Below are 131007 nucleotides of genomic sequence, written 5' to 3' on the forward strand. Positions count from 1 at the left end.
TTTAGCGGGTAGTGGGCGGGTGTGGATTTAGAAAGTGGTACCCGTCGCGGGTGGTGGGCGGGTAATGGGTTTGAGACATTACCCGCCTCGCATCCGCCCGCCCCGCATCCGCCCGCCCCGCATCCGCCCGTCCAGCTAAATATCCATTAAATTTTGGACCATTATAAATTTAGGTGTAATTTTAGAGACTAATTTATAAATTCTAATATTGTATAAGATATAACATGTAATTTATCCAACTCTCCAACAAATAGCAAATGATATTTTGGGCATTCCTGTCTCCACTGTCCCATCAAAATCTGCATTCAGTATAGGTGGAAGAGTAATTGGTCCTTATCGTAGTCGACTACTTCCGGACGATTGAAGCATTAATGTATGCTCAAAATTGGCTTTGGGCCGATATTAAAGGTAATATTATTATTTTTTTATTAGTTGTCAAATGTGCTTAATTATCTTATTAAAGTTTAGTTACTAACTATATTAGTTTACTTTCTATTATATGTAGGTAGTAGTGAATTAAATTAGAGCGCTCTCAGTTGGAGGAAATAGAGAATGATGATTGTAATACTGGAGTATTATATGTCACAAATATTGCCTGAAATTTTATAATGTTGTGCCAAAGAACAAAAACATTATGTGTTTGTCATTTATGTTTCTAGACTTTAATTATGTCATTTATTATGGTGTTTTATGTATTTTAAGATCTATATTAACACTTAACTTATATATCCTTGGATTATTTTATTATGTTTCTTAATGGACAGTTTTTTTGTTGTTGCTTATGTATAACTAAGTTTGTGTCAAGCGGGTCTAGACGGGTACGTCGCTATGGGTGTGGGATGGATTTGAGAATGTACCGTGTGGGCGGTGTGGATTTGAAAATTTATACCCATCATGGGTGGTGGGCGGGTGGTGGATTGAAAATTATTAGGTGGGTATAGGGATGGGGGAGGGGGTATCCGCACCCGACCCGCCCGCTTGCCATCCCTAAGTGTGAAGCTTTACCTCAGTAAATTCTTTCTCCTACAATAACTTGTACCGAATAAAAAGGGCTGAATTTAAGAGATAATGTTGTGAGAAAAAAAATTCACAAGATAACGCGTTCCAACAATTAATTGTTGAGATAGGGTGTTTGCTACAGTTCGAATGAAGGTCGACGGGTGGTCTGGGCGACCAATGAAGCTCGCCAGGTGGTCTGGGCGCCATGCAAATTTGTTTCTTGTTTATACATGCAACAATTAATTGTTTGGGTTAAATGCAAATTTGGTCCTCATAACTTTGCACTCTCATACATGTATTTATTTTAGTCACAAACAATTATAATTTAGTCATACATGTTTCTTGTTTATCCTATTTTAGTATGTATTTATTTTAAAATTGATTATTGGGATATCTTGTTTTGTATTCAATATTTTTTATTTGTTATACGTTTATTTATTTCGAGTATTTTTCACTATTTTTTAGTTTTATTTAGTTTTATTTTATATTGGAAAATTTTGCGAAATAATATCGTTGGTAGGGAGAAATAAATACATACTAAAATAGGATAAACAAGAAACATGTATGACTAAATTATAATTAAACATAAATACTAAACAGTGGCTAAAATAACATGTTTACAAATTTCATGGCCAATTTCGAAAATTAAGGAAAATATATAAAACACATGAAATCAGCGATTAAAATGAAATAACTAAAAAATTATGATCAAAATGAAGCATACACAAACTTGACAAATAAACACTAGTGACTAAAATAATTATAAATATACATGCCTGAAACAAAACATTAAAAATGTCACTAAATGATTAAAAATAGATTACAAAGCATAGGGGACCGAAAATGCATTATCCCTAAATATTAAAACACGCGTATGAGAGTGTAAAGTTGTGAGGACCAAATTTGCATTTAACCCAAATAACTAGTGTTTAGTGTTTTGTTTGTGAAACAATCCGCATGACGCCCAGTATTGGTCGCCCAGACCACCTGGCGACCTTCATTTGGTCGCCCAGATCACCCGACGACCTTCATTTGAACTGTAGCAAACACTCTATCTCAACAATTAATTGTTGGAACGCGTTATCTCGTGAATTTTTTTTTCTCACAACATTATCTCGTAAATTCAGCCAATAAAAAGCTCTGCTTGATTTTGCTTAATCAAACTCAAAGAGTTTCCCCTCCACCATGCAGAAATATTCCAATAAAAGCAAAAACCAAGTGATTTAAAGAGATAAAGATCGGGAGAAAGAAGGAGAAAGTGAGAGCTTTGAGTAGAAAGCAAGCAACACAAAAGGCAAACAAAAAACCTACCTTTAATTATCTTCCGATGTGAGGCAAGCATATATGCCTTGCATGAGCAACATTAAAAATGAAAATGATTCCTTTAACCCAGATCAATGAACACCAACTTTTATTAAAATCTTCTGTTATACCTAGAGATTTAAATTATGGTTATTGTCGTATTTTTAGTTACGTTATGTTTATCGCGATTGCAGATAAAACAGGGGTAATTAAGATTATTGTGAGTATCATGGTTGTATAATAACAATTTCAAACAATATTTTTTTCGTTATCAACTATCTTTATTCCGATAACGGACCATTATTTAAATCCATTATTATGCCTTTTAATCACTCTCAACATTCTTCAAATTTACATTTCTGAGAGCACCTCCAGAATCACACCTTTAATGGCTAACCAAGTCACTTGTCTCCCTTCCTTGCCTTTATATACGTCTCTCTTCTTCCTTTCTTTATTCATAATACTTGTTTCTTCATTTCTGAAACTCGTTCATGGAAAACAGGATTTGCATGCTCCTTGTTTATTCAACAATGGCAGCCACTTTGTTCATTCACTGCGGTAAGCTCATCTCTGCTGCACTGTTCTTGGTATATTATATATATATATAAGAGTATCATCTTGTTATTCTAATCGTTTTCACATAAAAAAAATTCATGTTCTTAATGCAAACTGGATTACATGGAATGCAATAATGGAAGTGTGAAATTCCTTCAACATTAAGAGTTCGGTTGCTATCAACTTTTGTTTATTTATTGGTATAAGGACAAAAAAACCTAACGTTGTAGTAAAAAATCACTTTTGACCATTATTATTTTTCTTTATTATAATGGAGTATTTTGCCTCCAAAGTTTTATTTTGGGATAAAAATGTTTTTTGGTGGATGAAAACCCGTTAACAAACAAACGGTCAACATTTCAAAATAGGGATCTTTTTACTTTAACATGATTCGTTGGAGTCAAAATACTTTAGAAAAAATATGAGTTTAAGTGACTATTTAATCAAATGTTAAGAATTTTTTTTATCTTAAAGTGAAACTTTGTGAGTCGAAATATTTAAACAAATATAAATTAAGATAACTATTTAATCAAATGTTATGAGCATTCATCGACATTAGGCCTTCTTTATTTTAATCGGTTGTTCTTGTTGATGTGCCATCAACTTTTGATTCTTTGGTGTGATGGCAAGTCAAAAGGTTACTTGGATATAGAATATAAGAGTTTCCTTTGCGATTAAGTTTCTGTTGGTATTGATAGATGCAAGAAAATCAATGGAGGCTCTTTGCGTTAAGATGATTAATTGTAAATCTCTTTCTTTCTTTTTTCTTTTTCTTTTTTGGTATTGATAGATGCAGGAAAATCAATGGAGCTTGTCAAAGATCTAAAACATGGAAGAAGCACAAAGAAATTGCAGCTAATGAGTAAGCTCATGAGTTTAGTGATAGAAAAACCCACTGATTCTTCCAACACTCAACCATATGGTGTAAGCTCACCCTTTTCTTTGCCACCTTTTGATTCTTTACCCAATCCTCCTCCGGGTCTAAGCCCACCGGCAAGCTCGTACGGAACCTTTCCGAGCCCACCCATATTCTCGACCACCCCGAGCACACCACAAACAACACCGACAACTTACAACCCAATCCCATCGGGATCTGTATTCAGCCCACCCTTTTACGAGCCCAGTCCACCTGCCGGTGTCATGAGCCCACCATTCTATTTCCCATCTCCAATTGGGTTTAATCCAAGCCCACCGGTTTTTCTACCACCGATAGTGTACCCTCCACCGACGGTTCCACCACCTCCCAATGTGGCTCCGGCAACGGCCTTATGGTGCGTGGCTAAGCCGTCGGTGCCTGACCCGATTATCCAAGAAGCTATGAACTATGCATGTGGAACCGGAGCGGATTGTGATTCGATTCAACCTAATGGGTCATGCTTTCACCCGGACACATTGTATGCACATGCTTCATATGCTTTTAATAGCTATTGGCAAAGAACCAAATCTGGTGGTGGTGCATGTGAATTTGGAGGCACTGCCATACTTGTCGCAATTGATCCAAGTGAGTTTTTCAATTGATTTTTTCTTAAATGGTCATTTTATTATTAGTGAGTTTATAATTTGGTCATCATATTTTAAAAAGTAACAATCTAGTCACCGAATGTACCTTATAACAATTAGGACATTTTATCATTAAACATTATTTTACGCTTGATAACAACAAAGTGATCTGATTGTTACAACTTATAATACTCATATCATTTGTCCAACATCTTAAATCAATTGATTTTGTTTTACGAACAGGCTACGATGGATGCCATTTTGAGTATCATTGATGGGTGAAGATCGTCTTGACAGCTACAATACTTTTCTTTTTTCTCAATCTTGGATTTCTTTTTTCAATAAAGAATGTAAATTTTCCTTCATGTTACCATCACAGAAACATAAATTTTGCAAGTAAAAGAAAAATTACATGGAATAGATTCTCATAGGTAAATCCCTTTTGGAATTAGGTTTTTTCCCTTTTTCACGAGAATTGTAAATTGCATTGCAAAACTCTTGAAATATACATCACATACCAATAAAACAGAAGAGGATTTTTTTTTTTTATTATTATGAACTCTTAATCTTTATAATTTGTATGAACAACAATATCAATACAACTATACAAGTACTTATGAATAGGCGCAAATAGAAAATAATATTCAATAACACTTTTTTCTTTAATTATTGATATTCGATTTATTGATCGACTAATCTGGATCAGGTATTACAAAGGCGATGAAGAAAAATAAAAATAAAAATATTTTAATGATCTTTCAATAAATAAATAAATAACGAGAGAAATTACGTGAAAGTAAGAAAATAACTGTTAAGATTTTAGAGTTTTTAGTGTGTCACATCAACTATAGTTTATGGTTTAGCGGTCCAATAATTGAAATGAATTTTTTTAACAATAAAAACTCTAATAAAGGTTTTTAAAAATTTAAAGATGAAGGTAAAAGCGTCTTAAAAGATTAATGATTAGGGTAGTTTACCTTTAAGTTAATCATGTACTACTAATATAATGTGCATGTTTTAGACTTTAATTAAACACATTTTCAAATCTTGGCCCAAGAAAAGCCCAACCCAATCATTTCCTCAAAGCAAACAACTTCAGTTTTGAAGATCAAAACCGAAATGGCTTGAACCTCGTCCTCTTCCTCTTCCTTGGTTAATTTCGTCCCTCCTTCCTTCCCGTGATCGCGAAACCACCACATAGATCGTACCCTCTTCCTTTTCTCAAAACCATTCCTTCTCTTACAATGAAGATTTTCTCTGTTTTCTTAATATCTTTGCTTTTCTTCGCATTTCCTACTGTTCGTTCTCTTTCTCTTTTAATTTCTTTGAATATAATTTAGATCTGCTTCTAATTAATTCATTTAGTTGATTCCATTTTTTTCTGATTTCATTACCCTAGGCTGATTCTACTGGATCCATTTACTTCGTCGATAGTTCAAATCATCAGTTTTTTCGCTCTCAATCCTCCAACGATGGTGTTCAGGTTTTTATTTCCTTCGATTGTATAATTTATTTATTTTTTCATCTAGTTCAATCAGTTAAATTTTAATTTATAGTTTATGATGGATTTTCAGTATCGAGAGATTTTGGATGTATTTTTAATTTGGCCTGAAATTGTAAATATGGAAACTAATATCTTGAACCTTTGTAGTTTGTAGTATTAAATTCTGTATACGATAAAAGTGCTTTTGCTAGTTTTGAAGATTTTAGTGATAACTTGATATTTACTGCGAGTTTTATATGAGAAAAGCGCTTTTAATGTCTTCTTATATTGATCTTGGAAGTAGTAGGGGAAGTATTTTTTTTGAAAACCCTCCTTTTTTTTCCCCTTTAATTTTTGTCACGTCTAGTAATGGCGGATTTTCCTCTTTTCTTTATCTCTTTAATTTTTAACCTAATGGTTGTCCTGTTTCTCACTTTGAATTGTTCTTTTTTTTCATTTCATTTTAATAGTCAGAATCGATGCTGTTAGCTGAAGTTGGTGCTACTGTGTTAGTCTTGCTTGGTTTTGCACCCACTACCCTTTCAGCCGCTGGTTCATCTAAGGTCACTCTTTAGTTATCAATCCCGATTAATTAGCCTTTTTCTGTGTTTTTTTTTCAAAGACATTTGTGGTTTTGTTGCAGCTAAATGAGGTTCTCGTTCCCAATCCATTTGATAGGCCTCGTGCAGTTTTTATGCTTGAAGTCAGTGGAATCAATGGTACCTTCACTTTAAGTTGAATTCCACTTTCTGTATTTTTCTTTTTCTCCTAATCCCTTGTCTGCAGTTTGTTTAGATAAACATTCTTCTGTCTTCAGATCCTCTTGTTGTTGACCCCAAAAATGCTCTCTTCAGTAAAGCCTTGAAGAGTAGTGTAGATGTAGATTCAAGTAAAGCAGACATTCAGCTTCCAGGTATCTGATTTTTTATAACGATATAAAACTAGCATATATTGGTCTTAACTTTTCATTGTTTTGTAGATTTTTCCTGAATGCACATTCATTAGGAGTTTTTGAATTATATGAATTTTCTTGCAGATGAAGATGAAGTATCTGTGGTTTCTTTGGATGAGCCTCTCAGAGATTACACTGAAGAAGAGATCAATGACTTTGTTAGTTTACTATTCTGGGCTTTATTTGTTTCCTTTTTTCATTGTTCACCCATGTCACAGTGGTTTTATACATATGTTTAGGCTTCCTGGGTGGGTGGATCATATGAAGCTGATGCTACGAAACCTCTTCTTGGAGTTTTGACTATTCCGTTGACAGATGTTGACAGTGTGAATCTTCGTATGTCAGAGGTATTGTTCAGGAGCCACTGTTTATTGCTGTTTTATGATTTTTTATGATACTGGCATAGTATTTTATCTTGAGTTCTCATCACCTCATCGAGAGCTTTTTTCTTCTATTGTTTACAGAAAGCACACAGGGAGTCTGCATCAAGACTGCTTGCTTTGTTCCACAATATACGGAAAGCAATGGAGATGCATGGAGAGTTGTTGAAGACTTCACATAGACTCGCTGAGTTGATAATGGGTTCTTTTGATGATATTAAGGTACTGACATATGGAGTTGATTCAGCTAATCTAATTAGTATTGTGTTTCTACATATAGATATCTTGTTTGAATTTGTATTTGAAGAATATCAAATTTAAGTGGAAGGTTTGTTTTATCCTTTTCAGCCCATTTTCCATGATTAGAAACCCTTGTGAATACATTATTTAGGAAGAAAGGGTTTATTTGCATTATAGAAATTGATATGAAACTACCCATCTATCGGATTATGACACTGCTTTGTACTGACAAATGGCATTCTTACCTCCATACTTGCTAGGCCTTGTAATGTGTGTAAGGAGACATGCCGATTTTGTCTTGTATCTACTATGTACAAGAATTATTACCATTATAGCTGCACAACATCAATCAAAAGTCTCTTACATTGTCTCTAACTATGGTTGAAGCGTAGAAAATAGTGAATTCTATCAGGGAATGTATTTTTTTGCTATTGTAATATCTGTATTGCCCCTTTTTTATGTTTGTTTCCTCATTACATACCCCTTGCTAAACCTTTTATTGCTTCCTAAAAACAAAATCAGGTTTTGCAGGAGCTGCAAGACAGAGACGGTGTTGATAAGCTAGGAACTAAGCTTCTGCTTCTCACACTTACGAAGATGTATGATTCACTGCAGAAAGCTTATGGAGGTTGGTAAAATGTTGAACTCTCCATTATTGAATGAAAAAGACCTTTACTAATTAAGACTTAAGAGTGATACAAAGTTGGCATTCTTTACTAATGAAGAGCTTATGCTTACAATTTGCATGCTCTCTGTATATAAAAGCAAAGCCAGACATTGTTTGCAACTATTTCAAAAGGAAACTATGATATATGTTTTTAAAATTATTTTTTCATAGGTTTCTTTAGATGCAATCGTGAAGCTACACATGCTAATTTACATGCAAGTCTGTATGCATTTATGCCGGTGATGGCATTTCTTAAAATTTGCAGTGAATGCTTTTCATCTCGAATTATTGAAATCATATATCTTTATATTACACGTGGCCCGGCAATCCCTGGCTGCCAAATTGTTTTAACAATTGTAAATTGATGATTGATCAGGTCAAATTGTTGGAGTAATCGTCTTTAATGGGGTATCTCAGCCAGAATCAAAAACATTGATGAATGTGACGTATACCTCTGGCCCATCTCGGCGTTGGTTAGAAGAAACTAAGAAGTCCCTTAATACCACTGTTGCTGCACAAGTGTTGGTTAGAAGGACCCTTGCTTGGGTAACTGGACTCGTTCTTATTCTTTCAACTCTCTTGGGGGTAAGATCTGTTTTATACATTAATGTCTTTTAAATGGTTCCTATAGTGCATTTTCAGCATTTCTTCTAATAGAAGATCCATGAATTTGTTTTGAATCTGATAGCTGAAAACTGAAGAATCCTATTTCTTCTTGTTAACACGAAGAGTTGATATTCATTGTTGGTTTGTCTATATATATATAATTCTACTGCAGGTTCACTTCCTTCTGAATATGCCATTGACAAGGGATACGCTTTTGTATTCAAATGTGAAGCTTGACTAAGCTGGAACATTGCATTAGAGCTTCGGGAAGCAGACTGATTATTTTTTATGCTTTTTCAGAAGTGGGAAATAATTGAAGGGTATTTAGTCTTTAATCAGTGGATGATGTTGTTGGATTAGGTATACATCACTTTTCAATCATTATAATTAATTTCTTCTTCTATCCATGTACTTGTGTTGATTAAATTATAGTATGAAATTTTGTTACAAATTAGTTCAATTTTCAAATTTATCAAACAAGTTTATTCACGTAGATATCCAAATTGGCAAATTTGTCACTGCGATTTCAATTTCGATAAGTTTTGGGTAATTGGAATATTTCACAAAATATTTTGCAATATTCACTTCATTTTTCTTGAAAGTGAAAATATTCTTTAAGAATGTGTTTCGATTATTAAATCCCTGGACGACCTTTATTTTTAATTTTTTATTAAGGTTTTTTCTCAGATAATTAATTTATTTTTGGGTAAAAGTAATGCAAAATTTTAAATTTTATGAGGATTATTAAATGGGATTTTGATATTGTAAATCCTTTATAAATAAAAATTCATCTAAAAGATGGGTTTTTTTTAATAAAAAAAATCTTAATTTTAATTTATTTAATGCATATGGTCTTAATGTAAAATTAGATAAAAATTTATTTTCATTTAATTCTAAGAAATATTATATTTATTATTTGTATATTTCTATAAATCTAATGACAACGGATACTAGCATTTTAAAATGTTGTATTTCAAAATACCTGCATCTTTAAAATCTCAAAAATTCTACAATTTCTCGTCCAAACACACCCTAAAACTTCATCAATTGGACCCTAATAGATACTAGATGTTTGTAGATACTTTAGGTAGAAATTTGAGGTTTATGTGTACTGTATTAAATATCTGAGACTGACAAGAACTTGTTAATTGAGTTACTGTTATTGAAATATTGTAAAGATTATCATAAAACTTAATGATATAGAATTGTGTGTGTGTGTTAGAGAATATGTTGTAAAATAACATCGTTAGCATTGATTAGTAAATAATAAAAAGGTATAGGATGATTTACTATACTATGGTAGAAGTTACTATTTAAAAGTAATTTCGCTTGAATCGGTATAATTTTAAAAGTGGATATTCTCTCAAAATCAACACAACTCTGAAGATGGTTGTATTAATAAATATGATCAATCCAATGCTTAATTAGGAGTTTTTCCTAAGGAATTTATGGTACGGATTTTAATGTCCCTTTTAAAGAAAGGTTTTTAGGATTATTTTTATAGTTAATGGTGGAAAATTTTAATTAATATGGACTAGTAGAGTAAATTATTCACGAGACTTCGAAAATTAGGCATTCCCGTGAATTGAAAATAGGATGAATTTAAGAAAAATAATGAAATTGGAAGATTAAACAGTTTGGAAAGAAAAAAGAAAAACTTAGGTTAAACTATGGTTTAAACTAATTATATATGTGGATGAATTTAAGAATGAAATTGGAAGATTAAAAAGTTTGGAGATCAATTTAGAATGAGGGTAACAATTTAGGGATAAATTGAAATATTCAAAAGTTGAAGGACTAATTTAAAATGAAAATCATAGGTTGGAGGTGAAATTAAAATATTCAAAATTTTAAAGATCAATATAAAATGAGGGTCATAATTTATGAGCATATGATGCAATTAACTCAAACGCGTATAACATGATATGTTTAATTAACTGGTGTGCTAATTTGTAATCTTATGGTACTTTAAATAAAGTGTACGTAGGATGTAATATGTATGTGTTGTCAAGGATGAATCAAGGGGAACAAGCAGAATCAATCGTTTCTTTAAATTCTTATATATTTTAGATATCTTTTTATTTTTTGTTAAAAATTTGTTTTCGCTCTCCTAAACTTTTATAAGTTATCAATTCCTTAGAATTTTATAAATTCACCTCTCATATCATAAACTCTTATATTCATATTTGTGCATTATAACCACATATATATAGAAAACTTAAACTAAAAATTAGGACTAAATTAATAGAATATACAAGTAATGAGGACCAAATGTAGAATTATACCAATTTTACTAATAGACATGTTATCACTTATGTTAAATGTTAACGACAATTGGTTTGATTAAATGTATTTAAATAGTTGAGTGACCTGATTGATGAAAATTCAAGAACAGTGGTCAAAATGAAAATGGGCAATAGTTAGGTGGTTATTGTTATAGTTTACCCTAATTTTATTATGTCATGTTTTTGTCTTCTTTTAATTTATCTTATATTTTATATATTTATTATAATTATTTTAGTTTAATTCAAAATTATTTGGATAAAATATTATAATAATATTTTTTATAGAAGATTAAAAATATAAAATATCTAAATTACAATGAAGGTTTACGACCACAATTGTAAACTAAACACATAATAAAGACATTTTCTCAAACACAAGAAAACTAGTCACTTAAGATCACAAAAACCATAAGAGGAAAAGGTTAAAAATCTAACCAAATAAACTCAGATAAAAGGTAGATACAACCATATCTGACTGCATCAGTAAACGAACCACAAAAGGAGATGAAGCTATTGAAAGACCACCGACAAATCACAAGTCAAAATTGAGCGATATGAAAATATTATATGCGAACACAAATCATGTATCCAAATTCAATGTGAGGGTCCAGTATAAGAAGATTAGCATGGTAACAAATAAAATCTATCTTGATCAATTGTAGCGATATCAAATCCAGCTCTGAAAAAAGGATAAATGAAAATAACGACAAACGATAAAAACGTGTCATAAAGGCATATAAAAAGTGTCATAAAGGCAGAAAAAGATGAACCATAAAGGCATAATTATTAAAAATAAAAAAAAAAAAAATATGTTATGAGAAAACAAAGGAAAATAGTGAATACTGGTGGTCGGCGATCAACACCAAGACTAATAATATAATTAAAACAAAATATATAGTTTTTATATTTCATTCTTAAATGCCGGGATAGAGGCATAGAGCCAGATAATAAATCTAGAACATATAAAAGTATACATATTATCATTTATTTAAAGTTTTCAAAGAAAGTTGACTAAGTTTTAATTTAATAGATACTATTGTTATTGTAATATTATAGTGTGTTGATTTTTTTTTAGTAATTTTAGTGGTGAAAAGGAATGTCGATTTATCTAGATTTGAATAGTTGTATTTATACCGTGTGTACACATAGTAAGAAAATAAAATATTTATGATCAAATATTATATTATGATCACTTAAACTATTAAAAGAATTATGTGTCTAAAAATGTTTTAATGTTTGTTAATCTCAAATTTAAGATCTAAAGAGTCTGACTAGTTTAGATATTATATTAAATTTTTTAAATAAAATTGACAAGGTTGATTCAAGTGGTAAGTAGTTTGATATCACTTAAGTGAGGTCTCATGTTTAAGTCCTTGTGTATGTAGGGAATTCCGTTGGGAGACTCGTCCACCAAATCTAGGTGTCCCACGCAGATCCGATTCAGATTAATCAGAGCAAAGCCTTAGAACCGAGAGGGCAACAATTTTTTTTAAAACAATACGAATTAAGCAACTTTAATGGTTAAAGGACTAGTTGTCTCTTAAGGTTCTGCATTCAAGCACCGTGAATATATGAATATGACCGTTTATTGTTAAATGTTTGAGAGTTATGAAGATATATTATATTGTATTTTTCTCATATTTTTAAAAAATCAAATAAAGAACAAAATCTAAATTAAATAATTTTTTATATAATATCTAAACCACCAATATTCCTTTTAACTCCTAATTTGAAAGTGCTTAACTAATTCCATATTTAAATGTATTGAAACTCATAATTTTAAAATTTTATAATGATAATAATAATTAAACTAATATTTAATTAACAAAAAAACAAAAGACTGAAAATTTCCAAATTAATTAATTCTTAAAATAAAAGTATGGTCAATTATTCTATGCCAGCGCCAAAATTGAATACTCAACCAAAAAGTCAATATACTGTTTTACAAGAACAAAAGGGTAAACTACAACATTGATCTCTTTTATATTTTGTTTGCTTATTTTGAGTATAGTTTTGAAATGGTTACAGTCTAGTCACTTTTATTTTTAATTTATCTTATTTTAATCATTGAATCGTTATCTCCTACTAATTTGATGACGTAATATTTTAGTAAAAATTATTAATATTTAACTTGAGCACTAAATTGGTGGTGTTTGATCCTACCTAAAGCCAATTTTTTACTTAACCATTTAACCTATATCATAAAGTAAATTACGCTAATAATTATTGTATTTTAAGGATATTATTTTTATTAATCTAAAAATGTAATTTGTTTGAAAGACTCAACTCATTTAACAATGAATGTTTAGACAGTCCTAACATACGATGTTTTCGAATCTATAACTTCTAGGAATAATAACTATTTTTTAATCCTTGAGATAACTTAATCTGTACAATTTTATGTTAGTCGTTGACGTAAAAAAATATTAAGTTATTATTGTAAAGTAAATTTTTATTTTAATAGACGTGATATGTCTACATATCAACAACAACGGAATCATCATGCTCATTTATTATTTTTTAATAAATTAATATATATTTTAATGAGATTGTGATACATTTTATTTTTTATTAATATAAGATAATTACGAGTGAAAATATTTGTTTTAAATACTCTCAATCATTTGATAATGAGCACTCAAATACTTTGCAATCATGGGTACTTGAAGTCGGAACCTTTAGGGATAACAATCATCTTTTAATCACTGAGATAACTTGATTCATATTGTGTTATCATTTTATTAATAATAAAATAATGAAAATATAGAAATAACATAAAGTGAGTAATATTTGGCCTTGGCTTGTATAAAATATAAAATGAATGAACTTGGACGTGATTCGAACCGGAGACCACTATAAAGAGGTTTAATGAAAGTTTTTCGATTTTGGTGACCAAAATATAAGCATCTTAAATATTTAATGACCATAACTGTAGTTTACTATTTTTCCTTAAAGAAAAGGCAAATCAACCTAGGATAAAGGGGTAATTAGAAAGGATAAAATTATACATTTAGTATCTAAACTACTACTCTTATTCTTTTTTGGTACCCAAACTTCATTATTTTTAAAATCATACCTAAAGTTTAATTTTTGTTTCATTTTGATATTCTGTTGTTAAAAATTTAATGGTGATGTTGATGTGTCATCATCAGATAATACCACATCATTATTGAAAAACTAAAAAGTATCATGTTAGCAGTTCTGTGAATTTTTTAACGACATGTACCAAATTGAAACTTAAACTAAATGTTAGACATGATTTAAAAAAATAAAATATAGGTATCAAAAAGGAATAAAAGTAATAGTTTAGCCACTAAATATGTAGTTTACCCTAAAAATAAAGTTTAAAATATAGAGAAGAACTCTAAATGTGAAAGGGCGACTGTTCTTCACTACACAAAGCCTCAAATGCTCAAAATCCATTCCAAAATTCTTTGTTTTCGGATTCATTCCCTTTTCCCAATCTACTTCGTCATTGCTGACGCAGGTAAATTATCTTTTAATTTCCAGAGTAAACGCAGCCATCGTATTATATGTTTGATCTTTCTTGGAAGCCAAACAGAGGCTGGCGCTTATTGATTTTTGTTCTTGTTTCATTTCAGTTTCTAACAAAATTGTTTGAGATAAGCGATCATGGCAAGGAAGATGTTGGATGATGGAGAATTGAGTCAAACCAATCAAGAGGGATCTCAATATGATTTCGACTTGTTTGTTATCGGTGCAGGAAGTGGTGGTGTTCGGGCTGCCAGGTTCTCCGCTAACTATGGAGCTAAGGTGTGTGTTTTAATTTCCACTCTCTCTTCATTTAAGCATATTCACTTGATTCGAGGAAACAAATTAGCACTTCGTTAATGTTTAGTTGGAAAAATATAGATTTCATACTTTAAACCTGGTAATCGATTCTGGGATGGTTTGATTGTGTTCTGTTTATGTATCTTCATTAAGTTAGCAACGGTGAAGACTATCAGAAAGAGCTTTTATTCCTAAAATTAGCATCGGTGAAGAGGATCATTTTTAAATGGGATTTTTTTTGGTTTAGTGTTCTTAGTTGATGCCGGCATTTGAAGGAAAATATATGAATAAACTGCAAAAACGACAATCTCAACCTGTGTTAAATTGCTTCTTGCCTAACGATAGAAATTAGGGAAAAGAAAAAGAAAAATTTTAGGGCGTCATTCCTATATGTTATTCATTTTTATGGCGGGATAGTGTGCTGGTGGCTTCATCAGAAGCTTGAAATTTGTGTTTATGAATAGTTTGAAGTCATCATATATAATTTCTTTGCTAGCTGTATAGTTTGATTAAGTCTAAATCTTTTTCATTTTCATAAATAAATGGGAATTGGATTTTTTTTGAGGAAAATTCAGTGCTATTTTCTGTTCTATTATGATGTTTACCCTTTCAGTTAACTTGTTGATTTTTTTCCTGTTCTTTCTTCATTCACTGTATTTTGATTCCTAAACGTTTTTGTACGTTTTCTATTTCTGATGTGATGGAGTGTTAGTCATTTTAGCTTCTTGCTCTTCTGAAACTTTGTTTTCTTAAAATTTATTTTGACTCTTTTGTTACTATTTTCTATAATTTTCTTCTTTAACATTCATGTTTGTGGCTTAAAATTTCAAGTTTTTATTTATCTATATACCATTTAAATCAATTTTCACTTTTGAAGGTTGGGATTTGTGAGCTCCCATTTCATCCAATCAGCTCAGAAGTCATTGGAGGAGTTGGCGGGACGTAAGTTATCACCTTTATAAATTATAACTCAAAAATGGTTTTACTAAATTTCTTTATGCTGCTGTGTTTGCTTATAACGTTGTCTCACATTTCATAGGTGTGTTATTCGTGGTTGTGTTCCCAAAAAGATTTTGGTATATGGTGCCACATTTGGAGGTGAAATTGAGGTGAGATAGTAATCCTTATGAGGACTACAATCTATGGAAAATCTGTGAATGATTGAAAATTTTGTTTCATGAGAGATCTCTTTTTGACTATCTTGGTAAATCAAGAGATTTGCTTATCAATCATACGAGATTCAAGCATGTAACCCTATTCAATGATCTCTTCAGTAACTTCTTGTGTGATGGTTGGAGAACATTAAGAATTTTGGCTTTTGGCCTTCCAAATTCATCAGAATTCTCATATATCTATGAATTTAGTTCTGTTTTCAAGCATATAAGTTGACCCTTTGAGTAGATTTCTGCAGGCTATGGACCTCTCCAACTGGGAATAATATATACTATTGCACCAGTCCTCATGATAATTCCATTCTGTCTTGATATTGCTCTAATTCTCGTTTTGTTTAAGAAATAAAGATGGGACTGAAAAAGTAGAAACTTCATCATGAAAACCTTGTTACATTGTTGTTAATTGTTCTGGTTTAGATGTTTAGTTGATCTTTCTCAGACTTTTGGCGTTGCATTTCTTTCTTTAAACATATGCTATGTTTTATTTGACATGAAGCACTCTAAGGTTTCCGGTTAGCCAATTGGTTTCAAGTTTGATAATTGTATTTTTCTTTCCTGTTTAGGATGCTCGAAATTATGGATGGGAGGTGAACGAGAAGCTTGACTTCAATTGGAAAAAGCTTCTACAGAAAAAGGTGCTTTGTAGTATCCATGTGTTCCATATTTTATTTTTTATCATAGCCATTATTGTTATTATTATTATTATTAGATTTTACCTTTTTGAACTTGTAGACTGATGAAATAATGAGATTGAATGGAATTTACAAGCGGTTATTGTCAAATGCTGGCGTTAAATTGTTGGAAGGGGAGGGCAAGATTCTAGGTCCAAATGCAGTTCAGGTGACACAACTAGATGGCACTAAAATGTCCTATTCTGTGAAGCATATATTGATTGCAACTGGAAGCAGGGCACAACGTCTTAACATTCCTGGGCAGGTATAGACACTGATATCTTATAGTATGACCAAAGTTGATTCAACATAATGAATTGGATACTCTAGTACTATGGAGTTATTAATGAAATTAACATTTTGTTTGTTGCATCAAGTTTTTGTTTAAGAAAACCCCTTATTTGCCTTACATGTGATTCATGACTGGAAATTTTAATGAGGGCAAGGAAGAAATAGAAGCAATGGTCACAAGAAATGTTAAGTAGTTCAACCCTAATTGTCTACTCTACTATCTTAGCTCTCTCAATGAAGGATTTTCCTAGCTTCACTATACTTTTCAACCTTTGAGGACAAGATTTAACGTTACACAAATTCCCTTAAGATTTCTACCCCAAATCTTAAGAATCTATCTAGAAAATTATTACAAATAAGCAAACTAGAAGAACCTCACAAGGTGGATGTTTGCAATCACCAACCCTACAGTCAACACTCAAATGAATAGAATACAAGAAAACTCACAAGTGTTTGAGAATCAAACAAGATGAAAATGAAAAATGAAACACAAGATGAAATTTGGCTCTTAATTATTGGTATTTGCTTTCTTGACCTTGCTGGAGTGTCTTGGAACTCTGTTTATATCCACTCTCATAAATATATCCGTTTGAGGTTGTTGGGAGTAGTAAATAGTCGTTTAGAGACGTGAAATCAGTGCATTTAAGACATCTTGCAACAGAGGTGCCAATACCTTTTAAAAGGGTATTGATATATTTGGCTAACCTCTTAGTTTCTACTGGATGGTTCTTGTGCTTCGCTGTTCAGTCTTGTTATTAGTGCCAGAAATATGGCTAAACTTACTTTATAGACAAGGTGAACGGTTACTGGATCTGATGTGTTTTTGAGTGAGATACCACTGTTAAACTGTCTCCTTGTTTCTTAATTCTCCCACCTTTTGATGTTTTAGGAGTTGGCCATAACTTCTGATGAAGCATTAAGTTTGGATGACTTGCCTAAGCGTGCTGTTGTATTTGGAGGAGGGTATGATAGATCTCCTGATTCGTTTGTTTCCTTTCATCCGCGTTGCTTGCTAATGCTTATAGATGCTATGTACTCTTGTCCAGGTACATTGCTGTTGAGTTTGCATCAATATGGAGAGGGTTGGGAGCTACTGTAGATCTCTATTACAGAAGGGAGCTTCCTTTGAGGTAATTATTCAGTCTGATTTTATCCATTACTGCTGGGTTTTTCCACAAGGATTCCACAATACGATTCAATTTAATTTATGGTTTTTGATAGAAGTCTTATGGGCATGTAATTGTTTTAGATTTGTTCTCATGAAGTGTTCTGAAATTTTCTGCTTCATACTTTTCTGTACCTCTGATGTTTGTGCTGGCATCTCATTTGGAAGTTTACATTATCCCAATCTATTATTGATATTTGCTAATTTTTTAAAATATTTAAAGATACTCATGAGAAGATTACCTGGCTGTTATCAAATAGGATTAGATAGGCTTGAGTTCTATAACAGAACACTGTGACCAACACTAGGACTGACTAAATGTACGTGCCTATGCCACAGAGGATTTGACGATGAAATGAGGGCAGTGGTTGCAAGAAATATGGAAGTAAGGGGAATAAATTTGCACCCACAGACAAATTTGACAGAGGTACTCAATCGCCAGTTTTATTCAATTTGCATCTCCTTTATTATCCATCAATATCTGTTAAAAATCTACAAATTGATGTACTTTCACCTGTGACTTCAGTTGATTAAAACAGATAATGGCATAAAAGTTATTACAGATCGTGGTGAGGAGTTGGTAGCAGATGTTGTGCTCTTTGCCACTGGTAATCTAAATCCTTTTAAAGATTCAAACCTAATATTTTCCCCACTTCTTATACTTGTAACTTGGTTTATTCTGTTTTATTTCTTTCTCTATTCTGCTTTTTGGTTTTACTTTGGTTGTGTTAGCTAGAAAACCGGTGTTTGCTTAGGTTTAGGGAAGGTGTTTGCATTTTACTCTGCTTTACCTGTGACTTTGGGCCCTCTTTTTACTCCACTTAGGTCTAGGGAGGTTTTTCAACGAGGCCCTTAGTCTCGGTTTTGTTTACTTTTGATATTTTTTTTATAGGAAAAGGGCCTCGTTAGAAAAAAAAAACCCCTTACCCTACTGCTCTGTTTCTTTTACAATGGATGGTCTGGATGACGAAACTTACAGTAGCGTTTTTTTAATTCTGTTAGATGCTACAAATGTAGATCTTTGATGTTTGTTTTAGTTATTACACTTCGTAGGATTTCAAAAGTAACCATTGATACCTTGAACCTTACTCTACTGATCTATTTCTTTTAGAATGGTTAGAGAAATTTTGAATGACTTGCTGGTGCACGCTTATATAAGTACTTAGTCATGCTTTTTGTGGAAAGACACGAATGGAATAATTTCTTCTTCAATTATATTCCACTCAGAGTAAGGTAATTATACATGTTATTGTAGCTAGAAAATGAAAACAAAACAAAGAAAGCCAAATCTAATTTCTAAATTTACTTCATACTTACAAATCAACTTTTTATTACTCCCTAAGATGGATGGCCACAGTATCATAACACTCCCCCTCAAGTTGCAGCATGGATGTTAATCATGCCCAGCTTGTTACAAATATAATCAATCAAAACCCGAAAGTGGCGAATATGGTACTCAAGAATACAGGCAAAACTAATTGCTATACAGATACAATCCTGTAGCCAACCAGGACCGGAACAGCCACAAACCATAAACCATGTAGCCATATACCTATGAACTGTCAGCAACAACTCCAATAGATCACCTAACCACCTGGGCTCAGTTGGAATCTCAAATTGACATCGGAGAAGAAAACCGGTGCACAGAAGCAGCACCAATGCGTGAAGAAGAAGAGAAATTCTTTGATCGGCACATGAGCCTCATGCACTTTCACTCTGGTCAATTGAATCTATAGACAGCTGGATCAACACTGAAACTCCTCCCTATGCCGTTGGCGAGGTCGAAAGCACACTCCTCAAAGTGACCTATGAAAATCTCGATATTTCACAACGAAATTTGCAAAACCCAAACTCTTAAAACTGGGCCAAATGGCTCTAATACCGTGCAGAAAAATACAAATGAAAGAATTTCTTCAGTTATATTCAACTTATGTAATTGCACATCTTATAGTTGCTAGAAAATGTAAAGGAAATAAAGAAAATCAAATCTAATCTCTAAAGTTATTCCTACAAATCAACTTACTTCCTAAGATTTCTATGATAGGCTGTACCATAACACTTTTAAAGGTCCTGGCTAAAATTATTGAATGTTCTTTGATATCTAAATCTGCACTTGATGTTTCAAACTTCGATTTATTTTTACAGCTTGGTCTTAGGCCTGTTATATCATTGAGAACATACCCCTTTCTTTAGAGTTATTTTAATTTTTGTCATCAGTTTGATTCTGTGGTGGTGTTATTTTTAATTATTTTTTACAGGCAGGTTACCAAATTCAAAAAGGCTGAATTTGGAAGCTGTAGGTGTTGAACTTGATAAAACAGGAGCTGTGAAGGTAATTTTTTCTGTGCTCTTTTATTCTTGTTTCTTCTCATCAAACATCAGTAATTGTTTTATAATAAAAGTTGGCATCTGCACTCTTTCATCGAAATGTCAACTGGCATGGCTATGATCTCATTATGATTGATCTTACTAAAAGCATGTGTTTTGATGTTTTGTTAGTTTTCTAGGTTCCTGATTCTTTTGGATAAATGATTGATTGCTGCTTGATAGGATTTGCAATATTATTCCCTGTAAATGTTTAAGTAGATCTGCTTGTGGAAGGAACTATGCCTAGTTCTTGGGCTTATATTATGTAGAGCTAAAATGGCCTTCTTTGAGTGACATTGTATGTGGTGCATTTCCTTTTGTTTGTGTACTTGTTTTGGCCATATGGCATATCTTTTATCTTTTTGAAGGTGGCTTTCCAACTTTTATTTTAAAGAGTTTGTTGGATATTTAGCTTTCTTAGTTATTGTAACTACTTTGTATTTTTTTCTCATGTTATCTGAAGACCATTGTTGCATAGCCTACTTCAATTTTTCTTTCAGAACTGAGTTCTTCCATCTTCATTTTACAGGTAGACGAGTACTCACGCACTAATATTCCCAGTATATGGGCTGTTGGTGATGTTACGAATCGGATGAACCTGACTCCAGTAGCCTTAATGGAGGGAACTTGTTTTGCAGTATGTGTTCAATCTGAAGCCCTTTTATTTTCCTCTTTCAAAGATGTTTTTTCTTTTTCTTTTTGTTCCATTTGACTTATATAGTTACATGTTAAGCCTAACTTTTTTTCCCTTTTTAATTTTTTTTAAAATAATGCTTGCAGAAAACCGTTTTTGGCGGGGAATCTAGCAAACCAGACTACAGCAATATACCTTGTGCTGTGTTTTGGTAATGCCATTTCCCTCTCACGACATTCTTCTTGTGGTGGCATGGTGTATGTTTGTAATAATTTAAATTAAACACAATGAAGCAGTCATGATAAACTATTTTAATTATATTTGTTCTTGAGGACTGCAGGATTTAGAATTCTTGTAGTTATTAGGTTTTTGGTCTGTACTTAAGAGAGGACTGTACATTGTTGTTGTTAAGTGCCTCCTTTATTTGTATATATGCACATATTTTTCCTTGGATGTATATATGCGCAAATTCTAATTCATTGTTATAAGTTCCTTTTCCTTCTTGGTAAATTAATTGCCATGCTGATTCAATTTTTTGCAGCATACCACCACTGTCTGTTGTTGGTCTCAGTGAAGAGAAGGCAATCGAGCAAGCAAATGGCGATGTTCTGGTTTTCACATCATCCTTCAATCCAATGAAGAATACCATATCCGGGTATGATAATGATTTGAGATGGTATTGCAAATAAAATTGAAATAAACTTGTGTAGTCGTTTTGAGCCTGCCCCTTGTTTCAGAAAGAGCTCATCCATCACTTTAGTTATACAATATCTTCATTTCCATCTTTTACTTCTGGGCCTAGGTTATGCGGAATCGGGATTTGGTGTTGGTCCCAGAGACATCATGTTTTTTCAAAAGTTTTTTTTTGTTAAATAATAATCATAATAATTGCAAGGATCAAAGCATCTAAATGCAAAAATTTAATGTCTCCAACATGGTTTAGGATAAATTAAAGATACCGTGCAATGTGGTTGTGGAGATGCTATTTTCCATTCTATATAAAGAGTAATAGTTGTGGGTTTATGATACCAATGTAGGCTGCTAGCATTTCAGGCATGGAGAAGATGGCAGCAAGACTTGATCTTTTCCTAAGATCTGGATAAATATATATAATACTGATTTGGAATGTGCTTGGGGCTATTTTGTTTTGGCTTCTTCATTAAGTGGATTCCTAGTCAGCTAATATAATTTTCAAAATCCTCTAGTTTATCTGATACAATGTCAACTAAGCTTCCAACATGTTCCATTATTGTAGATGAGTATTTCCATTTCCTTGCTCATTTTGATCAGCAACCGCATGTGGGATTCTTATATATCTGACTAGTGTTTGCTTTCTTTGCAAACAATAAATTTCTTGTTTTCTGCTTCTAGACGCCAAGAAAAGACAATAATGAAGTTGGTTGTTGATGCGGAAACTGATAAAGTACTTGGGGCATCTATGTGTGGGCCTGATGCACCTGAAATTATGCAGGTAATTTGTTATATTTTAGTTGTTTTGATGTGCATACTTATCTCCATGTGTCGGTTAAATACTCATGTAAACAATATGAATGTAGTTGTAATGTGGTCTGGTTTTACAAATGCATAGTGTAAATTCTGGCAACGCCCTAAGAAATTTTCTCGGATTGGCCTACTGCATTTTCCTTCTAGGTGAAATTTTTTTTATCCATGAATGATGTTGCCTCTATTTTCTATGATTCACTCACTAAAGTATATTGAAAATCCTGATGTCGAAACGAATTTGTTGTAGTCTATTGCCGACTTCTTAGAGATCTTGCATCCCTTATTAGATTTTAGATGCACCGTTGTAGGCTAACAGTTTACGCTCAATTTTGTAGTGTGTCAAAATATTATTAAAATGGCAATGATTGGATGGGACCAATGCCCTTTTCCATAATTTTGCTTTTCATAAGTCGCATTTACGAATTAGATGAACTATGATGCATGTTGTAGGCCCTTAAGAATTGTTTTGTCTCGCAATAGGACGCATGTAGAAATAAGGTAAACTGAGCTGCATGTTATAGATCTGATACTACTAACAATGATGTTCTAATATTGCTTTTTCCATTTAGGGCATTGCTGTTGCTCTGAAGTGTGGTGCTACTAAGGCACAATTCGATAGCACTGTAAGTTGAACTTGTCACTAGATTCTTCTAGGTCCATTTACGCATTTCAATACCGTATTTGTCGTACCGGTTCAAATTCGAGCTGTTTTTTGTATCCGGAAACCAATTTTTGTTGTGGCATGTGACCAGATTAGTATGTATACTCACAAAACACTTTTTACTCTCTGTTCGTCGTAAATTATCTGCCACTCTTTCTTCTTATGGAGCAAATCTTTTGAACTCTTTCCTACAGGTCGGCATACATCCTTCTACTGCCGAGGAGTTTGTAACGATGCGTTCTGTTTCTCGGCGTGTTACTGCTGGTGGAAAACCAAAGACAAATATGTAATAGATTTTAGTGCTGGTATTATGAAGTGGAAAGCAACACTGACATCGTCATATATATTTCACAGGAAAGGGTATAGTGCGTACTTGGCCTGTCTTCTTTATTCACAATAATAAAAAAGGATCTTCCATTGTAGTTTGGCATATAGTTCAAATTGTGGCACCGGCAGTGTATTTGTTCTTAAATTTGTCTTTATTTTTTTTGTGTGAATAATCTTGATTTCTTATTTCTGTTAGCAATGCTAAATAGTTTTTAGAATATCGTATCCGCATAATATCAGGACCTTAAGAAGCAAAGAAAATATCTAAGACTTATAAAATTTTAAAGGTGAAAATATGTTATCAATAAATAAATAAACATATATTCAGGAATGATTGCCATGTCAGCCCCTCAATCCATCGTTGAATACATCAGCACTGCTTTTAACTGTATGTGACAAGGGGTTAAACAGCTATGTTTAATCAATTTGATTCGTTGGGGACTTGAATCAAGCAGTTCAAATTAAACTATAATACACGGGAACAAAATATATAATCGTTCACATCTCATTCCATTTGTATGTTAAAATAAAGTAAGCTTAAACATGTTTTTTTATTTATAATTTTTTTAAATGGTTCGACTGTTTTTACTCTTTTTTCTTCTTCTGATTTCCATGCTGTATACATATACATAGTTTTTCAATATGAGGTGTAAAGTCCCTTCAAATTGAACTGTTTTGGTGGTAAAACAGTCATGTCTAGGGTGTCTGCACGTTTCCAATAAGCTAAGAAATTCTATGAACAAATTCTACCTTATAATCACCCCAAATTGTAAAAAATAAAAATAAATTCTCTTAAAGCTAAAATTTATAGTTTTCGACTTTTGTTAAAACCACCAAGTAAAGTTATCTATTTATCTCTACGTGCATCACTGATTTCTTTTTTGTATTTTCAAAATTGATGATGAACATTCTATTTATTTAAAAGCAATTTTTTTCACAACAGTATTAAGCCTTTGAATTTTAAACTAAACAATTTAAAAATACTTTTCACCATATTTTTCAAAAGCGACGAATAAATAAGGGGAAAAACTTTGCAAGTACCAAAAGCAGAATTTTCTTTCCAGGGAAAAATAAAGTTACTTTATATCCCAAATTTAGTGGGGTTCAATGGTGGGAAGCTCGTCCCATTGGAGTGATGAATTGTGTGTAGGAGCATCTGAAACATGATGAATTGTGTGCTTCATTTGTTGTATAATTAGAGTTTCTTCCATGTAATATTCTATTGTGTGTTTAGTGATCATTACATTACCTAAACAACTGCTTTTCCGTCGGATACATCACAAGTAGAATACCCAAGGCCGTCACAGTATGGACAGTGTGCTCACTCCTCCACCCATTCCAAAAACTCCATCAACAAAAATCGAACATGCCATATCATCAATGTGGCTAAGCTAGAAGCAAATCTTTTGTTTCGGGATTCGGGGAAGAGGATATTCGAGCCCTACAGGTAGATCTCTTGAGCAAAATCGTATAAAAAAAAGGAGCAAGACCCTTGGTTACCTGTTCTTCAATGTTTGGTTCACCTGTTCCATCACATTCTGCACCAGAGAAACGTGAATGTGAGTAAGAGTGGTTGGTTTCGGGTGAACAACTGATAACGTAAGGTGCCTAAAGTTATGATATGCAATCAAGCACTTGCAAACTTTGAAAATGTTCATGTTGAAGCAATGTTGTAATTGCAGAATCCCATTCTAAAAAAAGACAAAGAAATGCGTGTAATTCTATCTACAGATCAGCTCCTTCAAGGTTCATTTCAACCCTAGGAAGAAATTATTACCTGTGCACATTATTCGACCTTCTCCACGACACGCATGACACATTGTTTTGCCTTCTTTGCTCTTGGTTTCTTGTAGTTTGTTTATTCTTGCCAGAAAGTCTAGAAGGATCTTCCCACCGATTTTCTCCAAGAAGAAAAACTCGATGTTGAGATACCTCAGCTTCAGTGGAACCTTCCTCTTTCACAACTTTCTGTTCTATCTCTGAGATTTCAGTCAAAGAAGCAATTGCAGTTCCATTGGTCCCCTCCTACAGATAAGTCCATGAAACCAACTGATATCAGAAACGTCGCAATTATATCCGAATTAGCGGCATTTTAAATCGCGAATGCTGCTAAGACCTAAAGAACGGAAGCTGGCAGCAATCAACGCAGCAAAAGGTGGATTTTGCTGTAGTGATCGTACTGCATTCATATCTTAATCCTACTAGTATGCAGAATAAACTTCTGCCTAATGCGTGATATGGAACATACCTTGTTCAGAATAGTTGCAAAGTTGGTTGAGCTAGAACTCTTGATTTGCTGTTCTCCGAATAACCTTTGAAGAAGTTCTGCAGTCATTATTCCATCTTCACGGGCACCTATTGTTGCCTGTCAAGAGCCATGATTTGATAAATGAATAACGTTGGAGAAATAAGACAAAAAGTATAAGAAGCTTTTATTCTCAGCAATCTGTGTAACAAAAGATTAATTCTTCCCCTGCATTGTATCTCCTATAACAATGGAGAACTCGGTGTTCATTGACAAAACATAACATAATAATGAAATTATGGGCTTACTTGCCAAGTTTTCACAGCACGCTCAGTCCCACTAGAGAAGCTGGAGAATTCCATGTCTTCCTCGCCAGAGTAAAAACCCAGTTTTTCTAAGGCCTCCTGTCATAATGAATCTCCATTAGGCATTACCAACCATTCCAAATTATGATCACAATGAAGCGAAATGGGGGCCAGCTTACCATATCCACCTCTACTTATGTCTGTATTCAGGGATGAATCGAAGTGTTGAAAACCATCAAGTCTATCAATGTGATTACATCTATAGAGAGCGGTTACACCTCTTAAATAATTTTAATTCACGTAATTTAGTTTTTTTTATATTTAAAATATTATGATCCAATTTCATACCTCATGAAATTTAATAATTTTGTATAATCTACATTTTTAATATAATTTACTGAATTTACAATTTCTAACATAAAATGTGTCTGTCTCGAAGAGAATGGATGGGGACAATCACTTCTAAAATTTTCAAATTCATTTATATTTTAAATTTCTTCATTAATAATTTATTTTCGTCAAAAAATATTTATACATTCGTCCCTAGATTAAAATCCTAGTCCGTCCACGGCTGCATCTAAACGCACACTTCTCTTGATTACACGACCACCTTTTTACTAATTATTTTTAATTTAATTTAATATTATAAAAATTCTCATATATTCACAAAGAAGACTTGGGTTGGAAATAACAGGCCTGCATTTCTCGAACTTGGTCTCCTTCGCTGCCTACTCTCAACGCTTTCCTTTCAATCTTCTTTTCAACCACATTTTCCTTCTTTTCCAAAACCCGAACTCCTTCATCCACAATCACTTCTTCCAAAACCAACTCCCTCGTGCGCTCTCCGCTTTCCGCAATCCGATCCTTCTCTTTCAACACCTTCAGTAAAGCTCCAATTCGGGATATCGACTCCGAATCCGAAGCTCCGTGAACCGAATTCCGGTTCTCTAGGGCTTGGAGTTGAAGCTTGAGTTGGGAGATTTGTTGGAGCAGCGACTCTTTCTCGTTCAGCCACCGATGCTCTTCTCGGAGCCATCGTTGTTCCTCGCGAAGCCACCTGGCTTCTTCGCGGTCGAAGTTTGAGGAATTGTTGGAAGAAGAAGAGGAGGAGGAGAAGCAGAGGAAGAGGTTAGAAGGGGGGAGAGAGAGATGAGGGTTTGGAAAGAAAGGAATTTACATGGGAAGGAGAGTGGAGAAAAGGAAGGTTGCTGGAGAGAGGAATTAAAGAAGTCATGGGAAGGGAGTTTGAAGTGAACTACTGATGGAGATTGAAGATCAAAAACTGAAGAAGAAGAAGAAGAAAGAATGAGAATGAGAATATATATTCAGATGATATAAGAAAGATATTTGTAGTGTTTTTAAACCACACATTAGCCGTGGCTACTTGCATGGCGGGAAGCTTTAATAAATATTAAATATAATACTATTATATGAATTAATATTTAAAAATAAAATACTAAATTATCATAATCTAATTTTCATCCAATTTTTAGAAACAAATCTAATATATATTATATAACATCAAACTAACTCCTAAAATTAAAATTTTAAAATATCTATAAAATATTTAATTTTTTATACATAAAAAATTCTCTATTAAAATATTAATTTTAACTATAGTTCTACATAACGAAACATAAGGTTAATTTGAGGTAAATTTTAACTTATATTGTTATTCTATTTACTCTAAAAAATATTACATAATTAATAGTAATTTCATCATAACTGAGAATATTATATGATTTTTTAATTGTATCTTTTTAAATTACAACCAAATAGTTATGAAATTTACATGATTGATCATGGAGAACGTAATATTTTTCATTTTAATTTAAAATACTATCCAATATATTTTAAAGAGTCACGCACTTGATAATTTTCTTATTACAACCGATTACAATCTTTAAAGCTTTAACAATGTAAATGAACCGCATTTTGAAATGCTGCATTGAAAAAATAATACTGCAAAATTTAGATGTTAATGCTGATTAGAAAATAAATAATAAAATAAAATTATCCACAAACCGTTCATGATGAATCACTACCTTTAAAAACAAATTCGCTCCTATTAATGTAATCGTTACAAGAATATACGAATCAAATCAGCCAGCGACAGCAGTACACGCATGAAAGAGACTTGTTATAACACATTCAACAAACAATGAAAAGAGATTATATAAATTTTTTCAAAGGTAGTTTTGTTCCCAGCGTGTATGCATGCCTTACATATTCAAAACATCACAAGTTGGTGATGAAAGAGTACCTTTCACGGAGTAATCTAATTTACTACTTCAAATGACATAAACTTAAGTATATCATCGATCAATTATTATTATTATTATTATTATTACTACTACTACTAGTTGCCTATAAATTTAAAGTCCAAGTGTCTGAAAGTTTTGCTTGGTTTTGAAGGGCTTGCATACTTTTAAAGGAAATACGTGGCGGCTACAAACATAGTTTCTATCATCTAGTTCTTGCCCTATATTAATACATGCAAGTATCAAGCTGATACAGAGTAGGGATTGCTGCCTAACGTGAACCTTATAATTGGGTTTACAGGAATGCACTGACCAGTGCACATCAAATTGCACCACCAATGATGCAACTAAATCGATAAAATTGTGTGATTTAAACTTTACAAGAAAAACCTGCAACAAGGTCTTGTCCAATGTCCATTACCCCACTCTCCATCTCCATTTTAATTTTAGCTATCAATTTAACTTTCTTACATGAATGATCTAATATACAAAAACTAACATATCTCATATGACACAACCATACCCTGAATAGGGTAGAAATATCTACTCAGAATCAAACTCTATATTCATTTTTGCAGCATAGCTTGTAATTTCCCTGAAAAGAGTTAAAAACCAAGCAAACACACCCAACATTTTCTTTTTATACATTAAGACATACATACTTGAGTGTGATGATCAGCACGTACATTGCATGGCAGAATTTCCGAAGCACCCTGCTTTGTTTGCAATTTCTCTCACTCTTGTTTCGGGGAGAGACAATGAAAATGTTGCTGGAGAAATGAGGATTCTGTCCATCATATTTACTTTAGGGGCCTCAAGAATTGCTTTAGGTATAGATAGTGCCCATTGCATACTCCATATTGCGAGAGGCCTCATATATATAAGAGATCGGAAATGCCCATCGACCGTCCACCCCTCCGGAGTCTGGAACCAGTATCTATTTGCAAAAGAAATCGGATATCACACCGCAAACAAATTAAGCAGAAGTCTCAGCACAAAAAAACATAGGAAGAAAATTGATCCTCAAATTTCTAGTTGGTATTGGAGTCGACGGTTATGTACTAAGATGCTCAAATTTTGAACTGGTATTGAGGTCAGTGTATCTGTTTCGCTCTAATTGTGAAACCACGATAGAATTATAGAAGATTTAACATAAAAAACATTCTTCGGTTAGAATATCATTCTAATCATTGTTCAAAACCTTATCAACAGTGATCACTGGACAATCTCGAAAACATTTCCTATCATCAGGAATTTAGATATCCCAGATGAGCCATCTGTCAAGCATTGGTCACTTGAGAAGGATAGTTTTTATCTTTCCTCACACGACGCAAGATCGTAGAACTATGTAAACCACTGTTTCTAATGTCATGAAATCGATTTTCATTTGTTCTTTTGCATAAATAGAGAGATTTAAAATCATGTTAAACACTTACCCAAAGCCCTCTTCTGACCATCCAGCAATGAAAATACCTTCAGCTGTAGTGAATGCTTCTTCCTCCATTCCAGCCAGAAGCATATTTGCTGCCACAGCATAGGTAACACCGGTCCATATTTCCCGTGACTGCATACAGGATTCATCGACCTTTCCGTTGGGATGCATTCCGTTTACGGCACCCATCCTGCCTCCTTTAACTTTCATCACATTGAAATCATATATTTTCTGAAGAGAATTTCTTGTTTTGAACTCATCAAACAGTGGTGCCAAACCTGAAGATAATGTGTACCATTGCCCTGCCAGTTGGTCTGCTTGTATAGACTTACTATAACTACTTGACCCACAGTCATAATTGAAATAAGATCCATTCCAAAGTTTCTTTTCAAATGCTGATTTTGCACTAAAAAATTTACTTTTGCACGTTTCGGCAAAGAACTTGTCACCTACCTGCTGGGCCATTGCAGCAGCAGACTGGAGCGCAGCAAGCCATAAACAACCACAGTAAGCACTTACACCATGAACAGTCCATGCATCATATGTCTGATCAGGAAATCCATCATTTTCAATGAGGCCATCATCATCTCTATCAAATTGTTCCATGTATTCCATCGCAGTGCGTACAGCAGGCCAAACTTCAATTCCAAATGCCATATCCCCCGTGGCAGCAAAATCTCTGTACACTTGAAGCACAAACTTGGAATTCAGATCCTTCCATTTGCTTGTATCATGTATGTTATATGCATTCATTTCATTCCAAGGATCATGAGTCCCTAGATCATGAGGAACAGCTCCTCTAACCTTACGAATTCCATAGTTACCCTCTGCGAGAAACTTCACTTTCCTTCCATCCTCGGATAAAACAGCTTTGGCGAAGTCACGTTGAATATTGAGTTCAATCTTGGGAAAAAGCTCAAGAAGGGCAAACGATGCATAGAAGTGCACATCATAAGTGCACCACATGATATATTCAACTCCTTCCAAGTACAGGAACCGACCAACATCTTCATCGCCATCAGTTTGATCCTGCGATTTCAAGTGATGTGAAAACTGCCTGCTGGTTCTTTTTTTCCGAGGAGTAGTCTGTTTTAACTCGACACCCACAGAACCATTACTGCCAGTGATACTGGTATGTTCAAACACTGTACTATGCCTACAATTCATTTCAGCTTCAGTTACTTCTACATCTTTGCTTTCTACTTTCAATGGTGGATCTTTATCCTTTTTAACATCTGAAGATGGCAAGGAAGAATCTGCAAAGTGTTTCAATAGTTATCCAGCTTTACTGACCAAGAGGATGTTATAGGTTTTTTCAGGTACACAAGAGACAAGTTACAGCAGGCTAAAATTAATATAAGCTAAATCAACAAGCAAAGGACTAAGAAATTAGTATGTGTACCTATCCAAACTGTTCCACCAGCAACCAAAAAGTAGAGCTCATTAAAAAGTGTGAATTTGTACCTGCAAATAAAAGACAGATTAGCTAACTAACATGATAAATGAAGATATGTTTGTGACTAAACACACTTCCCCCTCTCTCGTGCCCATAAAAATCAAATGACAATATCAGATAAAGAAAACAATAAATGCTGTGTTCTCAGAGACAGAATCTGCAGAAAAACGATTATGATGCTTCAAAGACTAAATCAATTTGACTACAGCACAGAAAACCCCAAGAGAGAGTTAGAGATGAATGATCTTCAATGGTTACACCTTTACCTCCTCTTCCACCTCTCAATTTCTTTCATTCACTTTCTCTCTAAAAAATAGGGATAAAGAAACTTGCGTTCATGAATAATTTTTACTGCTCTATTTTACCACCAGCATAGCATTGGCAACAGAAGGAATTATATAATCCATTTACAATAAGTATTACATGCAATGCACACACCCTTCTCCGAAAGTCTAGTTTCCATATAAGCAAGAAGGAAGTTTTTTTGCATTCCATAATTCATCCTTGATGGACAAACAATAAAGTAAAATAATGGAAGGAAAGATAAGGTTGATGTGAAAAATAAAAGGATGCACTGCATGTTACCATTCTGGCAGCCTTCTGTCATTGAGGATAGGGCTTTGCCATTTCTCAATCTCTTCTTCCCAACACTTGTAATCTATGAAAAATCAGAATACTATAGGTCTTAGGTACGAATATGAAGTTGATAGAAATTTAGTGTCACTAAAAACCTTATGAAAAGAAAAACAGAAATATATTATGGAAAGCATGATTCCAACAATGATTTGTAAAAAAGAATAATGCATGACAATGAAAAGATATTCAAACCAGATCCATACTTGTCAGTGCATCATGAACCAAGCCCTGAGCTGCCCTTTCAGACGTGCCATAGAATTTTGTGTATCTCCTGTGAGAAGGAAAAAGTTTAAGAGATAATTACCAAAGTGTAACATGACTGACACTTAAAATTGCCACTGAGCACAAACATGACTAAATTTAAAACATCAGACGACCACTATATCTATCACATATTAGCTATCTTTCACAAGAAACATCGTCTGTGTTGAACACAGCAAACAGATAATGAGCATGCACTAATGTATGAAGGGGAAAGGATATATACCGATGGTATGAGCTCCCTTTTAAAAATTTTATTTTTGGAGAAGACCAAGCGAGAGCAAATGCAATGGTGCATTTTCCATGGGGTTCCACCCAGGCAGAAGCTGAAACTGCAGCACAAAGTGCCTCTCCAGGTGATGAAGGCATGCTTGGTCCACAATTGAAATTTTCACGATCAAATTGTCCATCCTTCATATAGTAAAAAGCAATTTAATTATCAGATGGTCAACAAATGCTTAATTTTTTCATGTATTTGGAGGACCCTAAGAGTTCGTATCCCTATATCCAAGTCTCAGGCACAAATGTAGGACAAGGGTACTTATCGAAAAATGAGAAGTTGGAACTACAGCATAGAATAGCCGTAATGGGCGGAAAATAAAAAAGAGTGAAGTGATTCTATTCAAAAACTATGAAGCAAGATTTTTATTTTTTAAATTGGGGATAAGCATCCAAGGCCACTGAATTCCATAAATAAATTTACAGATAAGAAATTGATGAAATGAAAAGAAAAGCAGACAGCCTTTTACACAAAATCATTACCTCCATCATTTTGCCCCACATCTTGTTTGCTGTTACAAAGCTTCCTTCAGTAAGACCAAAACAGGGTAGAACTGTTACATTGACATTCTGTGTTTCAGAAGCAGCAACCGCAAAAGTAACAGGAGGGTTCCCCTTAGCAGTCCTGTGAAACGGCTCACAATTCTTAGAAACATCTGAAATCTAATAAATATGTAAGCAATATATACAAATTATTTATGCACATATATTAAGCATCAAAGGAAGATACCAACAAAGAAGGAGATAATCGAGAGATGGTTCATGTGATACAGTTAAAATATATGTTAATATCTACTGCTTTATTTTAGGGTATACTTTAGGAATTATAATAGTTATATTTTGTATTAAATTAGGGTCAACATTGAGTTATTTCTTTATTGAATACTCTTTCACTTAGTATAAATACTGAACAAGCTTGAGAGAATAATCAAGCTATTTTTTTTTCGAAAATCCTATTTCTTCTTTTCCTTTTCCTTCTCTAGTAATTTCCAATATTTTAGAATACATGTTAATGTGCAACAGATTCCTATACTTTAAATAGGAGCAGTGTCGTACAGACAATTTTGTTTACAAAAGTCATCGACTCCGCCCCAACATTGTCAACTCAGAATGACAATACCATTGACCAATTATATAACACATGGCATAATACCGTTTCATCAAACATAATTAGTTTCATTATCCTAGATGGCGTGGCATTGACATGAAAAAGTTAAAAACATGAAGTTTATATGCTATAATATTTCCTCAGATAGGAATGAAAACTTGACAAAAATGGAGTTAAGTATGCTAAAAGTCTTGTCTTATGATATTTTAATGTCATCTAAAGATGATGTCAAAAAAAATGTCATCTAAAGATTATGGTTCAGGGCAGTATTGTGAGAAGGAAAACAAGATGTTTCAGGAGCGATGGTAAGAATATTCACAAGGAATCCTTCAGAATAATCTAGTCGTAGTGTCGAGAATATCTAAATTAAATATTAGATAGGATCAGTTTTAATTAGATAGAATCAGTTTTTATTCTATTAGTTATTAGATAGGATCATTTTTAATTAGATAGAATCAGTTTTTTATTCTATTAGTTATTAGATAGGATCATTTTTAATTAGATAGAATCATTTTTATTTTGTTGCTAATTTTATGCATCTTTATATGTAAAGTTGTTACATTGTAAACTCTATTTAAGTCATCCATATTCAGCAGAAATAAACACGATTTATTCGGAACAAGTTTTTCCGTCTTTATGGTGTCAGAGCCAAAATGGCCAAACCCTACGATGATACATCTGGTATCGACTCTATGAGTTCTACTCGCTCACCTTCAATCAACCTAAACATATCCATCACTTCTCACAAGTTGAATGGAAATAATTTCTTACAGTGGTCACAATCTGTGAAACTGTTTATTCGTGGCCGTGGAAAATTCGGCTATCTCTCAGGTACCACTACGAAACCTGCCGAAGAAGATGAAGAATCTGAAAGATGGGAGGCAGAAAACTCGATGATTATGTCTTGGTTCATAAATTCCATGGATCCGAGTGTAGGGAGAACTTATCTCTTCCTACCTACTGCTCATGACATTTGGAATGCTGTGAACGAGACCATTCTGATCTCGGGAACACAAGACAATGGTTTGAACTAAAAACTCGGTTATGGAGGCTAAAACAAGGAGAAAAAACTGTCACTCAATACTACACTGAACTCAAGACCTTGTGGCAAGAGGTTGACATGTTCAGCGACTACGAATGGAGTTGTGCTAAGGACATGGCTCTATTCCAGAAGATGGTGGAAAAAGAACGCGTCTTCGAATTCCTTGTCGGCCTTAACAAGGAATTGGATGAAGTCAGAGGGCGCATTCTTGGTCATGAACCACTACCAAGCACAAGAGAAGTCTTCTCCGAAGTCAGACGAGAGGAGAGCCGGCGGACAGTCATGCTTGGAGGCCACTCACCAAATCCCACCGAGTCTTCTGCCTTGTTCTCGGGTCAGCCACCACGTCGCAACGATCGTCGGAACGACAGAGATCAGCCAATCTGCGAGCACTGCAACAAGCCGGGACACACTAAAGCCAAGTGTTGGAAGCTACACGGGAAGCCAGCCGAGAATTTTTCAGCCAATCGAAATTCTCGTAATGCAAAGGGATTCCATGCCTCATCTGAAGATGCTTCTGAAGAGCCGAAACCTGCCTCAGAACTGTCTGCCTTCAGCAAAGAACAGCTAGAGCAATTGTATCAACTAATGAGTTCTCATTCCATATCCAACACTCCTAACCCATCATCTTATATTGCCTCTTCATCATTAGCCCAGAAAGGTACATATCCTACAGCTTTCATAGCCGGTTCTAAATCAAACCCTTGGATCATAGATTCAGGGGCAACAGATCACATGACCGTAATTCCTCCATATTCTCATCTTATTTTCCTTTATCTGGTAATCTGAAGGTAAAAATTGCTGATGGCTCCCTAACCTCTATAGCTGGAAAAGGCTCTATCATTATTTCTCCATCTCACATTACTAAATGTCCTACATGTCCCAAAGCTCTCTTGCAATCTCATCTCTGTTAATCGTATTATTCATGATTGCAAATGCATTGCTACAATAACATTTGCTGGATTTGAATTTCAGGACCCTTGTTCGGAGAAGATGATTGGCAATGCTAAGGAGGTTGATGGACTCTATCACTTGGTCACGGACAATCCTTCAGATAAACAAGTTCAGAAACCGATGCTTTACTACCTTGTCTTGTGAGAATGAAATAATGTTGTGGCATTATAGGTTAGGCCATCCTAGTTTTAATTACTTGAAATATTTGTTTCCAAATCTTTTTAAAAAAAGGACGGTTTTTCTTTTCAGTGTGAAGCTTGTGAATTGGCAAAACATCATAGATCTGTTTATCCATCTTTAAAGTATATGCCATCAAAACCTTTTTCTCTTGTGCATAGTGATATTTGGGCCCTTCACGAGTAAAACAGCCTCAGGATCTAGATGGTTCATCACATTCATTGATGATCACACTAGAGTCACGTGGATTTATTTACTAAAAGAAAAATCATAGGCAGCAAGTGTTTTCAAAAATTTTCACTCACTGATCAATACTCAGTTTCAAGCAAATATTCAAGTTCTTAGAACCGATAATGGTCGAGAATATTTTAATGCAATCTTAGGTGATTTTTTGACACAAAAAGGAATTATTCATCACAGTTCTTGCGTTGATACTCCCCAACAAATGGAGTTGCTAAAAGAAAAATAGGCATTTATTAGAGGTGACTAGGGCTTTACTGTTTGCTATGAATGTTCCTAATCGTTTTTGGAATGAAGCACTCTTAACAGCGTCTTATTTGATAAATCGAATGCCTACAAGAGTTCTTAATTAGATTACTCCTTTGCAAGCTCTAAAGAATATGTTTCCTGAAAATAGATCTTTCACTGATTTAACACCTAAAATTTTTGGTTGCATTGCTTTTGTTCATATACACGGCCAAAATAGAGGAAAACTCGATCCCCGAGCACATAAATGCATATTTCTAGGTTTTTCACCAACACAAAAGGGTATAAATGCTTTGATCCTAAATCTGGGAAGTATTATGTGAGTATGGATGTCACGTTTTTGAAAAACAACCTTTTTTTGACAAAAACTCTCTTCCGGGGGAGAATGACTCTGAAATGAGTTTTTGGGAACAAACATCCTTGCCAAAATCGGTTGTAAATAGCTCAGTGGAACCAATTCATATTTCCGTAACTAATCCTAGGATTTCACAACCTATAAATTCACAACCTCGTGAGACTCAGGTAGAAACCAACTTGGAACCACCTACTGAACTTCGTGTTTATTCTAGACGGATGACTCGACCAAGTAATGTTCCACCGGCCCCTAAGGTATGCCAACCATCGGACTCGACTATGGTCCAAGGTACGACTTCTCTTTCTATTTCTTCTCCAAATTTAGAGCCTTCTACAGAATTCTTTGAACCCATAGCCTTGCGCAAAGGTGTTAGATCATGTACCACAAAACATCCAATATCCAATTTCTTACTTATAATAAACTCTCTCCAGATTTCAAAGCTTTTTCCACCAGGATTATGGATGATGCACTACCTAAGTCGATACATGAAGCTCTAGAAGTTCCGAGATGGAGAGAGGCAGTTTTTGAGGAGTTAAAGGCCTGAAGAAGAATGACACGTGGGATCTAACTCCTTTACCTGAGGGGAAACGATCTGTAGGCAGCAAGTGGGTGTTCACCATCAAATGCCATGCAGATGGCTCGGTCGAGAGATACAAGGCAAGACTCGTAGCACGAGGCTTCACTTAGACATACGGCCTTGACTACGAGGAGACCTTCGCACCTGTGGCCAAACTAAACACCGTACGTGTCCTACTCTCACTAGCCGCCAATCTGGATTGGACTCTCAGATAGTTTGATGTGAAGAATGCGTTCCTAAACGGTGAGCTAGAGGAAGAGGTGTTTATGGAAGTTCCTCCAGGCTTTGATGAATTGAAGAAGGATGGCAGGGTCTGCAAGCTAAAGAAATCCATTTATGGATTGAAACAATCTCCGAGAGCCTGGTTCGAGAGATTCACGAGAGCTGTGAAACAACATGGTTATACTCAGGCCCATTCTGATCATACTATGTTCTACAAACACAATAATGGTAAAATTGCTATTTTAATTGTGTATGTAGATGACATTGTTATGACAGGAGATGACACAGTAGAGTTGGAGTCGTTGAAGAACTTCTTATCCAACCAGTTTGAAGTCAAGGATCTAGGACAACTCAAATATTTCCTTGGAATGGAGGTGGCTAGATCCTCAAAAGGTATAATTATCTCGCAAATGAAATATGTCCTCGATATCTTGAAAGAGACCGGATTACTCGGATATAAACCAGTGGCGACTCCTATTGATCCGAATCAAAAACTCGAAAAAGAAGATGGTGCTGAGCTTGTGGACAAGAATCGATATCAGAAGCTGGTGGGGAAACTGATTTATTTGGCTCATACGAGACCAGATATTGCATTTGTTGTGAGCTTGGTTAGTTAGTTTATGCATTGTCCCTCAGAAAAACACTCCAAGGCTGTTTACCGGATTCTTCATTACTTGAAAGGGAGTCCTGGTAAAGGAATCATGTTTTCGAAGAATGGAAGTCGAAGAGTGGAGATCTTCACTGATGCTGATTGGGGCGGAAGTTCTACAGACAGAAGATCTACTACCGGTTATTGCTCCTTTGACTGGGGCAACTTAGTTACTTGGAGGAGTAAGAAACAACCAGTTGTCTCTAGAAGCAGTGCGGAGGCCGAGTTCAGAGCCATGGCGCAAGGAGTATGTGAGTTGTTATGGCTTAGGAGGATCTTGGAGGAGCTGAAGGTTGAAGGAGATAAACCGATGAAGTTGTATTGCGACAACAAATCGGCAATCAATATTGCTCAGAATCTTGTACAGCATGACAGGACCAAACATGTCGAAATAGATCGACATTTCATCAAGGAGAGGCTGGAAAATGGCGATATTTGCATACCGTTTGTTCCATCATCAGAGCAGCTCGTCGATGTTCTCACCAAGGGACTGTTTACTACGATGTTCGAAGGATTTCTGTCCAAGCTGGGAATGATCGATATCTATTCTCCAGCTTGAGGGGGGGTGTCGAGAATATCTAAATTAAATATTAGATAGGATCAGTTTTAATTAGATAGAATCAGTTTTTATTCTATTAGTTATTAGATAGGATCATTTTTAATTAGATAGAATCAGTTTTTTATTCTATTAGTTATTAGATAGAATCATTTTTAATTAGATAGAATCATTTTTATTCTGTTGCTAATTTTATGCATCTTTTTATGTAAAGTTGTTACATTGTAAACTCTATTTAAGTCAGCCATATTCAGCAGAAATAAACACGATTTATTCGGAACAAGTTTTTCTGTCTTTACGTAGATTCGTGCTATAAAGTAAAAATAAGCTAAAAGATGATCTGCCAAATATGATACCAACTGCTTAGAATTTTTGTTTGTTAAAAGAAAAAGGCCTTCAGAATAGCATGCAAAGCATTGCGTAATGAGACAAGAAAAACTGAATAGTTGATGCCTTTTCACATCTGTATAAACCATGCAGACTAGTGAATTCTCAGCAAAACTTCAGAAAAACAATAAACAGGCATATATATACTCCTTCAATTTCCCGTTGACAGTTCCCAGAAATGAACAATGTTCCCAATTTTTAACAGGAGAAAATTGTATGTTATATCTCATATCCAAAATTATTTGAGCAATGGGTTCGTGCAGTGTGCCACAATGTACAACTGACTAGCTCTTAGCGCTTTTTATTTCTACCCACCTACCAGCACAAATATGTTCATTTAACCAGTAAAGAGTATGGCCCAAATTTAGTTGATCATCATCCCTTTATACCGACAACAATACTGAATTTTTTAACTCAAGAAGCACATTTAAAGTTCCAAGACATTTTCCTATTAATTAATATATTTCAAAATATAAATAATTATTGATACACTAGTCGTGAAATTGTTTTGCATTCTTAATTGATACTAAAATAAAAACATATAACTAAGATACCCACTTATCAAGTTAGAATTTTTAATTTTACAAGCTAACATTAAAAAATTGTCATGTCTCATTTATTCTATTTTAAATATTAATTAAATACACGTGGCAAATTTTTAATTCATTTATTTTGTTTTTTAAAATATCGATTACAGAGTTTCTTAACCATATTATGAAAATAGAAATCTACACCACCAATGTATCTATAAAAATAATTCTTAACCTGATATGTAGGGAAGTAAAAATAAATCCACTAGAAGACATATTTTTAGTAAATTATGTATTTTATTCACCAATTGTCGCAATGGGAACATACGTTTTTGTTATAGATTTCCATTCCTCCCCAAGGTCAACTGTTGTCAACTATATTTTAACACAAGATACTATCTAGTATTATCGTTGGTGATTTATTCAAGTCTTGCATAATCTTATGCTCGTTTTCCATTTCGTTGTGTTACCATTATTTGTGAGTTGTCTTTTGCTCTATTTCCATTTCTTTTTGTTCCCATTATTTGAGTCTTGTTATAGCTCAATTTTCATTTCTTTTTGCTCCCATTGTTTGGGAGTCTGTGTGTTATTGAGGGGCTAGACTTTGGAAGGAACTAACACAAGAAAACTGCAAACCAATCATCATATATAGACAAGGTTTCGATTACTTGCTTGTGATGAAGTAGTACGCCAGAAACTCCATCTTCACCTCTATCAAATAAAAGGGAAGAAAGTTAACATGATTTCTGAAGTGCAAAGTTAAAATGGGAAGGACAAACACAAAAGATACTCACATGAATGGTTCATTGACATGCTCTCCTGATAAGTGTGAAATTCCACCGATTGAATTCTACAGAAACAGACATTGATAACTGAACATCCAAGGTCCAGTCTTACTATAGATTTGAGTAAAATTAGACAAATTCAGAAAAAGAAAATGACCTACCGCCCATGTAAAGAGTAGGCTGACTTTTGCCCTTTCTTTTCCAGTGTTCACCAACTGCATTAGATCAAGTAATGGCCATATAGGAAGTGAACAAACAGGCCATGAAATAGTCTTAGAAACAACAGATTACCGAAATTATAAATATGTGCACAAGGCTTAAAAAATTGGTTGTAACAAGTCACCAAGTTCTGGAAATTAGATGTTTAATAAACGTACTGTGTATACAAAAACGGCTGTTGGAAGACTGCTATCCCTATAATTATGCGGTATGAAGGGCGATATCTGTCGACAGGACACTTTTAGTTCGGGATCTGGTTCGCCTGAAAAAGTAACAGATTGTTCAAAACAAGATTCAAGGAAAGTAAACAGATTTGCAAAACAAAGAAAGTTAGAATAGTACCATCATATATTGTCCATGCTCTAGGAAACAAAGCATGGTATGTAGAATGCTGGCCATTCAGATTCCATCCCCAGGATGAAATACCGTCATCAGTAGTTTTCCTGTGAAAGGATACTACAAACATTACACTTACACTCTACAGTAGTAATAAATTCCTTTGCAAACTTCAGAAAGAGAATGAAAGATATTTTTTTCTCAAATCTAGGCAAGCTCCAGAATGTTTGCAGGAAGCTTTGTAACTTTTCAATAAATAAATAAGACACTTTAGATACACAAATACGCCCACATGAAGGACACTCCCTAGTTAACGGTGAATTTAACAGCCCCTCACTTCCCACCCTCTCCTTTCTCTTTCTCCCCTAAAAGTGTATCTCTTCACTCTTAATCCCAGGTCCACAAATTTTTTCTTGTCAACCGTCTAGTATTTAGCATTTTCTCACAAGATAAGTTTATAAAGAAATAGGACGTTCAGAAATCAAAACAGCAGGCTTGAGAAATAAATTAGCAGCAAGCTGAAAGCAATTTCTCAGTCGATTAATGGCCAAGCAATCAACTTTTGGTGTTAGCGAGATAAAATGATAGGGTAATGACACAGAAATCAAACCAGGTATTATTTGATGTCAAGTTCCAATTGAATCTCCCGAGGTACTCAAATTTAACTATTATCGAAGCCTGCAGTCTGGCTTCTCATCAAGGATATTAACCGCTAAAGTTAATGACATGCAAATTTTGGAGTTAGTTGAATAGGTATCATCTACTGCCCTCTGGTATGATGATAAAGTGAATTAAACAAGAAAGAAAGAAATGAAGGAAGGACATAATCAACAAAGAAGGTAAAGTTGTACACCCGCTCAAGGTTAATCTCATATATCAACCAGTTAATAGAAACATGAATATTTGTTTCTTTGAGCTCATAAAAGATGAACAAATATCAAATTTCTATTGAAGTGAGTGTATTATTGCTTTGCAGGATTTTCTTCTTACCCTAATCCTTCATGCTGTCCTGGAGCCAAAACAGATGCATACTTCTTTTTCCCTCCGTCACGAGATATAAATATCTACAGTCTCAGAAATAAACCAAATCATCAAGAAGAAGAAATCCTGGTTTAACATTTCTTAACATCCAATGATTTATTTTAATCCATTATCTCGGGGGTGGCCATAAGTGTTTCAAGAAATTAAGTTGGAAATGCATCAGAAATCTATTAATAAGATAATATTGAATAATTTAATGGTGCAGAGCAACCACACAGGTTGGTTCTAGATTTAAAATAGTCTTATAAAATTCAAATATAGCCTTGAAAGCTCTTTTAATGAAAATGTCGATTTGTCTTACTGAAACACAAATTCAAGTTCAATGCATATATCATACATTCAAATGACATTCCTAAAACCATATGTTGACCATTATTATTTTATGTACATAGTTTGGTTTTGGATCATTCTCTAGAAATAAACCAATTAATCTAATATAGAGAATATACCACAAAGAAGTAAATAAGTTGAAGGGCAGAGATTTACAGAAAATTGATTAGCCATTACAGGTGAAGTGTTACAAGTTCCAGGAACAATTTGCCATTGCCTGAACTCGCCTCTGAAACCCCTGGATATACTGCCACTCCTGTAACAGGATTTGCCACCATTAGGGTACATAAAAATTTCCAGCACTGAGATATGAGTGTAGCTAAGCCATATTAAATACCCCATTCCTCCCAGTGGAACTCCTTGAGATGCAGATGGCTTACAACTTTCTCGTGTGAAAGGGTCAATTGGTGCTTTCTACACATAATCATAAAATAATATAAAAAAGACTCAGAGAAGAGCTTCAACTTGCATCTGTGTTATCCAGGAAAACAATAGCCTATTTCTAGAAACTAGAAAATAGAAAAGAATACCAAATGAGTACAAACTGATTTAGACAAGAGAATTACCCTTCCATGAGAAGCCTCTTCCCTGACATAGGACCATAGACGTATACCTAATCGCACCTAAGATTTCAATCCCAGATCAATTTGAAGAGGTGACCAGGAGAAGATATCATGCATTCTTGCTATACAGTAGTCAAATAATCTGTATCTTGAACCAGTCAAGCAGGATTTTCTCGCACTTACCATCTTTATTGCTTCCATAAATGTAACACTAAATTCTTTAAGAATATTAGCATGGCTGTTTAATCTTCTTCTCCATGCATGTTTTGGTGGGGAAGCACTGTCAAAATCAAACTATAGAGGAGTACCAAACCAACAAATCAATACAGAAAAAGCTTGGAGTTAAACTGAAATACAAACACAACTATCAAGTCAAATAAAATAGTTCAGATGCAGGTAATGTGCCATTTAAGACTGAAACTTGAATACAAATGTCTCTGTCTCTTAGTAATAATATCAATGCAGACTAGATAATAGCAATATCTGGAAGATTGTATTAATTTGACTCAAATGATTGTCAACCTCATTTCTAGAGTTGAAACTTATATTCTGACATAGGCATCAAGTTTATGCTATCAGAAATGGCTATCTTATCTTCCCGGCACTTTTTGAAATGGCAAGTAAAATCCCAATCAGTGAACATTAGCAATCCAATTCAGTAAGACTAATGATCCAATTAGCCTGTAGTTTATTATAAAATTATTAAATAAAACAAACAATTCACAAACTTCAAAATTTATTTATTTAAAATTATGAATTTATATAAATACAAATTATATATCTAAGATCAAAAAACGTTTTATATCAATTTATCAAACTGCCTACCAATCCACCTTCATGATGGCTTTGAGTTAATCACATTTCTGTTTTCTATTGCTTTTAAAGAATTACAGGATTTTGACCAGACAAAAGCTGCAAAAATCAACTTATCATATCTAAGGCAGCGAACCTTCTTACTCTAATTAGATTTTTCCCGTGAATTTTGATGAGATGCAAGCTTGCAATTAAGCTCTCACTAATGGTTAATACAAGAAAAAGTAAAATTTCCTAATTTTAAGTATATCTATTAAGTAAATATTTACTAAAGCACATCTTTTATGCTATCTACAAAATCATGCGCGATGATTGAATAAAATGAAAGGAATAAAGAAAATTAGTAAACTTTTCATTTTTTTCTATAAAATTAATTTCAAACCTTATTACTTTAGGAAAGAAATAATATCGTGGAAAAACGAACCTTACTCCTTAAATTTTATACAATTAGTATTTTCCTCCACTTTTACACATATTCTCAGGAGCCAAACAGAATCAAATCAACTTAGAAAAGGAACGCAGTGTAAAAAATAAAATAAAATAAAAAAAAGAGAAAACAGAAAAACTTACCAATTGTAAAGTATTACGGCTGACATATTCCTCAGGCGGCCATGAATTCTTTCTATGATGAAATATATTTCCAGTAACCATGTTGACTGATCAAAATTCGAATTTTCTTTTCTCTTTCTCTTTCTTTTCCTTCCTTTTAGCTATATCTCTCCAAACTCAAGCTGTCCAAAAAGGGGGGAAATGTTAACAACTTGGGAAGAAAAACGAATAGCTAAATCAGAGAATCGCGGGATCAATATATACGGGACTTCATATTTTGGTGAAGAGAAAAAAAAAAGGGCAGCTGAAAGCATTCATGGCGGCTTTTTCTTATATAAAGAAAAGGAGAAAACTTTAAGAAAAATAAAATAAAATAGATAATGAAAATTTGAAAAACAAATCAATAATTAATTAGTCTGAAATGAGGTAATAGATTATATAAGTAATATCAAAATTTTAAATTTTAATTTTATAAATATAATAAATTAAATTAAAAGATCATTTCTATAATAAATTTTTATATTATTTAATTTAAATTAATCAATTAATAAATTAAATATAGATAATTGTATTAAAAGTGTTTTTGAAAAGCGGAATGGAGGAAAAGCCGTTTGGACTTTGGAGCCTTGTCAGCTCTCCTACAACGCCAGGTGGGTGTTAACGTCATAAATTCCGAATTATTTTTCATGTGTTCATTATTGATTAATATCATATTTAAATTATTTAATATAATATTTATTATTCATACATATATACTTTTGCTGAATTAATTCTATTTTTGAAATTTCTCTTTGGTAAAAGTATTTTAAAATATGTAAAATGGAAAATAAATTTATTTTTAATTATAGCTTGAAACTGTTGAAAATTTAAAGAAATGGTTTTACCAAAAAGAAAAGGAAAATGGTAAAAGGGCGTTGCGTGATAGCTGACGATAGGATGCGGACTGCCTTTTATTTTCTTTCAAAAAATAATGGTGGTGTGTTTTTATTAAAAATCAAAATTTAATATACAAAGTTTGAAAATTCTATTTAGTTATTTATTATTTTAGTTGGTGGTGCCGGACAAAAAAAGCGACTGTGTCGTGTTGTGTTATGTGGACCGCATCGCACCTATCACATCGCACACATGAAGCTGTTTTGTTTTGTTTTGTTTTTCATTTTTCATCTCGGAAGTTAGATATCCTAAAATATAATAGGTAAATATAAAATGAAAAAAATAGTTACAGTTAAAAAAATTCATTAAAAGTGTAATTTTAGAGTAATTTGAATAATATTTTAAATTAAAACTGAAAATATTATAATTTTACAATAAATCATGAAAATTGTAGAACTATTTCAGTTATAATTTCAAATTTTACCGTCAAAATATTCTTAGCTATAATCAAAATCATTATTAATTATGTAATTTTCTATAGTATATGTCGGAGTCGTCTTTCGGTTGGATCACGGAATTGGGTTTCGACTTAGATTAAATGTTTTAGAGTCGCTACTGACCATTTTAAAACGAATTTAGGTGGGTCAGACATCAATTACTTGATCTGTGTTTCACCAGAAATATGTCGAGCTCGGGAGTCGGTTACGATCAAGAAAGGATTAACATCCTTGAACCGCCCTTTCGGTACCAATTAATTTGTCGGTTGTGTTTAATAGCGAAAATTAAAAATTTAAATTGAAATTTAAAACATCGATTCAAATAATTACCCTTGATCGATTAAAAATTCCCTAAAAAGTAAAAAAATGTTAGATAAGAGATATTAAATAAATATTAAATAAACCACAAAGAAAAACAAAAAAACCAAATTAAAATTTAAAAAGGAATAAAATAAATTAAATAAATATATATATAAAAAACCATAATAGATAAAGGACCATGTGCTGAATTTACCCAAAGTTTAAACCCACTTGGGGATTTGTTTGACTTTCACGCTCATAAGCCAAATAATTGGCTTTTCCATTCATTTTGCACATGTTAAAAGGTCCCTGATCAACCTCGAAAATATATTCCCCAAAATGGAAAGACCGTTTTAGCACTTTGACAGCAAACAAAGCAAAGAAACTCCGGTGTAACGCGGTCAGATGTTTAAGAGGATTGAAGCTTCCGAATAGCGGTCAGTATTGGAGCCACTCCACGCAAGGGCTCCTCAAGAAAAAGAACTTGGTCTTTGAACCTCTTACAGACAGATATAAACTTATCGGGTGCCAATTGAATTTGCTCGACAACACATGAACAGATAAATCTAGCAATCATTAACAAAGATGAACTAGCATGCTCGTTTGTAACTGGACCAGCAATACAAGCTTCCAAAAAAATAGAGGTAACCCAGAGAGTGCTTGGCAGAGTCAAGTTGGTTGAGAAAAGGTAACAATCGAGTTGGCTCGGCATGGAGTAAGTCGTCAGCTTGTTTAAGCAAATTTTGCATCGATAAAACATCCGAGTCGGTGCCTGATAGCCCCTGGATTTGAGTCAGTAGACCCCTTCCAAAAATCTGTCGGTGACTGACTGGTTTTTTACATGAATTTGCGGCATTGGATCTCTGTCCTCCAGTTTTCGTTTCTTCCCCTTTCGTTTCATGGCGCTGAATATCCATGTCAAAATAAGGAGTAATAGATAAAGAAATACTTGAGAAACTGAGAGCCAGCCCCCCCGTGTCCCCTTTCTCACCCGTGGTCCCCTTTAAATTAAAAAAAATTGCTAAAAAAGTGAACTTAAAAGGGAAATGGGCGTGTGGGGTGGTGGGTAGTGATTTAGTTGGTAGGTGGTTTTTAAGTGATGGGGTATTGAAAATGGTTAAGATAATGTGGTAGTGGGCCTACAAAAATAAAATTGCATTATTAATAATATAATAATAATTATAATAATAATAAATTATTATTATAATATATATATATATATATATATATATATATATTTAAGCCCGATCAAAAACGGGTGTCTACAGCTGTCCCTCTTTGTACATTCTTGTGTTAACAAGGATAGGGCAAAGACGAAAAAGGACAATCAGTTTTTGTCCGGTTCTCTCAAATGTGATTGGGCTTCCTGGAATTGGGCCTTTGTCTTCTTCTCGGTTTAAAGATTTCAGCTTGAAAATTCTTCCAGAAAGTAGTTCATCGCTGTCATCGAGCTAAATGAAATCGAACTCGTCAGGTCTTTGGTTGGCAGATAGCCATTCTCGACTTAAGCTATGCTACAAATGATGTGCCTTGGAGCTGAGCGTAGTCGAACTCGAAGGTCTTTGGTTGGTAAATAGCCCTTCTTGTCTTGAGTTATGTTGCAAATGATTTTTCTTGGAGCTGAGAGTAATCGAACTCGAAGGTTTGGTGTTTCAAGAGAAACATTTTCAAATGTTTTTTGTGTTTTAAGAGAAATAATTTCAAAGGTTTTTTTGTGTTTTGAGAGCAACTGTCTCCAGGAGGCAAAATTTTGTTTCAAGAGAAACATATTCAAAGATTGGTGTTTCAAGAGAAACTGTCTCAAGATAGATAAAACTTTGTTTCAAGGGAAACTGTCTCAAGAGAGACAAAACTTAGTTCCAAAAGAAACTGTCTCAAGAGAGACGAAATTTGTTTCAAGGGAAATATATTCAAAGATTTTGTTTCAAGGGAAACTGTCTCAAGGGAGACAAAATTTGTTTCAAGAGAAACTGTCTCAAGAGAGACAAAACTTTGTTTTGAGTAAATTAGTCTCAAACGAGACGACCCCTTGTTTCGAGAGAAACAATCTCAAAGGCGATCGATAATTTTCTTGTTCCTGAAGATGAATGTTGCTGGCGAGCACGATTCCCTTCGTCGTGAAATTGAAATTGACTCTGAAACTGGAAAGTTTGTTGACAGACACTCATTCTTTGAGTTGGATATCCTTCGTCGTGAAGTTGAAATCCAATCTAGAGAAGGATACTGCTTGTGTACACGATTCCTTTCGTCGTGAAGTTGAAACCGCGAGTGGCCTCTTCGTCATGAAGTTGAGCCTTGACTTGAATATCCTTAGTCGTGAAGTTGAAATTAGCTCTGAAACTGGGAAATTGTTTGTTGACAGCCAACCGCCCATTCGTTGCGAAGTTGAGCTTGTGCTGTCTCGAGTCTAATATCCTTCGCTGTGAAGTTAAAATTGACTCTGAATGAAATTGAAAAGTTGTTTGTTGACAATCAGTCGCCCCTTCGTCGTGAAGTTGAGCTTGTGTTGTCTTGGGTCCAATATCCTTCGATGTGAAGTTGAAATTGGCTCTGAAATTGGGAAGCCCCTTCGTCGTGAAGTTGAGCCTCGAATGACACGATATCCTCCGTCGTGGAGTTGAAATCGTGGATGTGTGGGTACAATATCCTCCGTCGTGGAGTTGAAATCGTGGATGACCCATTCGTCGTGAAGTTGAGCCTTGACTTGAATATCCTTCGTCGTGAAGTTGAAATCCAAGTATTGTATGTTGCGGGTGGACACGATTCCCTTCGTCGTGAAGTTAAAAACGTGGATGACCCATTCATTGTAAAGTTTGGCTTCGAGTCAGATATCCTTCGTCGTGAAGTTGAAATCTACTCTCGAGCAAATTGTGTTGTTTCGAGTCCAATCTCATTCGCTACAAAGTTGAAATTGACTCTAAAGGCTGTAAAAAATTATCTGTGCTAAAAATGATAAATGTGATGCTCTTAAGAATGTCTAAGATGCATGTAACATGAATTAATTCTATTTTATCCCTTGGATGGAGCCTCATTTTTGTCTGCTGGTCTTGTCCTTGGAATCGACCATGCCCCATTTTCTTCTCGAGCTTTGCCTTTACAGACCTTTCATATTTGAGACTGTCTTGTTTGAAAATGTTTTTCTCATTTTTCTTGTTTTATGAGGGAAAAGGATAAAAATTCTGTAAAATATTGTTCGCAATTGAATCAAATTGTAAACATGAGTTCAAAGTATATCAAAAAAATTAATAGCTCTTTTTAATGCTTTCAGAGTTATAGCTCTTTCGAAAGGATGAGTTGGCTTTAGGTTGACCTAAGGTTTCAGCCATAAAAAGGTCGTTTTTCGGTTATTGCAACATGTTTTTTGGTTTGGCATTTTAATTGGGTGCGGACAAAATGACGCAACTAGCATGATCAATTACTAGACCTTTTATTTCGTTCCTATGAAATCTTCCATTTGTTCAAGTTTTGTAAGTTCCTCTAACTAAGGTAATGCAAAAATATCGGTGTAAAAATGAAATTCTTGAGAGCTTGTGTGAATTTGACTATAATAGGTGTTCCTTAACTCCCTTAGTCCATCATTACCGAAAATTTCTTGTTTAGATAAATTTGATTTAATTTATCATTGTCTGGCTAGCTGAATCCATAAAGCTGGGGCGTTTAACAATTGCTTTAGAGGGACAACTTAACATTATAATCACTTTTATCAGGTTTAACTGAAGGGTTCATCTCATCACAAAGTTTTCGGCCTGACAAAAGCAGTGGAGAAAACACCGAATTGCCAAGTGTCTGAGCAATGTCATGGTTTGAATGCAATCTATTCATAAAGCCAGGGCTTTCGAGTTTCCTCTGTAACCAATTGCCTTAGTGGAATAGCTCAACTTTACGGATTTAATTTCTTAAGATTGTCAAGAAGAACCTGTTATAGTCTAGGTGTTTGTTGAAAGTAAAAAATTTTATCTTTAGAGTTCAATTTTCAAGCAACTGACCTAAACTAGATTCACTTACTCGACTATTCCTTCCGTGAAGATCATTATCATCACTGAACGTCTTAAATAAAAAGTATAATAATGTCATATGCAAAAGGATGCCCCATGTTGTCTGCACCTTATGAAAGGAAAATGTTATATTCGTTTATTGCAAGAGCAGGGTACGGTGTTTGAGTGTATATTCTAGGTAAAGTCAAATTCCTTGTTTTAAATCATGTTACTTCGTCAAAGATATGTAACTTTGAACCATTTACAGTGTTTCTTAATTCAGATGATATTCAAAGAATTGTAAGTTTGCAAATGTGATTCATTGCTTAACATCTTTAAAGTAACATAAATTTATTTAAAAGTCCTTACAAAACTTGAGAAAAAACGAAAAAACAAATTCAAACAGAATGCCTCAAATGATGAAATGATCTTCCTCACTTGGATGCCCCCAAGTTGTTGAAGTCGATCCAGTTCTGGTTACGCATCTTCTGCACGATTCTCTTGAATGCGTAAGAGTTCTCAATTGTGTGCCCTGGGACATCGCCGTGATATTCACAATGAGCATTCTCGTCATACTACCTGGGGTATGGGGGCTTCATGGGTTTCACCGGGTATGGTGACACTACGTGGGTGTCACAAGTTGTTTGTAAAGTTCCTTGTAAGTCCTGGGAATAGAATCGAAATGTTCCCATTTTTTATGAGACATGTGAATGTAATAAAAAAGAGAAAAATAATGTGAAATATGCAGGAATGCATGATGCATGCAATGTTCGAGGCCTTGATCCAAAAATGTGTCTTTTATTATAATTAATCCTTATCGGGGACAAAAGTGTTTTATCTTCTAAGAGACAAAAATATCCTGACAACTTCTGACATGTTGACTAGTCTTCTGCCTTCGTCTGTCAACGGTTGAATAACCTGTCGAACCGCTCTGGCTTATCTGGACGAACCATGCAAATATTGAGTTACTTTTTGTACTGGCCCAAGAAGTCTCGAATAACTGCATCTCTGGCATTTATCTTTTGTTGAACTTGTTCCCAACCATACATCATTGGAGCCTTTGATAGGAACTATGTGAAGTTTGTTTCTTGAATTCTTCAGCAATGGTCTCCAATTTCAGATATCGTTTTGCCATTGTTGTCTTTGAAGGGACTCCCAAGATCAACCTTCACCTTGCCTTTGCAACCTCTGCCAGTCTATTTTTCAAAGATAGACTTTCATTGTGCTTGATGTAGACCCGGCTCATTCTGAGTCCTTTATAATGCAGCAGAGTGATATATTCTTCAATTGTGGGCACCACATCTTCTGGATTGAATGTGACACATAGTCGCCTTGTAGATTGTCCTCTGTATTTTCATCTGTTGTATTACAACCCCTTTTCCATTAATACAAATTATTAATGTTTAACAAACACGTTTTTGGTGGATCAACACCTCTTTTAAATGATGCGAATGATGAGAACAAAATGAAAGAGAACAAAATTAAAAAAAGTTAGTGAGGTAAATGAAAACAATAATAAAAATAAAAAGTCTACCCCACATGCTTATTATTCCTACCCGGACATGATCTCTATCCCGCATGCTAATTTCAAACAAATCCTAACCGTATATTTGTCTAGTTCGTATGCTTTGAACAGAAAGTAAAGCAGTAAATAAATCAACATCCTAAGGTTTGGAATAAGGTTTTGGGGTGGGCTCTAATTCTCCATAGTCTCTCGGTTTAGGTTCTAAAAAAGGGTACCCGAATTCTCTTATCGGTGCCCCCTTGGGGTTGTCAGGCCCTTAGTCTAAGCCCATTACAAGCTTGTGTGGACTAAGTTAAACTCGAGAGGAAACATTCCCTTATGCCCATACGGAGAATAAATTCACACGAAGTCATAAGGTATATGAATCCGAAGGTTACTTTCTAGGCCCATACGGAGAATAAATTCTCATGAATGCATCGCTTTCGCCCTCACTTAAAAGGGTTTGGAGCTCGGGTATAGAGCCTTAGATGGAAACTTTTCAAAAATCTGAAATCATTGGAAAAAATGTCAGTACAACTATTTATTTGAAAAATAATCAAAGGTAAATAATTGTAATCGAATAAATAAATTAAAATTAAAATTATAATTTATAATTTTCTCTAAAAAGACAACCGAAAATTAATTTCGGCCTGACTCACTTACATGTCCCCAGTGGAGTCGCCAAGATGTCGCGATCGTCTTTTCGGTTGGACCATGAAATTGGGCTTCAACTTGAATTAAATGTTTTAGAGTCGCCACCGACCATTTTAAAATGAATTTAGGTGGGTCAGACACCATCTTACCTGATCTGCATTTCACCAGAAATATGTCGGGCTCGGGAGTCGGTTACGGTCAAGGAAGGATTAACACCATTGAACCGCCCTTTCAGTACAAATTAATTTATCGGTTGTGTTTAGTAGCGAAAATTAAAAATTTAAATTGAAATTTAAAACATCGATTCGAATAATTACCCTTGATCGATTAAAAAATTCCCCTCAAAAGTAAAAAATGTTAGATAAGAGATATTAAATAAATATTAATTAAACCACAGAAAAAACAAAAAAACAAAATAAAATTTAAAAAGTAATAAAATAAATGAAATAATATATATAAAAAAAACCATAATAGATGAAGGACCATGTACTGAATTTACCCAAAGTTAAACCCACTTGGGGATTTGTTTGACTTTCACGCTCATAAGCCAAATAATTGGCTTTTCCATTCATTTTACACGTGTTAAAAGGTCCCTTGACTGATCAACCTCGAAAATATCTTCCCCAAAATGGAAAGACCGGTTTTATAGCACTTTGACAGCAAACAAAGCAAAAGAAACTCCGGGTGTAACGCGGTCAGATATTTGGAAGAGGATTGAAGCTTCCGAATAGCGGTCAGTATTGGAGCCACTCCACGCAAGGGCTCCTCAAGCAAAAGAACTTGGTCTTTGAACCTCTTACAGACATATATAAACTTATCGGGTGCCAATCGAATTTGGTCGGCAACACATGAACTGATAAATCTAGCAATCATTAACACATATGAACTAGCAAGCTCGTTTGTAACTGGACCAACAATACAAGCTTCCAAAAAAAAAAATAGAGGTAACCCAGAGAGTGCTTGGCAGAGTCAAGTTGGTTGAGAAAAGGCAACAATCGAGTTGGCTCGGCATGGAGTAAGTCGTCAGCTTGTTTAAGCAAATTTTGCAGCGATAAAACATCCGAGTCGGTGCCTGATAGCCCATGGATTTGAGTCAGTAGACCCCCTCCAAAAATCTGTCAGTGACTGACTGGTTTTTTTACATGAATTTGCGACAATGGATCTCTGTCCTCCAGTTTCCGTTTCTTCCCCTTTCGTTCCTCCTGGCGCTGAATATCCATATCAAAATAAGGAATAATAGAAAAGAAATACTTGAGAAACTGAGAGCCAACCCCCCAGTGTCCCCTTTAAATTAAAAAAAAATGCTAAAAAAGTGGACTTCAAAGGGAGATGGGGTGTGGGGTGTGGGGTGTGGGGTGGTGGGTAGTGATTTAGTGGGTATGTGATTTTTAAGTGATGGGTATTTAAAATGGTTAAGATAATGGTGGGTAGTGGGCCTGCAAAAATAAAATTACATTATTAATAATATAATAATAATAATTAAAAATAATAATAAATTATTATAATATATATATATATATATATATATATATATATATTTAAGCCCGGTCAAAAACGGGTGTCTACAATATACAAGTAATATTTTAAGTTAAAATCAACTATAATATAACCATAACATCCTCAATCATAATTATCATTAATTAAATTTTTTAAGTCAAAAATAATAAAATTTTAGATTAAAACTCATTATAAATTAGTTTTTGATTAATTTGCGGCATAATAAAACTAATATTGAAGTTGTACTTTTTAATTTAGGGTTTTAAGTTAGAAATAGAATATAGAATAATGTAATTAAATAATTTTGAAGATTAAATTGATGTAAAATTACGATATAAATAAAAATGATAAATTAAGTCTACCACATGAGAAAAACAACCCTTTAAGTCATTTTAAATAGATTTTGCACTTATTGAAAAGCAATATGTATAATGTTTTAATCTTATAAAAATTATAAAACAATATATTAAATATTTTAATAGAATATCATTAAAAAATTATAATTTTTTTGATAACTATGGTCCGTTTATAAAATTTTGATAAAGTATATAAATCATAATAGATATTATATATTTAATAAAACGTTGAGTACTTTAGTAAATATTAATAATTTTGGATTAATGATATGTTTTAATAAAAGAATATTTAATATTATTATTGGTTAAAAATATTGACTACTGTTGATCGATCATTGAATGATGTTAATCAAATATTGACCATTGTTAATCATATATTACAGTGTAATATTATAATTTTATTGGATATCAAATGTTTTAAATAGCTAATGGATACCCAAAATTTTAACATATACCAAACTTTTTAAGTATATACATTTGTAATTAATAACAAAATTTGATTTTATAAATTTAGGTATAACTTTAAAAACTTTGATAAAGTATTATTAATTTTTTTGTACGAAAAATTATGGATACCAATTTTTTTTGGACCATACTGATAACCAAGTTTTAAATGTTAGAAATTTAAGTGTAATTTTAAAATTTTAGTAAAATATTACAAATTTAATGTACAATTGAATTTATTATTAATTTTAAAATTTCTAACATTTTATCGACCTTTCTAGTATTGTACTGACTTTTATAATGCATGAAGAAAAGTCTTCCTTAGAAAGCTTTCCTTATAATTTTTCTTCCATCTGAAAAGCTTTTATAATAATCGTTTGTATAAATATTTGAATGTTTTATATTTATAAAAATAGACAATGTTAATTGAAACGGTTAGTTAATTAATTTTTAACATATTTTTTTATATAATATTTTATATGATAAATTATTGATGTGATATGTGTTATGTGATCTTTTTAAATAATATAATTTATATATTATTATTTTTAATGGCATAACATGTCAAGTCATTATTTTGAGTTATAATATCACATCATCATTTTAAATAATGTGATATATTCTTATCAAGAATTAATGACATGTGAAAATGTCAAGTTAATAACACGTGTTGATCGTTAGTTAATTAATGATTTTTGTCATATGTTTTAACTAAAAATTAAAATGTTTAGAGGTTAAATAATTAAAAAAGATAAGATGATTATTTATACAAATATTAAAGGGTAATTATGTCATTACGGATAAAAGCTACTACAATATGAACCGTAAGTTATGGGAAATACGAGCCGGCGGGTGACATGCTACACAAGCAGCATATCAATTATCACCTACTATAATATATCATATTTTACAGTAAAAAGACGTACAATATAAATGTTTATTTTATGACCAATTTTAATTAAAAATTATTTTATGACGAATAAGTATAATCATACTAAATGTAATATCGACAACTTTGTAATTATTAAACTCAAAAAATATATTATATATACATGAACTTAAGTGATTTTAGTGGTAAAAAAATTGTTAATATTTTTTGAGGTCTCGAGTTCAAGTACTATAAATACCAGAGTCTGAACGTTTAATATCAATTGATAGAGAAATATCATTAAACATATATTATCTTATATTTACCCTAAATTAATAAAAAAATATATCAAATTTTTTATCCTATTTAATTAATATTTGATAGATTATATACAACATGTTTTCGATAAGGATGGAATAACTGTTACTAATAGAATAATTTTTCCTAACGTGACATTTGTAATTGTAAGACCCTAATCTCAAATATAGAGCATCTGAAGATCATATGCTACTTCAAGTCATTAGAATAATTTAATAATTTTTTAATATTTTTATTATAAAAGAAGATCATCAAAATAATTATACTAAAATACTAATAAAAGTAGTTACATAAAAATATGTGGAATTCCAATGTAAGTGTACATCAAAATAATAAACAAATAACGGATTATAAAACACAAGTGAGACCTATAAATACAATATCCACTAGCAAATAAGGTATTATATTCTGAATTTGAGGTGTTGGAAGTCCCTCATTAATGATGCTCCTCAAACATGTAAAAAGATCTATAAATTTGGAAATTGAAACAAATGAACTTTCAACTCTTTAAACTCAGTGGTACATAACTAATATATTATATTTCGAACAATTCACAAATATGAGCATTGCAAACTAAGTATACACAGAAAATATGACATGAGTACCAACCATTCTAATCATGAGTCATTATATTCAACATGTTCAAATTACTTGTATCACAATCTTATCAAACTTGTTAAACTTATTTAATTGCATATATGTTTAAATAGTTAGGTATCTAGATTGTCACACATCATTAATTATCGTTAATTAAATAATTTTGGATGTATGTAACGTATTATGAATGACACATGATTACTGGTCAAATATAATAGAATGCAAAATTTAGAGATCAAGAATATTTTATCATACCCTAATACAATTAACATATATTTCAACTATAATAACATAATAAGACATTTATAATAATATTTTAATTTATTAATTTATTTATATATTTTTTTAAAATAACATTATCAAACTCATAATTGAAGAATATTCGAATTGGTTGGGACCCGGTCCACGGTTTGAAAGTCTGTTGCGGAAAAAAATCAAAAGAGAGAGAAAAAAACCGCGCGAATCTCTCTGATCTGTCATTTATGCATGACTTCTTCACCATCGCCTCCACCTCTATTGCTCTCCCATTTCTGATTATAAATATATAATTTAAAGTTTTTAATTTTAATGTTTTTTAAAAAAAGTGAAAGAATTAGTACTCGCAAATTAACTACATTTACCGCAAATTCAGCATTTCTTCAATTATCCTATTTTCTTGTCTAATCCCAGCCGCTCTTCCATCTCTCTATCTTCATTTCTATACTTTGGGTGTTGAAGTTCTGGTTCTCAAAATTCTAGGGTTAGGCTTTACTTTCTAGAGATGGGGCAGCAGACGTTGATCTACAGCTTCGTGGCTCGAGGCACGGTTATCCTCGCTGAATACACTGAGTTCACCGGTAACTTCACGACCATTGCCGGTCAATGTCTCCAGAAGCTCCCCACTACCAACAACAAGTTTACCTACAATTGCGATGGCCACACCTTCAATTACCTCGTTGAAAATGGATTCAGTAACAATCTTTATTTCCCTTCTCTTTTCTACATTCTTTTTTTTTCCCCGTTTATGTATTGGTTGCAATTTGCTTCGTGTTATCTGATTGGTTTTGACATTTTTTTCCTCTCAAATTGGTGTGATGGACGTATTCTCTCTCTCTTTTGGATTGATTATTTAATGATTCGAATATGAATATCGACATGTGTTCTTGTTATTGCCAATTTTTGGATTTGATCTTTATTTTGTTTTATGAAGTGTTTTTGTTGTTTTTCGTTTTTTACTTTTTGATTCTCCTTGACGATCTTTAAATGTTTATTCAAGGGCGGAACTCAAGAGGGCTAATGGGGACCATTGTCCCCCAAAATTTTAAAAATTCTAATTTATACTCTTAAAATTTTTAAATTTTTTAATTTGATCTCCTAAATTTTTAAAAATTCAGATTAAATTTTAGAATTTTATAATATTATTAATTAAATAACTATAATTTAAAAAATTCTCATTAAGCATCTTAAAATTTCAAAAGTTTTAGTTATACCTTAATTTTTAAAAAATATAAAATAAACCCTTCAAAAAAATTAAAAATTTAATTTAAACCTCTGATTTTTTTTAAAATTTTAAGTTGTCCCTCCAAACTCTATCACTAGTTCCGCCACTGTGTTGATTTCCTAGATTTTCAAGCATTTTATTTATAATTTGTGCATATTCGTTCACTATTTGCATTTTGCATCATAGTTTTAAATTACAGTTGCAACCCAATGTAATCTTTTAAGATCACGTCTACAATTTAAAAAGATAGTTATTTTTAAGTCTAACGTCCCCATCATCCACATTCTTAACATTGCAGTCGCATCTGAATCCGAAATTGCAATTGAATACAATTGGCTCATTTGCATCTTTTTATACATTGTTAGTTACGTGTTTTGTCATGTTCATCTTTTCCATCAATGGTCACACCTTCCAATCGTACCTCTTGATTAGGCATATCCAATTATCCAGGTCACTGTCTCATTTACAATTGCAGCTGCCTGCAGCAGTTTTTTCTTGCTTCATGCAAATACAAACTCGAGCATATTGATTTTAGTTTTAAACCTGCCGATTTTTGCAAAGAAAAAGGGAGATATCATTGATCTGGATGCTGACTTTTGGTTTCAATTTTTGAACGTAGAGTGAATCGGAAATTAATCAAGAAATGATTGCTTATTTTCATACTCGATTTGTGCTAATACATTTGGTGGTGCAGCCTACAGTGTGGTTGCAGTTGAATCTGCTGGCAGGCAAATTCCAATTGCATTTCTGGAAAGAGTTAAGGAAGACTTCAGCAGTAGATATGGTGGAGGGAAGGCTGCAAATGCTACTACCAAGAGCCTGAATAAGGAATTTAGGTATTCTTACTATCTTTATTCTCATACAAATTTCCTTTTTACTTATTGGTGGCATGCATGAATTGATCAAGAGGCGGCCCGGGTAGTCAGTTCCTAAAAATTTCAAATTATCGTACATTTTAGATATTTTCTTTTTATTTTCTATTGATAATTTGTTTTCATAAGTTTTCCCTCCTAAAATTTTAGAAATTTTCTAACATAAAATTATGTGTCCGTCTTTGGTTGCATACTTAGTTCTTTGTACATGATAGGTCCAAACTGAAGGAGCACATGAAGTATTGTATGGAACATCCTGAGGAAATTAGCAAACTTGCTAAAGTGAAGGCTCAAGTTTCTGAAGTCAAGGGTGTTATGATGGAAAATATTGAGAAGGTAATAACCTTCTGACTCTGCTGATGTTCTAGATGTAGTTTAATGTTAAAATATGGCAAAATGCATAGCAAGTTATCACAATTTGCAAGCGCTATAAAAATAGAATGATACTTTCAGAGATATTGCTTCTGCCATTTTTGTTTTCTTTCCTTTCTAAAATTCTTTTTTCAGGTCCTTGACCGTGGTGAGAAGATCGAGTTGCTGGTGGATAAAACTGAAAGCCTTCGCTCACAGGTTACTCCTATTCAAACTGCATTTCATGGGTTGCATTTTGGCAAAGCTGTTTCCTTTATCTAATGCAATAATGATAAAAAATTCCATAAAGTTTTGATTAAATAGTGACTTCAGTTCTTTTTCTTGAAACATTTTAATCCAACATTTCATTTTAGAATAAAAAGGTTAACATTTGATTAAATAGACACTTTAGTCCTTATTCTTTTTTTTGAACATTTTGACCATAAGTTCCATTTTAGGGAAAATGTCCCTTATTTTGAAACATTGACCATTTGTTTGACTAAAGGTTTCCATCTAAAGAGGGACCTTTTTGCTCTAAAATGAACTAGGATTATAATGCTCCAACAAAGGAATATAGATCAAATTAATTATTTAATCAAATGTTAGGGTATTTTTTTATAATTTATGTCTAATTTTTTTTTCTTGAATGGTTTCTTTAAACCATGCAGTGTATGATGCATTTAACTTGACATACCTAAAATGCACAAGATGATGCATGTCATTTGATCCTGAATTGTAGGCACAAGATTTTAGGCAGCAAGGAACAAAGATAAAAAGGAAGATGTGGTTAGAGAACATGAAGATGAAATTGATTGTTTTGGGCATAGTCTTTGTCTTGGTTCTTATCATTGTGCTGTCAATCTGCCCTGGCTTCAAATGTTAAAAATCTCTCCTACTGCTCTCACTGGGGTTGTTGTCTCCACTCTTGATAGATTGATCCATATTCATTCCTTCATTTATTTTAGTCCATCTCGGCCATCTGTATAGGATGTAGCTTCCCCTTCTTACTGTAGATACATTTCTTATCCATCATTTTCTTCTTTATGTTGTAAAGGAGAAATACTATTTGCCCCTTTGAAATATTATTAAACTAATGAGATGATCTTTGAATTTTGCATTTATCAAACCCAGTTTCCAAATCAAACTTAATTACAATTAATTCTAAAGAAATTACGTTTTGATTTAAAGTTCTAAACCATGGCTACAATGTAAACCACTAGTGACTTGTTTTGTCCTCTATCGTTTGGAACATAATATGCTGATGAAATTAGATCTCACCAACACAAGTCTAACTCATATGCCTAACATAAACAACAATAACCAAGGTAAATCCATTCATAGTATACCATTTTTTGTTAATGTTTTATTCTCAAAACGTAAGAAGTCACACATCTATAATGTTTTATCAAAGTTTCAGTAGAATTATTATTAAAAATATACTAAGTAAATATATTACTATAAAGTTAATAATAAATATAAAATTACTAAATTATCAAGGATTTACAAAAATTGACAATAGGAGATTTCATAGATGATAGTTTATTATGATAAGTTTGATTCATGAAAAAGATTAATATTGAAATAATAACTTTTTTTAATTGCAACTAGCATGAATTATTGATTGGAATAATTTCATGAACTACAAAACTTATTTAAATTATCAATTAATACAAAATTACATTATAAATAATATAATAAAATAACTTACAACTAGTTAAACTGTTAAATAATCAATAAACTTATATTTGCTTTCACTAGTTATGGGTTCCTTTGTTAACGGCCAGACTTTGTCCCAAAGGACTATTGACAAGTACCGGTGTATCAAATAATAAAAAGGGTTAAATACAAAAATATCACTTTTTGTGTTTTGTTCATTTTTTGTCACTGATTTTCAAAAAATATAAGATACAATCACTTTCGTTTTTATTTAATTAAGATATAGTGACTTTCGTTTTTATTTAATTAATATATATCATCTCGTGTTAAACTATTGTTAACAATTAACAGAACATGTAATGTGATAGTTGAAATAATCACACATTTGATCCATGTTATTTATATTTTCTCCTAATTTAATCATACTTTTAAATAAATTTTAACATAAAATATATATTTTAAATGAAAATAAAATATTTTTAAATTAAGTTAATAAAAAAATATATTTAATAAATTAATGTAAAAAATATTTTTTAAGTTAATATATATAAAATATTATGATTTTAAGTATTATCACTAATAAACAAAATATATATATCATGTTGTCCACTTTAGACCAAGTAATGGTCTTGGACTCTTTACTTAATGGTTTGATACATGTTTAGTTTCTAAGCGACCAAAGTTTATTTTTTTGTCCCAATTTGTTTTCCTTTTTTTCTTTAACTAGAGGGTGACACATGTCATTCTTTAATTGGTGGAAATAAATATATTAAATTAAAATAAAGTTAGTCCTCCAACCGAATAGTAACAGGTGTAATGACATGTGGCATCATTCGATTGGAGGATTAAATTTATTTTAATTTTTAAAAGTAAGACTAAATAGAAAGAATATGTAAAAAACAAAGACTAAATGCGTGATTGTCTCAAAATATTGAACTACTGATAACCGTAATTAACTCGAGATGACCACAACTTAACTAAATAAAAACGAAAATGACCATATCTTATGTTTTTTTAAATCAGTGACAAAAAATAAACAAAACACAAACATAAATAACCATCCGTATAGTTAACCCTAAAAAAATGTACATACAACCGCATGGTATCGTCTCGTACTCCGTCTGTTTCTAGAGTTTTTCAAAAGATTCCTCGTGGGCAAACGACTTCTTGATGAATTTCTTGATCGATTCCTCGTTGGTATATGATCTATTGGTGAATTTCTTGAACGATTCCTCGTTCGTATACGCCCTCTTGATGTATTCAGGTTCAATTTCCGGTGACTTGGGACAATCTTAGCGAAAATGATCCTTCAACTACCACCATAACATGCACATCATGCTCTTCTACACTGGATTATGTTCACAATCACAATTAATACAAATTGGAGCACCAAAAGCTCTAGTTGAGCCTCTTATACTAGCCATTGATGTAGCTTGTTGTTGGGGACCTTACAGGTTCCGATCTCATCCTCGAGAGTCTTTTGCTTGTTTGGAAGGTGACGATGAACAATGCGACCTCAGGATCTTATCGTACATTTGCTGCACTATATACTGAGCTCTTTCAATAGCTTTAACTCCATCAATAATCTCCTGATACAGAGAAAACGATAAGAAATATGTATCCAGTTTTTTTTAAGCGCCCGATCTTATGAAGGCACTCCCTGAAGAAAGTTACTGTCTCTAGCACACTCGCGATCGAGAAGCGGTTACTTAAGCTGGTAACATCCCGGTGGGAGTATAACAAAACCATGAAATCAACAAGCTAACTGATCTCTGAACAAAGAGATTTCTTCGAAGATAGGAAGCCTCCGTGATCTGTATGAAGTTCAGTGGCTCATCAACTTGTCAAGACCTACTAGAAACCATCTTCTGAATTCAACCCTATCGCAGTAGAAGCTATCGTTAAGGGCTGTCGTGACTCGAATTCCTTCAGCGACTCCTTTACACGGTCTCTTGATTTGAGATCGCCAAATCCCGGAAGTTTACCCTGTGTTACTTCCTCGAGAATGGATTCTGCTTCGACGTAACGTGCTTGCTTGAGCAGAGATACTGGCAGAGGTTGCAAGCCTTGTTCACATCGGGGTCGATTATCTGAGCTTTAAGATAAACTGCTTCTGCTGCTAAATAGTTTTCTTGCTGCATGTATGCCCAACCCAGGTTTCCCTGCATGAAACATTGATCAGAATCTTTTCCGAAAATCAATATTGTTAGATCAAAAGAAAAAGGAAAACAATGGCAAATTATTTGAGTACCAGTAGCCTAGACATCTCCTGCTTGATGGTAACTTGGAACTTCTTCCCATGGGAACGAGCCGTCTTGGTAGGCTTGCCATTGAAAGCCTAACCATGGTATATCAATCTAAGCTTCTGTTTCAATAGCTGTATCTGCTCCTCAATTCTTCCACATTTCTGCTAAATCTATTGCAGTTAGAATCAGAACCGTTTCTTACACTTCACATTCACACATAGTAGTTTCTATTGATAATCTAAAGTTCGTTTCCCTTTAAAATTTTATAAATTTGTCCCTTAATATAAAACCGTGCATCCGTTACTGAAGGTAAATAAAGTAATATGCAGGGTCCTTGTTGGAATTTGGATTACCTTAATACAAGTCAATGAGGACATTGTCAAGTGATTCTTGAGCATGCTTGGAACAGCGGTCCCTGAAAGACTTGATGGCTTCAATGGCCTCTTGGGCTCTATCCTGCTGTTTCATAACCACTGCGATGTCTTTCAGTGCACTGTCTATTCTGTCTCCTGAATTTATTTCCTTCCAAAACAATGCTATTGCTGCTTCTGGATCCTTATCTACTAGCTGTAATACATACAGAACACAGACACCCCCAAATTAACACCATTTTTCTTTAAAATAGTGCCAAATTAAGTAGCATGAATAAGCTCCGAGTATTATTTAAGACATAATGCAAAATTTAACCCTCAATGTTTATTAGAATAGTCACTTAACCTTTATTTTTCTAGAGTACTTTTACCTGTAAAGTTTTAATTTTTGATCAAAATAACTTATTTTAGATGAAATTGTCAGTTGACTAACTATTAACATATATTATTGATGTGATATTTTCACATGTGTTCCATTGCTGATATGGTACATACCATGTCATCACCTTAGTGACATAATAGTACATATCAAATCATCACTTTGGATTACATAACACATGTTATAACAGTTATATCAGCAATTTAACAAATATCACATCAATAATATATACAGGAACTGTAACACCCCCAACCCGTATCCGACCCGAATACGAGTCTGAGGTGTCACATTGACTTTTCAAACTTTGACTCTTGACAAAATTCAAGGAAAATTTAAAACTTTCATTAACATAAAAGCGGTTTATTTACGTGAAATGACCAAAACAACCAAAATCGATCAGAGCATTCATAACTGACACTTTTCTTACATGCCAACATACTATACACGACAAAATACATACTTTATCAGTTACTTCTGATCTGATCTTCTAGCAGTGTTGCTGTTCTTGCCACCCTATTTCTGCTCTTCTTGATTCTTGGTACCTACGTGTAAATCACTTACACGCTAAGTCACAGACTTAGTGAGGCATAACATAAATATATGTATACACATGTATAACAATGAATTTATGAACATGCATTCTTATCATTGATCAGGACATTTCAACTTTCATGTATCTATAACACTATAACATATATGATGATAACATGTACATATAACACATACATTCTCATGCTAATTTCACTTTAATTTATCTTTAGATTGCACATATACATTATTGAGAATAGAAGGTACGCTAGTACACTGAGGTTGTGCACAATGCTGTCACCACAGCTCGAATAAAATCCCACTAGGGGCACTGAATATTTGTCCCGAAGGACCACTATGTCCCGAGGGACCACTATGTCCCGAAGGACCCTTGATAATCCCTCGACTCTTGGCATGTCAATTATACATACAGCTCTCATATTTAATAACATGAGCTTAATTATAATTACATTTCTCATTTCACTTCTCTTTCATCACTGTCCATGTAAAAACATAAGCCACTTCATATGATCATTTCCATTATTTCACATACCTGGAAGGATTCTCTGATAATTGCATTCATTCATATAATATCGTGTATGAAAAATGCATGGAATCACTATAACGTTAACACATATATATGTATGCATGTGCATGAATAAGGAATCATAGATTCAATGATAAGAGATAGACTTATCGCAAGTCTTATCTCAATTCCATTTCATCTAAGATAAGCACTCACCTTAGCCTTGCTTTGACTTGATTCTAATCATTCGATTATTCCGGAACGAGATTACGTTCTAAATCTACATAGTAATACATTGATACATATCAGTATACTAATTGATATATTCTAAACTATCACTCCTTAGGCTAAAAGAAAGCTATTTTCATCTTTTAATGAAGGTATGCATCGATGCACTCTACAGTGTATCGATGCATTCCTTAACGGGTGCATCAATGCACTACCTGTGCATCCGTACACAAATCTCATTCGATGTTTGTATTTTAAGCGGGTGCATCGATACACTCCTTATGCATCAATGAACTAATGGCATTCGATGTTCATTTATTTGAGAGTGCATCGATACACATTGAATGTGCATCGATGCACACAGCCCAGAAATGTTATTTTAGCACGAAAATCCCTTCATAATCCTCTCAACACTTTATATTTCACCTATTTTTATATCCTAAACTTGCATACACCTACTTAAACTAATTAATACCCATTCAATACCTCTTAAACTTAAAAATCCATTCATCCACATATAATTTAAGAATCTCACTCAAATTCCCACATGTTCTAAATTTAATTCTAACACTTCGTATGTCTTAATTACGTCAATGACAAGTCAAATTCAACCTCCAATTTCAAATATGAACTATATTTCAAAATTCCATTCAAGAACTCCTAATCTTGAATTCTTCCTACACCCTTCATCTTGTTGCTTTAAAGCAAATTAAGCTTTCCTTAAGCTTAATTAACATCTAAGGAGCAAAACCAAACTTAAATTTCAGCAAACAATTAGCTCATAAGAAATCTCACCTTTGTTTTGACCTCTTCACGTGTGGAAGAAAGAAGAGAACTCTAGAACCTTGTGTTTTGCTTCATTCTCTTCCACGTGTAGCTAATATATATATATATATCTTCTTTAATTATTTCCTTGCAAATGACCATTCTATCCTTCAATTCCATCTTCCTTGTAATTTAACCCTATACCAAATTACAATACTATTCAATTATTCTGCTTTAATTACCAAATTCTGAAGTTTTACAATTTAGTCACTAACCCAATATTGAGGCTGTTACAAATCCCCTTAAGAAAATTCATCCTCGAATTTTCATTATGCGAAGAGATAGGGGTACTGAATCCTCATGTCATCTTCACGTTCCCATGTTGCTTCCTCTATCTTGTGATTCCTCCATAATACTTTAACTAATGGAATAGTATTGTTTCTTAGTTGCTTAATCTCGTGAGCTAAGATTTTAATCGGTTCCTCTTCATAAGTCAAATCCGATTGAACCTCAACCTCTTCTGGAGTCACAATGTGGGAGGGATCAGATTGATACTTCCAAAGCATTGAGACATGAAAGACATTGTGAATTTTCTCCATTTCAAGTGGCAATGCCAGCTGATATGCCACTGGTCCAACTCTCTTTACGATCTCATACGGTCCGATGAATCTAGGACTAAGTTTTCCCTTATATCTAAACCTCAAAACTTTCTTCCATGGAGACACTTTGAGAAACACTTTATCTCCAACTTGATATTCTATCTATTTTCTCTTTAAATTTGTGTATGATTCATCTATCAACTGCTGCTTTGAGATTACTTTGAATTACTTGGACCTTTTCTTCCACTTCCTGGATCAACTTAGGACTAAGAATTTCTTTATATTTAATCTGAAAAGAATTTTGGGGCGTACAACATCTTCTTCCATAAAGAACTTCATAGGGAGCCATTTTGATACTTGATTGATAACTGTTGTTGTATGCAAACTCGGAAAGTGGTAAGTACCTCTCTCATGATCCTTTGAACTCAATAACACAAGCTCTCAACATATCCTCCAAAATTTGGATTGCTCGCTCAGATTGCCCATCGGTTTGAGGATGAAACGCCGTACTAAAGTTCAACCGAGTTCCCAACGCTTTATATAATGATTTTCAAAACCGTGAAGTAAATCTAGGATCTCGATCTAAAACAATAGAAATATGTACTCCATGTAGATATATAATCTCCCTGATATACAACTCGACATACTTATCCATGGTAAAGTCAACTCGTACCGGAATAAAATGAGCTAACTTAGTCAGTCTATCTACAATCACCCAGATGGAATCTCTTTTATTCGGAGTCAAAGGTAACTCCGCCATTTCCACTGAGGAATAGACATTGGTTGCAATAATCCTGACGGAACTTGATGCCCAGCTTTAACTTGCTAACACGTTAAACATTTGGATACGAATTCCGTAATATCTCTCTTCATTCCAGGCCACCAATATCGACTTTTGAGATCCATATACATTTTGTTTCCTCCAGGATGCATGGTCAATGGACTACAATGATCTTCCGTTAACAAGTCTTTCTTTAACTCATCATCATCTCGAATCACTAGCCTCCTTTGATAATATAGGTTCACATCAGCTTTCATTTCATAATCCGTAACCTCTTCATTCCTTATCTGTTGTAGCTTCTTTGAACACTTTTCATCTCTAGCCTGCAATTCTTTAATTCGATCTAGCCATGATGGCTTGAGAGTTAACTCTGCACATATTGCACCGTCTCCGCTTAACGATAGTCTAACATCCATAGCTCGTAAGGCTACAAACGTCTTCCGACTTAAGGCATCTGCTACCAAATTTGCTTTTCCTGGATGGAAATCAATCACTACCTCGTAATCTTTTAAGAATTCCACCATCTCCTTTGTCTTAAATTCAACTCTTTCTGAGTCATCAAGTACTTTAAACTCTTGTGATCTGCATACAAGTAGCACTTTTCACCATACAAATAGTGATGACAGATCTTAAGTGCAAACACTACTACATCCATCTCTAGATCATGCGTTGGATAATTTTTTTAGTGCGGTTTTAATTGTCTCGATGCTTACGCTACCACTTTTCCCTCTTGTATTAACACGCATCCCAAACCGTTATGAGACGCATTACTGTACACTACAAAGTTTTTGCCAGATTCGGGTTGAATCAACACTGGAGCTTCTGTTAAAATCCTCTTTAGCTTTTCAAAACTCTCTTGGCACTCCAGAGTCCAAGAAAAATTTACCTTTTTCCTCAATAACTTGGTTAGGGGTAATGCTATTATCGAAAAGTTTTTAACAAACCTTCGGTAATAGCCAGCTAACCCTAGAAAACTCCAAACTTCTGACACATTCTTTAGAACTTCCCACTCTAAAATGGCTTTGATCTTTTGAGGATCCACTCGAATTCCTTCTGTAGAAATTACATGTCCAAGGAATGTCACTTCCTTCAACCAAAATTCACATTTAGAGAGTTTAGCATAAAGCTTCTTTTCTCTCAAAATATGTAAAACAATTTTTAAATGCCAACTATGCTCTTCTTCCGACTTTGAATACACTAAAATGTCATCGATAAACACCACTAAAAATTGATCCAAATAAGGTTGAAATATTCGGTTCATCAAATCCATGAAAGCAACCGGTGAATTCGTAACTCCAAACGACATCACTATAAACTCATAGTGACCGTATCTCGTTCTAAATGCTGTCTTTGAAATATCTTTCTCTTGAATCTTCAATTGATGATAACCTGAACGCAAATCAATTTTTGAAAACACTGAAGCTCCCTTTAACTGATCAAATAAATCGTCAATTCGGGGAGTGGATACTTGTTCTTGATGGTCACTTTATTGAGTTGTCTATAATCAATACAAAGACGCATGGATCCATCTTTATTTTTGACGAACAAAACTGGAGCTCCCCATGGTGAGACACTCGGTCTGATAAACCCTTTGTCCAGTAATTCTTGTAATTAAATCTTTAACTCTTGTAACTCTTTTGGGGCCATTCTGTATGGTGTCATGGCGATAGGTACAGTTTCTGGCATTACCTTAATCTGAAATTCTACCTCTCTGTCTGGAGGCAAACCCGATAACTCTGCAGGAAAAACGTCAGAAAACTCTCTAACTATAGGAATTTCTTCAATTCCCTTCTCTTTAGCTCTCACATCCAGCACACTAGTAATAAACCCTTAACATCCCTGCATCAATAACTTCTTTTCTGACATCACTGATATTACATTAGCCAATGGGTTCCATCCTTCACTAAATACAATAACTTCTATACCTTATGAACTTCTCAATGTTACTATTTTCAGTCTACAATCAACATTAAAGTAGTAACGATATAACCAGTCCATTCCCAGTATCACCTCGGATTCATCAAAAGGTAATTTCATCAGATTAGCAGGGAATTCAATTCCCTAAATTCGTATGGGACACCCTCGACATACCATATTGACCCGAGCACTATGCCCTAACGGATTAGTCACTATCACCTCATTGCTAGTAACTTCTAACTGAATATTCAATTCTCTCACTAACTTACTACAAATGTAAGAATATGTAGACCCCAAATCAATCAATACAAAAACATTCTTGTCATAAAGTTGAAAAGTACCTGCTATAATCTCTGGGTCATCTCTATCATCGCTAGTCTTGAGATTATACACCCGAGCTGTGGAGCGTATCTATTGTGGAGTCGGGGAATCTGACTGACTTCTTCCTCTACCTCTTCCCCTCGAAATAACTGAGGCAGACCTCTCTGGCTATACCGATTCACCAGGTATCATAGGATAATCCTGAACAAAATGTTCGGTGTCCCCATATTTAAAACAGGCTCTAGAGATCATTCTACATATCCCCGAATGGTTCCTTCCACAATGTGGACATTATCTGACTTGGCTCGGGTTAGATCTCCTAGCTCCAGATCCTACTGACTGTGTCTGTCGACCCCTCATCTGATTTGATCCCCTTGCAGAAGATGTAACTGACTCTAATCTCCCTTGGTGTCGAGAACTCACATCTCTGCCCCTTTTTGACGACGCAACACTCGATGATGCACCCGATCTTTTCGAAGTCTGAACTCGAGAATCTCCTAACCTCTCATTTTGAGCTCTTTACAGAGCTTTAGCACGGTTCACCACTTCTTGAAATGAAGATAAGTTCAACACAATAAGCATCTCTTTTAAACAATGACACAATCCCTCTACAAACCACTTGCAAGCATCATTCTCTGTAGGAATTAACTCAGCAACGAAGCGGCTCAACTTGTTAAATTCACATTCGTACTCATACACTGTATGATTCCATTGCTTCAAGTTCATGAACTCTTGCTTCATTTGTCGGATGAACTGATCTCCGATATATTTATGATTGAACTCCTCTAAGAACAATGACCAAGTTACTTGATCATCAGACATTCTCAATGTAACGTTGGTCCACCAAATCCTTGCTTGCCCTCTCAGCAAGGAAACCACTCCATCAAGCTTATCAGCATTGGAACAATGAAGTCCCTCAAGCATAATTTTCACGTCATTAAGCCAAAGGTCCACAGCAACATGACCTTTTTCGGCTTCACCTCTAAACTCTGGTGATGCTAAACCCTTAAACTCATTCATAACATTCACTCTCAGAGTTGAAGTAACAGAAGGATGAAAACGCGCTAAAACCGCATCCAATGTTCTGAAAAACACATCTTGATCACTTACAAGCACTCCAGAGGGTGTCTGATATTCACTCTGCATGGCCAGGGTAGGTGAATTATTGCTTTCAGCGGGCCTATCATCTCCCACTTCACTCCTAGAGCTACCATGTTCGGACATCTATAAAAACATACCTATATCATTCTTATTAGCAAACCAACATACTTACTATTCTATCAGATCAGAAGTTTTCACTATTTTGTTGGCATGTATACATTATACGACACTTTAGACTTCGGTTTATCCCGAGAATCGACTAAACCGTAGCTCTGAGACCATTAAATATAACACCCCCAACCCGTATCCGACCCGAATACGAGTTTGAGGTGTCACATTGAATTTTCAAACTTTGACTCTTGACAAAATTCAAGGAAAATTTAAAACTTTCATTAACATAAAAGTATTTATTTACATGAAATGACCAAAACAACCAAAATCGATCAGAGTATTCATAACTGACACTTTTCTTACATGCCAGCATACTATACACGACAAAATACATACTTTATCAGTTACTTCTGATCTGATCTTCTAGCAATGATGCTGTTTTGCCACCCTATTTCTGCTCTTCTTGATTCTTGGTACCTACGTGTAAATCACTTACACGCTAAGTCACAGACTTAGTGAGGCATAACATAAATATATGTATACACATGTATAACAATGAATTTATGAACATGCATTCTTATCATTGATCAGGACATTTCAACTTTCATGTATCTATTACACTATAACATATATGATGATAACATGTACATATAAAAAATACATTCTCATGCTAATTTCACTTTAATTTATCTTTGGATTGCCCATGTACATTATTGAGAACAGAAGGTACGCGAGTACACTGAGGTTGTGCACAATGCTGTCACCACAGCTCGAATAAAATCCCACTAGGGACACTGAATATTTGTCCTGAAGGACCACTATGTCCCGAAGGACCACTGATATGTCCCGAAGGACCACTATGTCGCGAAGGACCACTGATAATCCCTCGACTCTTGGCACGCCAATTATACCTACAACTCTCATATTAAATAACATGGGCTTAATTATAATTACATTTCTCATTTCACATCTCTTTCATCACTGTCCATGTAAACACATAAGCCACTTCATATGATCATTTCCATTATTTCACATACCTGTAACACCCATAACCCATATAATTATACCTATACAGATTATAGATGTTATCCGAATTTCGAAAAACCATTTTCCAATTTTTAAAGCGATTTAAAATTTATCTTCTTAAAATGGTAAATGATATTATAAAAATATTATATCATATAAATCATATTTCGTTATATCCAATTTCATTCAAAATATGTAACACCCCCAACCCGTACCCGACCCGAATACGAGTCTGAGGTGTCACATTTCCCGTTCAAAATGTTTACTTTGACAAAATCTAATGAAATTCAGTTAGACATTTCCAATAAAATCCAAATAATTTCTATTGTATAAAACGTATGGTTTTACAAATTGGTCAGAGCGTATCCAGTACAAATCTTTTATCTTATATGCCAACTACATTTCATATGACAAAATACATATAATTTAAACATATTTCTAATCTGAATTGTGGAAAGGAGAATCTGACCTGTCTTGCTCCTCTAAACTTCTCTTCTTGCTACCCGGAACCTACGTGTGAAACACTCACACGCTAAGTCTATGACTTAGTAAGACATTAAACACATAAAAGTAACTCTAACTACTTAATCATGCATGAACATATCATATCATGCTATCACACCAAAAATATAGCATTTCATGTAATCAAATGTACATATACACATCATTCATTCTTTCCATCATTAACATTACTTTACTATCAATATGATTATTATTTATATCTTGTAATAACATCCTTTCGTATGTAACATTTTAACCAACATAACTCATTTAACCACGCAATACACATATCATCATTCAAATCATATGATACAATTCATCTCAGAACATGTAATCAAATGTACATATATACACATCATTCATTCTTTCCATCATTAACATTACTTTACTATTAATATGATTATTATTTATATCTTGTAATAATATCCTTTCGTACGTAACATTTCAACCAACATAACTCATTTAACCACGCAATACACATATCATCATTCAAATCATATGATACAATTCATCTCACAAAAGCATATATATGACATTTAATATATTTATTGTTATATCCTTGTTTAGCCCATGTACACTTTTGAGAACTATAGATATGTGAGTCTATTGAGGTTGTGCACTATGCTGTCACCACAGCTTATATGGGGTCCCACTAGGGGCTATGAAATTTGTCCCGAAGGACCTATGTACTGCATTTGTCCCGAATGACCACTCCTTAAGAACCATATACATATTCTAGTGGATCAAATCTGTCTCAAAAGACCTTGTAAATGTTCCAAATGATATATATATGTCCCAAAGGACCACGTAAACCCTCGACTCTTGGCATGCCAACTATATCTCTAGATCTCATAACACATAACATGGGCAATATCTTTATATAATCATATGATTCATTTTCACTTGTCACATATACTTTCTCTTTCATATATCTCATGTCATATATCACTGGCTCTTTATCTCATTCTCATATGATCATATAATCATGTAATTCACTTCTCATATCATTTTACATGGTTTTACATAAACATATACCATATCTTATTCATATATATATATATATATATATCCGCAAACACATGTAAACACATATTTTCTTATCTTATAACTTATGATACCTATGCCTGTAATCTTATGACTTATTGTTAAGTAACTCAAATAACTTGTATTATTACATACTTTATTCCATAACCATTATTCACATAGCACATATACACTCATACTATCAAGCATACATACATTTCATATTAATCACATACTTCCTGTACTATACTATCAGAATAGACTTATCGCAAGTCAATTTCCATATAATCCTATGCAATAATATGCACTCACCTTGGCCTCACTAAGTTCCAATCCACTTTTGATTTCCTTTTTCGATCGAATCTTAATTTGATGATCGTTCCGAAACTTGTTCGAGTTCGATAACTACATAATCATACACGGATCCTCAGTATCCAATTGATATATTATAATCTATCATTTCTTAGACCAAAAGAAATGTCTATTTCAATTTCCCCTTGAAGTGCATCGATGCATTCTACAGTGCATCGATGCACTACTCATGCATCGATACACCAATCACCTTCGATGTTTTCCTTTTAAGGGGTGCATCGATGCACTCCTTATGCATCGATGCACTAATTGCATTCGATGTTCATTTATTTAAGAGTGCATCGATGCACATTGAATATGCATCGATGCACACAACCCAGAAATTCCATTTGAGCCCGAAAATTCTTACTTTGACCTCAAATTCTACTTATTAACCCCTCCTTATGCCTTAAAACTCATCTATACATATATAAACCTTCTTATAACACTATAACACTTAACTATCCCTCATAATTCACTACAATTCTTGAATCAAAGAATTTCATCAAATTTCCATGTGTTCTTAATTCAATTCTATCACCTCTAACTTCTTAATTAACCATTTGACAAGTCAAATTTAACTTTATGTTAACTCCTATTTCAATAATTCACTTAAGAACTCCTTTTTCTAAATCTCTTATAATTTGTTCATTTTGGAGTTTTAGGTCACCATAACTCTTCTCTTACTATTTCTTATCACTCAAGAATCAAAATAAACCATAAGATTAGGGTTGTAAATGAGACGAGACAGATCGTGAGCTATTCGAGATCAACTCGATCAAGGCTCGATAAATACTCGGATCGAATGGACTCGACTCGAGCTCAAGCTCGACTCGAATTCTTAATGAGCCGAAACGAGCTACTTGATACTCGACTCGAAAAGCTCGTGAGCAGATCAAAATTATAATATATAAGATTATATATATTTTTTAAAAATTATTAAAAATATTAATATTTATGTATTGATTTTTTTAAAGAGAATATATTAAGATTTTCTTGCATTTAAGGTTCAGGTTCGAGTTTGAGGCTTCAATCGAGTTAAGTTTAAGAATTTTTTCTTCATTTCGAGCCTTTTCGAGCTTCTCACGAGCTTCAGTTCAGGATTTCGAGTTCGAGTCGAGCTTGAAAATTTTAAGCTCGCGAGTTTTCGAGTCGAGTCGAGCTCAATTTCAGAGTTTTCGAGTCGAGTCGAGCTCAGCAATACTCGAGCTCGACTCAGCTCGTTTACACCCTACATAAGATTGAAGAAATAAGCAAATTAAATCCAACTCACCTTATACATGAAGACACGAAAAGAAGAATAAACTGAACCCCATCTTTCCAAAATTTTCTTTCCCTTTTACACGTGGTTATCTCTTTTATAAAGAGATAATAAAAATCTTTCTTTGCAAAGACCAATTTACCCTTACTTCCTTACATATTTACCAAATAGTCCTCAAAATATTCCTAATTAAGTCTCTGAACTTTCAGATCTTTTGAAATTAGACTTTAAATTTTCAAAACTTCCATTTTAGTCACTTGCTCTAGTTTTGGGATGTTACAAAATATTTTTTTATGAATAGTGAACAGTACCCGTGAAAAGTGAACATTAACAGTGAATAGTACCCGTGAACAGTAGAGGAATCGGTACCTTAAAATTATTCTGGAAATTTTGCTTAAAATGTGGTTATTGTTCATGCTACAGTAACTGCTACAGTACTTCTGAAAATTACATATAAAACTCATAAAAATTAACCTTTCATCACTATCAAGTTACCAATTTGTTTCCAAATTAATTCAACAAAACAAATTTAATATTATCAAATTACATGCCACTATCTAAATCAAAATCCATCGTAGGATGTCTAACTGATATTGAAATATACCTCTTGATGCTTGATGTCGTTCTGAACACTTTATTCTACTACTGGCTTTTTACCTACGCATGAAAATCATCACACGCTAAGTATATACTTAGTGAGGCAGTTAAAACAATAACAGTGCAATACAACTCATGCATGATTTTCAATGTCAAAATTAAAATGCCATAAATTCATATTACTTGCATATGCAATATTTCACCATGATCAAAATAATAAAATTTCTTATCATTTATCCCATAAGCTCGTAAGCTTATTTTACCAATATAGTTACCATTTATCCATAAGCTCGTAAGCTTATTTTACCAATACACTTACCATTTATCCATAAGCTCGTAAGCTTATTTTTACCAATACACTTGCCATTATTCCATAAGCTCGTAAGCTTATTTTTACCAATACACTTGACATTATTCCATAAGCTCGTAAGCTTATTTTTACCAATACACTTGCCATTATTCCATAACCATATATCATAGACAATAGCCCAATATACAACCATGAGGACCTGGGTACACGAGTCAAATATAAGCACCGTAGTGCTATCCCGAGTATGACACATAAGGTCGTGTCCACCATCTATACTAGGTATCCTTAATTACAGTCCCGAATATGACACATAAGGTCATGCCCACCATATACACTGGGTATCCTTTAGTGTATTCCCGAATATGCAGCCTGCTGCTGGACTCTATGGCATGCCAACTATACCCTGTCCCTCAATAACTTACTTGGCATACAGTCTATTTTATTTGATACATCCATGATAAAGTATATTATTAATATTTAACATTTGGTAGTTCATACCCGAAATAACATTCATGATAAAAATCATATATGTTCATAATAACATCATATGCAAAAATCAGTGATCAATGTATTTTATTTTCAACCTTTGACATATTTAGAATATATCAAATATATGATAAATGACATAAATATCATGACAACATAAACAAGGTCGACTTATTGCAAGTCTTCCTAATGATGTATAAAAGATCCATGTATAATTTCATGCATGTATTGCACTCACCTTGACACTTTATAATTTTCCAAATTTGTGCCTCACTATTGTCCACAATAAACCCACTTGACTTGCTTCAATAACAAATCAATCATAATCTGTATAATTCATAATTTCATAACGATACATATGTTAGTATTTTACTAACATAAACATATCCCAAAATAACTCCATATATATTTGATACTCATTATCTATCAAAATACTCAACTCTTAATAATTCCTATTAACATTGAGCCAATTTTCCAATTTACCCAAAATCGTCCTTCACCATTTTACCACTTAAATTCTTAATACCAGAATTCCAGCATTGTAATTACTATCATACAAATGCTTTACAAAGGCATAATTACAATAACATTCCCAACAATTCAAAATTTGTATTACAATCACCAAACTTTCTAAAATTTCCATATTCTGACAACTTGCACTACCTTTAAAGAATACATATTATGTACTGATATACACACTGTAATTTAATTATGTTTCTTCCATTGAAAACTAGACTTGAATATGAATCTATCCATATACACACTGTAATTTAATTATGTTTCTGACCTTTCATTGGTTAAAAATTCATATCTTTCTATATACACCTTGACATTGATCCCCGTTTATTTTAAACAAAACTATATCGATATATGAACACAATATATAAAATAACCTCCAAATTATTTTTATAAATTTCTGATGAATTTTCGAACTTACTGCCAGATTCAAAATCCAAATTGTTTTCTTTAACTTCATTTTTAGGTTCTTCATCAATTCTTACAACCAATTCTTTAAAATCACTTAACTCTTTAAAACCTATAAAACACAAGAATCAACATCCCTTTTCATCAACTCAAGATGAACTTGAACATGAACCCTAATAATATTCATGTCAAAACGTAGAGAATTGAACGTAGAACATTTTTCCTATTCACACCGAAGTCTAATTCTCAACAAGATTGCTTCAAAATTCAAAACAAGAATACCTACCTTGCAAGCTTGGGGGTGTCGGTCTTGGATGAAGAAGAAGCTGAAATGTTCCCCCAATATTGTTATTCTAATATTAATTATATCTATCACATGCTTAATATAATATCATAATGGAATTTTTTATTCCATTCCATAAGAATTTCCATTTTTGCCCTTAATGAATCTCCATAATCACCATAAAACCAACCAATCTGATCCTTATCATATTACAAAGTCAAATATAAATTAATTTAACTTTGACTTACGAAAATGCCATGAAATTTTCAAAACTTGTGTTTTAGTCATTAAATTCCACTATTTCGGTTAAATCTGAAAAATTGCACAATTTCAAACCAAATTTCTCTGATCCAAAATATTAAAATAATATTTCCAACCATTTTATAACATCCTTCAAATTTTTGTAAAATTCCAATTCGATCGGAATTACCGATTCCTTATCGGACTTTGACTATTTCTAGTTTTTTTTTCTTTACTAAAATTCCAAATCCAAAAATATGATTTATATAAAACTCCACTCTCAATAGTAAACCATCTATTTATGAAATAAAATTCTTTTTAGGAAATTATCACTTAATTCCCTAAATATTTTCCCAATTATTCTACTTTGACCATCAAACTTTCAAAAATTTCATTTTGGTCATTGTCTAAATTTTTGGGGTATTACAATACCTGGAAGGATTTTTTGATAATTACATTCATTCATATAATATCATGCATGAAAAATGCATGGAATCACTATAACGTTAACACATATATATGTATCCATGTGCATGAATATGGAATCATAAATTCAATGATAAGAGATAGACTTATCGCAAGTCTTATCTCAATTCCATTTCATTTAAGATATGCACTCACCTTAGCCTTGCTTTGACTCGATTCTAATCCTTCGATTGTTCCGGAACGAGATTACGTTCTAAATCTACATAGTAATACATTGATACATATCAATATACTAATTGATATATTCTAAATTATCACTCCTTAGGCTAAAAGAAAGCTATTTTCATCTTTTCATGAAGGTATGCATCGATGCACTCTACAGTGTATCGATGCATTCCTTAACGGGTGCATCGATGCACTACCTGTGCACCGGTACACAAATCCCATTCGATGTTTGTATTTTAAGCGGGTGCATCGATGCACTAATGGCATTCGATGTTCATTTATTTGAGAGTGCATCGGTACACATTGAATGTGCATCGATGCACACAACCCAGAAATGTTATTTTAGCACAAAAATCCCTTCATAATCCTCTCAACACTTCATATTTCACCTCTTTTTATATCCTTAACTTGCATACACCTACTTAAACTAATTAATACCCATTCATTACCTCTTAAACTTAAAAATCCATTCATCCACATAGAATTTAAGAATCTCACTCAAATTCACACATGTTCTAAATTTAATTCTAACACTTCGTATGTCTTAATTAAGTCGATGACAAGTCAAATTTACATCCGATTTCAAATATGAACTCTATTTCAAAATTCCATTCAAGAACTCCTAATTTTAATTCTTCCTACACCCTTCATCTGTTGCTTTAAAGCAAATTAAGCTTTCCTTAAGCTTAATTAGCATCTAAGGAGCAAAACCAAACTTAAATTTCAGCAAACAATTAGCTCATAAGAAATCTCACCTTTGTTTTGACCTCTTCACGTGTGGAGAAAGAAGAGAAGAAGAGAACTCTGGAACCTTGTGTTTTGCTTCCTTCTCTTCCACGTATAGCTAATATATATATATATCCCTTCTTTAATTATTTCCTTGCAAATGACCATTCTATCCTTCAATTTCATCTTCCTTGCAATTTAACCCTATACCAAATTACAATACTATTCAATTCTTCTTCTTTAATTACCAAATTCTGAAGTTTTACAATTTAGTCACTAACCCGGTATTGAGGCTGTTACAAGAACCATTGTAGTTAAAATTTAAAACGTTGAGAGTTAAAGTAGTAGAAAAAAGAATTAAGCCAAAATCATCATTCGGACAAACGTTAAGGCTCCAAGGAAAGTTGTAATTTGAAGATAAAATAAAGAAACTGCAGATATTAACTAAATTCAAATTTGTCAGATACCGTTGCTTAACAATAACTCTATGATTACAAATAGATTAAACAAAAAGCCTTATTTAATCTATATTGGAGTTGCATGGACTGGAGGTGGTCCTTTACAGGTCTGCCCCTTTTCTATTTTTTTTTCATGCTACACTCCCCTGTTAATAATAATTTGTAAAAATGTACTGAACTGAAAAATATACCATAATACCACTTAATAGCAGCGATGATGGACAACAATAACAGAGAATATATTAATTAATAATCCGAAAAGGAAGAAAATCACTAACAAAACCCTGCACAGTAATTAATCTAACATTCAAGGGCTTTTCAATAATTTCAAACAATCTTAAAATATAAATTAACTTAATAATACCGGGATGAATAATACAAAGACAACAGAACCGAACGCAAATCCAACTTCGCCTATAAACAGCGCATCACGCAACGATTTATTGAAAAAATGAAGGATTCATACGTATAATTATAAGTATAGAAATACCTGAATTAGCTCGAACGTAAGGGCTGTTCCCAGGAGGAAGCTTGTGAAGGGCGTGGTAAGGAGGATCTTGCAGCTGCTTTTTCTCTTTCATTTATTCTTAGAATCTGAGGAGACAAAGAAATGGAAGATTTTTGGAGATGTTTAGAGGAGATTTTAGTTTTTCTTTCTTTCAATGGCAGGAGTGGAGAGAGACAAATGAGATTTTAAATAAATGGAAGGGTGAAACGATTCAAAGGTAATGTTAGTAGCAAGGGATTCACCCAATCCTATGATATTAGCTCCCAAGAAACATTTGTAACAGTTACTGTCACAACGTTTCTCCGTTAGACTTAAAAAAATTAATTTCGGGGAAGGCGATGAAGTTTAAGTTTTAAAACAATTCAATTTTGGAGTCGTTACCAACCTTTAAGTTAGGTAGGTTGAAAACATTAAACGAAAAAAAATGGTACGCGTTTTACTAAAAATTCATTTTTAAGAGTTCGAGAGTCGATTACGTGTGGGGAAGGGTTAGCACCCCCACAACGCCCAAATTTTAGTACCCAAACGATTACATATTGTTTAAATATTGGAAATTACAAACTTGAAAATATATTTATATTACGATCCTATTACTCATTCGAATGTATTTAAAAAGTATGAACAATCTTCGGGAAAGCATTTCCTTTGTAGTTAGGAGGTTTTCCCATAGATTCCCCCTCACAAAAACGTTAATTCGCAATTTTCGCTAAGATAAAATAAAACAACATAAAATTGAAAAACGGTGAAATATACTCGAAATAATTAAACGCGAAACAAATAAAATTATCGAATATAAGACAACATTTATGTGAAAAATCCTCGAAAAGACATTTTCCCTTTAGTTGGGAGATATCTTCGTAGATTTCCCTCACATTGAAATTTTTTCATTTTCGTATATTAAAACAATGATGATTTATATAAAAAAACAAGGTGGAAATAAAGTTTCATACAAAGAATACTTTCAACAACTACATAATTTATACACAAACATATATGATATTATAATGATCGATAAAAACAAAATTACAAATTTATATCAAAATGTACATTTACAAACATAATAAACTAAAATACTAATAAAGTATCTATTAAGGACTAAATTGCGAGAACAACAACTTTAGGGGTACAATATTAATAATATAACAAATCATGGCTAATATATAAATATCATTTAATATGAGTACTAAAACAGAAATAAATCCAAAAAACAACATGCAGGACCAAAATGAAAATATATAAAATATCAAGCCATCAACAATAATTTTAAAAAAATACTATAATAATAAATAAATAAGGACTGGAATGAAATACATAAAATATGCATTACTTAAATACAAATATACTAAACAATGACCAAACTGGAATAATACCATAAAAAATTTAAAACAAACCAGGACGAAATTACAATGTTAAACAAGATAAAAAGCCATTAAAGTTTCATTCATTAATGAAAATTGAAGGTTTACAAACTACAGTGACCAAATACAACATTAACCCCTAAATCCCAGGAAACAGGTATGAGTTCATAAAGAAATAGGGACCATATTTGCAATTAACCCAAATAAGAAACAGGTTGAACCCATCACTGTGTCAAATGACGTCGTTTGGTTGGGTGCTTATATACCCCCTTAAGCGTTTTGAAAACCCTTATCTCATTTCCCAACTTCCCCAATCACTCAACCCCTTTTTCTCTCAACTTCATCTCTTCATATCCCTAACGAACAAGCACCAAAGCTCCGACCACCACAGGTTGGTGGCCATGGGGAGAACCCACTCCCAGTCTTTCTCCTTCTCCCTCCTATCTCTAAAAATCCACAAACCGAACCCCAAAACCAAATCGTAAAAAACTTTTTACCTTCCGAGATAGATTCCCCCAGTTTCTGTGAAGCTATCAACGCCCGAATCTAAGCTAAGGTAAGCCATTCACTTTATCTCTCTTTGACTTTTTTCTTTTTGTTTTTTTCTATTTTTTTCGTTTTTCACCAAACCCCAAATCTCTCTATTTTCTCTTTTAGGATTCAAATTTTTTCTCTCATCTTTATGTGTTTTCCTCTCTCGTTTTTTTAACCCTCACCCGAATCCTCTCCCCTCTCTCTCGGTTCTCTCTAGTTCTTCTCCCTATTTTTCTCACCGAACCCGAATGTCTCCCTCTGAATGGTTGCTTTTCTTTTATGGTTGCATGTTGGTTTGGTTGATAGCCTGATGAGATCAGGTGGTAGGGAATGGTGGGTTGTTGTTTAGAGTATGGGCTCTGATTGATTTGGTAGGTAAACCCTAATTTTTTGGGGTTATTATCATTTAAAAATGGGTTTGGTGATATGTGACTTGATTTGGGTTTATTGCTGTAATTTATGTCACTGTTCGGCCAGAATTGAAGACGATAGTGTGGTGCACGACTGAGGATGCTCCGGTGAAGCTCACGCGCGTCTGGAATTTGAAAAATCGGTCGCGTGTATCAGACGCGCCGGTGAGGCGATCCACCTTCCTTTGGCGGTGACTGGATGACTTAGGGTTGCAAACCATAATTAATTTAGGTTATAAACGGGTATGGAGCTGGGTTTCGGGTATGGATCAGGTCTAATCCCATTTGGGTTGAAGAGTGGGTCTCGGTTGGATCTTGGGTGTTGGGTTTGTACCTGGTTGTAACTGGTGGGTTGGGTAGTTGGTTGATGGGCTTCGAGTACTGTTGGGCCTGTAAATATTAATAAAATAAAAATAAAAATAATAATAGCAATAATAATAATTATTGTAATACAATAATATAATTTTTTTGTAGACCCGGACAAAAACGGATGTCTACAGTTACAAACTGAATACAATTATACAGTTTATGAGGTATATTCTGTTTACAATTTTTTAACCATGATAATATATATATACCCTACAGTTATAATTATTTAAATCCAAGACCTTAAAAAATATCATTTTTTTAATCACTAAATTATTCAACGTGTTGAAAAATACACATCTAAATAATGTTTTTTTTAGGGGAAAATGAATGAAACTTATTCTTATCTTCTTCAGCTTTGTTATTTTTTTTAGACAGCTTGTAGATCTCTGCAATTTTGAAGCAAACTTTAACATACGAGATATTTATAAGCCACATTTGAGATCTGAATAAATGAAATGACCTTCCAGCTCAGTTGGTAGAGCACAAGGCTCTTAACCTTAGGGTTGTGATCAAGTCCCACGGAGGGCATTTTCATAATTCGGAGGTCTCCCACGGAAGTTGTTCTCAATCTGGCGTTAGAAGCAGCCTACTATCCTACCTCCCCTTACCTCATTACATATGGGAATAAGGGTCGGCTAATTTATTTGAGATCTGAATAGGATTACAATAAAGTCCTTTCATATGCCTGAGCTTAAAGAAAGAGACCATAAAAGGTTAAAAACGTGGCCTCCGGGAACTATATAAGGTTTCTGTTTGATGCTTGTAAGTTGAAACTGCGCACGTGATAGTGTGATCCAATTTTTATTTGTTATATCTTCTTCGCATGTCTCCCTTTTCCCCAAAAAACCTTCAAAGTCACGCATTATGCTATATCTTTTTACTGCTCTTCTAGAGTTCTTTCAGGTTTTAGAGTTTTATATTTTTCTTTTCACATGATCACGGTAAATTTACATGATTTATTAATAGTTAAATTTATTTGTTTCGTCGATAAATATATAAATTTAAAGAAAAAGAGTTTAAAATTTTATTTTTTTAAAAAATATGTATTTTTTAACGCATTAAATTAAATTTAATCATTTTTCTAAAAGATTGATATGCATTTAACCCTTGTGAAGATTTAGTACATCCACCTCTAACAACGAGTAGTTATCATGATCTTAGACTTGACACGAACATTAAAGATAAAGCTCTTTAACTAAGACAAAAAAGAGACTTCTTCTTGAACTCTTTTTGATACGCTTTAAATTTGATCAATCATACGACATGGATAGTATATAACTCCATTCTTTTTTTCATGGAAACATATAGTTTTTACATGGATTAATCGACATGGAAACATATTAACAGTTATCTATCAATTGACAATTTTTTATTTAAATCAAAAGATATAAATCACCTATAATATCTCCTAATCGAATCATTACATCAACCACTATTAAATTTCCATTTTATCTAAACATCGAACATACAAGTTATATTAGTTTGGTTTATTAATTACGAGGTAACTTGTTAATAATATTTTGAAGTTCCTGTTTTTTGTTTTGACGACAGGACAGGAAAACAAATATTTGGGCTTCCAAGAAGCGTATTTTATGGCTCAAATCAAGTGAACATATTCCATATAATTGGGTACCTTAGCAGGGATAGATCTAGCGTCGGTCCCTTAAAAATTTAAAATTATCACATATTTAATTTTTTTATATTTTCTATGAATAATTTGTTTTAATCCCTTAAAATTTTATTTCATTTTAAAATTTTAAAAATTCATTCTCTTAACATAACATCCTAAGTTGTTTAATAATAACAGAGCCTGTGACTTTGGAAAGTTGCCTATCCAATAATCTAAACTTTGGAAGAAACATCTGGGAGAATCCATCCAAACATATCCTGGAATCATGGCAGATGGTGGGTCTGGTTATGTTATCTTTACAAACAGGAGGAAAAGGCCTTCAATAATTTGGATGAGTTATAGCAATAGATAGTCCTTTTCAAGGGTTGCTTTGTTAGGCAGACGAGCTGATGGGACTAAGCCAGCCTTGTCATTTTCTGATTCCATGTGCACTGATCTTCCCCTCTATATAATTCATTGAAGATTAGGAGCAAATATAGAAGCATGAATATGGCAGCTTTGTGCTCAAAATCAGCAGGGATCCCAAAGCTCCGACTATGGCAGAGGTGCTCAAGGCTTGTGAAGGAGAAGAGAACACGCTTTTACATTATATGGAGATGTACGGTGCTGCTTCTACGTTGGGATGAGTGAAGTTTGAAGCTTTAGCTGCAATATTTAGAATCTCTGTATATTTGCAGGTTTGTAATTTAACTGAAAGGTTTGCTTGCTTGAGATACTGACGGGTTTCTTTTGGATAGAATCAGTGCAAATGGTGGCTTGCTTAGGTAGAACGTAGACAGATCTGTACAAGATGTAGTAATTGTAAAATGTCATGTGTTTGCTTTTAAATTTTAACCTCAAAAGGTGCTTTCCAACTTATTTTTAAAAGCTTAGGCAAAGCAAGAATTGTCTGAGGTTATTTTATGGTCTTAAGGAACAGCTTTTATTGTTAATTAATTTATCTATTTATTTTCTTTTTTAATGGTTGAAGAATGAGAACTTGACAAATGTAAATTACAACAACGACATCAAAACCGTATCCTATGAGTATACGGTTTGCCGTATATCATCTATAAGTATAGGGTTTCCGTATAAAACATGGTTTTCATTCTTGTATATCATATAATATCAATAATTAAAAAGAGTGTTATTCTCTTTATAGATCTCGGACTCGAGCCTTGAGTAACTATATCTACAAAGTATGTATAGCTTAAAAAAAAACTCTATACAGTTAATGTCTTGAATACTATTAAAAAATTAATAGTTTATTTTCCGAGACAAGATACGTCAAAAACTCGATGCAAATCCATCTTCACAAAATCATGTTTCAACTCCATATTTCATCAAGTAGTTTCAGATTGCTTGGAAGTTATAATTACAGTTCTCCTTATCTGAATATATATAGAAAAACCAAAAATAAAATCATTAAAGACACTCATAGCCACGCCTCGTCACTGGAACCAACCCTGAAAGTTATAAATTTGTTTCATCACTTGTTCTCGGCAGGCTAGTAGAAGAGTCTGAATCACTCTAAGCAGCTTTCTTTGTGGCTTGACCTTTGCTTTGGACTCCCTGGATCAAATTACACGTCACTTAGAAACTCCATACAAATAATAATAAAAATGTCTTCAGTTTCTTTTTCCTGTTTTCAGTTTAGTTTTCACGAAGGAAAAGAAATTATTAAAGCTTTGATTTTTATAAATAAATCTGAAACCCATTTTTCTTTTTAGAAATTGATGTTTCACAAATAGTTTCAAAACTTTTGAAGATGCAAATGACTCCAAATTCCGGAACAGATGAAGAATGTCCATCTGTGACAGACAAAAGAAGGAAGTGCTAAAATTTAAGTTTCCTTACACTCCCTTCTGAACAGTTAGCCTCCTACTTGATGGTGCACGCGCCATTGATGAAGCAGCAGCTGCGGCAACGCGGATTCTGCAAAACAGATGATATTTGCATCCATTCTTATTTTCCATTCTTTCAGGTGTAATTGAATGAGAATAAAGTTTCCAACAGTCCAATACCTTTTATGCACATCAACATATTCATCGGTTTCATCCACTATCTCCTCCTGCATTAGTAAAAGTGGTTAGCTAGTAAACCCTTTAAAGATAATGCTATTTGGACTAAAAAACGATATCATTTTAAACAATTTACTTAATTACCGATAAAATTAATTGATATAGAATTTATATTTTCAATCCTTATATATCATCGTTTTCTTTTACTAAGATAGAAGACATGAATAAGAAGCACTAAATATAGTGATGGAATCCCCTATAAATGAAGAAATTATTCAAAAGGTGACGAATATGCTCATTGAAAACGAACAAAATCCAGAGAACTGTCTCTTCAGGAGAGACATTTCAAGCAAGTCACCTTGTTATATTATAAGAAGGTATTGAATACAGTAGTCTGAAGACAGGGATTTTATGGGTTAACCAAGATTATTAATTTATTGATCATTCATTTATCGAGGTTTTACTCTAATTTACCTGCAAAAGTTCTTCAAAAACATCTTCTAGTGTGATAATACCAATCACTTCACCATCTTCAATATCCTCTGATGTGACAGACAATCCATTTGTTGCAGCATCTTGCCTGATTGTATTGGTAGCTCGTGACGACTTATCGATGTCAACAACAATGCTCTCTGGCTTCTCATCCAGTTTGGACAGCAGCGGAGTAGTCAGTTGGGAATCTGCACTTGAGACTTTGTTTTCTTCAGATTTTAGTTCATCAAGGGTTGGAGGAAGGTTCTTATTTTTTCCTTTAGCCTTCACAACAGCTGCCATATGACTGCTGCCCTTTTGAAACTCATTCAAAATATCATAGAGAGGCATGTCAGATGGAACCCTGTCAAACATCCCGAACATGAACACTAAACTAGCTGGATATTTTATACTTGCACAGAAATAATAAGCATATATCAATAAGTAAGAAACCTTGGGATTCTCCGGATGGAAACTGCACTGACTGGTGTCTCAGTTTCAGGGCGTACAGTGAGAAGACTTTTCACCTTATTCCAATTTCAATTAAAAAAAAAGATTCCATGCGAGTAATAAGCAAAGTAACCAACAAGATCAGAATAGCTTTAGACCCAAATGCATGACTGCTATGAGACCTTATCTAACGTTTAAAGTCTAACACATACCAGAAGAAGTCCAATAATATTTTTGGGATTCCCGAGTAGACAGGGACCCGGCTATGACCACGAGCAAGGATCTTACCCATTGCCTCCCTGGAGTAGTTCATTCAAGATTAAAGATCAGATAGAGAGAGATGAATGAGAAATTTATTACATAAATTCTTTTAGCATTTCAACTAAGATTAAGGAAACAACACAAAAGGAACAGATTCGACAGTTATATTGGACTTCATTGACACATATAAAGGCTTTTATAATAAAAACTAATCATATAAACATTAATGAACAGGAATTAGTTAATAAGGAAAGTATAAATTGCTCATGCACTTGCAAAGAATAGGATAAGGAAGAAAGTTTTAACATGTTAATCTTTCTTTATGACAGATCTGGAGGAGCGTATTAGTAGTATCAAATACAAACTTTAGCACTACAAATGATTGATGCATTGATCCTTCTTATATCAAACTACAATATGAATTAAGGAGAAAATATTACCAGTCCAACTTTGAATTGACATCTAAAGAGAAAGTTGATTCTATAGGTGTCATAGCCTCTTCAGCAGTCTGTCCAAGTATTATAACAGAACAGGAAAAATTAGTTAAAGGTGCCAAGGAAAATTGAGAAATCGATTTGAACTGATCCTAATGAAGCAAAATGACAGAAAGAATATGTAAATTCTATAGTTTATACTAATTCATAATATTCCACTTTTGCACAGTACGTGGCCACTATATCATTAACAGTCATCAACCACATCACCTCTGTAGAAAGAGATTTTAACTTATGAATAACATCACTTTTGCCTCTGTTTTGATGATTTAGCAGTTTTTCACTGCTTTCTAGAATGAAAAAAAATCATTTATCCAAAAAATGATAATACTACTTTTTCATGACGCATACCTTTTCAGTCAAATCTAGTGCTCCACTAATAATTGTTGTCTCATCATGCGTGAGCTCACCTCCTTTGCCAGCCTAAATAGTTAGACCAAGAAAAAAAAACTCTTCATTGTGAAGAAAAAGAAATGAATGTAACGGTAATCTTCTGCCATTTATAGGACTCTTCAAAATTTAGCAAACTTCTATCACGAGATTATATCATGTAATGTGCAGCGACATCAAATTGATTTACCTCCTGGCTATGGATGGAAACAAGGGCTTTTAGTTGAGCCCGCCTAAATAGTGCTTCATTATGCCCCAGAACCCAATCAAGAATCTGGAAAGTATATACAACTTTAGTGCTTCATCAATTATAATGGTCTATTAAAACTACACAAATGGAAAAACAGACAAGCTTTAACAGGAACTATTGCTGTCAAGGCATGCGCCTAGGCATTACACCTTGGAGTCAAATAAAAAAAGCACCTCAAGCCAATTCAGGCAAGGAGCATTTAGTCAGGCTTATGCCTTGTGTGACTATGTGGGCTTTTTAGTAAGGCAATAGGCACAAGAAGCCCACCTGATTAAAGTTCTATTTTATTCTTATTTTTAACTTTTTTATTAGCTATACGTTTACTATTAAGAAATAGGATAATATAAACATCTTTACTCTCAATATTTGAGTATTGAACAACAGCCTTGAGACAATAAGGAAGACATGCATATCAGCAAGAAAAGAAGAAAGAAAAGTTGCATTGCATGGTTTGCAGATGAAACTAAATGTATAGAGTTTATTTCCACAACCATATAGCTTAAAGTTATTATTCTATAAGTACATAGTCACATACAAAAGTATCATAGACATATTTGTGCCTTATTTACTTAGACGAGCGTTTTTTTAGAAACCTTGATAACAGAAATATGTTTAGACTTGATCTTCTCTTCCATTTCCTTCTTTTATCAGATGGGGGTGGGAAGGGGGAAATGAATGTTTCATTCACACAAATAGAGGAAAGCAAATGAAAGAAATGACCAATCTCCCTGATTCTACCACCTCCCTATTCCCCCTGCTACATGATTTCCACCTTCTAGATGGAAAAGAGTCGAACTGAAATACTTGCATAAACTCAGATAGGGAGAAAACCCATACCACCTCACATTTGAACCTTGATGTTCCCCCAAAGGAAATAATCAGGAAAGAACAAGAACGTTATAACAGGCAAATCATAGAATACATTTAGATAAAATAGGGAAGTCGTCACTATTTTTTGTTAGGTATGGTTAGCCATTTATATGAATTTAAATTTTATAAATAAATCTTTTTATAAAATTTTATTATCTATTCAACATTAAAAATTTTCTTAAATTTCACTTTCAGAAAATACATCTTAGATTTCTTTCCAACCATTTTGACAAGAATTCATGAATTTTCTCATTTCAAGAGTACAACACGTGTAATGATGGCCTTCGAGAACTTACCTTTCCAATGGGATAAGCTATTGGATAGCAAAGAATCATTAATATCCGCAAGGCCTGCAAGATTTGCACCTACAGAAAGTCCATATCTTGTGCATATTGCTTGTGGAATAACCTGAAAAGCAAAAGAACTAACTTTGGTTGAGGAATCAAAGGTTCAATTCAAGCTTAAATAATACAATAGTTGAACAGCCTACCTCACCAAAAGCTAGAACAAAAGTCACAGAAAGTATGATAGCAACATATTGATTGAAAAGCTTATCCAAGTATAGGTAGGGCCTGCAAGTAGTAAATATTAAGGCTGTCAACGAAAGTCAACCTTCTCTCAAACATCCTTAGAATATGAAATACAAGGTAAATTTCAAAGTAATACTTGATAGTCACAAAGCAACTTAATTTAATAGATAGCCTCCACAACGAGCAAGCATAAATAAGGCAGCGATTCTAAGCTTCTAACACTCTATTTACGGACAAGGTGATGAATCAGTTTAAAACCAAGGTATCATATTTCACAGCTAGTTATTTAAAAATGGGGAACTACCAAAAATCTTACTTTATATGATACTAATTGCTTAGGAAAGGAATTACCTACCTATAAATAGAATAACAACTCCACGTTTAACACTTCTTTGTAATCTGAGCCTAAATGCCAATTTGACAGAAACAAACCCCATTCTTAAAATCAGATACAAGAAAAAGATACACAGTGAGGGGTTCGACACATCTCCATGTGCAAAGCTCACACAAACATGCATAATGTAAGGAACAACATTAGGTATCATCAAGTCATTATTAGGACCTCACTTGAGAACAAAAAAAATTCAGTTTGTTATCTTAATTTCTTAAATGTATTAGAAGATCGGTTTTCCAGCAAATCTTATTCCAATCACAATACATTGCTTGGTCAAAACTTTGAATCTATCCATCTATAATTTTCTTTGCAATCAATTAAACAAGCAAACATGGTATTTCCACTCAAATTTAAACCAAACTGAACAGAAAAAAGTTGTCAAAAACATTTTTTTACCTCCATAGCAGCAGCATTGCAAAGAAGCAAAGTCACCAAAAGCTGATGCTGTTTTTGAACTACTGGCAAAATAGCAGCTAAAAAAATCCAAAAAGGGTTTTTTAAATCATCAAATTTCAAATCAAACAATAACAGTAAATCGAAATCCATTTCTCCACAACTATTCCAAATCAAAAGCAAAAACAAAATTAAAAACTACATATTTTGTACCAGCTTGTTTTCTCTGTGGAAGTGCCCGCTCCGTTGTAGAATTTCGAGTTCGACGAGACCAAGCGACATCAGTCCGAGAGTGAGACCGGACATGATCCCCGCGAAAAGAACTAGAAAGCAAGAAATGCCGGCGTAGATGAACCACCATGGAGATCCAAACGGAATCCCTTCTCCGGCGGATTGGTTGACCGAGGACGCAGTGTTGAACAGCATCCTGGCCGCCATAACCGCGTTTAGCGGATGCATCGGGGGGCTATTTCAACTTCCAATCGAATCCAAGGAAGAGAAATGAAAAGGCAGACTTCTTATTTTGATCTTTTACGGTCCGTGTAATAAGGACCAAATATGTCAGTGAATTGGGTTGGGACATGTGATTGGGTAAGGTTTGCTACGGGGCATTCGTGGCGTTTGGTAGATACATTTTTGTCAACAGAGTTTACGGTGATTCTAGTTTCCCATGTATACGTGGCAGTTTGCCTATGCATATCGACAAGTTTTTCGAGGTTAGATGCGTACTTCTTGCTCTTTGAATCAAAAGATTAGTAGCCATTCACTTATTTTGTGGAGTCACATACATGCAGGCAATTGGTGTGACAGTGCAGAATGGATACGGTTTAACAGAATCATCCCTGTTGTTGCTCGACAACCTAATGTAAGATGCCGCTAGCTTTCCATAAACACTAAACAAATTCTCTTGCAACTGACTAAATCCATGGCATTGTGAAAAAAGTGTGTTTGAATATTTCAAAAGCAAATCATCCAATTATGAATTTATGATCAAAAGGATCTACTTTGGTGATTTGGGATTAAAGTCTTAGTTGACTGGTTTGTGCTTTTATTACTTGCTCCAACTATTTATTTCTCTTAAAATATCTGTGTCCAAAATCTATTCGGACGTGAGTAAAGGATATAACTCTCCAACTACATTGAAATATTTAGAAAAAAATTAAACATCCCATGTTGAACACATCCAAATCTGATACTCACACCCGAATCCGAGTAACACAGATCCGGTTTTACAAGATATAAGTTTTGAACCCTAGACTTGCTCGGATCCTTTTTATGGTTCAAATGATAGATGACAGGCAGATTCATCTCATGCACATTCTCTTATCCGACTGATATTTTGAAATAGAAAGAAAAAACGTGGAATTTCCAGATGCAACCTCTAATCATCTCTTCCTCAATATCTAAAGGTTTGCAAAACCTTGTTAAACATATAATTGCTAAATCTCCTAGTGGTATAGACTTACTAATCGATGCTGTTATCCTTTTCTTGTTACATGTTAAAGGTATCATATTGGGTTCAAATGTGACTTTTGAAGTTTTAAATGTTTTGGAGTTGGTTGATCTACCTTTTGCACTTTATGTTGGACATCATTTCAACCAGACTCTTACATTTTACTATCTTATCTGTTTTTTAGGCAGTCTTCGTGTTGTCTTATTCATGTTCTTTATGTCATGGTGTCTACCTCTAGAAAGACAGTTTTATCATATGGCAATCTTTCAGATTTGACTTTTGAAGGTTCTTGGTTCAATCGGGCATCCGATTCAACACACAGAGTTCAACATTGTAGATTCCGAAACTGGTGAGGTGCTCCCGCCTGGCTTCAAAGGCATTGTAAGGTTAGGGGGCCACAAGTGATGAAAGGTACTATAAGGTAATATTAAGTTGAAATTGGTCAAGAACTTAACCAATGAAATCGGAGTGCTTGTAAAAAAATGGCAAATGTTCAAATTTGTGCAGCTTTTACAGCAAGCAGCTTGTTTTAATATCATTATCTGCTATATATATTTGCAAAGAGAAGAAATAAAAAAAAATCAATAAATTTAGTCATTGGTTACTAGGGATTGGAACGATGGAGAGATAAATATGTGGTTTAATTTAGTACCCGGACTCTAATCAAATATTTGATTTGATGCCTTAAGTTTAAAAATTCGAAAAGGTTCTTGAACTTTGCTAAAACTTAAATGGTTTGAACCTAAGATTAACTCCATTATTGAACGAGTGGTTAACCCTATTCGCTTTCAGTAAATTTTAGGATTGTATTTATTGTTTTTCCTTGTGTAGAAAATGAAACGCTGAACAAGTAAACAATTTCACGCGTGATTTTTGCTTTGCATATAAAACATATATTATTTTCATATAGAAAAAATAGCATTTTGTTACATTGGGTTGTCAGATTGAGAAGAACTTATGGGAATATAATATTCTATTATTCTAGGAATTCAAAATCAAAGTACATTTTTATCAGTGTCATAGTAGATCCATTTGAGTTATAGTGGCATCTTGGATGATTGTATTTGGTTATTGTTTTGATTAGAATCCATTGGCTACTTAGCAAGCTCTAGACGATGATGGTTGGTTCGACACCGGTGATATAGGATGGATTGCTCCTCATCATTCGGCCGGCGAAGTCCTCGACGTGGAGGTGTGATAGTTCTTGAAGGACGTGCCAAGGACACCATTGTTCTTTCATCCGGTATACTTAAAATCCTACTTCTTTCTATGACGATGCATATTTTCATTTAGGTCCTTCCTGCGTATCTTCTTAGGTAAGTTAGGTTAAGAGTATTGAATGGTTTCTGTAGGCACTCTTCTCTCACTTTCTAGTGCACTTTCTAGCGCAAGACCACATTTATCTTTTTGCCATACACGTAGTTATCGAGTTATAATTTTGACAAGGTTATCTTTCCATAACATCTTAGGGTGCGATTGTAGGTTCTAAAGTTAGCATGCATTCCTTATCTTCCTAGTCGATAAAAACTGATGCAGGGGGATCCGAGACAGATGATGCTGAGCTGTCAGATTGCACGTTGATGGCGCTGAGATACCATGAGTTGGCAGATCAGCGCAAAGGCGGGAATTGATTGTGACATGTTCTTCATTGGGGTCGTTTTGAGTATGTTTCAGTCTTTTGGCCATAACTTTGGCTACAGGTGTCATAATCGCGCATAAGACCCCAATCCGGAAAGCTCTTTTCGACGCGCACGCTCCACATTGAGCTACGCTCTATGTGGCCTTTTTTTCAACCAAATTCTGCCGTTTCCCCTCCGAATCACTAGATTTAGTTATTTTTTACTTTATGGTAATATTTCGATGTTAATTAGGAAGTCAATTTAAATCCGATTTAGGCCGGATTTTTGGGAGATTGCTTATTTTATTTCGAATTTCAATTAGAGTGATTTTCGGGATTTTGCTATTTTTGGCAAAATTCGAATAAAGACGATTTTTTGCTATAACAGTCCGGCTTGTGGACTGCTTTTTTTGACAGTTTTGATTTTAATATTTTATTAAACCCTATAGACTTTTTTCTCTGGTTTTTGGGCGAATTTTCTCTTGTGAATCGTCTGTCGGAGCTAGCCTACAGGATAATCACTATTCTGTCTGGCGTCAGTTGGTGTCAGAGCTTATATCTTCTTGGGAAATTTCACCAGTTTCAATGGCTGGAGGTCGTGGTCGTGGTCGTCGTGAGCAGGTTCCGAATGAGGAAGCCCAACGCCGTGATCGCAGCGTTCAGGATGTGATGATTGCGGATTTGCAGAGGCAAGTCGCAGAATTAACCCAGCGCCTGGCGGCGCAGGATTTCGAGGATCATGAGGCCTCTGATCACGATACCAATTCCACTTTCGAAAACCCATATCACAATCGCGCAGGATTCCGGGGCGCAGGATTCCGGGAGCACCGTGGTCGGGAGGAGCGTAATGGAGACCTCGGTTAAACATTGCCAGAGGAAGTTTACCAAGCTGAACTCTAATGTTGTGACTGTACTTTGAAGTCTTTTCCTTCTTTGAACTCCGTTAAACACTCACTTTTTCGCCATACTTTCCCTTTATTAACTAAAATGATTTTTTTGGGAGAAAATAGGTGAGAACGTTGAACCTTTAGAGATTGAAGAAGCTGCCATGAGGAGTAGTCTTATTCAACAGATTGTCGTCATAGGCCAGGCAAGTTGAACACCTTTCTTTCTCCAAAGTTTGCTTGTGGTTTTGCATGTAATTTTCTTTTTTATTTAGGTACATGTAGCATTTCAGACTCGATTTATAACTTCTCGTTGTTGAATGACATCTTCCATTCAGGATCAACGACGCCTAGGAGCTATCATTGCCCGAACAAAGATGAGGTACTCCAAGCAGCGAAAAATTCCTCCATTGTAGATCCAGATGCAGTAGATATTGGCAGGGACAAAATGACAAGCCTTCTATATGAAGAATTAAGCAAATGGTAACACTTGCAAATTCAGTTTTATTAGTTTAGTAAGAATTTAAGAGCCTCTAATGTTATTTCCTCCTCTTTTTGTCCTGTTCGATGGGACTGTGTGTCCAACATGGCATGTTCAATTTTTATAAGTTTTTCATATATTTAGAGGATCTTACCCTTGTACATATGTCCAAATATGTAGTTCAAGGACGAACATAGTGCGGTGCTTAAGAGTGCCTTTTTTTTTTTTAAAGAGTGGTGCTTAAGATTGCTAAATATCTGTGATGAGCCCACACAGAGATAGATTCCGTTATTACCAATGCAACTTGCCGCTCTGAGAAAACTGTCTATTCCACCGGGTTCGGCGTGGAAAGGTGTTGTCTGACATGATTCTCTCTCACGCCGGACCTCAGAGTGTATGTTTCAAGTTGGACTGATTCTTGTCGTGGATGAACCTTTTACAGTAAGACTTACATGCTGGCAATTTGTGCTATATCTGCAATTCTGGATATATTAAGTATAAACCCGAATTTGTTGCAGATTGATAGTGTCTTAATGACCCCAACTATGAAAATCCGAAGAGACCGAGTTGTTATGCAATACAAGGAGGAAATAGCCAATCTGTTCAAGTAAATTCCCTTTGACAAAATATGATGGTTACACTTGAAGACAGCAATGACCTTCTTTGTAATATACCAAAACAATTTTGCATCTTTACGAAACTGTAATATTCATCGTATTTTAATGTTACTATGATTCATCTTTTTTTGAAGTATCCTTATTCAGAAATCATATATATACACACACAGATTAGGATCCACCTACACATTGTAGAACTTTTTTAGTTTCATATATATTTAGGATTGGATGAGAGAGATTAATTCCTTTTTTTTAAGTAAATATTTTATTTTTATTGTTAATCTCAATCGTCTATTTTCATCATCCAACGGTCTTAAAAGTGTGAAACTAAAAAGTTTTATAATTTGTAATTGGATTCTACCCATGTATATATATATATATATGGGTTATAGTAATATGACCCTTCATTTACATGGAAATATTTATCTATGTTGGATGTGTATCTATATGACACACTAGATTGTATTTGCTTGGATTTGTTGGTTTAATGCATATTTGATATTTTTATGTGGAGGATTACATGTCATGAGAACAAAATAGATACAAAGGAACAATAAAGATAAAATGAGAAACTGATGGTTTGGGTATGCTACTACTTGTGATGTTTAATTGAGATGATATTTTATAGAAAAAAACAATGCAGTTAATGTATTATTTCTGTAAAATGAGATAAATAATATATTGAATGATAAATAATTTGTAAGTGGTGTTCATATTTTTTTATTCGATTGATATATTTAATATATTCGAGTGGATTTAAGCGTAATAGTCTTTTCATAAAAAAATATGATATTTAGTAAAATAAAATAATTTATGAATCGCTTTATATTAAAATGATTTATATTTTAAAAATTGAAAATGCTATGATGTCAAAACTAATTATAATAGATTTTTTTTTCAATAATATAATAGATTCAAATAACTGCTTTACCAATCTAAAAAACTAGTCTATAAAAAAAGTAAATAAAAATTATAATATATAATTGTGACACACATAATAGTTTAATTGATTAATTGAGTAAATATATTTAATCGTTGATTAAATTGTTCACTTTTGTTCTCTTATATTTCTTTAAGTTATGAGTCTAAACTCATTATGTGCATCTTTTCTCCTTCTTAAACTCTCTTTCTTCTTTCTCCAAGTAAAATTAGAACTATTAATAAAAAAAGTATGATTAGAATTATTAATAAGTAGAAAAGTAACATTAGAACTACAATTAGGATTTCTCAAAAGAAAATATAAAATAGTTTAATTAATGTTTATCATATAGATCGATTCACGAATTACCTGTTGTGGAATTCGGGTTAATTTCCACCAATAATAACAAATTCACCTTGAAAACTATTATCTATGACTAGTGTGAAACGATTGTACTAAAAAATCACCCCAAGGTAGATTCCCAGGAAAGATGAGGGATCAAAATGGTCCCTCTTAAAACCCACTTTCCTTAGACATAACTACCAAGACAAGTAATTTTAATATGACAATAATTAACAACAACTATACCCGACAATAGCTATTAAAGAGACATAAAAGAGAACACCAAATTTAACGAGGTTCGGCCAAAATTATGCATATGTCCTCGAACACTACTAAAATAATATTTCACTAATAGAGGAAATATTACAAAGAGAGAAAGAGTACAAATAACTTAATAGTGAAGAATGCTTATTTGTGGGATGTTTAACTAAGGAGAGGAGGGCTCTATTATAACAAAAGAATTTCTCCTCTTTATACACAACCAATGTGGGACTTGCCAAAAAACCAACAAATCTCCACCTTGACAAAATTCCACACGCATCTCTCAAAAATCCAATCTTCAGTAGTGTCTGCAAATTCATCTTTCAATTTGTAACAATATTGACCAAGTCTAAACAATGTTTAAACTTGACCACAGTTACCACTTTTGTCAACATATCAGCAGGATCTCAGTGGTCCGAATATTTTGGATTATGACTCCACATTCTTCTAGAATCTCTCGTACAAAGTGATATCTAACATCGATGTGCTTCGTCCTTGCATGGTAAACCTGGTTCTTGCTAAATGAATAGCACTCTGACTGTCACAGTGCACTTTGATGTGCTTCTGTTCCATTCCCAATTCACAAGCAACCCTTGAAGCCAAATTGCCTCTTCACATCCTCTGTAACTGCCATATACTCTGCCTCTGTAGTAGACAAAGTCATTGTGACTGTAAGGTGGACTTCCAACTGACTGGTGCCTTTGTAAATGTAAACACATAACCAGTAATTGATCGACGCTTCCAAATCACCTGCATAGTCTGAATCACAATACCCAACTACAACGGACCATCTTGTTTGTCTTGTGAAATACCAAACAACATCTACGGTGTCAGAATATACCGCATAATCCATTCACAGCTTGCCAATGCTCATTTCCAGGATCATGTATATACCTGCTCACAACCCCAACTGCCTGTGAAATATCGGGTCTCGTACACACCATTGCATACATCAAGCTACCAACAACACTTGCATACGGAACCTTTGACATGTATTCGTTCTGCATCATCCTTAGGTGATATGGATGCACCGAGCTTGAAATGAGGAGCAAGAGGTGTACTAACTGGTTTTGACTTCTCATTCATGCCAAAACGTTTTAATATTCCTCATATATTCTTTCTGAGACAAACAAAGCCTCCCCAATTTCTTATCCCTTGATATCTCTATGTCTAGAATCTTCTTTGCTTCACCAAGATCTTCATCTCAAACTCCCTGGTCAATTGAGTATTTAGTTTCGCAATTTCTGTCTAACTCCTGGAAGCTATCAGCATATCATCAAAATAAAGAAGAAAATTTATAGGATCCGTCTTGTAGCTTGCGTAAATACACACAATGATCATATTTCTTCTTGTGTACTTCTGCCCTATCATAAACTTGTCAAATCGCTTGTACCATGCCTTGGAGATTGCTTCAAACCGTACAGTTGTTTTCTAATTTGCACACCATCTTTCTTTTTCAGCAATTTGAATCCATCTGGCTGAGTCATGTAGATTTCTCATCCAAGTCTCCATGTAAAAATGCAGTTTTACATCCATTGAACTAGTTCCAAATCCAACTGCGTACCAAAGCCAACAAAAATGATGAGGAGGAATATTTTACAACTAGAGAAAATACTTCATTAAATCAACTCCTCCATTTGAGCGTAGCCTTTAGCCACCAATCTTTCTTTGTAGCGGGTTATTATTGTCAGGAAATCATCTTTCTTGTATAACCACTTACACCCTTTTTCTTTCCCTTCGGAAGACTAGCTAGTTCCACATCTGATTCTTTGAAGGGATTGCATTTTCATCATGGGGATTCCACTTTATGTTCGAACTTTGGACTGCTTCATTAAAAGTGAAAGGAACGTCATCAATTAATTGGTGATGTAAAAGAGACCATATCAGCATAACGAGCAGGTTGTCTAATGGTCTCTTTCCATTTCTGAGTGCAATTGATTCATGTTGTTGTGGAGGTTCTGGGTCTGAACCTCTTCTTCATCTGACTCTTCTTCTACCATAGGAGAGACAACATTAGTTCTTTACTGGCTGGGACAATTATGCTTCCTTAAAACTCCACCGTTTGGGAGTTCATCTGTCTGCTCTAATTTTTCAAAAGTCACATTTCTCAACATGGTATATTCATCAAAGGTAACATCTCTGCTGAAGATTATTTTCTTGTTCTGGACACCAAAGACGATAGCCTTTCACTAGAGGTGATCCCCTAAAGATCGCCTTCTTTGCTCTTGGATCCAGCTTTGACTCCTTAACATGGTAGTAGCAGTGGAACCAAACACAAGTAAGGAATCATAATCTATAGCAGGTTCTCTAAACATTTCTCTAATGGTGTTTACCACCAATAGCAGTCGAGGTAAGCGGTTGACAAGCATAGACCAAAGCCTCAGCCCAAAATTCTTGCCTACCAGCATTAGACAACATAACCGAAAATTCTCACTAATGTCCAGTTCATACGCTGCCACCCCATTGTTGTGGTGTAGTTCTGACAGTGAAATGCCTGACAATACCTTCTTCTTCACAGACTTTCAGAAATGATCATTTTTGTACTCTCCACCATTGTCTGTACGAAGACGTTGATTTTCTGTCTGTTGAGTCTCCACCATCTTTTTCCATTTAAGGAAAAATCCTAGCACCTCATCCTTGTCTTCATTTATACACCCAAACTCTCCGGGAAAAAATCAACAAAGGTGACATAATAGTGTGTTCCTCCCAATGAAGTTGTCTTGGAAGTCCCCCATACATCTGAATGAACATAATCCAAAATACCTTTAGTATCATGGATTGTTGTTCCAAATTTCACCATCATCTTATTCTCTTTGATGCAATGCTCACAAAAAGCTAATTTTCAAGCCGAGCACCTTCAATAATCCTTGATTATCAGCAATTTCAAGGATTTTTCACAACATGCCCCAAGCGTATATGCCATAACCTGGTTGCTTCTGACTCATGTTATTAGTAAAAGCTACCATGTTGCTGTACCACTAATTGTACTACCAAAGTAATACTGTTTCTTTTCCAGATTCTCTTTATTATCACCAGTGCACCAGAGATATCTCCATAATCCCATCTTTCCCTCACTTCTAAACCTTTTGACTCTAAGGTTCCCACATAGATGAGATTTCTCATTAAATTTGGTACATAATGGACACCTATTAAGGTTCTGATTGATCCATCCTGATTTCTCAAGAATTGAACCAATCCTAAGTGTGTCAAGAGGGGAATTATTTGATGTGTAGATAATTATACCTTTTAGTTCTTTAAAATCAAAGAACCATTCTCTATTGGGGGTCATATGGTGGCTACAAGCTGAATCTAACAACCATAAACTGGAACAGCTGTTGATGACGTAGCAGCGTGCGAAAATGAATCTGCATCATCATACTCGACCACATTTGATTATGAGACAGCTTTTCCCCTTTCAGGTTTGCCTTTATTCTTTAGCCTGAGACATTTTTTCTTCCAGTGCCCTTTTTCTCGACAAAAGGCACATTCATCTTTGCTCAATCTGGACTTGACTTCGATCTCCCTCTCATTCCTTATTTGACTCTTCGAACGACCTCTAACAACAAGAGCTTTTGCTTCAACACTTGTGTTTTCTTGTTTGTCTTTCTTTCTCAATTCATAATTATACAAAGCAGTAGTTACTTCACTGAGACATCAACCTTCCCATGAAGTAGAGTAGTTTCAAGATACTCAAACTCATCAGGAAGTGATCCATCACATCAGAGCCAGATCTTCGTCTTCAAAAATCACGTCCATATTCATCAGATCAGTCACCAGCTGATTAAAGCTGATAATGTAAGCATTCTTAGTGGTACCTGGTACATAGTTGAAGCGGAACAATATCTTTTCATGTAGAGCTTGTTCTGACCGTTTTTCTTCAAGAATTTCTCCTAGTACCTTCCACATTTACTTGCAGAAGTTTCCTTAGAAAATGCACTTCTGCTCTCTAGAAAGACACGATCAATAGTACCATATGCCAATCTATTGATCCTCTTCAATTCTTTCTCCTCAACATCATCTAGTTTCTCTCATTCAATAGCAATGTTAGACCTGTTGAAATAGGGCATCTAGAACCTCACTTTGCCACATGCGGAAATGACCAGTGCCATCAAAAATCTCCAATGCAAATCTAACATTTGTCACAGCATTTCTTGCGGATGTTTTTGTATCGTCTGTCATTCTGCTACAAACTCTATTAATAGTGTCAATTCGGAATGTCAATTATCCCAAGAAATTTTTTCTGATGTGGAAGATCAGCCTAAGCCGCAACCATAGAGCATACTAAAATAACAGGCTCTGATACCAATTGTTGTGGAATTGGGTTAATTTTCACCAATAATAACAATCACCTTGAAAACTATATCTAAGTGACTAGTGTGAAAACGATTGTACTACAATCCCAAGGTAGATTCTAGGAAAGAGGAGGGATCACAATGGTCCCTCTTAAAACCACTTTCCTTAGATAACTACTAAGACATGTATTTTAATAGGACAATAATTAACAACAACTATACCCGATAATAGCTATTAAATACATAAAGAGAACACCAAAATTTAACGAGGTTCGACCAAAATTATGTCTATGTCCTCGACTACTAAAATATATTTCACTAATAGAGGAAATATTACAAAGAGAGAAATAGTACAAATAACCTTTAATAGTGAAGAAGGCTATATTTGTGGGATGTTTAAGGAGGAGGAGTGCTCTATTTATAACAAAAGAATTTCCCCTCCTCCTTATACACTAATGGGACTTTGCCAAAAAACCAACATTACCAACTTATTAAAATAATTTTTGTTAAAGAAAAACTAATTAAAATTTAATATAAATAATAATGTGTAAAAATTATTTAAATATAAAATAATTAATTTTAAATGAATAATAAAGAATAGATAATTTCATATAAAAATTATCAAGTTATTTATAGATAATTGATTGGTCAATTCTCATATTGAAACATACCTAGATTCGAACAAAAGGTGAAAATATATATATATATATATATATATATATAAATTCGTTTTTACCAATGTTTTCAAAATCGGACCGGACATTGAACGGTGAAGGTACTGGTTCACTGGTTCAATCGGGTTCAACCGCGGTTGAACGGATTTTATATAAAATAATATTTTTTTAATTTTACATAATATTCAAAGCATATTATATAATAACACTTTTTTTAAGTTTACAATATTAAAAGGTATAAAATATCAAGTATAACATGTCAATGAAAAACCATAAAATCAAGTGAAACAAAATGATTCAATCAACTACAACATAATATTTAAGGTAAACATATTAATAATAAATATAATTATATAACTATAATCAAAAAAATAAAATTGAGGTTAAAAATCATAACAAATGATGTATTTGGTTTAATTGTTTTAAAAAAAATAATCTCACATGGTAAGAAACATAAAAGAGTATCCCAAAAGTTTAAAGAGTAAAAATATGAGAACAAAACAATCACACATGACTAAGAAACATAGAAGAGCATCACAACTTACCTCTATAAATAATAGAGGTAATTTGACATTCAAAATCATGGAGCCTTTTGGTGAGCACAAAGTGAACTATTCTTTCGCTTCAATTGAGCAAATTTTAGGCTTCAATTGAGCTCAAATTTTAGGCTTCAATCGAACTTCTAATTGTTTTTTGAGTTCGAGCCTTTTCGATTTCAAGTTTTAATATTATATTTCGAGTTGATAATTTTTAGCTCGTGAGTTTTTGAGTCGAGTTGAGCTTACTTTTAAAGTTTTCGAGTTCGAGTCGAGCTCAACAATACTCGAATTTGACTCGGCTCGTTGAACAAACGACGTTGTTTGGTTTAATTTTTTTTAAAGAAAAAAAGTGAACCGACGGTTCAAACCGGTGTTCTCGATTTTCAGCCGATTCTTCCGGTTCTTTACCGATTCTGTGCTAATCCGATTTGGGAGTTAACCGGACCGGACAGGCCACCGGTTCACGATTCAACCGATTGAACCGATCGATCCGGTCGATTTTAATAACATTGGTTTTTACAAAGGAAAGTTTAGCATAGGAACTGAGCAACGAGTTGTAAATTTTGAAATTTGTTGAAGGACAAAAAAATAATCACGATTATTCACTTTTTTTATTTAGACGAATAATCATATTACTTTTATTTAGATGAATAATATAGTCGATAATTAAGTGGTGATTAGTTGATAATACTAAAAGAAGTAATTGAAGATCTTCTTTCCTTTCTTTCGTTAGAGTTTATATAATGAACCCTTGTGCTGTGTGGTAGATTTAGTTCTAAAAAATCTATGAGTTTGTTAGAACTTAGAAGTTTATGTCAGTTGACGGTTTTTTTTTGTTTGGGAGAGTCCCTAATGCATAGGAAAGAGTTAAATCTTCAAAGTATAACATTTGTCCCTCGTGATCAGAGAGTGTAACTTGACTCGAAACTTAAATTCAATTGGGCTAATAAGTGGTTTTCGAGCGCTCGCCGGAAATAATAATTAATATTTTTCTATCTCGAAGAGACTGCCCAATTATCGCCCTATGGGTCGTGATTACCCTAATTAATAGCTACGAATCATAATTGTTGAGACTCATATCTTCAATAAATATTATTAATATTATAATAAACTTGAATAATGCATTTGAATACTATCAAGTTTATGAATATCTTCATAATTTCATTAAAAGTAAAATAGTGTGATTATTTTATATGCCATTTTATTTATCACATAAAACTGACAAATATTTTGTTTTTTGGATTAAATTGAAATCTTACGCAATTTTGTATCGAAGAGAGATAAACTAATATATATATATATATATATGAGTTGTGTGTGTGTCAAGCTAAATGGAATGATTGTTATTGTTATTTTACCATTATTTATTCAAGTACATTTTCAGATCAACAGGAATCGCCTAAGAAATTAAAATATGAAATAAAATAAATAAGAATGATAGTTATCTGCAACCAACTTCACTTATTTATTCTCGATGAACGTGATATTATTCTCTCTTTTAACTAAAAAGGTCGGGGAAAGATAGTATATTTCCAATAACATAAAATAGTAAATAACAATAATAAATATTTTTTAATAATGTAATAGGGAAAATTATTTTAAAATTAAATAAAATGGTGTCTCTCTTTATCAATAATTATATTATTTAACAATAAAATTAAAGTAAACCTAAAGTTTAACAATCTATATTAAAATAAATGCCATTTAAAGATGATAGTAGAGTCAAATTGACATTTTCTTTTTTCTCGACAACTATAAATTTTCGTTAATCAATGAATATGATATTATAATTTAGGTAAATTACACTTAGTACAAACTATAAGTTTTGATTTGTTTTAATACCTAAACTATCAATATTTTAAAATTATATCTAAAGTTTAGTTTTTTTTTTTAGTACATCGTTAAAAATTTTTTGTTAATTATTAGAAATAAATTAAAAATTAGGTACTAAAGCGAACCAAAATGGTAGTTTAGGTACTAAACGTATATGTTTTTAACAAACGTGTACTAAAATGAAATAACAATTAAACGTCAGGTAAGTTTTGAAAAAATTAAAAGTTTAAGTACTAAAACAGAACGAAACTGATAGTTTAGGTACTAAATGATAATTTACCCTATAATTCAACGATATGTTCGGCCTTGAATTTTGAAATAAAATCATTTCAACTTTATTTTTTGGCAAAAAAATACCGAGACCCTGAACTTTTAAAAAAATCAATGTGACACTCGTATTATTTTTCATCAATGTGGCCTTTCATCTTAAAAAAATAACTCAATATGACCAACTTGTTGTTAATGCTGATGTGCACATCAGAAAGTCTATATCACTCTTTTAATGTTGAAAAAATAAGGAAAAAAAAGGTGTTGCATTGGAAACCAATCGTTGATGACCGCCGCCATCGTCTCATTCAATGGTTATCGCGAAAAGGGCAATGTCGGACCCTTTGGTCACCTGAAGTTAAATTCATCGTTTGTTTCCTCAAATACCGCTACGATCATTGCTAATCTACAAAAATGCAAGGCTCCACAGATGCTCGTACCATCGTGGATAACATCTCACTATTGGGATTTACGAACGACTGTTGGGAACATCGCGATTCGAGATGTTGAATATTCATTGATGCACAATATTTAGCTTCTCGATTTGCGATGTTTTCAACGTCATTGATAAATCCCAACGCTTAATAGTTACCCACGACGGTGTGAGCAACATACTATGGAGGTGGCTTCATCCAATAACGAATGATAAAGATCAAAGAGATGAAACTCGTGGTCATTGAAGAGTCTTTTTGTAGGTTTACAATCATTGGGACGATGTAAAAAGTGGGATTTAAAAATGAGGTAAAAAGTGATAAGTAAAAAGTGGGATTTAAAAATTAGTGCCTCAATTATAAAGGTAAAAAGTGAGATTAAAAAAGTAAGGGTCACAATTATAAAAGTAAAAAAGTGAGATTAAAAAACTAGAGGTCTAAATTTTAAAGGTTGAAAGTGATATTGAAAAATTTTGGTGTAATACACCAAATTTTGGTTAGTGACCAAAATGTATGTTTTAAAAGTTTAATGGCCAAAGTATAAAATTAGGAAACGTTTAGGGACCTAAGCGATAATTTTATCAAAAATAATTTTTATTCCATAAATAGATAGTTTACTTTTGAGAGTTGGGTTTTATTGAAATCAGATTATTGATTTGGAATTTATGTTGAAAATTAGAAATGGTTAAAATCCGGTAAGAAATTAGTAAACTGGAACGAATAGAAATTTCGGAAAAAATTGAAGGATGATAAATTAGGCTTAAAAATATTATTTTCACATGTTAAAATAATGTAAAAATAATATGGACTATTGGATTTGAGAACTTATTTCCATGTTTGATTTGGATCGTTGGATCAAAGTAACAAGATTACAATTTTTGGAAAGTTGTTTGGTAAAACTGGAAAAGGGTAAAATATTTTTCCATCTTTGACTTTAGAAAGATGATAAAGTTATGTGGATTGATATTATTGTAAATATCAAGTTTCATTAATGGTGAAATAGACATCACATTAAATGAATTTTTAATTCATTTAAACTTAATGTAAGTTAAATTAACATGAAATTCATTAGAAAATTCACGAAAAACTTAGCCATTTTCAGCCCCTTGTCTGTGCATCCCCTAGCAAGGTAAGAGAAAATTTCTCTCATTTTTAGCAATTTTCTTTGGATTTTGGATCATGCCGTGAAATAGAAAATTGTTATATTCGAAAAATGCTATCATTTGGTACCATTATTGCTTGCTGATTTGGTTTGTGTTCAAAGATCACAAATTTTAGGGTTTATGAAATTGATGAAGGATTTTGATGTTTTTGAGGTTGTATAATCAATTCCAAGCATGATTTATGATTAAAATCAACTATATAAGCTATAGGTAATTTCGGCCTAACCCTAATTTTAGAGATTATTTTACTATGATGGAAATTACTATTTGGGGACTGAAATTGAAGTTAGAATATGAAATTTAGCCATTTTGGAAAGTTGACAAAGTTTGAGTGCTAAATAGTAACCATTGAGAAAGTTAGTGGATTAAATGGTAAATATGATATTGTTGAGGTATTTGGGCTGAAAGTTTAATGCTGGAATATTTTGGGCTTATTTTGGCCTTGAATTGAAGAATTAATTACAAGAGCCCAATATGAATAAAAATGAAAAATTAAGATAAATTTTAGAAGAATTCGAAAATAATATTATTTTGGAGTATTATTAGTAAGTATGAAATGTTAGTAAATATTACATGTATTTTTTGTTTGTATATGCTTTGTATGGATGTTCGTGTAGATCGTGATCGAACTTGTGATACAATTAAAGCGAAAGGCAGGGAAAAAGTTCAAGAATAATCAGATTTCAATAGTAAGGCATGATAGTGAGGCATACCAAGTGAGTGCATTTATTATGTACTTATATGATATGAGGACGACTTGTGATGAGTCAACCTCAAATGTTTTTATAAAGGCATGTTTTTAACGTATTTTGAAATATTTTCATAAGGTTTATGAAAATGGTATATGGTGATTTTAAGGTATGAACTGCCCTAAAATAGATGGATGAACTTTATATTATTTTAACAGTTATCGATGTTTAAGAATAAATGTTTAATCTGCGAATTTGATTTAAAGGCCAATTGTATGTGCATTGAGAGTCATAGTTGCATTTTGACATACTTGGAGTATGATGGTTATCGATCGATTTTGTTTAATGCATATGTTGCATTTTCGTATCAGTACCTTTGTGTACTTTCAGCATTATGTGTGCATGAATGGTATTCATATGAATTACCATTTCGATATATTAGTATAGTGTCGCTATTACTACATTACTTATAATTTCGTTTAGCACTTATGTGCAACTCATGTGGTTTGCATTCTCATATGTCATACATTGGCCTGAAAATGGATATTTTGGATTATACTATATGTTAAGTATGATGGGCATACGAGATAACGTTTCGAAGGTCAATTGAAGGAAAACTTGGCTTATCAAGTCAGTTTTATGTTATTATATTTTATACGATTAAATTCGTTTTTTGATCTTTTATGAAATATTTATGTTTTGTTTAACCTCATTTATTTTATTATACCTCACTAAGTGAATTATAACACCCTCAGATCGATATGGATGACCTGATTATTGCGAAAGACGACTATCGAATAGAGCAAAATCACAACTGATAATTTGATAAAATAAAAATGAAGATAAAATAGACACAAAATTTACGTGAAAAACCCTAAATAATATAGGGTAAAAACCACGGGCAACGGTATAAGAATTTCACTATGAGAAAATAGGAATTACAACTTCTCTTGATCTACCAAGGAGAAAACAATGATAATTCTCTTGATAAAAATGTGAAAACACTCTCAAGAAACTCTCTAATTCTAGTATTGGAAGAAGCTAGAATATTTGGGATGGTTTTGAAGCTAAATGAGCTAGGGTATTTATAGTTGAAGCTTAAGGACTAATCTTATAAATACCTTAAATTGCAATGACTAATTTTTCATCTACCCACCACATAAATTCAACAATTTGGTGGCCAAATTTGACTTCCAATAATGCTTCCAAATTGCTGCCCCATTATTTAAGCTCTCATGCTTTATTTTTCAACAATCTCCCACTTGAAGATTTGATTGGAACAATCATATCTTCACACTATTATTTCTACCTTGTACCTTCATGTTGCTTACGTCTCTGACAGGCCACAAGAGGATCAACACCAAGTAAACTTATCAACATTTATCGCCTTTGTCAATAAATCTGCTATGTTCTCTTTGGTATGGATTTTCTGCATATCTACCGTCACTTTTTCCACCTTTTCACGAATAAAATGGTACTGAACTCTTATGTGCTTTGTCCTTGTATGAAATGCTGAATTCCTTGCTAGAGGCAAGGCGTTTTGACTGTCACAAAAATAGAGAGACATTTTTACTGGCTTGTGTAGCTGCTACATATTCTGCTTTGTTGGATGTAGCCACAAATGACTGTAATTTTGAAACCCAGCTTACATCTCCAGCAGTAATTTTGAACACATATCATGTAGTAGATTTGCTTTTATCCAAATTCCCTACATAGTTAGAATCTACATACCCATTGATTAGTAAGTTTGATCTTCCGTAACATAATGTAATATTTGAGGTCCCTTTGATGTATCTCAGGATCCTCTTTACTGTATTCCAATGCTCTTTGCCTGGATTCGCCATGTACCGACTAACCACTCCCACTGCTTGTGCAATGTCTGGTCTTGTGCATATCATAGCGAACATTAAACTTCTCGCTGTTGATGCATACGGTACTCGAGACATCTCTATCCCCTCTTCTTCACTGCTAGGATTCATACTGGAGAATAATTTGAAGTTAATAGAGGATGTATAAATTGGCTTACAATCTTGCATATTGAATCGTGACAAGATCTTCTTCAAGTAATTCTTTTGTGAAAGCCAAATCTTCCTATTACTTCTGTCTAAGTGTATTTGCATCTCTAGAATCTTATTTACTGATCCTATATCCTTCATTTCAAATTCCCTAGCCAGTTGTGCCTTCAATTCTTCAATATGATCTTTGTTGGGTCCTGCAACCAATATGTCATCCATATACAACAACAATAAAACAAAATTGTTATCACCGAACCTCTTGAAATAAGCACAAGGTTTTGCATTAAGTCTGTTGTATCCACGGTACATAATGAAGGAATCAAATCTCTTACACCAATACTTCGGTGCCTACTTTAGACCGTACAGAGATTTGTTGAACCTGCAAACCAAATTCTTATTTTTTTTTTCTTCAAAACTTTGGGCTGGAGCATATAAATCTATTCTTCAAGATTTCCATGAAGAAAAGTTGTTTTAACATCTAGCTGCTCTAGATGTAAGTTCAATGTAGCACACATTGCCAAAAATACTCGAACTGTTGTTAGTCAAACCACAGGATAAAAGATTTCATTGAAATCAATACCTTATTTTTGAGCATATCCCTTGACCACCAGTCTTTCACGATACCTCTCAACTTAATCGTCACCATTTCGCTTGATTTTGAAGACCCATTTGTTACCAATTGGCTTCCTTCCTTGTGGTAGTGGCACAAGGTCCCATGTATTATTTTTATGAAGGGCTTCAATTTCCTCTTGCATCGCCATCATCCATAGTGAAGCATCTGAGCTGTTTATTGCCTCCTGGTATATTGATGGCTCACCGTCCTCTTTTAAAAGACAGTATGCAATATTACCTTCTATAACATAATCTGAGGGCCAATTGGGACGTCTTCTCACATGATCTGATTGATGATTTGTTGGAGCTTCAGAACTCTCTGGTTCTTGTTCATCATGTGTTGGTTATGCTTCAGAAGAATCTCTTTGTTCAAACTCTTTTTCCACATGTATCTGTGTAGTCTCTGACTTTTCAGCGCTACCATCTTCTTCTTTTCTTTGTACTTTATCTTCTACAAAGATAACATCCCTGCTGATGATCACTTTGCGGGCAGTGGGATCCCACAAGCGATACCCATTTACACCATCAGCATACCCCAATAATTTGCATTTCCTAAATTTTGGATCCAGCTTTGAAATTTATTGGGAGTTGTACATCACGTATATAATACTTCCAAATACATAGAGGTTGAAATAATCAGCTGATTTACCAGTCCACATCTCCATTGATGTCTTTAGCTCTATTACAGTTGATGGAGCTCGATTTACCAAATAACATGCGTTATTGACTGCTTCTACCCAGAATGATTTTTTTAGGCCTGCATCCCTCAACATTGCTCTTGTTCTTTCTAACAAGGTTCTATTCATCCGCTCTGGCACTCCATTTTTTTGAGGAGTGTTCGCCACTGTGAACTGTCTTTTAATGCCTTCTTTCCTACAAAAGTCATCAAATTCTTCACTTGTGTATTCTCCTCCATTATCTGTTCTGAAACACTTGATCTTATTTCCAGAATCAAGTTTCACCCACACTTTGAAGTTTTTGAAAGTTGAAAACACATCTGGCTTCTTCTTAATAAAGTATACCCAACATCTCCTGGAGTAGTCATCAATAAATGAGATAAAATATTTTGCTCCGCCTAGGGATGTAACTGGTGCTTGCCATACGTCAGAGTGAACTAATTCTAGAACACTTTTGCCTCTAGAATTTGATGTGTTGAATTTCAACCGGTGTTGCTTACTTGTTATGTAATGCTCACACAAAGGAAGTGTTACCTTTGTTAAGCCTGGAAGTAGCTTTTGCTCTACAAGGACTTTTATTCCTTGTTCTGACATGTGTCCAAGTTTCTGATGCCATATCATTGCAGAATTTGAACTACATGAGGCAACAGAGGCTTCTGCTTCTAGCAAAGTCTCTCTCTTCAGCATGTACAAGTTTGCAGCTATCTTTTCTCCTTTCAACACTACAAGCGCTCCACGGAACACCTTCATGATTCATTTTCGTGTTTCAATCTTGCTTGCATTATTATCCAATAATCCATAGGATAATAAATTTTTCTTCAGGCCTTTCACGTGTCGTACATCTCGAACAACTTTAATTGTTCCATCATACATCTTCAATTTGATGGTTCCCACGCCAATGATCTCTAAGGCATGATCATTGCAACTATACACATATCCTCCTGAGACAGATTCATAATGATGAAACTATTCTCTTCTTGAGGTCATGTGATATGTTGCTCCTGAATCAATGAGCCATATATCTGCAAATCTTTTTCTACCTTCCACGGTGATTGACGCTTCACAATATAGAGCATCTCCATCATCTGAAGTGTTTGCGGTATTACCTTGTGGATTGGAGTTTTTATTTAGACTCCAGTAATCCTTCTTCAAGTGACCCTTCTTTCCACAGTTGTAGCACTTTAAATTCTTCTTGCTCCTCGACTTCGATCTACCATATTTGTGACTGTTGCTTTGGCCACGTTCTGTTGATCTTCCTATCGTCGTTGTAAACGCTTCTGCTTGTTACAGATTTACTTTTCTGTCTTCCTTGTTCTTGCGCCAATTTTCTTCTTGTAGAACAACAACTGCAACGTCATCGAAGACTAGACTGAAGACATTATTGTTTGTCAAGTTGATGATGAGTTGATCATACGAATCCGGTAAACTTTGAAGTAGAAGTTCAGCACGTTATTGCTCTCCTATTTTACAACTTAAGGATGTAAGCTGAGAAAATAAAGTGTTCAGTGTATTTAAGTGCTCCGTCACTGAAGTAGATTCTGGCATACGGAGAGTGTACAATTTTATCTTAAGGAAAATTTTATTGTGCAACGATGTGGCCTCGTACAGTTTGGTGAGATGATCCCACATCTCCTTAGATATCTTCTTCTCCTCGATGCTTGACAATACATCATCTGCTAATTCTAGATGAAAGTTTGTCATAGCATTCCCGTCCATTTCGATCCATTTGTTATCATCTGTGAAATCTATCGGCCTTTCAGTTATAGCTGCTAGAAAATTGTCTTTCCTCATGATAGTCTTCATCTTTAACTTCCACAATGAGAAATTTCTCTTATTGAATTTTTCAATATCAAATTTCGTTGCCATAGCTTCTATTACGAATAACTCCCACTATTTCACTATCGTGAATATTTCTCTAGAACCTTCAAAGAATGTGTAATACATTCTTACTTTCTTATGTTGGAGGATCTACCTTTTGGTGACAACCACAAAGACAATAAGCATATATTACACACTCAAATTTGGCTCTGATACCAATTATTGCTGAAGACGGCTATCGAATAGAGCAAAATCACAACTGATAATTTGAGAAAATAAAAATGAAGATAAAAGAGACACAAAATTTATGTGAAAAACCCCTAAATAATATAGGGTAAAAACCATGGGCAACGGTAGAAGAATTTCACTATGAGAAAATAGAAATTACAACTTCTCTCGATCTATCAAGGAGAAAACAATGATAATTCTCTCTTGATAAAAATGAGAAAACAACTCTCAAGAAACTCTCTAAATTCTCTAGTATTGGAAGAAAGATAGAATGCTTTGGGATGGTTTTGAAGCTAAATGAGCTAGAATATTTATAGTTGAAGCTTAAGAACTAATCTTATAAATACCCTAAATTACAATGACTAAATTTGTCATTTACCCATTACATAAATTCAACAATTTGGTGGCCAAATTTGTCGTCCAATAATGCTTCCAAATTGATGCCCCATTATTTCTGCCTCCCATACTTTATTTTTCAACACCGATTCGATTCGATCCGAGATGTCACATTAGGGCCATCAGAGCGACCCACAATAAAAATCCAGAAAAATTTAATTTTTTTGTTAAAACGTGTAAAATCATAAAACAATTTAAAATTTAAAAAACACGTTCTGAACTCAGTATAAATATCAAATATAACCAACATGCCCCTAATCACATGCATCGTACTCCACAAGCAATGTCGATAGAACTCTTTTACTTATGTCGATAGATGCACTGATTCGATTCTTTTAACCTGAAATTGAGAGTAAAAGAGTGAGCTTTGGGAAGCTCAGTAATATAGAACTACCAAGTTATGCTGAAGAACATGCAGATAAATGGAAAAGTATAAATTTTCCTTGTTGATTTAGACGTCTATAGGTTTTTAGGATGAGTTGTAGTTCCACTGATATTTCTTCGAGTAAAAGACATGAAGATTTTAGTTTAGAGGAAACATTCAGAGGACCAAGTTCAGAAGATCATAATAGGATGTCTAGTGTGTTCCAACCAAAACCGGTGAAAAGGTATAGATATTTCTAAAACAGTAACAATTTAAAATATATTTTTAAAACTATAGTAAAATCCTCCAACCGAATACCGTTATGCAGTTCCCCAGAACTGCATCTATAAGGACTTACCCTAAGCACACAACAAATGAGCCACCCTAAGGGAATGCCTTCGGCCTATGGGCCTACCCAAAGGTCTCCTTAGGTCTTTAAGGATTTATCAATTTGATCAGAGCCAACCCTCCATACTCCAGAATCATACCCATACAATATCTAGTAGAAATCAGATTTAATAGTAAACAGTAATATCAGGATCGTGATCCAGTAAAATCTCGTAAGTGTGACAATGATATAAACCATATAACTTCCCTCTACCCATACACCATATGCAGTTACATGATTTACCCAATGGAGTGCCTTGGGGTCTGAGAGCCTACACAAGAATGTTTCTCGGGGCCTCGGAGCCTACCCAAGGGTCACCTTAGGTCCGTAAGGAATTACTAGCTTGATCAGATCAGAACCTTCATACTTTAGCCTACCCAGATAATGTTCTAATAAAACAGTTCTAGACTTCTAGTAGTAACCAGTGGATCTCATGATACATGAATCAGGAACGATTATATTTTCCAGTGAAAACATGTAATCAGAGAACACATACCATGTAACCATGGTTCATAAGCCAGTAAATCATAAATTTTGGTTAAACACATTTCAAAACAGATAAAACATTCATGTAATACAACGAGAACATACTAGAGGATCCTATTATTTTCTGGGGGTACTTAGCAATTATCAAGTGGGGACCATGAAACTGTTGTAATTTAATAGGATTTCATAATCAAGATCCCTATAAAAAAAGGGAGTTTGATAGCTAACGAATTCATTAGTCATACATGAATGATTTATCAAGATCATATAGTTTCTAAATATTTTTTGGAGGCACTAATTAATCTGGAAGGTGTTCGAAAAATTTTACATCAAAATTACTTGAGATTTCAGGTATGATATAAGTGATTCTATTATTCAGAAAAATCAGGGGCATTTTGGACATTTGGTCCTTAGAGAATTCTTAGTAATTTAATATAATAAAAATGAAACGATGATTCATGATATTTAAGATTCATTTCGATTTATCATAATACCAAGTCAACTTGAACTGAATAAATCATAACACTGTGATACCTGTCAACCAATCAAACCGATGCACTTCAAGGATATGCACAGTTTAATACTGACATCACTAGTCGAATTGATCATCTTCTTAATCATCATTGAATAGATCTTAAGAAGCCGAATAAGTTTTCTTTCCCCAGTACTGATTGCACTAGTTGAACGAACCTCTTTTACAGTCAACATCGACTAGATCTTTACATGATGAACAAATAATTTGGTGGTGTTTAATTAATTCATGAATTGCAACAATATCCACCTATTTTAAGTCATTAGAAAAACGAGCCGGTTCAACAATTGAGATTAATTTGATCTTCTTAGACTTCAAGATATTATGGTTTCTTTAGAGCTTAGGGCATTTTGGTTATTTGAACATTAGATGTTATTTTAGTTATTTCCCAGCTCTGAACATTTCGATAATTTTGATCAATCCAAACATATGTACCATTTTTGGTAATTTGGTCAGATATATCTGTTCAACGTTATTTTTCTCTTTTAGGGGGTAATCTTAGTCTTTTTGCAGTGCAAGGACATTTTGGTCAAATTATAATTCAAGGGTATTTCAATCATTTCCTTTCGTCCATACTTTTCATTTAATTCAATTTTTTTTGAATAATTCAAACATAACTAGTACTTCCAATATTTTAGTCTTCAAGGGCTTGCTAATAAATAAACAATTATAGGTCTTGTACCTTCTCGAATGTTAGGATTCGATTATTAGTGACTATTTGAGTATATCAAGAATTTAATATATGAAACAATGATTTATCGAATTAAAATATGAATTCTTAATGTACTTTCGCTCTCATGTCAGTACGGGCCATTTTTACCTCATAGGGGTAATTTTGTAATTTTATATTCAAATAATTTCAGTATTAAAGCTTTTAGAGATGATAAAAAGAATTTACAGATTATGATGTTATTTGCTCTTAAGACTAATCATTGTACTTGAACTCATTTCTTATTAGTCTTCTCATTTTCTATATGTAATTCGATCAAGTTTTAACCAATTTATAACTTAATCAATAACCAAAATATGCATAATAGACCAATCATATATATTCATGTATTTATCCATTATCAACATGTTCTATAAAACATGCAAAGAGGTAGTAAAGTATTACCTCGATTTATGTGCTCCACAGATCGAATATTTAAACTCCATTTGATCACTCTCAAACTTGAATCAAATGTTCAATAATTTCTCGGATACATAGCAAAGGAATTTACGTCAGAAACTGAACTTAATCAAAAAACCAATTTGAATCCGAAGATAAAACACTGAAAATGGCTTACCGAGTGCAAATTTTGCCAACCGAACTTCGGATTCGGACTCATGATGTCGAAAAACATAAAATATGACTTTTCAAAAATTTTGACTTTTTTGGTCAAAGTCAATGATCAACGGTCGGACCGGTTAAAGTCAACGGTCAGACCGTTCAATGGTTAATGGGTCAGGTCAAAGTCAATGGGTCGAGTCAGGTTGACTTGGATCGGGTCAAAACAGACCAGATTCAGACTGAGTTGGCTAATTCAGGCCGGTTCAGATCGACTGGACCGGCTCTAGAAGGTTTTCAAAAAGCCCATGCGCAGGAGGAGGAGCGTGGCGGCGGCGATAGGCTCGGGGTGATCGGTTGATTCTTCCATTAGCATCTACACATCATTTGCAGCAAAAAATTTCACCACAAACAACCATCAACCATACCAAATAACCGGACATAGAACCAAACTTACCCATTAATGGTCGATCGAGGAAATGAAGAAGATGCGGCGACCCACGGACTAGGTTTTTGGGCCAACGGAATAGGGGGTTCTGTGGTGCAGGTGGTGAGGGGACAAGCGAGGCAGCCGAATTTCGAGAAAAACAAAGCGGCGAGGATAGGGATTCGACAGAGCTTCAAGCATCGATTCACGTTGATTGACTTTGATTAACGGTGCAACGGGGCTTGAACCTTGTTCGCCGATCAACAACGAGTCGAACGGGAGTAGTAGAGAGTTGAACGGTGGCCGAACGACAAGGATTGCAAGGGCCGACGGGGTAGGCGACGGCTAGAGCAAATAATTTGGGAATAATTAGGGATAATTTTGGGGTTTTGCATGCTCGACCAGGGGTTTATTTTTCACTAACTAGAAAAATGGTAAAATTCAAGGTTGAGTCCCTGAACTTCCAATAGGTTTTAAAACTGAGCTGTAAACTTTTAAAAATTTGTAATTTGGTCCTCAACTCTCTTTTAATTTTTTTTGGTGTTACATGAATACTTAGCATCTGATGATTTTTACGCGTAGGTTTAGTGTACGAATCGAAGTGAGGAGTGCAACTGATATCATATGTTAAGGGTTGCCTCATTAGTAAAAGTATGATATCTCTAGATGTTTATTTAGATATTACTAGTTGGCATGTACTTAGATATGTTGTGATGCTCTGATAAGATACTTGGTATTTGATTGTAGTATTATATTACGTTTGAACTTAAACTACTTTTTGATGGATTTTTAAACGTGATTTTATATATTATTAGTTGAAGAACGTTTTATAAATTATATTATTAAACCGTTTATTTAAATAAACAAAATTTTACATGTTTTCAAGTACGAAAATGTTTTAAAAATCATGTGATATATGTGACTTGTGTACGGGGACGTATACGGGAAACGAGTTTTACATTTGGAGCTCAATTATAAAGATAGAAATTGGATTAAGAAAAAATTAAAGTGATCACTTATAAATATAAAAAAATGGGATTGAAAAAAAAGTTAGGAGTTTCAATTATAAATATATAAATTAGAATTTCATAAATTATGACCTCAATTATAAAAATAAAAAAATTAAATTAAAGAAAATTAAGGGACTAAATTATAAAAATTAAAAATTAAAAACCTTATAAAAAATTGGGCCTAAGAAGTCGCTCAGACTACACCCCTAATAGTCGACTCTAGCCCCTCCCTACTATAACGGGGTCAATCTCCGAAGATAATACCATACCATAATTTTAAAAATAAAAATATTATATCGATAGTTTTATTATTTTTTTTATAACAATCGATTAAAATGAAACTCAAACATAATATTAATAGTGATTTTGAAAAAAACTTAGATAACTAAAATAAAGTTAAAATAATAATTACATGGTTAAATATTAAAAAATAAAAACAAATATAATCGGATCACATCACCTAACTGTGACAGGTAACCATGATATCAAAATCCACCACGTGAACTAATACGCTCCCACTACATCAATCCGTAACGCGTCTGCCGCAATTCATTAAACCGTCGAGCACATGTCACACACTTCACCGTCAGATGAGACTAATTCAGATAGAGTACCATGAAGATTGGGAATCTCGATACATCGAACTTGGACACGTTGGATGAGGATAAAAATCCAATCCCATATTCAAACAGCTCGATTGTGACCATAAAATGACACAAATTTCCATAATGCTATAAGAAAAACTTGGCTCTGCAAGAAAGAAGAAAGAAAAGAGATTTTACGAAATGGCTGAAGGAAATGGGTGTTGCAAGAAAACGGGACCTGGATATGGAACTCCCTTGGAAGCCATGGCTGGTCCTAAAGAAGCTCTTATTTATGTTACTTGTGTTTATACTGGTACTTCTTTTTTCCTTTTTTCTAGCGTTTTGTTTTTCTGGGTAATGATTGTTTTTAAATGGGCTGCCTTTAATTTTTATGGGTTTTTCTTTATTTAATTCATTTATGTATGAAGATAAAGCTTTTTTGGGGTGGAGTTTTCTATCACGTTGTTTGATATTTGATTCATTTATGCATGAACCTGTGAGGGTATGGGTTTTTTTTATTCGTTGTTTGTTTTGATTCAATTATTTTTAGTGTTTATTATTAAATGGACAAGAATATTTGAAATCTGATTTGATAGATTTAGTCTTACCAAGGACATGACCTCTTATAAAAGAATATAGAGACTTAAGATTAGGTAATCGAATAGTGTGTGTCACATCTATAAAGTGTATTATCTTTGTCTTCTTTTAATATCTTTATAGTAATTTCTATGACTTCTATTTTTTATACGTTTCTGTTATTGGTATTTATGAAGGCTTAGAATTAGACTTGCTATCGTTGACTTCTGTGTATCATTCTCTTCATATTTTCTCTTTTAAATTTAGCCGGGTCTTATGTTACTGTCTATATACAGAGATTTTTTCGCAGGATTTTATTTATAGGGATTACTTCCCATTAAAGACGCGCATAGGATATTAATGATTACATATGAATACTGTTCAACTATGTATTTATATATTTATTTATATATGCATTGTATTTTATCTATATTTTTAATTTTCTGACTGCCGGAGGTCTTTTACGGAAGTTACTCTCAACCTGGCGTTGGGGGCAGTCTACTACCCTATCTTCCCTTACCCCATTGCATATGAGAATTGGGTTTTATTGTTGTATCAAATGGGCAAGAAATTTTTTAACACTGTTCACTCAGTCCATACTAATCAAAATCAACATTTTTCATGTGTATAATCTGGAGTGTTTTACAGATCATAATAAAAATTTTAAGTTAAGAGCATCATGTATTTTATTTCTCTTTTATTCTCTGTTTTAAATTTTTACCTCACTAGTAACTACCTTGGACGGGATAATATATGAAATTCTTCTTCTTTTATCAGAATTTTTTAATGTTATTTTTAATGTAATTGATAATTCATGCTTCTATCAAACTTGAAACAGAACTTACCGGTTTGTATAATTATTTATGTTAATCTGTGGTTGATTTTCAGTAGTTTTCTTAGTTTTGAAGTTGTGAAAAAAGAGGGTTTCAAATGGTGATGTGTATGTGCAGGAACTGGGAGAGAGAAACCTGATTTCCTGGCCACAGTCGATGTAGATCCGAACTCACCGACGTATTCTAAAGTTATACACAGGCTCCCTGTGCCATATATCGGCGATGAACTTCATCACTCTGGATGGAACGCTTGCAGCTCTTGCCATGGCGATCCATCGGCCAATCGCCGTTTTCTCATTCTGCCTTCTTTGGTGTAAGGACTATATTCTTGACCTTTTATGTTTATGCTTTATCAATGTAGCATACTAAGAATTTGCCTGATATCTATGTGTCCAACATGGTATTCTTAATTTCCTTTTTTCATGTCTTCTTAGGCATTTGGATGGTCTTTGTGTTTGAGGTCATATCGTCGTACCCATGTCCTAGTATGTGTCGGACCAACATTGATTTTAAGCTGCCAAAACTTCATTACACATTGTGCCTTTTTGCAGATCCGGTCGTATCTATGTGGTTGACACACAGACGAATCCCAAGGCTCCCTCATTGCATAAAGTGGTTCAGCCTGAGGATATTGTTAAGAAGACAGGCCTAGCATATCCACACACGTCCCACTGCCTTGCCTCCGGTGATATAATGGTGTCATGTCTTGGAGACAAAGATGGAAATGCTAAAGGCAACGGATTTCTTCTGCTTGATTCCGAGTTTAACGTGAAGGGAAGGTAAAGAAAAAAAATGATTGTCATTGAACCATGAAACAATGAAGATTCAACCTCTAAGTTACTCTGGTATTCTTCAGGTGGGAGAAACCAGGGCATAGTCCTTCATTCGGCTATGACTTTTGGTACCAACCTCGACATAAAACAATGATCAGCTCGTCGTGGGGTGCTCCTGCAGCCTTTACCAAAGGTTTCAACCTTCAGCATGTTGCGGAGGGTCTTTACGGTAGACATTTGCATGTGTACAGTTGGCCTGATGGTGAATTGAAACAAACACTGGATCTCGGTGACACTGGTCTCATACCCTTAGAGGTGATTACATATTAACAACATTGAAACATGTTACAACTTTTTTCAGACACGATGTTGCTCAAAGATAACGCTGCCCTCTCTATGCAGATAAGGTTCCTACATGATCCCTCCAACGACACAGGGTATGTCGGGTGTGCCTTAACAAGTAACATGGTTCGTTTTTTCAAAACCGAAGAAGGATCATGGAGCCATGAGGTTGTACATCTTTGCAGGTTCAATAATTTCGTGCGAGTCATTGCCTTCCACGAGCCTACCAATATGATTATTTAACTTCTGCAGGTGGCAATCTCAGTAAAACCATTGAAGGTGCAAAACTGGATTCTCCCCGAAATGCCTGGGCTTATAACAGATTTTCTAATATCTCTGGATGATCGGTTTTTGTATTTTGTCAACTGGCTTCATGGGGATGTCCGACAATATAACATCGAGGACCCGAAGAACCCGATCTTGGCTGGTCAAGTATGGGTTGGAGGACTGATTCAAAAGGGAAGCCCTGTTGTGGCTGTGACAGAAGATGGTCAAACATGGCAGTCTGATGTTCCGGAGATCCAGGTCTGTCCTCATATTCATATTACTTGAAAATTACGGGTACTTGAACTTGGTTGCGAGCGTGGGATGTGGGTATGGACCCGACCTGAATACGCTCAATGCTGTTGTAAGTTTCTGTGTATAGTTTTGTCAATGAAACCTGATGCATGCTGTCTTGATACTTATTTGCTGTGTAATCACGGTGACTCGACTCGAATGACCTGATAGGCAGTTTACTCATTTTCAGTGCAAAAACCCCATTATTTTGAAACATTGATTAACCTTGTTTTACAGGGACATCGACTGAGAGGTGGACCACAGATGATCCAGTTGAGCTTGGACGGAAAACGACTATACGTTACGAACTCATTGTTCAGCACATGGGATCGCCAATTCTATCCCGAACTTATGGAGAAGGGTTCCCACATGTTGCAGATCGATGTGAACACAGAAAAAGGCGGACTTAAGGTAAACCCGAACTTTTTTGTGGACTTTGGAGCTGAACCAGATGGCCCTTCATTGGCACATGAGATGAGATATCCAGGTGGTGACTGCACTTCAGATATTTGGATTTAAGCCATGCAGAATCCAGTCCCTTTCAACCCACTTGGACTCTAGGATGATGAACGAATAAATGTAATTTACTTTGAATAACATGTTGAGTTAGGGGTTTGATCTTGAGTGGGTTCTTAAACTCTATATCAGTATATCAATGTGCTATCTTCAACAGTTGAAATCATTGAATAAAGGGTGCAAATTTAACTAATTACTCGAATTTTCTTGTGTGCATTAAGATTGATCATTTTATTTATGAAATTTTTATTTTACAGAATTTTTGTGAGAGATTAAAAAAAATTTAATGACGTATTTGGTAACTTTAATATTTATCTAAGAAAATGTAAGCTAATTTTAAATTATTTTTAGTAAAATTAAAACTATTTAAGTTCACTTTTTTTGGTTGATTAAGCTAAGATTACAAATAGTATATTGTCTAAAAATACTTTCATTCATTTGATAATGAATATTCAATCATCCTACTGCAATTGCTAGTATTCGAACCCGTGACTTTGAAGACTAACAACAATTTTTTTAATCACTTAGGTAGGTTTGTTCGTACATTTAAATTCAGTTTTCAATTCTTTTCTCAACCCTCTAGTAGTATTTTTATCCAAAACCAATATTGTTGATGCATGAGCCTTATTTCATAATGGAACAAGTTTTTGAATCTTAATGATATACTCTACAACCAAATACCTTTAAGGACGATGCCTTACACGCCTATGTTACTTTAATACATCTGTTTGGAGTAATAATTTTCAACAATCTTAAGGACTTGGATGCTATCAACACTCTTCATATTCTTATGCTTACAACCTTGTATTATAGTTCAAACAAGTTTTACCATTGCAGTTTGTCGATTTTTATTATTAAATTTTTGTATGCAGTAATGATAAAAAAAATTAGTTAAAATTTAAAATATTGACATCTAATAATATTAATTGACCTATGTAATTGGAATAATAATAAGTCTAAATAATTGCATTATAGATGAGATTAAATAGATTTTTGAGTCAATCGAACCAATGAAATAGTCAAGTGGAGGTGAATTGACAATTAAAAGAATGATGTAAGTTTTTTGTAAGAAATTGAAATATTTGACGCAAGCAATTTTAGAGTGGTTTAACTTCTTCAATACTACATCCATTATCTTAGCTTCAACATTGATGATTTCAACAAATTCATTAATTTGTTCAAACCTTTTAAGACAAGGAATGTGATTACACAATTTAAGAATAAATAAGAACATTTATCAAATGAAACAAATGAGTACAAAAGTGTTCTTTAAAAGCAAAAAGAATATTGAATTGATTTTGGCTCAATGTGATTGCTTTGACTTTCTCTATGATCTCTTATCTTCAAACATGACTTGAAATCTTGTTTTTATACCCCCTTTATTCAATTCTAGTCGTTTAAGTTGTTGTGGGAGTTAATAGAGTCGTTAGGATGAATTTTCCAACAATAAATGATGCCCATACACTTTGAGTATTGGTACTCGGGGTTGGAGTATGGATACTGCATGCATTAATTAAAAAATCTAGTCATTGGTGAGTGGGGAGTATCAGTAATGTACTTAGAGTATCGATACTCAAAGAGTATCGGTACGAAAATAGTCTACTGGAATAGGTGTTTGTCAAAAACTTAGAGGGAGTATAAGTACCAGGATCGATACTTCAATGTATTTTAACTCATTAGTATTGGTACCAGTACCGATACTGTTCTTGCAGTGTCGGTACTCTAGGGTTAAAAATTGATTTTTTGACTCGATTAAGATAAAAAAAAACCCTTTGTAAAAATATTTGAAAATTATTTCCAGTATACAACTAGAATTTTTCAAAAGAGTAAGGAGTAAAGATGGAGTTTTTGACTTTAAATTTTTTTATATTCGAATGGTTGAATCGAATATAAATTTAAAAATCGAATTAAAATTAATCTTAAAATTTCTTTATACTTATTTACTTTTGGTATATCAAATCTCAAAACATAATTTAACATAGATCATAGAGGTTATTGATAGTTCATCCTTTTTTTAGTTTGGACAAAAAATTGTAAGAAGTAAAAAATTGATCATTAGCTAATGAAAAGAACTTCGTCGAGGGTCGGCCCAATACATGTGTCAGGGCCTTTTTAAGGGACATCATGTTTCTAATATTTTGCCTTCCCCAAAGTTATTACCTCTTTTGCTTCCCCCAGACACGACGCCCATTTTGATTGTAAAACTGAATCCGAGATTGAGTTGTTTTCAGTTTCCAGTTGTTCCAAATCCTTCGCACCATTCTCTGATTTACTTCGTGTTTGGATGCATTTATGCTTTTCCGGTTCTGGAAGGTCAGCTTTCTTTAATTTATGTAGTGAGACAAATTTCTTGGGTCTACTTGGTTGATCTATCCTCTTCGAAATTCCCTCCTTTGTCAATTATATAATTCCCATTATTTATGGATTTTAAAGTTATTATGGGTTTTTGTTGAATTGATTAGATACCTAATACCTTATTGTATGACCAGGATTTTTCTCATCTGAGTTTTGTTTAAATCAGGGGTTTATTTTTAAATGTTCAATATGAATTTCATGTTTGGTCTTAGCATTGAATTGAAGCGATTAGGTGTTTCTTTTTAGTTGTCCTTGTTGATTTTGATATTAATGAATTTCTGGCACTCCATTATCAAAATACTTTCAAGGAATCTGGAATGTGCCTCAATGTTTTTTACTTTGGGGTCCGTTTGTCCAAAGAATCATGTTCACTTTGAAGATTTTGGAAATGATATTAGTTTGTTCTTGCCTAATGGTTAAGAATGTTGTAGAGTGAGGTTATCCACAATATTTGACTCCATTCGTAATGTGTTTGGTTAAGACCATGAACAGCCAAGTGTTGGCTAATGTTTGCAAGTGCTTTCTGGATCTTGGATCGTGAGATTGCATTTGCTGTTTTGCTAGTAGCCTAGCAGTAGATAGCTTTCTTGTTTAATTTATCTTCTTTTATCATATTAAAAAAATTACATTCTTTTATTTAAGTGAATTAGTAGGCTTAGCCAATGCAACTATGTTGATTATGGTCTCAGATAGTGTAACATCCGCATTACCGGGTTAGTGACCAAATTGTAAAGTTTCAGAATTTGGTGACTAAAGTAGGATAATTGAATAGTTCCATGACTTCTTGGAAATATGATGAAGGTTATTCAGTAATTATTAAAGGAAATAAAGGGTAAAATGGTCATTTGATCATTTAAGAAAAAAAAAGGTATACACGTGGAGAGGGAGAGAATTCTCCAGAATTCTTTTCTCCTTTCTTCTTCTTCTTTACGTGGAAGCCAAGAGCAAAGGTAAGTTTGATTTAGCTTATGATTTCTTGAAAGTTTTAAGTTGGATTTGAGTCTTTGAGGGTTATATAAGCTTAAGGAAAGCTTATATAAGCTTAAAACACCAAAGAGATAGAATTAGAAAGGAATTTCTATTAAGGGTTTATAAATGAACTTTTGTTATAGAAAGGTTTTTGAAGTTCTAAAGTTGGATTTGACTTGTCATCAGCTTAATTAAGAAGTATTAAGTGTTAGAATTGGATTTAGAACATATAGAAAATTTGGTATGATTCTTGAATCTCATAAAGAAGATAGGATTTTGAGGTTAAAGATGATTTACATGGATATAAGTTGGTTCAAGTTATAGTAGTTGAGTTTAATGTCAAAATAGGGGCTTAAAATAGAAGAATTAAGGGAAGAGTTGATGATTTACGTGCTAAAATGTCAGTTCTGGGCAATGTGCATCGATGTACATTCATTGTGCACCGATGCATCGATGATAAATACCAGAAATTGTTTAAGGTGCATCGATGCACATGCAGTGCATCGATGCATGAATTTAAATAGAAAACATCGAATAGGATTTATGCATCGATGCATAAGGAGTGCATCGATGCATCCCCATTAAATACAAACATCGAATAGGATTTATGCCTCGATGCATGGTGTAGTGCATCGATGCATACCTTCATTAAAAGATGAAATTGGCTTTTCTTTGAGACTAAGGAGTGATAGTTTCGAATATATCAATCATTATACTGATAAGTATTAATGTATTATTATGTAGATATAGAATGAAAGCTTGTTCCGGAACAAACTAAGGATTAGGATTGATTCAAACAACGAGGCCCAGGTGAGTGCATATTCAATAGTATATGATGTGCGATGGGAATAAGACTTGCGATGAGTCTATTTCCTGAAGTGTTACACATGAATGCATGATTAAAGGCATGAATTGAATATGCATGTATGCTTGATTATATGGATTGATCTGTTCTTTTATGTGTTAGGTGAGAAAGTATAAGTAATTACATAAGAAAGGTTATGAATTATATGAGATATAAACTATGTGATCATAGTAAAATATAATTATTATTATTATATGATAAGTGAAATAAGCTGGATAATATTGATCTATAGGATGAAGTGAGAATAGTACACTAACTAGGAGATTTGAACATAAATGATAAGATGAACATATAAGATAAGCTAGATGAGAAAGATTCATATGTTTAAATAAAACTATACACACATGGGTTGTATGATAGAAATTTATGAAGTTATATGAGAAGATTATAGGAGTTATATGAAATTGAATTAAGTAAACAGATTAGATTATATATATATATAAAGAAATAATAGAAGTGAGATGTGTTTATAAGTCTGCCCTAGATGAATATGAATATAAATTATAAGAGTGCTATATGATTTATATTAGGATAAATCTTGAGAATATATATTTATATAGATGGATATGAAATGAAATGAGTTATATGAATACATAATTATGTGATGAAATGGTGGATTACCTGAACATGTGAATATATATATATATATATATATATATATATATATATATATATATATATATATATATATATATGTCTAAGAGAAGGCATAAGATTAAGATATAAGCAATGTGACTATAAGTATATATGTGCTCTAAGTGATATGACTTATAGGTATTTCTATTATAATGTTACATAATATGTTATGTATGTTAAATGAATTATGTGAGGGTATAAGAAATGATATGAAATATATATGTGAAAACAAGTATATGTTATGAGATAAGACCTATGACTATAAGCTACGTGAAAGTGTTCTAGGTGTTTCGATATATATATGAAGTATATGATCTTATGTGAACAAGATATGATAAGTATGTTTACATGAATAAAGGTGATTGGGTGAGAAATGATAGAAATTATATGAAAACATGACATATGTGACATGTGAATTATATGGAAATGATCTACGTGTAAGTGAACTACGTGACTATGTGATAATATGAAAAGAAGCTATGTGATACGTGATATGTGAAAGTGAATTACACGTTTATGTGAATATTGAAATGAAATAAATGATACGCCCATGTTATGTGTCATGAGAGCTAGGGGTATAGTTGGCATGCCAAGAGTCGAGGGTCTACGCGGTCCTTCGGGATATATATATATCTTTGGAACATGTGTGAAGTCTGGTGAGACACATATATGATCCCTAGCATATGTATATGATTCTTAAGGAATTCTATGTGGTCCTTATGGACATCATTATATGGCACTACGGTGCAATTCTACGCGGTCCTTCGGGATATATATATATTCTGTGGAACATGTGTGAAGTCTTGAAAGACACATACTTGATCCCTAGCATATGTATATGATTCTTAAGGAATTCTATGTGGTCCTTATGGACATTATTATATGGCACTACGGTGCAATTCTACGCGGCACTTCGGTGCAATTATACGAGCTGTGGTGACAGCATTAGTGCACAACCTCTATAGACTCGCATATCGTTAGTTCTCACATACGTACATGGGCTAATCCAGAGATATGAACAAATAAGTTAGTGGTATGATAAATGCTATAGAAATGATATGATGTTGTGTGTGTATAGTGTTTGATTGAAAAAGTATGTGATTATATGATAAACGTTAATGATGAATTATGTGTATGTATGTATTTACTGCAATTAATCTGATATGATTTTATACGATAGGAAAAATGCATGGAATTGCTATAACATGATAGAACAGAACATGCATGTATCGATATATGTTTAAAGTGCATTATAAGTTGTTATGCCTCACTAAGTCTTCGACTTAGCGTGTGATTGTTTCACACGTAGGTTTCGAGAAGAGTAAAGAGTGATACGGAGCAAGACAGGTCAGTTTTCCTTACCAAAAGATCAGATCAGAAATATTTGACAAAGTATGTATTTGGTTATGTATAAAGTGTTGGCATGTAATAAGTCATTAAGTACGAGCACTCTGATAAAGTCTGTATTTTGTTTTAAATAAAGTTTTAAATTTCCCGGGATTTTTCTTAAGAGTCAAGGTTTTAAAAGTCAATGTGACACTTCGGACTCGTATCCGGGTCGGATACGGGTTGGGGGTGTTACAGATAGTGTGGTTATGGAGTAACAAGGAAACTGAAGTTCAACTGGTGATCCGTGAACACTGAGGGTTTAGATGCACATGTAGAAAAGTGGAATTTCCCGGTTATCTACTTGAGACGAGTTTGATTAATTATTTAGTTTATGGGCTTGTTTGATTGTGCATTGGAAAACTTAGTTTGATGGAAAAAAACACTGACTAAATATTTTCGTTCAAGACATATTTTAGAGTGATTCCTTATGATTATTTTTGATTTCATCATTAATTTTCCAGATAAGTTGATTGTGAGACCGGTTGTATATATATCTTTTTTATTTTTTACTTGTTATTATATTTGTTTTATTGATTACTTTTAAATATGTTACCTCGAAAACAACCATCGGGTGCCCAAAATAGAAAACGAAAAAAACAAGAACAAGAAATGGCTAATTCTTTACATGGGTCTTTAGATAGATTTATTGTTAGACCAGTTAAACCTTCTAATAATCTGATTAGAAATTCCAATGATTCACCTAATACTTCTAATAATCCTATTGAAAATTTCAATGATTCACCTAATACTTCTAATAATCCTATTGGAAATTCCAATGATTTACCTAATGCTTCGGTTGATAATTCTAAAGATTGTGAGAATAATGAATTTATTAATAAAGAATAGAGGTTTTTGCTTCAAAAAATGCACGAATACATCATTTTAGGTGATATTTGTAGCCTTGTAGGTTGACTATAATTTCTATTACATTTTTGTTTTAAAAAAATTATTTATGTTTTGTTTATTATACGGTACAAGTATAGGGACATAAAATTATTATCTTGCACATGACATTAAAACTCATTGGACCGACCCGGCTTTGTCTCTATGAAGAAATAAAACATAAAAAGAGTTGAGATGAAAGATTTCATTGAGGTTATCTCCGGCCACTCATTATAATAAAATTAATATAATTTTAAAAATATATTATTATTATTTTAAAACAATTGATTTTACAATTATTTGTTTTAATTTAGTACTACTATTAGGTACAATCAAATGACATAATATATGTCTGCATATAATGTTTGTAAGATATCAGTGTAAAGAGAAAATGACGTGACGATTATGGGCAATTTGACCAAACTGACATATATTTATCGAATATTTATCTTTTTAGCACCGTTTGATATATATTTCTCGAAGTGGCACCCTTTCGGCTGAGCTGGCGAAAGGCGCGTCCCCGGGGACGCGCTTTACCCGTGTTTTCGTTGCGTTTGATGCCACGTGTGGAAGGCGCATCCCCGGGGACGCGCCTTCCATTAAATGCCATAAATGCCCCCATCCGTTTTCCCTAACTACCCCTCCTCCTCCCCTATAAACCCCATCAACCCTCCCTCATTCTTCACACCAAAATCATATTCTCCTCTCTTATAACTCAAATTCTCCAACTATTTGAGTTTTAAATTTGTTATTAGTGGTAAGAAATTTATTTTTATGTTAGTATTTTTTAAATAGTTATTATATTTTATTAATATATTATGTAAATATTATTTTTTTATTAAAATAATATTTATATAATTATTATTTATTTAGAATTATTAATTTTTTTGTGCTAATTATATTGTTTTGTCTACAGTTATAATGGAAAACAAAATGCTGTTGCGATTGGATATTGATCATATCTCCAGACATTTTAGCGATATGGTAATATTTTTTATAATTAATGTTAATAGTTAAATTTATTTTTATTTTAAAGTTATTATGAATTTATATTAATTTTAATTTTTTATAATGTATATTATTTAGGATACTGATCGTATTTTAGAGACTTTTATTAAAAATCCACGTATACCGACACCGGAACGTATTTTGTCATATTTGGCTTATACCGGGTTTGGGTATATTGCAACAATTATTGGCGGTTGCAAACTCGAATCTGTCCTAATTTCTGCACTGATTGAGAGGTGGAGGCCCGAGACACACACTTTTCACCTTCCATGTGGAGAGGCCACAATTACATTGGAGGATGTCTCTATGCATCTGGGGCTTCCCATCGACGAAAATATGATGTGTGGTATGACTGATGGTGATTGGCAGTCAATGTGCATTGATTATCTTGGAGCTGCTCCGCTAGAGTTTAATGGAGGTAGAATAGCTTTATTTTGGTTGAAAGCTAATTTTGAGGTTTTAAATGAAAATGCTTCAGAGGATCAAGCAAAGGCATGTGCTCGGGCATATATTCTACGAATAATTGGAGGAATATTGATGCCCGACAAATCTCATAACCAGGTGCATTGTATGTGGTTGTGGCATCTGATCGATTTTGATGAAGCTGGAAGATATAGTTGGGGCGCTGCAGTTTTGGCATTTCTCTTTATAGAAATGTGTCGGGCGACGAATTATAAGAAAACTGCTATCGGTGGATGTCTCCTGCTTCTACAATCATAGGCGTGGTTCTGCATGCCTTTCTTATGCCCGATCGTGAATGAACCATACGTATTCCCCTTATTGTTGAGGTAATTTTCGAACTAAATTTTGATTTAAATATTTTCAATTAAATAGGGTGATATTTAGTTTATATTATATTTCATAGGTGGTCGATGAAAAGAAATAACCATAAAAGTATACCTACTGGTTAGAAGAAATTCGTTTACTTATTGATACGAAAGCTGGGTCTGAGGTATGTTTTTAAATCTGTTTAATTATTAATATTTTAATTTAAAATGCTAGATATAATTAGAATAATTAGAATAATTGGATACCTTATGCGAGCGATAAAGTGAATGCTTGCATTCCACCCCACCTTAGTGGGTCATTAGAGGTATGAATATCGGTTATACCTCTTATATGTTATGCTATTATTGAGTGACATCTAGTTGATCGCGTGCTCCGTCAGTATGGTTGTGCGCAATATATTCCTGGAGCACCTAGGAATTTAGACGACGCGTATAACATAGATAGACGAGGAAAGAAAGAGGTTAACTGGGTGGTGAGACACAGAGATTTGATTGCGCTTTGGGAGAACCGATATACACTGTTGGCCCCTCGACAATATTACGCTGAAAACTGGTCATATGGTTACGGATAACTATATGGACTGGTTTAATGAAAATGGGAAGCCGTTTCTATTTTCGACGGAAGCACGAGGGGTTAACATTCCTAGGCGCCGAGAAAGACGTCAACCGTCTCAATATCATCATCCCCCGACGCGTGGACGGAGAGAAGGCGCTACCGGTTCTGCATCAGTCCCACCACAACATCCTTATCCGTCGATGCCGCAGGGGTACATACCCAGCCCTCCACTTCATATGCCAAGCCCACCAGTTCATATGCCATCTCCGCAGGGTTACATTCCGAGCCCGCAGGGTTACATTCCTAGCCCGCCAGGTTACATGCC

The 131007-nt window shown here is 33.6% G+C and overlaps 6 protein-coding genes, 1 long non-coding RNA gene and 4 pseudogenes across 10 annotated transcripts; 7 read left to right on the plus strand and 4 right to left on the minus strand.

The window, feature by feature from the left end:
- Nucleotides 1-3657: 3657 nt before the first annotated feature.
- LOC120119347 (extensin-like) lies at nucleotides 3658-4854 on the plus strand. The gene is made up of 2 exons (XM_039139162.1): nucleotides 3658-4357; nucleotides 4600-4854. Exons 1-2 carry the CDS (start codon nucleotides 3661-3663, stop codon nucleotides 4629-4631), a joined length of 729 nt encoding a protein of 242 aa, XP_038995093.1. The 5' UTR covers nucleotides 3658-3660; the 3' UTR covers nucleotides 4632-4854.
- A 626-nt stretch (nucleotides 4855-5480) lies between these two features.
- Nucleotides 5481-9095, plus strand: LOC120119345. Of its 2 annotated transcripts, none has more exons than XM_039139160.1 (11): nucleotides 5481-5654; nucleotides 5756-5839; nucleotides 6310-6402; nucleotides 6483-6558; nucleotides 6657-6752; nucleotides 6876-6949; nucleotides 7031-7138; nucleotides 7256-7393; nucleotides 7934-8039; nucleotides 8455-8663; nucleotides 8857-9095. In XM_039139160.1, the coding sequence occupies exons 1-11, from the start codon at nucleotides 5601-5603 to the stop codon at nucleotides 8923-8925; spliced, it is 1107 nt and encodes a 368-aa protein (XP_038995091.1). In that variant the 5' UTR covers nucleotides 5481-5600; the 3' UTR covers nucleotides 8926-9095. The 2 variants fall into 2 exon arrangements, with proteins under 2 accessions (XP_038995091.1, XP_038995092.1); XM_039139161.1 differs by having other exon boundaries at nucleotides 7943-8039.
- Nucleotides 9096-14356: 5261 nt separating this feature from the next.
- LOC120119344 (glutathione reductase, chloroplastic) lies at nucleotides 14357-23719 on the plus strand. Of its 2 annotated transcripts, XM_039139158.1 has the most exons (17): nucleotides 14357-14456; nucleotides 14572-14743; nucleotides 15639-15703; nucleotides 15801-15870; nucleotides 16497-16568; nucleotides 16666-16869; nucleotides 17785-17858; nucleotides 17942-18025; nucleotides 18400-18487; nucleotides 18587-18668; nucleotides 20319-20392; nucleotides 20957-21064; nucleotides 21208-21272; nucleotides 21603-21716; nucleotides 22433-22532; nucleotides 23134-23187; nucleotides 23420-23515. In XM_039139158.1, exons 2-17 carry the CDS (start codon nucleotides 14603-14605, stop codon nucleotides 23513-23515), a joined length of 1491 nt encoding a protein of 496 aa, XP_038995089.1. In that variant the 5' UTR covers nucleotides 14357-14456; nucleotides 14572-14602. The 2 variants fall into 2 exon arrangements, with proteins under 2 accessions (XP_038995089.1, XP_038995090.1); XM_039139159.1 differs by lacking the exon at nucleotides 14357-14456 and having other exon boundaries at nucleotides 14603-14743; nucleotides 23420-23719.
- A 997-nt stretch (nucleotides 23720-24716) lies between these two features.
- Nucleotides 24717-27275, minus strand: LOC120119350 (annotated as a pseudogene).
- Nucleotides 27276-28894: 1619 nt separating this feature from the next.
- LOC120119349 (non-lysosomal glucosylceramidase-like) lies at nucleotides 28895-44353 on the minus strand. Its single transcript, XM_039139163.1, has 18 exons — nucleotides 44128-44353; nucleotides 42928-43038; nucleotides 42748-42804; nucleotides 42519-42595; nucleotides 42338-42437; nucleotides 41801-41874; nucleotides 40817-40917; nucleotides 40633-40736; nucleotides 40417-40470; nucleotides 40265-40320; nucleotides 40143-40181; nucleotides 32911-33052; nucleotides 32375-32559; nucleotides 32091-32158; nucleotides 31837-31909; nucleotides 31198-31259; nucleotides 29800-31051; nucleotides 28895-29300 (listed from the first exon to the last, which is right to left on the minus strand). Exons 1-18 carry the CDS (start codon nucleotides 44206-44208, stop codon nucleotides 29039-29041), a joined length of 2898 nt encoding a protein of 965 aa, XP_038995094.1. The 5' UTR covers nucleotides 44209-44353; the 3' UTR covers nucleotides 28895-29038.
- A 12395-nt stretch (nucleotides 44354-56748) lies between these two features.
- Nucleotides 56749-59647, plus strand: LOC120119836 (putative vesicle-associated membrane protein 726). 2 transcript variants are annotated; one of them, XM_039139635.1, is made up of 5 exons: nucleotides 56749-56953; nucleotides 58154-58304; nucleotides 58556-58676; nucleotides 58848-58910; nucleotides 59431-59647. In XM_039139635.1, exons 1-5 carry the CDS (start codon nucleotides 56749-56751, stop codon nucleotides 59572-59574), a joined length of 684 nt encoding a protein of 227 aa, XP_038995566.1. In that variant the 3' UTR covers nucleotides 59575-59647. The 2 variants fall into 2 exon arrangements, with proteins under 2 accessions (XP_038995566.1, XP_038995567.1); XM_039139636.1 differs by having other exon boundaries at nucleotides 56749-56824; nucleotides 58163-58304.
- A 2453-nt stretch (nucleotides 59648-62100) lies between these two features.
- Nucleotides 62101-79638, minus strand: LOC120119352 (annotated as a pseudogene).
- A 4873-nt stretch (nucleotides 79639-84511) lies between these two features.
- On the plus strand, nucleotides 84512-84721 carry LOC120119353. Its single transcript, XR_005515823.1, has 2 exons — nucleotides 84512-84543; nucleotides 84610-84721. It is a non-coding gene; the product is annotated as an uncharacterized LOC120119353 (long non-coding RNA).
- A 439-nt stretch (nucleotides 84722-85160) lies between these two features.
- Nucleotides 85161-90875, minus strand: LOC120119351 (annotated as a pseudogene).
- Nucleotides 90876-90927: 52 nt separating this feature from the next.
- LOC120119189 lies at nucleotides 90928-95541 on the plus strand (annotated as a pseudogene).
- A 22227-nt stretch (nucleotides 95542-117768) lies between these two features.
- LOC120119354 (selenium-binding protein 1-like) lies at nucleotides 117769-121383 on the plus strand. Its single transcript, XM_039139164.1, has 7 exons — nucleotides 117769-117949; nucleotides 119163-119358; nucleotides 119597-119824; nucleotides 119902-120133; nucleotides 120221-120328; nucleotides 120413-120685; nucleotides 120956-121383. The coding sequence occupies exons 1-7, from the start codon at nucleotides 117838-117840 to the stop codon at nucleotides 121235-121237; spliced, it is 1431 nt and encodes a 476-aa protein (XP_038995095.1). The 5' UTR covers nucleotides 117769-117837; the 3' UTR covers nucleotides 121238-121383.
- The last annotated feature ends 9624 nt before the right edge of the window (nucleotides 121384-131007 follow it).

This window comes from Hibiscus syriacus, unplaced genomic scaffold (genome assembly GCF_006381635.1).
Source record: "Hibiscus syriacus cultivar Baekdansim isolate YM2019G1 unplaced genomic scaffold, ASM638163v2 tig00110332_pilon, whole genome shotgun sequence".
In the NCBI taxonomy this organism is placed as follows: Eukaryota; Viridiplantae; Streptophyta; class Magnoliopsida; order Malvales; family Malvaceae; genus Hibiscus; species Hibiscus syriacus.

What these genes read in the sequence shown, in the direction of transcription:
- LOC120119347 (XM_039139162.1), top strand. Translation starts at nt 3,661, where the DNA reads ATGGAGCTTGTCAAAGATCTAAAACATGGAAGAAGCACAAAGAAATTG. An exon ending in ACTTGTCGCAATTGATCCAA is followed by an intron (nt 4,358 to 4,599) that starts GTGAGTTTTTCA and finishes TTTTACGAACAG; the next exon opens with GCTACGATGGATGCCATTTT.
- LOC120119345 (XM_039139160.1), top strand. Translation starts at nt 5,601, where the DNA reads ATGAAGATTTTCTCTGTTTTCTTAATATCTTTGCTTTTCTTCGCATTT. An exon ending in TGAATCTTCGTATGTCAGAG is followed by an intron (nt 7,139 to 7,255) that starts GTATTGTTCAGG and finishes TATTGTTTACAG; the next exon opens with AAAGCACACAGGGAGTCTGC. An exon ending in GTTCTTTTGATGATATTAAG is followed by an intron (nt 7,394 to 7,933) that starts GTACTGACATAT and finishes AAACAAAATCAG; the next exon opens with GTTTTGCAGGAGCTGCAAGA.
- LOC120119344 (XM_039139158.1), top strand. Translation starts at nt 14,603, where the DNA reads ATGGCAAGGAAGATGTTGGATGATGGAGAATTGAGTCAAACCAATCAA. An exon ending in GTCTTAACATTCCTGGGCAG is followed by an intron (nt 16,870 to 17,784) that starts GTATAGACACTG and finishes TTGATGTTTTAG; the next exon opens with GAGTTGGCCATAACTTCTGA. An exon ending in ATGCACCTGAAATTATGCAG is followed by an intron (nt 22,533 to 23,133) that starts GTAATTTGTTAT and finishes TTTTCCATTTAG; the next exon opens with GGCATTGCTGTTGCTCTGAA.
- LOC120119349 (XM_039139163.1), bottom strand. Translation starts at nt 44,208, where the DNA reads ATGGTTACTGGAAATATATTTCATCATAGAAAGAATTCATGGCCGCCT. An exon ending in TGGTGGAACAGTTTGGATAG is followed by an intron (nt 31,052 to 31,197) that starts GTACACATACTA and finishes AACACTTTGCAG; the next exon opens with ATTCTTCCTTGCCATCTTCA. An exon ending in TGGTCAGAAGAGGGCTTTGG is followed by an intron (nt 29,301 to 29,799) that starts GTAAGTGTTTAA and finishes TTTTGCAAATAG; the next exon opens with ATACTGGTTCCAGACTCCGG.
- LOC120119836 (XM_039139635.1), top strand. Translation starts at nt 56,749, where the DNA reads ATGGGGCAGCAGACGTTGATCTACAGCTTCGTGGCTCGAGGCACGGTT. An exon ending in AGCCTGAATAAGGAATTTAG is followed by an intron (nt 58,305 to 58,555) that starts GTATTCTTACTA and finishes TGTACATGATAG; the next exon opens with GTCCAAACTGAAGGAGCACA. An exon ending in TGATGGAAAATATTGAGAAG is followed by an intron (nt 58,677 to 58,847) that starts GTAATAACCTTC and finishes TTCTTTTTTCAG; the next exon opens with GTCCTTGACCGTGGTGAGAA.
- LOC120119354 (XM_039139164.1), top strand. Translation starts at nt 117,838, where the DNA reads ATGGCTGAAGGAAATGGGTGTTGCAAGAAAACGGGACCTGGATATGGA. An exon ending in GAGTTTAACGTGAAGGGAAG is followed by an intron (nt 119,825 to 119,901) that starts GTAAAGAAAAAA and finishes GGTATTCTTCAG; the next exon opens with GTGGGAGAAACCAGGGCATA. An exon ending in CTGATGTTCCGGAGATCCAG is followed by an intron (nt 120,686 to 120,955) that starts GTCTGTCCTCAT and finishes CTTGTTTTACAG; the next exon opens with GGACATCGACTGAGAGGTGG.